Source organism: Pinus tabuliformis, chromosome 1_2 (genome assembly GCF_031772625.1).
Source record: "Pinus tabuliformis cultivar Carrire ecotype Pingquan chromosome 1_2, CPIR1, whole genome shotgun sequence".
In the NCBI taxonomy this organism is placed as follows: Eukaryota; Viridiplantae; Streptophyta; class Pinopsida; order Pinales; family Pinaceae; genus Pinus; species Pinus tabuliformis.
In genome coordinates, this window is record NC_142298.1 from 407,539,870 (window position 1) to 407,684,048 (window position 144,179).

General features: G+C 38.7%; 1 protein-coding gene and 1 pseudogene across 1 annotated transcript; one reads left to right on the forward strand and one right to left on the reverse strand.

The window, feature by feature from the left end:
• Positions 1–33,458: 33,458 nt before the first annotated feature.
• LOC149206065 (large ribosomal subunit protein eL24 pseudogene) lies at positions 33,459–34,075 on the reverse strand (annotated as a pseudogene).
• An 804-nt stretch (positions 34,076–34,879) lies between these two features.
• On the forward strand, positions 34,880–117,691 carry OTC (ornithine carbamoyltransferase). The gene is made up of 6 exons (XM_089395275.1): positions 34,880–35,148; positions 35,348–35,593; positions 115,572–115,906; positions 116,064–116,195; positions 116,802–117,077; positions 117,300–117,691. The coding sequence occupies exons 2-6, from the start codon at positions 35,365–35,367 to the stop codon at positions 117,480–117,482; spliced, it is 1,155 nt and encodes a 384-aa protein (XP_089251401.1). The 5' UTR covers positions 34,880–35,148; positions 35,348–35,364; the 3' UTR covers positions 117,483–117,691.
• The last annotated feature ends 26,488 nt before the right edge of the window (positions 117,692–144,179 follow it).

The following is a 144,179-nucleotide window of genomic DNA, read 5'->3' on the forward strand; positions in this document are numbered from 1 at the left end:
GCAGAATTTTTAGAAACACACAGCATGATGTCAAGGTGGTAGCGGCTAAGATAAAATTCCAGTTAAAAGAATGCTTGGGAGATCAAAAAGACGCTTCAAATCTAAATCAGTTAGATATTGTTTGGGGTGCCTCCCTAAACCTGCAATTTCATCAAGCTACCAGAAATATCTCCCCTTCTAAAGACTGGCAAATAAGGGGGAAAAATAATGAAGATTTTCAAGACTGGATCTCCAATCAAAAGGTGCACTCTCTCTTCTTTGATGGGGCATCAAAGGGAAATCCTGGCAAGGCTGGGGCAGGAGGAATTGTAAAAAACACTGAAGGCATATCGACCCACAACTTTGCTTGGGGTCTGGGGATCAACTCCAGCATTCAAGCTGAGGCTTTGGCCCTCTTCCAAGGTCTTAAGTTGCTCTTGAATTTGGAAATCAAGGAGGCAAACATTTTTGGGGATTCTCAAGTGATAATAAAAATCATGGTGACCAACTCATCCCCTCAGGACTTAAGATTGGCAAGACTGATATCTAGAATCAGAAGTTTGGGGAAATTGTTCCAAAACTTGAAATACTTCCACGTATTGAGAGACAACAATAAAGAAGCAGATCTTGAAGCTAATAAAGCTACCATTCTCTCTTTTGGGGCAATGATAAGAGATGGGGATGAAACATGGGATCCAATTCCATAATCAGCCAGCTGAAATGTTTTACTGCTTGCTATTGAAACAGTTCGTTTGTACTATTAAGCTTGGGCAAATCACAGAAATCGATTCCATAGTTGTAGCCAAAAAGAGTTGGAAGCTGACCACAAGCTCCATAGCACTTCTGGTTGTCGAAATTATTTGGGCTCTGCTCCCTCTCATTGTAATATGAAATCTGGCATTTAGACCAATCAGTTAATATAATCCATAACCGTTTCTGTCAAAAAAAAAAAAAAAATACCAAAAAAAAAAGTTAAGAAAATATATATATATTTAAATTAAATAATTTAAATAAAAATATTAAAATATAAAATAAAATAAAAGTTTAAGATTTATTTTTTAAATTAAAATTATAAAAATCTAAAAATAACATAAAATTAAAAACATTGAAAAATATATTAAAAAGATTAAAATTTAAAAAAATCCTGTCACCGGCCACCCCTCCCTCCTCTCCACCCCGCTCCCGCCCTCCGTCCCTCTTCCTCCTCAGCCAATCCCACCAGCCCCCGCTCCCCCTTCCCCCCTCCCTCCCTCCCCACCCACCCCCAGCCTCCCCCCTTCCCCTCCGCACCCCACGCCCCCCTCCCTCGCTCCCCGTCCACCCCCTACCTCCCTCCTCCTACCCTCCCCACTCCGCCCTCCACGACTGCTCAAACCCCCCGCCTGTGGCCCTTTGGCTACAAGCCGGGGGTCTAGGCGAGCATGGAGCTCGAAGTGGGGAGGGAGGGGTTGGGCGGGGAGTGAGGGAGAAGGGTTGGGGCGGGGAGGGAGGAGGGAAGGGGGAGCGAGGGGGGGTGGGGTTTGGTGGCGAGGTAGGGAGGTAGGGAGGACAGCGGTGGGGTGGGGCAGAGGGAGGAGGAGTGTCACGCCCACAAGCTGAGCATGTGCAACGAGCGATGGGGCTATGGAAAAATCTCGATTAAAGGCGACTATTTGAGCATGTGCAACGAGCGGGGCATTCGATTAAACACACCTGGGAAATCGTGCAACAACGTGTTGCGATGAGCCATTGGGAGAGTTGAAAAATTGAAAATCAGAAAATCGGTTAAGTATGGGAATGTGCGACGAGTTTGTAAGAGGTGTTGAGAAACCGACGAGTCGGTGGGCCGACGTGCGGAGCGATGAGTTGGGTGGACCAACACATCTCTTGATATTTTATTAGGCAATTTAACCTTGACTCTTGGAGGTCGCATATATATAGAGGACGACTTAATGGAGGAAAGGCATCAACTCAAGCATCCAAAAGCGAGTTCAAACATAAGGTGGAGGAGTTAAGGAGAAGAGCAAACAAGGAGGGCAAGGTGCAAGCGGACCGAGGGCCGCAGTACCAAGCCAAGAAAAAGACGAAGTGCAGGTTTCAAGCGTTCTGGGCGGACGAACTGCAGGTGGGGCGACCCTGCCCGCAGACGAGCTGCAATGGGGCGCCTCTGCCTAACGAGCTGCAGGAGGGGTGCATCTGAACGGCGGGCTAAACGAAAGTCTCAATGATGGGCCGAATGGAAGTCTGAACGACGAGTTGAACGAAAGTCTAAACGATGAGTTGAACGGAAGTCTGAACGACGAGCTGAACAAAAGTCTAAACGACGAGTCGAATGAAATTATAAACGACGAGCCGAGTAGAAGTCTGAACGACGAGCTAAATGAAAGTCTAAATGACGAGCTAAATGAAAGTCTGAATGACGAGCTGAATGGAAGTCTGAACAATGAGCTAAATGAAAGTCTGAACGAAAGTCTGAACGACGGGCTAAACGATAGGTTGAATGTGAGGGCGATGTTGAACGAAGGGCGACCCTTAACGAGCGAGGGCATTGCTAAACGAAAGGGCAACCTTGAATGAGTGAGGGCACTGTTGAACAGAAGGGCGACCCTGAACGATCAGGTCGAATTGTTGATTTTGGCAGAATTGTTAAGGTGAATCTTGGGGTTGCCTGGCAAAGGCTGCATATGTAAAATAATTGTAAAAAAATATTATATTATTATTTGGGCAGACTCTAACCAAGGAGTTGCCCCTCCCATTAAAAGAAGTTATCCGTTGTGCATATTTATATGATTATGATGATGCATGCTATTTCCGTTGTGTAAAATGATGAATGCTTAGTATAATTGAAGAAAAATATCTAAGTGATGAATGTTAGGCGTAGTCCGTACTCATTAGTATTGGTGAAAATAAATTGGGTAGCAGTGTCGCACCTGCCTATGTGCCGTTGAAAGATCACCGCCAGGATAGGCGCGTGACAGACGGTATCAGAGCCGGGTTCCAACGGGCTTTTGAACGAGTTGAATTTGATCCCATTGCACTTCGTGACAAGGATCAAACGCTTGATTCAGAGAATTGAGACTTACAGTTTGAAGTGAAAGACTTTGTGAAAGTTGAGACTGGGTTTTTGAAGCTAATGAACGTTGAGGGTAAAGCAAGTATTGAATTCTTTCCGAACGGATGAAGATGGTCGAAAGAGCATTTCAAAAACTTGAAGACATGAGAGATTATTGGAAAGATGAAACACATAAACGCTATCAAGCTCTTGTACAAAAGTGGGAACTCTTGATACATATGGGAGACAGGATAGTGGACATGTGGAAGGACTTGAATAATCTTCATGGAAATACTGTTGAACTCAACAAACTTTATGAGAAGATATGACAGTGTGATCAAATACTCCAAGAACTCATGTATGAGCGAGTTAGACTAAGGGAGAAGAACACCATGGCGCAGGAAAAAGTCAAGGAACTTGAAGACGAAATTAAGAGGGACTTTCTTGGTCGAAATCCCATTGTGATAGAGCAAGATGAGCTCGATTACATTGACAGACTTGGGGACTATCACCAGAACATGAAGGAAGATGTTCGGAAGATTGGGTCACTTCGGATGGAAGGAGTCAATGTGTGCTTAATAGGTACACTTAAGTAGGATGCAATGGAGGAGAAGCTTAGCTCAAGCTAAACCAGGATCAAGTTGCTTAGATGAACCGAACAAGGGGTTGAAGTACCTTAAGAAGAAAGTTAGGTCTAAACATAAGTCAAAAGACTCTTCTGAGGTCGAATTGTTGAAGAAGGTTATAGAAGTAAGACACAAGATCAAGCCTAGAGAGGATGGTGATGCGTTGAAGCTGAGTTTTGTGCAGGAGACCGTACGTGACAAGAAGTTTGTTGCATTAGTGGACTCGAGGGCTACTCATAGCTTCCTTAGCCGGAAATCAGCAAAATATTTTGGGAACAAAGCTGAAGTGGGAAGAGAGTCGAGCACTTTCAAAGCAGTAAACTCTACCATGAAAGTTGTGACTGGTGTACTGAAGGACACTCAGGTGAGAGTGGGTTCATGGTTTGGAAAGTTGGACTTGAGAGTTGTTGACTTGGATGATGATACTGTGGTGCTGGGGTGGGATTTTCTAAAGGCTGCAAAAGCCATACCAATGGTGGACTGAGACATTATCTTGATTATAGCTGGTGGAAAATCTGAACGATGGGTTGAACGAAAGTCTGAACGACGAGATGAATGGAAGTCTAAATGACGAGTTGAATGGAAGTCTGAATGACGATTCGAACGAAAGTTTGAACGACGAGTCGAATGGAAGTTTGAATGATGAGCTGAATAGAAGTCTGAACGACGAGTTGAACGGAAGTCTGAACGACGAACTGAACGAAAGACTGAACAACGAACTAAACGAAAGTCTGAACGATGAGTTGAACGATAGGTTGAATGTGAGGGTGTCGTTGAATGAAGGGCGACCCTGAACAAGCGAGGGCACTGCTGAACGGAAGGGTGACCCGAGGTGGGCGACCCTGAACAATCAGGCCAAATTGCTGATTTTGGCATAATTATTAAGATGAATCTTGGGGTTGCCTGGCAAAGGCTGCATATGTAAAATAGTTGTAAAAAACTATTATATTATTATTTTCGCAGACTCTAACCAGGGAGTTTCCCCTCTCATTAAAAGAATTTATCTGCTATGCATATTTATATGATGATGATGATGAATGTTATTTACGTTGTGTAAAATGATGTATGCTTAGTATAATTGAAGAAAACTCTTATTAATATGAAAAAAGATAGAGATTAAATACAATTATTATTTTCCTTTTTACCGTTATTTGATATTTTTTGCACTCATATTGGATGTAATACTTTCATGTTAACCAACACATGTTCCTATAACTTTGATTGGGTCGCAATGTATCCTTAGAGAGTGGAACAAGCAGGCAATTTCTCTCTCCAAGAAGGCTCTCAATGCAAATGAAGGTTATCTATTTATTGAAGAAAGTCTGAGTATCAAATTAAAAATTGTGGGTGCATTTCCATCTCTTATATCTTGAAGAGTCTAGTCTTCAACCGTCTCTCCATAATGAGCTCCATGATTGAATTTTTCTTATTTCAGCATACAGGTTGCAGTGTCTCCTCTATCAATAATATACTGAACTCACTTAGTGAATTAAACTATTCACAAAATCATTGTGAATTTTGTGATCTTAAAACACTTGTTTATCATTGTTGGCAGGAAATTTCATGTATTGATCCTCATACATGGAATGTTATAACACAACTTTCATCATGTAACATCAATGAACGTCCCGCAACATCTTTAAATGGTTATCTCACAACCAGTGATCTCCCAAATCCCTGCGATTTTTACCTCTTCAACTAAATGTTGGCTTCTCCAGGGAGGTCTCATGCTTTTCGTAAGAAGTGATGGATGGTTACTAACCCATTAACATAATGCTTACAACTTCTACCCAATTCAAGGATGGTGTTGGGATAACTGAAATCAAATAAAATATTGAAAGTGAAGGTTTTGGGAGAACTGAAATAAAATGAGCTACATGTTGTTGTTTACAGCTCGGCTACAATCAAATGGTTTGTAAGGCTGTGTTCAGACATGAACATCAAATTATTCAGATGACCATTCTATTCCATCTTCCACACCTCAATAAGTCGGTCTATGTTGGTGAGTTATAACATAGAAAATTGCTATTGCACTCAACTTATTTTGCTAAACCATTAACTTAATTTTCTGCAATCTAATACATGGAATGGAAAGGACAACTTTCATGTATTAAGTTTCATGTCCAGCTTCATGTTCGAAGTAGGTTTTAAACCTGTTGCTTCCTATCAAGATAAGGAGGCGCAAATTTGGAGTAACAAAGTTCTTAATGAAAGTAGGCTTAAATTCTAAATTTGGTTCTTTGGTCTATGTTCGGATTGTTTGTTGGATTATTGATTAATTACATATCTGTTATACTCGTGGATGCTATGGGTTTGCAATTTACTACTCTTGAGTCTATTCATGTGGTGAAGTTACTCTTTTGATTCCCATGTTTTATTTTCTTCCCCAAAATATTTTTGTAGTGTTTTAATTTTTCTCTAAGTAAGAAGTAGGTTCTAATGATACATATTCCCTGTTCCTGGTGTCAAAATGTCTTCAACCACTATCCCTAGATATTTCCTTATCTTTTTCTACCTTGTCAGCTTATAACCTGCCATTGATGGACTTTTATCATTTATTTAACCATCTATTCATTTGTGCATTCTCAAGCTTGCACGTCTTTTTTTCTCGAGAAAAAAGACTTGTTGTTTGTTGAAAATAGTTCTATGAATTTGTTGTATTTTCTCTAGTGCCTCTTTTCTCTATCTCACATTTCTACTTTGTTTTATTGAACAAGCGAAATTATATGGCTAAAAGTTATCACTTGATTTGGAGATTATTCTAGAAATTTGTAGCTTTTACTTTTCTGTGTAGGTATTTCAAGTCACTATATTCAAGGACTTCATAAACCATATGGATAACAATAGTTATTCATTTTTTTTTAATAATTGGGGAATCACGAGGGTTTGTATATTTAACACTAAAGAAATATGAGGATGTAGATGAAGCAATATGCACTCTCGATCAAACACAAACAGAATGGTCGAATTATGCTTGTTGAAAATTTTAAGACCTCTGCTCGTTGATTCCTTCTTGTTGTACCTTTCAATTTTTGTCACCTGGAAAAAAGTGGGAATTTGAACTTGAAAGAAGCTCAAGGCCATGAGTTCTCCATTTAGTTTGCTTCCAACTAGTGTTTTTTTCCAAACAGTACAACTCAGGTTTTTGATGCACGGAACATACTACTTAATATTGGCTTCCCCTAGGCATATATTATTTCATTTTTTTGTTTAGATAGTCCAAAGTTACAATTATGTGTGTATTATCTTATTTGTTGATGCTAGAGTAACTATTTGACACCCTAGTTGATCCAGGGGATCAAAAAACTTGCTAAAAAATAAAAGTGTTCAAATTATCCTGAAACTAGCACCAAATTGTAGATATTGTCATTATGATTCCAACGACGCTTTAATCACCTCAATCTGACACCATATGAGGAAGTTATTGCATTCTAAAGTTTTTGGCAAACAATAAAAAGTCAACTTGCATAGTTGACTGGGTAGTGTACGACTTCCATGTGGCAGTACGTATGTTGACACGGTCTTGACGTCAATAGGGTGACTATGTAGTATGGTTTTCAGATGGGCCAATCTCATGAGGACACGTAGAATGATCGTACATGGGTAGTTGGCATGTTTTTATTAGTTGATAGATTTTGGTTTTGGTCAATCCACGTCTAATCGGAGGGTGCCACGTAGCCCTTGATATTTGTGCAAGAATTTAGTTTATGGACCAACCGACCTCCCTGGGGTTCGATCGCACGACCTTACAACACATAATCATCTACCTTACCACTATACCACACATAGGTTCTTAATATATGTGGTGGGTCGTTTTAATTTATTGTGTAATTGTTCTCCCATTTTGGGGGTCGAGCCGATAGGCTCACCTGTCCAACTGAGGCCCGAGTTATATGTATTTATGGCGTGACTGAGAGCAAAACAGAGAGGGGTGGGGAGCATGGCCCTAACCTTCGGCTCTGTGGTATTCAACGTAACCAACGACAAAAACCAAGGGATGGGCGAGCACATGGCACCTTGCCCACACCCAACCCACAGTCCTTTTAGCTATTATGCGACCAGGAGTGGGGCCGACGGAGAATGTGGCCTATGGCCCATGACCCTGGTCATATTGTATGCCACGTGACTGACCCGAAGGTGGAGAATAAGGGTGTGGGTGTCAAACTAACAATTTGACAAATTGCACCCTTTTCGATGGGTTTCGTGGCTAATCACGCCACCTATTTTTGCAAAAATGTCGTTGTGCAAGGCTGCCAAAGTCTAGATTCATTGCTAATCTTGACAGAAGGTGAATTTTGCAAAACAATTAGTAGAGAAATGAAGAAGGAAGCCTAACTTGGCCATATTTCAACTTTTTTGAGCCCAAGAAGAGCCTACACAGGGGTTTTTGTTGTTCTAGACACAATGACAATATTATTTTTGTAATTGAAGTATTATATGTTGATGTAATTACACATCTGAGCATATAATTTAAAGGGCCAATATTGGAAGTTGTACCAGGAGATGTAACTAAGGAGGGGTGAACTTCGTCATCAAATTGTTGTTTTGTGATGCTACATGTTGTTTATTTTTCACCGTTTAAATCTGAAAAACTTAACTAAGTTTACTAAGTTTATGTGCTTTTGCAATTTCGATCCATTGTCCGTAAGACACAAACTAGCTTGCAAAATTTTACAAGAAACCTTCAATTTTAATTTCAAATCAGTTTGGTAACAAAGCATGGTTGTTGTGAAGGTTGACAGTTTTTGCAAGTGTTTGCTTGAATGATTACAAGGTCTAAATTGAGAAGAGGAGAAGGAGTGCTTGAATAACCAAACCCTCAAATTGGTTTAACTAGGTCACAAACTCCACCAGTCATGGCACACAAAGAAGGACAAGAGATGATGTATGAGGACGAGAGAGATTTTAGAAAGGCTTTTTATGATATGTTTGAGATGGTGAAAGTGTTCTACAATGAGATGACATCAAGGTTGCAATGATAAAGTTTTAATAATCCAAAAGGTAATGGTGGTAATGGGAGCAAGCCTCCACCTCCACCTCCTCCTTCACCTCTGTCTTCACCTCCATCCTCACCTCCTTCATCTCATAGACCTACTCCTCCTCCATCTCCAAAAGGACATGTTAAGTCTCCTTTGATTAAACTTGATGTCAAGTTTGAATTGTCTGTGTACAATGGAGAAATAAATGTTGAACAATTGGATAATTGGGTTTGTCAAATTGAAGTCTATTGCAGGATTCAAAAGATTGATGATGATGTTACAAATATCCAACTTGCTTCTCTTCACTTGGAAAGTGCAACCCTTGTTTGGTGGGAGGCTAGAACTCAAGAAGATTTGAAGAAAAATGGTTAAATTATATCTTCTTAGAATGATTTTATAGTTGCATTAAGAAGACAATTTTATCCATTAGCTTACATGCAAAAAACAATTATGGATTGGCAAAATTTTAGACAAGCTAAAGGTCAAAGTGTCCAAAGTTACACACAAGAATTTAGAAGAAGAGCTTTAATCTTGGGTGTTGATTTGTCGTCCACAAGATACTCTCCTTAAATACATAGGTGGATTGCATAGTTATTTGTGACATATTATACTTATGTTTAATCCCACCAATCTAGATGAACTATGTGTTTAAGCAACTCATTTAGAATCAAGAGGTAAGAATGTTCCTCAAGGGACTAGCAAGAAACCTTCCAAATCTAGAGACAAAAGGAAAGGGGAAGTTTAAAGGCAAAGGCAAAAAGAATGTTATTGTTAAGGAAGAGGGAGATAAACTTACCTGTGAACATTTTTCAAAAGAAGGTCATGATGAAGACCAATGTTGGAAATTACATCCATAAATGAGACCAAAGAAGTTCAATAACAAGAGGAAACAAAAGACTACTGCTACAACTCAATAAGCTATAGGATCTTATTCAGGTGATGAAACCAAAATCACAACCATGGGAATGAAAGGTATAGCTTCTAATGCAATTACTAGTTCTTTTAGTAAACCTATTGAATCTCAAAATCATAAAGAACGAAGTGAGTTTTTTCATATCAAGGTCAATATAAAACATACAAAAGTTGATACATTGTCTGATAGTAAATCCCAAGTCAATCTTATCTATGAAGCAATTTTCAAGAAACTTAATCTAGAGACTACACCTCATACTAAACGTTACCCTTTGGGTTGGGTATGTGATGATGCCAAATTACAAGTGACAAGAAAATGTAACTCAAATTCGCCATCACTGCTAATTTTATAGATGAGGTAGAGCTTAATGTTGTACCACTTGATATTTGCAGAATTGTTATAGGGAGTCCATACTTATATGACTGAAAAGCCCTATTCTATCGTCACGAGAAAAAATATCATCTTTTTAAAGATGGATTTGAGTATATTGTTAGAGCACATCGTAAGAAGATGAAATTATCTCTTGTCAGCGTTGGTTAGATGAAAAGGCTTGTAAATGCTAGTAAGATTTTTGTGTTGTTGATGATTAAAGCTAAAGATATTGTTGAATCTGAAGCTTTCACAAGATGTGATTCTAAACGCAAGCATGAACTGGTTGAATTTGTTAACACTTATGACAAGATGTTTTAGGAACTCGAAGGGTTGCCTCCTAAAAGAGGAATCCAACATGAGATTCACTTACAGTAGGATGCACCACTTCCAAATGTTGCCATGTATAGAATGTCAGTTATCGAGAATGCAAAAATCAAAAAGAAAATTCAAGAGATGCTTTACAAAGGGATCATCAGGCCTAAGACATCTCCTTGTGGGTCTCCTATTGTCTTGGTTTCAAATAAAGATGGTATATGGCACATGCATGTGGATTCTAAGCTTTAAACAAGATCACGGTAAAGAATCGTTATCCTCTTCCTCGCATTGTTGATTTGCTAGATCAGTTAAAGGAACTTGTTTCCTTTAATAAGTTAGATTTGAGAAATGGTTATCATGAGATAAGGATTGCTGAAGATGAACATAATTACCAAGCAAACGAAAAAATTACCTAGTACCCGTTTTTTTGAGGTAGCAAAAAATCACTCAATTTTGAAAAATGGTGATTGAGAATACACTTTTTTTTAACATAATTTTGACACTTTAATTTTTTTTATGTATCAAGTATAAACGTTTTTTTTTTAAATATTAGTGATTTTGATGTTGATTTTGAAAAGTGTTGATGCAACATCAACGCATCTTTTTAGAGGACTTATTTTTGACACTTTAAATTTTTCTATGTATAAGTGTGAACACTTTTTTTGGTTAGTGATTTTCATCTTGGTTTTGAAAAGTGCTCATGAGCATCAACCCTTTTTGTTTAGAGAACTTATTTTTTACACTTTAAATTTGCTAATGTATTAATTGTGGATAAATTTTTTTAAATCTTGGTGACTTTCATGACAAAAAAAATCAAATACAAAAAAATATATAAAAAAACAAAAAAAAACCCTAAAAAAAGAAATAAATAAATAAATTAACAAAAACAAAAACAAAAACCAAAAAACAAAATATAAATAATAAATTTTTTTTTTTTTTCAAAAAAAAATATAATGTAAGGAAAAGCAAGTTAAAAAAATAAATAATCTAAATCTAAAACCATTTTTTTTAAGTTAAAATAATAATAATAATAATTACACAAAAAATTAAAATAGAAAAGTTAAGAAAAAAAATATATATATATATATATATATATCAAATAATTTAAATTAAAATATAAAATAAAATAAAAATTTAAGATTTATTTTTTAAATTAAAATTATAAAAATCTAAAAATAACATAAAATTAAAAACATTAAAAAAATATTAAAATTAAAAAAAATCTTGTCACCTGCCACCCGTCCCTCCGCTCCACCCCGCTCTCGCTCTCCGTCCCTCTCCCTCTCCACCCAATTCGCCCCCTCCCTCACTCACCCTGCCCCCCTCCCTCGTACCCCCTCCCTCCCTTCCTCCCCTCCCGACCCCACGCCCCCCTGCCTCCCTCCTCCTACCCTCCCCATTCCGCAGAGTGGGGAGGGTTGGGCAGGGAGTGAGGGAAGGGAGGCAAAACAGGGTGGGAAGAGGGAAGGGGGAGCGAAGGGGGGTGGAGTTGGGTGGCCAGGGAGGGAGGAACAAGGGGAGGGGGAGCGAAGGGGGGTGGGGTTGGGTGGCGATGTAGGGAGGATGGTGGTGGAGTGGGGCAGAGGGAGGAGGAGTGTCACGCCCACGAGCTGAGCATGTGCGACGAGCAATGGGGCTGTGGAAAAATCTCGATTAAAGGCGACCAGTTGAGCATGTGAGACGAGCAGGGCATTCGGTTAAACGCACTTGAGAAAACGTGCGACAATGAGTTGTGACGAGCCATTGGGAGAGTCAAAAAACCGAAAATCAGAAAATTGGTTAAGTATGGGAACGTGCGATGAGTTGGGTGGACCGACACATCTCTTGATATTTTATTAGGCAATTTAACCTTGACTCCTGGAGGTCACATATATATAGAGGGTGACTTGATGGAGGAAAGGCATCAACTCAAGCATCCAAAAACGAGTTCAAACATAAGGTGGACGAGCTAAGGAGAAGAGCGAACAAGGAGGGCGAGGTGCAGGCGGATCGAGGGTCGCAGTACCAAGCCGAAAAAAAGACGAAGTGCGGGTTTCAGGCATTCTGGGTGGACGAACCGCAGGTGAGGCGACCCCGCCCACGGACGAGTTGCAGTGGGGTGCCTCTGCCCGACGAGTTGCAGGAGGGGCACGTTTGAACGACAGGCTAAACGAAAGTCTAAACAACGAGCCGAATGGAAGTCTGAACGAAATTCTGAATGACGAGTTGAACGGAAGTCTGAACGATGAGCCGAACGAAAGTCTAAACGACGAGCCGAACGAAAGTCTGAACGACGAGCCGAGCGGAAGTCTAAACGACGAGCTGAATGAAAGTCTCAACGACGAGCTAAAAGAAAGTCTAAATGACGAGCTGAACGGAAGTTTGAATGACGAGCTAGATGAAAGTATGAACGACGGGCTAAACGAAAGTCTGAACGACAGGCTGAACGATAGGTTGAACAATAGGTTGAATGTAAGGGCAATGTTGAATGAAGGGTGACCCTGAACGAGCAAGGGCGTTGTTGAACGAAAGGGTGACCCTGAACAAGCGAGGGCATTGTTGAATAGAAGGGCAACTTGGGGTGGGCGACCTTGAACAATTAGGACGAATTGCTAATTTTGGCAGAATTGTAAAGGAGAATCTTGGGGTTGCCTGGCAAAGATTGCATATGTAAAATAATTGTAAAAGACTATTATATTATTATTTGGGCAAACTCTAACCAGGGAGTTACCCCTCCCATTAAAAGAAGTTATCCGTTGTGCATATTTATATGGTGATGATGATGAATGTTATTTCCGCTGTGTAAAACGATAAATTCTTAGTATAATTAAAGAAAAATATCGAAGTGTTGAATGTTAGGCGTAGCTAGTACTCATTAGTATTGGTGAAAAGAAATTGGGTAGCGGTGTCGCACCTGCCTATGTGTAGTTGAAAGATCACCGCCAAGATAGGGGCGTGACAAGGAGGTGTGGTGGGTGGCGGCATTTTTTATTTTATTTTTATAATTTTTTTTATTTTTTTTTTAATTATAATTTTTTAAACATTTTTTTTTAATTTATTTTTGGTAATTTGTTTTTTTTTAAATGAGGTTTTTATTTTTTTATTTTTAACTTACAAAAAATGTTGTTGTTGTTTTTTTTTTACAAGTTAATTTTGAATTATTTTTTTTTACATTTTATGGTTTTTGTTTTGTTTTGTTTTTTTAATCTCTTTTATAAATTTTTCGATATTTGATTTTTTTTTTTGTTATGAATCATCCCCTTGCCACCCTTGACTGGTTGGGCTTAAGGGTGGCGGGGAATTTTTTTTTTTTTTTTTTGTTGAAGTTTTTAACTTATTATTATTATTATAAATGTTTTATTTTATTTTTGTAACTTTTTTTTTCTGGTTTCTTATTTATTTATTTAATTTTTTGGTTTTTATTTAATTTTATTTTTTTAACTTAAGGGAAAATTGTTTTTTATTTTTTTGGTTAATATTTAACTTTTTTTCTTAAATTATCTCTGTTTTTGAAATATTTTCCTTTTTTTATTTATTTATATTTTATTTTACTTTTTTTTTTTACATGGTATGGTTAATTTTTTTTAACATTTTATAAGTATTTTGTGCTTTCCATATATTTTTTATGTTTGATTTTTTTTGTCGTGTATTTTTATGTTATATTACTTGTTATTGTTTTTTAAATATTTTTGTTTTTTTCAATATTTGAATTTTTGTTTTCTTTTGTATTTTTGCGTTTTTTTTATTGTTTTTATTTTTTTTTCAATATTTGAATTTTTGTTTTCTTTTATATATATATATAGATATATAGATATTGTAGGGTCCGTGACGATGTTTGTTTAGCAACCTGATCTCTTTATGTGCAATTTAATAGTTGATTTTTAATTTTTTTTGCAATGTATCAAGTTGTCTTAGGCTAAGATTTTAAAATCGCTATACATTTAGCATTTAAAAAAAATTACTCTTGGTATAATAACTCTTGCATTCAGGTATTCATTTTAAATTTTTTTAGTCATAAAATTTTTCCATAATGTCATGTTTGAAATATTTTGAAAACTTAAGATTGTTTTGTAGTCATAAGCTTTGGTTTTAATTCCATGGTTGAAAATTGTCAACATTTCAATGCTTTTCTAAGTCATCATATACTATCTTTAATGCTATGGTTGAAAACAATTATAAGTATTTTTTCTTAGCACCATGCGTGAAAATTGTTGGAATTTTAAGGTTTTTCAAAAAAGTGATATTTTAAATTTAATGTCATGCTTAAAAATCGTTGGAATTTTAAAGCTTTTCAAATACGTGATATTTTATTTTTAATGTCATGTTTGAAAATTGTTGGAAATTTAAAGTTTTTCAAAATCATGATATTTTATTTTTAACATCATTATTAAAAAATGTTGAAAATGTACCCTGAAAAAAATACGTTATTCCGACACCAACATTTTTCGATTTCAAAGAGTTTTTTGCACCAAACAAAATGACTTTCATTGTTTTTTACTGTTATTACTAAAAAATATTGAAAATTTACTCTAAAAAAATGTTGATGCAGAATTAACACTTTTTATTTTTGGGTTGTTTTTTCATGTTTTTTTAAGGGTTTTGGGCACGAGTACCGGTTTTGAGGTAATAGTCCCTGTTTGATCAGTAACTATGTTGATGATATTTGGAAAATTGCTTTCAAGACAAAACAACGTTTGTTTGAATGGTTAGTTATTTCGTTTGGGCTTTGCAATGCACCTGCAACATTCGTGAGAGTTATGAATGATGTGTTGTGACCATTTCTTGATGATTTTTTCATAGTCTACTTAGATGATATTTTGTATTTCAGTAAGACTCGTGAAGAGCATGTCAAGCATGTGAAACAAGTTTTAGATGTCTTAAAAAAGGAAAAGTTGTATTTGAAGATGTCTAAGTGTGAATTTGGGAAAACCTCTTTGATTTATTTGGGTCATATTGTAGGAGGGGGTGAATTGAAGATTGATCCCTCAAAAGTTGATGTCATTGTGAATTGGCTTAAACCCAACAATGTAACATAAGTTAGGAGCTTTTTGGAAGCAACCCAATATTGGAGAAAATTTATCACTAACTTCTCACTCTTTGCAGCACCATAATATGCTTTGACAAGTGTGAAACAGGTCTTTCAGTGGGGAGGCAAGTAGCAAAAAGCCTTCAACATTCTTAAAGAGAAAATCAATGCAACACCAGTTCTAGCACTTCCAAATCTTAAGTGACCATTTTAGATTCAAACCGATGCAAGCGAATATGTTATGGGAGCAGTTATAATGCAACATGGCAAGCCAATTTGTTATCATTCTGAAACCTTTACGAATGCAATAATTACCTATCCAACTTATGATAAAGAGTTTTATGCTTTGGTATAATGTGTGAATAAATGGAAGCATTATTTGATGGGTAAAGAAACGATTATTCATACTGACCATCAACCTTTGCAATATTTACAATCGCAAACCAAGCTACAACAAGGTAGACATTTCAGGTGGGTGGGATTCCTGCAACAATTTCATTTGGTAATCAAGTATAAGAAAGGTATATACAACAAAGTTTCAGATATGTTATCAAGGCCTATTGTTAATGCATCTATTATTCTTAAGCATAACTCAATCATGCATGAAAGTTATGTTGAATAATATGCTTAAGATGAATATTTTAAAGATGTTTATGCAACTTTGAGTTAAGGCAATCGTGTTGAAGAGTTGGATTATCATGTTCATAAAAAGTTGTTGTATTACCTTAGCAAGTTATGTGTTCCACAGGGTGAAAGAGTCAATGTCATAAAGGAAGCCCACAGTTCTCTTAGTGCTGGTCACTTTGGTGTAGGCAAAACAATTGCTCAAATTCAGATGTATTGTTTTTTTGTTTTTGTTTTTTGTTTTGTTTTGTTTTGTTTTGTTTTGTTTTGTTTTGTTTTGTTTTTTTTTTTTTTTTTTTTAAGTCTGTCTAAAATCTATTACTGTAACAAAATAATACAAGGAGGCTCTGGCCTCTGCAGTTCCTAGCCAACGTTCATGGCATATTGCAACAAAAACAAAATGAGGATTGCCCAGATATGGGAAACCAGTCCAATCCAAAATAAATTTGCTACCCTCACAGGGGAAACCAGCATATAAGCATATAATGATGTTCTCTTGAAATCAGTTTCAAAATTAACTGTTCTGCTTAAAAATTAAAAAGTAAACCCATAGACTTGATTGCCTGGAACCGAGAACCTGAAGACGCGTGTTGTGCTAGTTGTCATTTGTTGCTGTCGGGTGTTCTTCAACAATGAGACATCTGTAAGCGTCGAAGTCATCCCCGTCTTCTTGCATCCCGTGTCTTCCTTCACTTGACTTGCTTGGTTTTGCTCTGCGGTAGAGGGATCGCCTTGAGCTATATCACTTTTCTTCATTGCTTGAGTGGGACGACCTTCATCACTGGAAGGCTCCTCCTGAAACATAATTGTAATGGTTGCCCTGATAATAGGTCAATTTAGAGTGCAATGGTAGGTGAATTGGGCTGAATGGTTGGTTGGCTGAGAGCTGGAAGGGGAAGCAGTTGCAGAAGGACGGGTTTGCGGGGACAGAGGACGAACAGCGCGAGTGCAGCCTCTACCACTGTGTGTTTCAGGATAACGGGCTAAGTTGTGACTTGACGAGGGGGGAAAGGATTCAAAGACCGAGGAAGGCGAGGAACGTTGCAGTCTCCCTCTACTGCTGCCTCTTCTGCTACGCATTTGCTGGCGCAGTCTCGACATAATGACGTGGGGAGGAAGGGGTTGCCTGTGTGAAGTCGGCACTATGCAGAAATTGGAGGCAGAGGGATCAGAAGGCTCAAAGGCGAGAGTCAAATTGCATATTAGGTTGTGAGAGTAATGGTTGCCCACTCCAAAGTCTAAGCAGTAGAGGAGATTACATCGCCTGCTTATTGCAGTGCGAATGCTTGGCTTCACAACATCCAAAGGGCAATTGCAATTCAGAGGCAGAGGAGAAAAAATAGAGAAGGTGGCCCGAATATTACCTGAGGCCTCCATGACGCAGAGCCGAGGCAGGATGGCGCTGGTGAATTGGTTCAAGTGTCGCATTGAATGGCATTTATGATTACTGTAAGACGGATTAACTACTGTGTGTGCAAGCTTACGGGCGGCTATGTGGCGATGCCACTTGCCAGCCCATTCCTCTGTTGTCTTGTCAACCTTTAGATACACCCGCATCCAGGAAAATTCAGAGGTATTGTTATTGGCCTTGCATGAATAAAATTATTTCAAGATATGTAAAAGGATGCTCCATGTGTGCTACTAGCAAGCCTAGTAATAGGAAATTGGGTTTGTACACTCCACTTCCTATTCCTTCTCGTCCTTGGGAAAGTATTTCTATGGATTTTGTAGGTGGACTACCAATGTCTAGGAAAGGTAACGATTATATATATGTTGTTGTGGATCGTTTCATCAAAATGTATGTGTTTATGCTATGTAAGAAACATGTTACAGCTCAATAGACCGCAAAGATGTTCTTCCAAAATGTATGGATTCACTTTGGGTTACCCACTTCTATTATTTTGATCGAGAAGTTTTGGTCAAGTTTACGGGAACTCATGGACACAAAGTTGAAGAAGAGCACCACATTTCATCCATAAACTAACGGCCATACAAAAGTAGTAAACAAAATAGTAGTGCATCTCCTTCGAGGATATTGTGGTAAGCATCCTAAACTTTGGGATGAGCATTTACATTACATCCAACATGCCTACAATCATGCCAACCATTCAAGTACACAAGTATCTCCATTTGAAGCTCGTTTGGGTTATTTACAAAAGTTTCCTTTGGATTTCATCTTTGGTAAAGATATTGCAGTAGATGGACATAGTGATGTGGACAAAGCAAAGCATTTCATTGAACAAATCCAGTTAGTGCATCAAAGGGTACAATAACAACTAGAGACAAGCAAAGTGAAATACAAAGCAAGACATGACAAGCATCAGGTTGATCATGATTTCCAAGTGGGAGATCAAGGTTGGTTGTACATTAGCAAGGAAATACTCCAAGGTGAAGGAGCTTAAGCAAATTAGATATAGTCCTTTCAAAATCTTGGAGAAGATTAGTAATAATGCTTTCCAATTAGATTTTCTACCTTACATGAAAATTTATTCCATTGCGAATGTGGAAAACTTGAGATTGTATGAGCCTCCAATGATTGATGATCATGAAGAGAATGTTTAGATTCCATCTATAGAAGATTTTGATCTTGAATATTTAAATGAGTTGCAGGAAGACTCAATTCTTGACAGGAGAATCAGGACTTCATGCAGAGGTAATGTGGAGTATCTTCGAGTGGGGCTCAAAGGTACCAATCTAAGTAAAGCAAGGTGGATTGAGATCAAGAAAGTGAGGGAGTTGTACCCTCACTTACTTGCTGAGTAAAAATATACTTTTGGTGGTCCAAATCTTTGAGTGGGGAGGAATGATCTAGGGGATCAAAAATATGCTCAAAAATAAAAAGTGCTCAAACTATCCCAAACGTGGTTCCAAATCATGGATATCATTGTTCTGATTCCAACGACGCTTGAATTGCCTCAATCCGACACTGTATAAGGAAGCTATTGAGTTTCGAAGTTTTTGGCAAATAGTAAAAAAGTCAACTTATAGGGTTGACTAAGGAATATACGGATGCCACGTGGCAGTATGTACGCTGATGTGTTGCTGATGTCAATAGGGTGACTATACAATATGATTGTCAGATGGGCCAATCCCGTGATGACACGTGGCATGAACATAGAGGGGCAGTTCGTGTTTTTTTATTGGTTGACATGTTTTGGTTTTGGCCAATCAGAGTGCAAAATTGTGGTTTATGGACTGACCGACCTCCTTAGGGTTCGACCGCGTGACCTCACAAGACATAATCGTCTGCCTTACCACTATACGACGAATTGGTTCTTATTATACATTTGGGTCATTTTAATTTATTATGTAATTGTTTCGTCGTTTTGGGAAGGTGGGGTTGGGCCAACAGGCTTGCTCGTTCGACCTTGGGATGGCATGACCTAGTGCAAAGCGGAGAGGGATAGGGGTGTGGCCCTAGCCTCGAGCTCTATGGTATTCAACGTAACCAAAAACGAAAACCACGAGATGGGCAAGCGCATGGCACCCTACTCACGCCCAACCCACCGTCCTTTTAACCATTATGCAACCAGAAGTAGGGCCGATGGAGCGTGTGGCCTCTGGCTTGTGCCCCCGGTCATATTGTATGCCACATGAATGACCCGAAGGCGGAGAATAAAGGCACACGTGTCAATTTAATGATTCGACAAATTGTACCTTTTTTAGTGGGTTTCATGGCCGATCCCGCCACCTATTTTTGCGAAAATGTAGTTGTGCAAGGCCACCAAAGTCCAGATTCGTTGCCAATCTTGACAGAAGGTCGATTTTGCAAAACAATTAGCAGGGAAATGAAGAAGGAGGCCTAACTTGGCTATTTTTCAACATTTTTTAGCCCAAGAAGAGCCTACACGTGGGTTTTTGGTTGTTGTGGATGCAATGGTAGTGTTATTTTTACAATTTGAGCATTATATGTTGATGTAATTACATATTTGAATATATATTTTAAAGGCCAAACATTGGAAGCTGGACCTGGAGATGTAGCCCAAGAGGGGTGAACTCTCTCATCAAATTGTTGTTTTGTGATACTTCATGTTGTCTGTTTTTCACTATTAAAATCTGCAAAACATAACTAAGTTTGCTAAGTTTATGTGCTTTTGCAATTTCAATCCATTGCCCATAAGACATAAACTAGCTTGCAAAAAAAAAAAACCTTCAATTTTAATTTCTGATCACTAGCAATTAACGATTAAGAGACTTTGATATTACATGATGATGAGTACTTATTCCTTTTATTAATTTAATTTAATATGCATGTAAATACAAACTAAATATATTTGGTATAAGTTGTTTGTTTGTTTCTCTAAGCTTGTTGCAATGAATGACACTTTACATGCAATCCTCTTTCAGGATTGCTCAACAACAAAAATTACACTTTTGCACCTTTCTCCATTTTTTCCTGAGAACATGTACATTAGCTTTGGTAAAGCATCTTTTTTGGCAATTATTTGGTAGTTGTGTACTAGGATACATTGGACTTGTACATGAGTGCAATTTGCGTGTTACACACTTAACCATGATATTATGGAGCATGACTACCTTTCCAATTGTATAAGTTGTTGTTGATCTTTCTTTTTTGGGTCCAATTTAGAGAGATGAATATATGATGTAGTACATTTTGAGCTTCTTGAATGTCTTACCTGCATGTGTTGAGGTATGGATTAAGATTTTCCTTTTTTGCAAAAAACAGCATGGACTATTTATGAAGGTAAGTATTGATGCACATTTGGCTCAAGGATAAATGTTTGTTATATCAAGCATTTCATTTGGGAGGGTATTTGGGCCAAACTTTTGAGTCTTATAATATTTGTAGTGATGGAAACAATAATTTTGGTCCTCCTCCCCATTTAAATGGTACCAGAAAATTTGACAAATAAAGAAAACATTATTAGAAGTTCATCTTGTTCATCCTTGAAATTTTGAGGGACATTTATGTCAGGCCAAGGTAACTCCAGCAATGAGCGCAAGAAAACAATTGAATGAGAAAACACTGATTGATTGATTTATTCATTAGCCAGCACTTTATTTATACACATATAAAACGGATCAGTTCATCTTCTAGATGACTGTCCGACTTCACCTCATCCGTTTCGGATTAGGTGTCAACATTCCCCCCCTTAATCTGAAGGGATGTTGGTGAGTCCAAGCATCATTCTGAATCTTTCAAGCTTTTCTCTTCCAAGCGCTTTGGTGAAGATGTCTGCAATTTGCTCGTTTGTGGAACAATGACGAAGATGGATTGTTTTGGCCTCGACATGATGTCGGATCAGATGATATTTAGTATTGATGTGCTTAGTACGATCATGGAACTTTGGGTTCTTGGCCAACTTTATTGCAGATGTGTTATCAATCATGAGTGGAGTTGATTGTATTTGTTTTACCTGCAAATCTTCAAGAATTTTCCTGAGCCACACAATTTCTTTTGTTGCTTCAGCTGCTGCCACGTATTCTGCTTCTGTTGTGGAATCTGCTGGTACTGATTGTTTGCGTGATCTCCAGGAGACAGCTCCTGATCCAAGACTCATAGCATATCCTGAAGTAGATACCCCAGTTTCTTTGTCTCCATCGAAGTCTGAATCAGAGTATCCAATCAAGTTGAAGTCGTCCACCTGTGTATACTTGATTCCAAGGTCTTGAGTTCCCTTCAAGTACCTTAGAACTCTTTTTGCAGCAGACCAATGTCCCTCACAAGGCCTTTGCATAAACCTGGAGAGGATTCCAACAGCAAATGAAATGTCTGGTCTGGTAGTAGTGAGGTAGATGAGACTTCCTACAAGCTGTCTATACTTTGTTGCATCCTCAAATTCCTTTCCTTCAGTAGATGTGAGCTTCAAGTTTTGTTCCATTAGAGTAGAGAGGGGATTGCACTCTGTCATGCCAAATCTGTATAACAAATCTCCAATGTATTTCTTTTGAGAAAGAAATATGGACTTTGGATGTTGGGTTACTTCAATGCCAAGATAGTAATGAACATAGCCCAAATCAGTCATTTCAAAGATTTTTCCTAATTCTTTCTTTATGGATGCAATATAGCTTTCATTGTTCCCTGTCATTAAAAGATCATCTACATATACCACAAGATATACAACTGTTTTGCCAACTTTCTTGACAAATAAAGTTGCATCATCAAGATCAAAATGATTGAAGTTGAGTTTCAGAAGATGCTCAGTTAGTTTTTCATACCAGGCTCGTGGTGCTTGTTTGAGGCCATACAAGGACTTCACAAGTTTGCATACTTTGTGTTCATGTCCTTTCACAACAAATCCTTCAGGCTGGGACATAAAAACATTTTCTTTTAGATCTCCATTCAAGAATGCAGTTTTTACATCCATTTGATGGACTTTCCAACCGTTCTGAGCAGCTAGTGCAAAGAGTGTCCGGATGGTGGCCCATTTTGCTGTGGGAGCAAAAGTTTCCTCATAATCGACCCCTTCCTTCTGTGCAAAACCTTTTGCCACAAGCCTAGCTTTGTGCTTGTCAAGTGAACCATCAGCTTTGTACTTGTTCTTGTAGACCCACTTGCAGCCAATTGGTTTGGTTCCAAATGGAGGATCAACCAGCTTCCAAGTACCATTCTTTATGAGGGCATCATACTCCTTCTGCATCGCTTCTTTCCATTCATCATGAGAAGCAGCTTCTTTGAAGGAAGTTGGTTCAAAATCTGTAGACAAGTTCAATTCACAATCATAAGTAACATCCATATCAACAGGTGAATTAGAGTTATCTACATCACCTCCATCTTGTCGGTTTGAATTTCGGGTTCCTGTTTTTCCAATTTCATCAGGATGAACACTTTCAAGTGTCTTTGTCAGCCACTTTGGGGGACCTTTCTGAGATGGTCCAGGCTGTTCTGTTGATGGAGTTGGGTCTGAATCAAGATTGAGTCTCCCAATTCTATCAATTACATCACTTAAAGCATCATCCGTTGTTGGAGTGTCATGCAGGGGAGATTGTTCTTCAGAAGAAGATTCCACATGTTGATCTAGTATAAGAATCCCCCCTTCAAGATGTGGAATCTGATTATCAAACTCTTGAAATGATTTTGGTTTTGTGAATCTATCCAAGCGATCAAGTTGCCGCTCAACAACATTGTCAGATTTGGATGATTCAAGAAAAATGACATCTCTAGATAAAACAAACTTTTTATTTACTTCATCATAAAGGCGGTATGCTTTAGATGTGTTTGAATACCCCAGGAAGATACACTTACGACTTCTTGCACCAAGTTTGTTTCTATGTACCTTTGGTATTAAAGCATAACAGGTGGAACCAAATATCCTGAGATGTTTTACCGAAGGAACATGTCCATACCACAATTCATAAGGAGTCTTGTTTCTTATAGCACTAGATGGACATCTATTCTTTATATATGCAGCACATAGAACATCATCAGCCCAAAACATTGTCTTTACATTTTTGAAGAAAAGCATGGATCGTACCATATTCAAAATTGTTCTGTTCATTCTTTCAGCTACACCATTCTGTTGAGGATTATAAGGCACAGTTGTTTGATGTTTAATCCCATGTTGGCGAAGATAGTGTTCAAATTCATTTGATGTATATTCTTTTCCATTATCAGTGCGAATAGACCCAATATGAGATTGTGCATCATTTTCAATCCACTTATGAAAATTCTTGAATGTTTGAAAAGCATCAGATTTGTTCTTCAATAAATGAACCCAACACATTCTGGTGTAATCATCAATAAATGTCATGATATATTTATTTCCATTTGCAGAAGGAACAGGCATTGGACCACATAAATCTGAATGAATAAGTTCAAGCTTCCTATGTGCTCTTGAATGTGAATCATGAAAAGACTGTTTGCTATGCTTTCCTAGAATGCAAGCATCACATTGTTTATGTTTTCTAGGAATTGTAGGCAAACCAGCAACACCATTTTTCTTCAACAAGCGGAGACTATCATAGTTTAAATGCCCAAATCTAGCATGCCATAATAAACTTGATGGAAGTGTACATTCTTCATGATGAGAAATATATGAGAAATGTTGTGCATGAGCAGAGGTTCCTTGCAGTTTAAGGAGTCTTTCTTCTTCTATACCCCTCATGACAAGTGAGTGGTCAGATGCCTTTCTTACCTCAAGCTTGCCATCAAACATGTGAATGGAGTGACCTTGCTGGCGGATGTGAACCAGGGACAGCAAGTTTCTCTTCAGCTGTGGGAGATATAGAACATGATCCAGAAGAAAGTCTAGAAGACCAGGCAGTTTAAGCCTGATTGTGCCAAGCCCTGATGGCTTGATTTTTGACTGATCTGCAAAGTATACTGCTCCATCAACATTGTTAGTGAAATCTTCAAAGAAATCTCTCCTATGGGTCATATGACAGGTTGCTCCTGAATCAAGCAACCAGTCATTTTTCGAAGAAGCAAGTGAAGCATTAAACAAATCTTCATTTACTCCAATATTACATTGTGCTTCAATATAGTGTGCAGATTCGGGTGCTTTACCTTTGTCTGAGTCATCAGTTTTACCTTTCTGCTGATTTCTTCTCTGCTCAACTTTGTCCCATGGTAGCTTGCATGTAGAATCATCATGTGATCCATTTCGTTTGCAGCGAATGCAATGCAGATCTGCCTTTTCTGCTTGAGAATGTCTGCCCCCCCTGCCTCTGAAGTATCTTCCTCTTCCTCTTCGTCCACCTCTTCCTCTTGCAGAATCTTGAGCAGGATGCTTTTCTTTGTGAGCAAGGCAAATAGTCTCTTCAGAAGATTCAGGGACTGTTTTCTTTCCAAAGGCTTTCTCTCTTTCAGCAAACTTTTTCACAAGAGAGTCAAAGGTTATATCTTTAAGGTTTCCATTTGCTTGTAAAGACTCAAGATAATTGGAGTAGGTAGGATAGAGTGCTTTGAGAAAGGCAATAAGAGAGATATCCAGCTCAACCTTAGTGGATTTTATATCATGCATTATAGACTTTATTTCAGATGCAAGAGCAAGAGGATCATTATTTTTTAGTTCAAGAGTGAAGAGTTTAATCATGAGCTGCACAACTTCAAGTGCAGAATGTGTATCATAGAGTTCTTTCAGCTTTTGTATAGCTTCAAAAGCAGTGGAATAGCAGGAAATATGACGACTTACTTCCTCATTGACAGATGCTGCGATCAATGCAAAGGCTTTGCTGTTCTTGTTTTCCCAAATGGCGAGTTCTTTGTCTGATGTGGGCTGCACAGGGTCTCTGTCTTCTTCTTCGACACACACTCCTTTCCACAGCTCATTGTAGATGAGGGTGTGTTTCACCATCCGAGACCATTCAGAATAGTTCTCCTTGCCAGTGAGAACTATTCCGACCATAGAAATGATTGAATGCATTCTGTAAAAAAAAAATTATCTCTGCCAAAAAAGCTTCTGTTGATAGAAAACTTCTGCTGGGAAAAAAAAATCCTTATGTCACAGCAAGACTTCTGCTGGAAAAAAAATCTTATATATATATTAGTGTTCAACAGAGAAAAAGAAAGCGCTCATATGTATCTTCAACATATATCACTGTTCAATAGAGAAAAAGGAGAGTGCTGTATCTTCAACATATATCACTGTTCAATGAAAAAATCAAGGGCGCTTACTGCTTATATCTTATATCTCGCATCAATATCTCACAACAAAACATATATCAATATATCACAGTTTAAAAAAGAGGGCGCTCTTCGTTGCTACAGATGTCTGGAAACTAGTATGAGGGCGCTCTTCAATGTCGCTCTTTCCTTTGCTGGAGAGTTATTGCAGTAAAACAAGAAATTAACAATATCAACAACCAATCTGGTGTAAACATTAGGTTAAGCCGTGCGTTTGCGTGTAATCCAATTCTGTTGGAGGCCTACATAGAAAGTCATTCTTATCTGAACACAGTTTCACACAGTTTCACACTTGGGCGCACCAATATATTCAATAATTAATATATCACTGCAACTCATATATTAATATAGCGGGCACGCTTTCCTCCGAGCCTTACGCGGTCTCCTACTCCTCCTCGGGCACCGTCTTTCCATTCATCATAATGCAGCATTAAACGCATAAAACGCTCTTACCACCTTTACAAATAATGCAGCATCATGTCAGGTCTTACCACTGTTTTATTAAAAACGATACCACTGTTTTATGAAAGCAATGCCACTGTTTCAAAAAAAACGATGCCGCAGTTCTTACAACGCAGGCAGGTATCACCATTCACCATATACCAGTCACCATATACCCACAGTTCTTTAAAAAAACACAGTCTCCCAATGTATTTCTCAAAAAACACAGTCATGCAATGGTCATTAAAAAATACGCATCCAGCATTAAAAACACAGTCTTCAGCTTGCATCAATACACCATTAAAATACGCAGTAATAAACCACAGTTCGCAGCAATACACTGTTCTACCATTACTTCAACGCATTCACCGTCACTCTTCATTAAACTAAGAAGGCAGCCAAAATCTTGAACGCATACCACAGTCACCATAAAAAGAAAACGATACCTCAGTTCTTAGTTCAACAGCATCAACGCATAGGTAACGGACGCAGTACTCAAGGTCTGAGGGCGCAGTCTCCAGAGGCACAGTCTCTGTCAGTCAGTGAGCAGTGTCAGTCTGAGAGGCGTTCAGCACAGAACTGACCAGGAGTTACAACCAATTTGGGACCTGTGCTCTGATACCATGTCAGGCCAGGGTAACTCCAGCAATGAGCGCAAGAAAACAATTGAATGAGAAAACACTGATTGATTGATTTATTCATTAGCCAGCACTTTATTTATACACATATAAAACGGATCAGTTCATCTTCTAGATGACTGTCTGACTTCACCTCATCCGTTTCGGATTAGGTGTCAACAATTTACCATAAAAGAGAAAATAGCTTTGACATATTGGTCTTAATTGGAACCAACCATCATTCCACTGTGTTGTTCCATATGCAAACTGGAATAAAATAAAATAACATCAACATGCTTCTACTTGAGTATATAGTCAATTTTTTTTGGATATGATATTCTCGTCTTTCTCGTGTGAGTGACAACTATGTCTCCAAATTGCTGAGTTCCTCCCCAAAGTCCTATTGCCATCATTTTTTCTCTTCTTAATGGGCCTCCTCTTGAAGCTTCTTCCAAGTCCTCATGTATTTCTTATAAGCAAGATTTTCTTATTGTTAAGAGTCTCTGCTTGGTCATTATTAACAAGGGTTTCATCAGGTCTCCCCATAGCCTGGGATTCAACTTTAATCTTTGTTGATTCTACCCTTTTCTTACTCCAGTTTCTCCACTCTACTGTGAGAGTAGCTCATTTTACTTTGTTGCATCTTATGTGGATTGTATTCTTATAACAGATGTCATGAATTTTGGTAGGGTTTACTTTTTCTTATTGTAATTCCACTTTTTTTTAAGGGTTTTATCATATGGGGAGGTGTTTTTTTCACTTTCCTCTATCTCCTTTACCTCTTGAGTCTCATTTACTTCACGCAGTGTGTCCAGTAGGGGGGAGTAAAATCATTTTTTTCAACACTAGCTAAACAAAGTTTGGACCCCCTCAAGTAATAGAATGGGCATTCTGGTGGACAAACAACCAAAGAACATATAGTTTTGTGAGGTGAGGAAGGGAGAAAATGGTTCTTTTCTACTTGCTTCTTAAGCAGCGGATCACTCGACAAAGATCCAAATCTATTGAGCTAGCTATAAGTATTTATGAGCCTCTGAAATCATCGGTGTTATAGATCTCTATCATTTATAGATTTCTCGTAAGGATGTGAATCTGTACCATTACATTCTTTTACTTCTAATTGTTATTTCAAGTTACCAAGATACATATTTGGATATCCACTTGATAGGTTTAGAAAAAATTGGATATGATGCATTATGATACGATATATGTAATTATTACTATATATATATATATATATAATCGAACGCCATAAAGCATATATGAGAGTGTGCATGTAGTACCTTCAACTATAAATTAATGATGATACTTTTAGGAATATTTAAAATATTTTGACCTTTTAACATGCTTGCTACTCTCATTTGTATTTTAACTCGTACCAATGTTATGAGAATTGTCTAGCTATGAACTATTAAAAGCATTTAAGCTTGAAGGCTATAAATGTCTTTACACTAATATAAAACCACATAGTGTACTGCTTAACTTTTGATTGGTTAACCACTGAGTGAGTTGGTGTCCTTGCTATGTTTGGAAACTATTGGCTATCCAAAATTGTATCGATATTATCTATGACCATAACATAAACAAAAGCCAAAGTAATATGTTTTGACACTAATGTGTGGGATTAAGGAACGTTGAAAATTTGTAGTTGTTATTGTAGATACTATCAGCGACGACGATGGAAAAATATAATAGTTTTTTAATTTGTTAACCGAAGAACCCACAATAATAAATTAAAAGATATAAACCACAGATGTCTTAAATCCAGAACATAAAAATTTATTTCTTTATTTCCATGATGGAAGGCATCTAGATTTCTCTGCTCATTCTGCTTATTGCAATGTGATAATATTAAATATTAATATTTTTATGTACTTTTGTTTAAGGATATACTTGGATTTTTTAAATAATAATTGTAGCTAGGTAAACAACAAACCATAAAGATAATTTTTATTTTTTCATTTTCTTAAATGGCTTAAGATTCATGTAAATATAAGATTAATGCATGAATTTAAAGTTAACATTTTTGGGAATGTTTTTTTTAAGGTATCTATCTAGATATTGGTGATTATTGGTGATTAGCAAACACTTTTTAATATATAAAACTTAACATTTTTTAGAATGTTTTCTTTTAAGGTATCTATCTAGATATTGGTGATTAGCCACACTTTTTAATATATTAAAGGTTAAAATAATAATAATAATAATAAATAAATAAATAAATGGTCAAGCAATTTTGACTATTATTTTTTGTTAATTTTAGATGAATATGTTAGGTTTTCAGTGGATATTAATGATTATTTAAAATATTTTTAAATTTTGAAATATAATTTAAAATTACTTTATTAGTTAAAAAGTGTTGTTTAGAATAAGAAATTAGGTTTTTTTTACCTCTTTACAAACCACCATTAAATTTAACATGAATAAAAGTTTACTAATTTGATAAAAGTAAATATTTACTAAAAAGAGCATATCAATCACCTAATTTTCCTTTAACATCACACCATATCACCTATTTAAATAATGAATTAACTTGTTACTGATAAATTATAAACAATAACCATTACATTTTCCCTATTTATTAACAAAATTATAATAAACTTTACCCAATTAAAAAAGAAAAAGAAAAAGAAAATCTCAATGTAACAACCTTAATTTCAACATAGATAGGATATATTTTACTAACTACTTTTAAAAAACACATAAGTACGATATGATTTACTCAATATACAATTAATATGCAGGATAGGTCTAATAAGTACTATTTATCCCAACCAATGAAATCCATCCATTAATTCAATAGTGAGTTGTCTAAACGGATCTTCCCAAACTTTATATTCCTTTAATATAATCTGATTTACTCAATATACAATTAATATGCAGAATTGGTCTAATAAGTACTATTTATCCCAACCAATGAAATCCATCCATTAATTCAATAGTGAGTTGTCTAAACACATCTTCCCAAACTTTATATTCCTTTAATATAATTTTACATCTTTAAAAACAATTGCTAATTTAATATTTACCGCAACAATATAGAAATTTAAATATTACACATATAATTTACGTGTAAATAATAAAAACTAAACCGTGATTAATAAACGACGTACCAAAGGCAATTAAAAGTATATGGATGTGATTATATAAATTGATCACCATATCACAATCATATCCCACTTACTAAAGTTACTAGATAAGATAACGTGAAGTGCGACTTATATATGTATTTAAATATTAAATGGATATAAAATGTATATGTGCATTAATAGTGGAAATGTTCACCTTTATGAATTTACTTTATTTGTTTAAAGGTGAAGTGTCATTCATGTTGTTGTTAGGATATATTGTTATATTAAAATGAATATTTCTCTTTTTTTTCTTTTATATATATTTTTGGGAAGACGATCTGTATTACTTTCGAGATTTACATTTTAGATATGAGAAGTTCGTGTTGACCCGTTATTAGGACACTAGAGTATACACGCAAAATTTTAAATGTTTCATAATTGAAAAAATCTAAAAACTTGTAAAATATAAAATAATTGAATAATTTAGTTAGTCATCGTGATATTTCTTTAACATGGTACAAAACAAGAGAACATAACGGAAACGAAAGTAAAAAGGTGATTGCATATGTATATTTATTTTTTTTGGAATTTGTGGCTTTGATATGTATAAGTTCTTTGTTATTTCTAAGGGAGCAATCAAGATTAGAGGAAGGTTTTAATTGTCATTTAATTTTTGCGAGTCTGTAGTTCATTGCCATAAGGAAACGTTGCATTTGATTTAGAGATAGAATAACACCATTTTTGAGCTCATTGCGGTTTACCAAGGCTCAGCCTTAAGGGAATTTGAGATGCCAATATATATTCACTGTATCCATGTATTGATTGTCTACCCCTTGTATGACCAATACTACGGACTTAATCAACCACCTCAACAAACACCTCAATGTATGTGAGATTATGTCTTACACTGGAGAGCTCTCGCTTAACTTGAGTAATCTCTTCTTGTATCGATTGGGGGGGTGGGGGTTGATTCCATGTAGCATGTTGCCAAACTCTTAGCTTGAGTTTAGGCTCTAAAGTGAACTTGCTCCTGATAGTAGGCAAAGCCTCATCTAACCTTGACCTGCTGCCTAGGCATGATTGTGAGTGAGACAAGTGGAGGTGTCACCTCGAAGCTAACCAAAGTGATTGTGGCTAGACCACACCTTAAATTGTTAACCCAATCTCTTGAGAATTGAATTGGAGTGCGAGTAGAGCCATCTATAGAGCAAGGACTAAAATAAAACCATAATTTATTGTTTAAGCTACAGACTCCATAAAATCTAACATACTTAAACTTGTGTTAACCACTTGGCTCTGGAGGGGGCACATTGTTGGGGGAGGCATCATTGCTCTGGTAACATGAATATATTGTCATAGCGAAACTTTGAGGGACTCGACCCAAGAATGAAGCCCAATAAGATTAGAGTGTGGTGTAAGCTGACACCTTCCTCAATCTTGAAAGAGGAAACAACAATGCCATGCCTACTTTTCCTTGTTAGACTAAGAGTTGGCCACAAAGTTGGGTTGTGGAAAAAGGCAGTAAGCCTCGCATTAGACTGATATTAGTGATTGACTATAGCCCATGAAGCACAATGGAGGACCTAGTGAGAAAGGTATGGAAAGGAACTATTGAGGCCACCCCAATATAATGAGCTTTGTCTTTGAATTCACTGAGAAAAACTCCGGGCAACATGTAGAATCCCAATAAGGCATCCAACGATGGTCTGGCATTAAACGTGGATGAATTTATAGGATTGCAGTGAGCTAGCCTATGCGTGAGAGTAGTATTGTAACCCATTACATACATTGGTATACCTCCGGGAGTGCTTGTTCGCATGGGTGGCCATCTATGACAATGAATGTAGAGTAAGCTCGCTAGGTGGTGCCATGTATCGACGGTTGTCATGTTAAACATCACTTGAATTCACTTTAGTGATGGATAGAAGGCATGTTGCCACGTCCCACCAGCTAGTAGGGTGGTGGGCCGGTGGCATCACACTCTCCTACCACCCCTCCCCACCTTTTGCCACCTTAGTCATTCCATTCAAAAAATATTTGTCTCTATTTGTAAAATAATAAACTATGAAAATATATATTTTAATTATAAAATAACATATATTTTGATTAATTAAATTTAAGTGATATATCAAAATTTCAATGATTATATTAGAATGGTTCAAGCCATTCCTATTTATTTATTTAAAAAAAATAATACAAATATAAAACTTTGCCATTTTTAATAGGGAATATTTGATTAATTTTTCTTTTAATTTATCAACTCAATTATAAATTAAATTTTACTCTAATCTAATTTAAAAGCATCTCTATCAACTAAATCATAAATTAAGTTTTATTGTAATTTGTTAATTGCAATGTTGTAACTAAAAATCCAAAAACTTCTCAACTTGGATCGATATTCGATTCAAATCTATATAATGGATAAGTCATACTCAGTATGGGAAATTCTCTTTCCACGTTAACATCATAGAAAAAGACCATAGCAAAAGTCCCTTTTTCATAAATTTTTAAGAGGATATACATTAAAAGAATGTAATTTTTTTTTAATGATATTACATTATTTTATTAATACAAAATAATGAAATGGTCGAAGGAAGGATAAGTAGTCGGAAAAAAAGATTGTTATATTTTTTATTTAAATTTTTTTTTTATCTACGTTTAATTTTAATAATAAGTATAATGTTAAATTTATGTTAAAGGATATTATTTTGATAGGAATTTAACCTTAATAAAATATTTATTTTTCTAATATTTGATTACAAGGAGAAATTATAATAAATTTAAAAATTAAATTTTATATTAAATATATAGATGGTAAAATATATTTTTATTATTAAAAAATTATATATGTTTGTATGTGTGTGAGATGAGTCTTAAGAGTTAGTTTAAGTGGTTTAGAGCTAAACGTGAAGTTTTTGATATTGTTGCTAGTTGTTACTGATCACGGGTTCAACTTTTTTCGATTCATTTGGGACGAGGCCCTGTAATTTGGGCCAACGATTTACCTGGTTTACCATCCACGAAATGAAGTACTGGCGCTTTCATTCCAAATGTCTATATCTCAAAGTACTTCCTCACATTTCATGGATGGTATAGACCAATAATAATTATTACACATGTTATTTATTTCGATTCAAACATTGGTTAATTTTGTTTGGTATAATTTACTAATTATCATATAAAATCAAAGGTTTTATTCATAATGATGTTATGCGATTCTTAACAACATTAATAATATATTTTCGTTACCAAAATTTTATGATATAGATAAAGCAAGGGAAAAAACCTAGAGTACTTCCCCACATTTCGGGGATGGTATATAAGTATTATTTTGATTATACATGTTATTTATTTTGATTCAAACTTTGGTTAATTTTGTTTAGTATAGTTGATTAACTATCATATAAAATGAGAGGTAACCTCTCTTCACAATGATGTTATGTGATTATTAATAACATTAATAATATGTTTTAGTTACCATATTTTTTATGATGTAAATAAATAAATAATAATAATAAAATAATTTAATTTAATTCAAAAGGTTGAGAGAAAAACATGTTATTTTCTTTATGTAATCTTAATTGGTGGTGGCTACGTCCACAAAAATATCTGGGTAGATCCACTCGAAGGGATCACTTCTTGTCAGCTTATTAGTAGAGCCTAACCCTTAGAGCATTGAGGAGAATTGAGCCTAACCCTTAGAGGATTGAGGAGAATTGACCCTGTGACCTCCCATTAGCAAGGTGCTTTTAACAACAAGAATTCAACCAATTGAGCTAATCCTTGGGGTCAACTAAACTTAATTATTATAATGAACATATTAAAATTTTAATGAATATATTATAATGAACCTATTAAATTTTTGAAGAATAGGTTACTTTGAAAGATGGTTTGTCCTCAACATCATTAAAAACATCATTCCTATAACAAATGTCAAAACCTTTGTGGCCATAACAACTCCCATTTCTAAAACTAGAAACTAGATCTGCCTCTTCATTGTTTCCCACCTGCACCCACAAGTTTGGGACCTTTGGGAATGTTACCTTTTGGTATGTTACCTTTGTTTGTGCTTTCTGTCCCTTTGCAACAGTCTCAGCCTTTTTGGCTTTCTTCTCATCTTTAGTCTTCTTTATCCTTTCTTTGATTTCCTTTAGAGCAGCTTCACGAGCAACAGCTCTAATTTCCGTCTTCTCGGTTCTCTTTTTCTGGATAACTTCCAAAGAAGCACCGACAATAGACCTAGAATAAGGCTTGTTTGTTGTGCGTCTCCTCTTCTTCACTTGCTCAACATGAATGTCCTTCTTGTGTTGTTTGCGGTACATTGTAGTCCAGGTAAGCTTGGATGGCTTCAGACAATTATGGAAATACCTCTTACATTTGGAATTGGCAAACAAGAATACCTGGGAATCTGATCGGATGAACCTGATACCCCTGCCAGGGTAGATCTTTGCACCGCTGAAGCGACAAATTTCTGTCTTCAAAACCATGGCGGCCCTGCAACTTCGCCCCTCTCCCTCGGAAATGCAAAACACTCCACGACTTTGAAAGATGGTTTGTCACTATTACATTGTATACAACTATTTCATAAATATTACAAATGAGCCAATTACAACATGCCTCCAAATACTTAAACCCAAATAGTTGGGGAAACCAATTATTCACCAAACCACTTAAGCTAAGATTTAAGTGTTGCTCCAAAATGTTTCATTTCATTGCTTCACCTTGCTATAATCTACATGTTAGACATTTTGGAGCTTTTTGTGTTGTATTTTTAGGTCTAAATTCCAGTATGAATTTTTTGAAATCACAAATTTGAGTTGTGAATTGTTCATAATCCGAGTGCCCTAGGGTTTTTTCACATTGTTGACTCCATATATGCGATAAAAACAAATTTGAAATAACAAACGATCATGATTTAACCAGGAAAATGTTTGGCCATTCTAGCCAAAAACTCTAAAACATTTAATAGTTAGACAAAACTGTTATTTTTTAATGTGGTTTAAGGACTTTGGAGATTGATGGTCACTATGTCCACAAAATATATGCACTAGACAAATCTACCCAAAGAGATCACTTTATGCCAGCTTAACCACAAAACCTAACCAAAAATGTGAAAAAAATTGAACCGTGACCTCTCAATAGCATAAAAAACTTTAATGACAAAAAATCAACTAATTACACTAACCCTCAAAACTAACTACACAATTATTAATCTTCGAAAAACACAAATAATTTATTTTTGAAAATAAATAAATTAGATAACACCGCACTTGCCACCCATAAAGTCCCTAAGAACGGGTTATTGTGGACTGATAATTTGATAGGTACGCTTAAATCGAGAGTCATAATTTGTTATACGTTAACGGCCTAGGTTCCGGCAGCTCCTGTGATGTGAGTATGTGACGGTGGGGTGTAGGGTTTTGGTACCTTTCTTCTCCGATATTGTCATCTGATTACCCCGTTTTACATACAGAAGACGTAGTATTCAGGTGACTGACAGTAGTCTGCGATTTTCCCGATAACTTCGTTGCATCGACTGTGGATATCGTGATTTCGATAGAATTTTCATATTATCACTTACGTAATTTTTGTGAGTATTCTCCCTTGTTTCTTCTAGTGCTCTAGCTTCAGTGATGTGACATGCTGCTAAAATGTGTATCAATGCTCTTTATCATCATAAAATGTACAGTGTGGAGTACAGATGGTTCGTTCTCATCTTTTATGGTTGTGCCAGTGAAATTCAATGAATCGTTATTGACTTCCTCATTTCGTGATTTGTCGTGTAAAGTGAATTCAGAGTTTTGGATGGAAATGGCGGCGTTGCCAGTTGAAGGAATTGCTGGTTTGAGGTGCGAAAGGCCAACAGAGTCCCCATACACATTTGTAAGCTCTTCCATTTCAGGGACATGTTTACAGTCATTCAAGACTAGGGTATATTGCCCTTTGAGGGCTGCACCCCATAAAAATAAGGGATGGATAAGATGCCAAAGCTCTGCCGCTGTCCAATCTCCTAATGTGGGGGTTCAATCACAAGGTGGGTATATTGTAATCCCGAGTTTTCATTTTCTTTTTTTTAAACACTTGTCAGCTATAGCGTTCAGGGTTTAAAGATTCTTCCAGCTGCACCTGTTCGGTAGAAGGGTCGGGCTTTGTATATGCTTGGGATATTCCTTTATTTTGAGATTGATTTAAGTAATGCACTTGATTTTTTAATCCCTTGCCCTGTTCTGGACTTTTGAAGCCAAATGGCTGTTTTCCGGTGTTGTAGGATCTTTATTAGTCACAGTGGAGTATCTAGCTTGAAAACGTTTAGATTAACACACTGGACGCCTGTGGACACCATTAACAGGGCAAATTATTAGAATGCACTGTTCTGATTATTTGCCCGTGGGGGAATCGCTACAAATTCAGAGTGATTAGTAGTATTCTTAAAGTTTTTTTGGTTAAGGCCATCTTTCTCGACAATGAAGGCAATTTTAAAGTTCACACTATGTCTGATAGCATGTTCCAATATTTTGCGTGTGAAAGTTTAGTGCGACTATCTCTGCTATTTTTTTGCTATAATTTTTTATATGTTAGGAATCCGAAAAGTTGAAGAACAAACAAGAACTGTCGGCATTTCCTCATAAACCGGCAGTCCAGATATTTTGCTGCATGCGTGGATGGTACTAGTGCAAACCCGTCATTTCCTCCTCATAAACCGGCGGTCCAGATATTTTGCTGCACGCGGATGTTACCTAGTGCAAAACCGTCAGTACTGATTATGGCATGGCAGGGACTTTGAGTGAGTCATGCAATAGAGTTAGCCACCCCAGAGAATTGACCTTGAGACCTTCTGAGGGAAGCTTAAAGTACTCAACCACTTAGCTACCCCAGAGAAGCTACAGGAAGCTTAAAGTACTCAACCACTTAGCTGGTCCACTGGGCTAACAGTAGTCATCAATTTATCTAAAAGTATAAAATGTTAGCCTAATTATTCCACACTATTTTTAAAAGCAATCCCCTCTCAAAACTTTTACAACTATTTTTATTTTTAATTTTTTAATTTTAAAGAAACAGGTAGCTTATATTAATCAAACTAGTAAACGGGCTTGTACCCTTACATACACAAAACTGTTCATCATCTGCTGAGTTCCAAAACTGATCAAAATGTATCCGACCGCTACCTTGCCTATGCCCTACTATGCTTTTAACCGGATTTCTCTTATATAGTCTCCAAAATATGCCATTATATAGCATTGATTTACACAACATTTGATGACTGCCTTCCTGGTGGTTCACTGTCTGCCATCGCATTGCCATTTTCTTCCTCTGTCTGCACTGGAATCTCTGAGTTCACCAGCTCCACAGGCTCGCTTGGAATTGCACCTTCAAGAGAAGGTGGGTCCTAGAGACCAAAGACTTCTATAAGCACACCAATGACTGCCGCTTCCATCGTTACCGCAATTCCTTCCACCTTCACAGTAAGATTGTCAACCTTAGTGGCCAGATTCACCACTGTAAACCGAAGCCTCTCCACATCCTCCCTCAAGACTTCCACCTCTTGCATCAACAATGAGGAATGAGATCTCACTTCCTCCATTAGCTGTGTTCCAACGCTGTCCAATTTTGGACAACCTTTCCTCCATTGACGCTGCTTCCTGGACCGTTCCCGAGCTTTCTGCACTTGCCTCAACTGAGAACGCCATTCTAGACAACAAACAAAATGTTATTGAGACTCGACACAATTCCCTTCCGGCTTCTTGCCATTTATAACCAAACATGTTTCCAATTCCAAGCTCTTGTATCATTGCCTTGCATTGAATGCCCCTGTTGCACATTTGCCCTTTGATTTTACCTTTGTCCTGAAACCTTTCCATAATCCAATGATCAAACTTGCCGCATCAACTCTGTCTGCAGAGGAATGAAGATCAAGTTTGAGGGGTGATATATCCCGTGGTGCATTCGCGTGAGGAGTGACAACATATGTCGTTGGTCATGACGTTTTTCATCACTGTTATCCATCTGGAGGGGCTGTCTGCCATTGTTTCCATTACCAAGGGCCACCGCTTCATTCCCTTCCCTGTTGCCTTAACCATACTATTTATTAACGCTAGGACATTCTTTGGGTCCTATTCAGTCCATTGCATCATACAATGTAGAGTAATCCTTGCCATATTTTTAACATAACCTCTGATCATCATGGAATATGATGAAATGTTAGATCTCCTTGATCCAGGAGTAGAACACCTTGTTCAAGGCATGCTCCTTTGTTTGCCTGCTCATCAACAATTTTGTTGTTCTCTCTTTTTATATGATAGAAGATAATGGACTCAAATTTTTTAATTTGCTCCCTAAACCTTATATCCAAGGGAGGCCAATCTTGTTCACTAGGATCTTTAGCTTTATGGAATTTTTGGATGATTAACATTGAATCACCCAAAACAATTAACTGTTGTATACCTTTAGTAATGGCTAACTTCAGGCCTTGCCATAGAGCTAAAGCTTCTGCCTAATTGTTGGTGGAAGTCCCCAATCCCCATGCATATTTTATCTATATTTTTTCATCAAGGCAATAAATTACTCCTCCTGCTCCTGTTTCCCCCACTTTTACAACTATTTTAACCAACAACTTCTAATTGACTTGTTCTAAACTAACATTATCATAACTGAATTACAACCTACCCAAATGCCTAAGATGGCCAAACCGAAAAACAATTATTCAATTTGTTGTTATTACTAGAGATGCAAATGACCATTTGGTGGCGTCATGCTCAGTCTAGCCTTGACTCTGTCTTCTTGATTCTACAGAGCTCGCTGAAAGCTCCCGATTGGATTTTGGGGGTTAGCAATTCTTTGCATGCAAAGTCTTTAGGGGATCTCAACTTTGCTTGCTGATGTCCTAGTTTCTCTTCCAAACACTTTATTGCCAAAATTAGGTCTTCAACCTCTTGAGTTATACCACCATCTCTGTCCTCCCCTTTACTTCATTCATCTAAAGGATGTATTCAATCAATGAAATCTCTTTGTTTAGCCTTTGTTGTGCACAAACATAGCTCAGAGCAACTTAGAAGTACAAGCTTTAGTTCTCATAAATCTATGAGAAATAAAATTTTCTATGAGTTTGGGAGGTTCGTAGGTCCAAAATCCATCTTGGCAAATAATCTAGGTTTGTGGTTTGAATTTTCCCCGATGCCCTTTAGCCCCTTAACCCAAGCACTAGCCTGAACATGTTAAGGGTTTGCATCCTTGTGTTATTCCCATTTAGCAATATTGCTAAGGGGAAATATCTATTTTGCTAATTTTGTCATATTTTGCACTTTCACTTAGGAAAAGTGGGTTGTGGGACCCCACTTGAAGTTTTGAAGCTAAGGCAAAGGCCCAACATAGGAGAAAGGGAAAAATCGAATGGTTAGTGGATGGTGGGGGCCACACCAAAGAGGGAATATGCTCCCCTCTTGGAAATACACACTCTTGGAGGGAAAGGATGGAGGAAATTGATGGCTGGGTCCCACATGAGAAAATTGGAGGCACAATGACAAAATAGGAGGAGACACTCATTTTGGGCATCTTTGATCATTTGAACATTCACTCTCACTAGCATGCTTGAGCTGGAAGCCAAGTCTGCATGTGTTGTTGAGCACAAGAGATTTTTAGGCGAGAATCTCACCCTTGCTTCGGTGGACCTCGAGTGCTAGCCCTAGGAGGGAGTCTTCATCATATTCAGTCTGATCTGGGAGCCTTTTTAGCATGTTGTGGAGTTGGTTCAACAAAGACTGCATGGGCTTGCGCAGTACCTATTCATGCTACATGGGGGACACTTGGAGGAAGAGGAGTTTGGGGCTGAGACTTGAGGAGGGGTTTTAGAAGAGGATTTGCTGAATATCTTAGCCATTTTGGGAGCCTTCAGCAGTGGAATTTACACGTGGGTCGAAATACCTAGCAAGAAGGGAGCTAGGAGAAATTGGGACGAAATTTTGGGGTCAGTGTTTGGCCAAACCCTTTCTGGGTTTTGGTGGGTTATTGGAGGAGAGGCCGAGGTTAATTTCCCGGAATTTTTTGAGCACTGGAAGGGGTCAAATCAACCATTCTTCACAACCAACAATTCAGTTTTCTAGGTGTTCAACGCAGGGCCATAGAGGGAATAACTACGTAGTAGTTGGGGCACTTGTTTTCATCACTTGGGCTTTGCTAGCTTGCCTTGGGCAAGCCCAGGTGCATGCCTTCTGATCTCATATTGTACCCCATCATTTATCTTAATAAAATGGCTCAACTCAATGCAAATTTTGGCATTTTCTGGGTGTTTAATATTGTGTGAAATTTATCTGTGTGTTTTTGCTATGTTTGCTTTGTTTATCATTGTAAATTTCCCTTAGGAATATTATAGTGGTATCATAACTCATAGTCTTGGCTCAGCCTGTGGGAGCAACTTAGTTTATGACACCAGAGGATAAGCAGAATGTCACTTACAGGAGGTACATGTATAGAAGCAAGGAAAGGCAGTTGCAAATCACTCCTAATCTAGTGACCATTGAATTGAAGGTTGAGAGGCCAGACATGGGGGATAATGGGGGAGACAAGATGAGTAAAGAAGAGGAGTTTGCCCAACATCTTCTAAAGGCCATCAATGATCTGTCTAAGGGCATTGATGAGTTGCAACAACAGAATTGCAACAACAACAAGGGCAAAGGGATTCAGGGAGAAATCCATTTGGGTGAAGGCTCAGGCACTTCACACCATCAGGTAGCAAATCCACCCAACACACCACTTATTTCCAGCACACCACCCAGATCTACCATTCCCACATTTCTAACATCTGGTGCTGGAGGGCTGCAAGGGCAGGAGGAGATGCCCATGGGGGACTATTTTGTGGAGTATCAGTCCTATGGGCCCGATTTTAGAGATGCCATCACCTTCAGGGACTTTTGCCAACTCAAGGGCAACAATAGGAGCAAGGGACAGAGTGGAGGAGGCTACACACATGGCACTAACCTTCAGTGCACGATGGGGAGATTATTCCTCCCAACTTTTGATGGCTCGGCCAAGAGCTCAGCCAGGGCATGGGTTGAGAAGTTAGATGTTTATTTTCAGCTCAACCAGATGATAGAGGCAGAGGCAATCAAGATTGCCACGTTGCACTTAGAGGGGGAAGCCCATGATTGGTGGTTCCATGGATTAACCACTATGGGACATGCGGGAGTTACGACCTATGAGGATTTCACCCAGAGGGTATTGGAGCGTTTTGAGAGGAGAGACCCGGAGGAGCACTTTGGAGAGCTGACACGGCTCAAGCAGACTAGGAGTGCTAAGGCTATATCTCTGAGTTCTTGAGATTGTCAGTGATGGTGCCTGATTTATCAAGAGGCTAGGCGGGTCTTCATGTTCTTGGAAGGGCTAGTAGAGCCACTAAGGGGTTTGGTGAGGTCCAACAGGCCCACTACTTTGCAGGATGCCATTGGTAGAGCCCGAGATTTGCAGGATGTTCTACCCAGGGCCAAAGTGCAGATACCACCCGACAGGTGTTCCAGTAGAGGGGAAGAGACACTAGGGCTCCACCCACCGAGAGCCAACCAGGTGCATGGACAATTGGATGAGGAGACTCATAGAGATCTACGAAAGAGGAAGCTATGCTTCACCTGTTAGGAACCTTAGTCACCAGGCCGTAGATGCATAGTGGGCAAGGCCCATTACATTGAGGTCTTCTCTGACATTGATCAGGAGGATGACGTAGAGTTGGAGATGGGTGGCGGTGATAACGTGACACATACAGAGAGGGGACCACCACCACCTCCACCACAAGGGGAGCCCCTTTCTCACCAGCAGGAGGGGTCCTTACGCAGGGTACCCGAATTTTTGACTTTGAGGATCAGAGGCACTATGTAGGGGTAGCTTGTCTCAGTTTTGGTGGACAATGGCGCCACCCACAATTTCATCGATGCACAGATGGTCCAAAGGAGGGGTATCACGATTGAGGAGTTCGAGGGCTTCTCAGTCCCTGTGCCAGGGGACTAGACCATGCAATGGTGATATGTCTTCACTTTGACAGTGACCATGGGGAACTATTTAGTGACGAACCATTTCTTCGTGGTGGATGTACCAAACACCAATGTGGTGATGAGTGTCTAGTGGCTTTATTCTCTTGATTGGGTCACTACTGATTGGAGGAAGTTGGAGATGGAGTTTACAGGGCTGGATAGCAAATTGGTTGTTCTGCGGGGCATGCATTCTTACCCTCCACAGGCAGTCTTAGCGCATAGGATGGACACTGACCTGAGGCATGGTGACATTGATCAGGTGGTGGAGTTGAGGATTTCTGAGGCTGGGGTCAGCCCAAGCCACCACACGCGGACATACAGACCATCTTAGACAGATACTCGGTAATGTTTGGGAACATCTCGTCGAGGCAGCCACCTGACCAGGGGTTTGAGCACACGATTGAGCTAGAGGCAGGGGTACAGATTGTTATTACCACTCCATACAAACATCCCAAGGCCTACAATGGTTAGATTGAGCGAGCCATTCATGAGCTGCTGGCACTTGGGCATATTAGGCCTAGCTCTAGCCCCTTCACTTCATCAGTTGTCGTGGCGAAGAAGAAGGATGGGACGTTGCACACGTGAATAGATTACCGGGCACTCAACAAAAAGACTTTGAAGAACCGCTACCCCATCCCACACATAGATGAGCTGAGGGGAGCCAAGTATCTCTCCAAGTTAGACCTGCGTTCGGGGTACCACCAGATCAGAGTGAGGGATCAAGACGTCCCCAAGACGACTTTCAGGTGTCACTATGGGCACTTCGAGTTTCTGGTTATGCCATTCAGCCTAACCAACGCACCTGCCACCTTCTAGTCCTGCATGAACCATGTGTTCCGTGGGCAGTTGCGGAGATTCGTATTGGTATTTTTCGACGACATTCTGATCTATAGTCGGACCTGGGAGGAGCATTTGCAACACTTGGAGGTGGTGTTGCGCATTCTAGAGGAGTAACAGTTCTACGCCAAGCTGTCCAAGTGTGAGTTCGGATTGACAGAGATGCTCTATTTGGGGCATATTATTGGGGAGGATGGTGTGAGAGTACATGAGGAGAAGATTAGGGCCATCTGGGACTGGCCAGTGCCCCGAAATGTGACAGAGTTGAGGGGTTTTGTGGGTATATGCACCTACTACAGGAAGTGTGAAGGGCTTCTCCCACTTGGTAGCCCCCCTCACCAATTTGACCAAGAAGGGGGCATTTGAGTGGACCGATGGAGCACAAGAGGCTTTTGAGTGCCTCAAACAGGTGATGAGCAATTGCCTGATGTTGGCACTTCCAGATTTCACGCAACCCTTTGTGCTTGAGTGCGATGCATCAGGGGAGGGCGTAGGAGCAGTCTTGATGTAGGGGGGCACTCGATAGCTTTTGAGAGTTAGAAGCTACTTCCCCACGAGTGACTATACTCCATATATGACAAAGAGATGCTAGCCATCATGCATGTGTTGGCCAAGTTTAGACAATACCTGGTGGGCAACAGGTTCCGGGTGAAAACAGATCACAATAGCCTCAGATTCTTTTTGGAGCAGAAGCAGTTGCAGGAGAGGCAACAAAAGTGGGTGAGCAAACTTCAGGCGTATGACTTTGACATTGAGTATGTCAAGGGTCAACACAACATGGTGGCTGATGCGTTGTCTAGGAGCCTAACTACTATTTCACTGATGAGCATTGTGACAGATTGGAAGGCGCTGTTGCTAGTGGGGTATTCCAAGGATCGATTTGCATGGGAGGTCCTTGATGGCGCAATTATAGATGATCGGTATATGGTGATGAACAAGGTGATCTACTACAAGGACCGGATTTATTTAGTGCCTAACTCCCAATTGAGGGAGAAGATTATGCAGGTTGCCCACGAGTCATCTTTAGCAGGGCATCAGGGGTTCACCAAAACATATAGGGCTATCAGGGAGCGTTTTGCATGGAAGAGCCTTAAGGGTTTTTGTTCTAAGGAACAAGGGTGAGCAGACACACCCTGCTGGATTATTATAGCCTCTTCCTATCCCTGGGGGGAAATGGGAGAGTATTTTGATGGATTTTATCATCAGGGTTGTCTACAGTCCAAGGCAAGGACTGCATCTATGTGGTGGTGGATTGATTAACCAAATTCACCCACTTCTTCGCTATTCTTGCTCGGTCTTCAGCTTCACAGGTGGCTGAACTGTTTTTTAGGGAGGTGTTTCAACTTCACGGTCTTTTGAAGACTATTGTCAGTGACCGGGACAACAGGTTCATGGGGGATTTTGGCTGGTGGGTTCTGAGCTCACCCCGAGCACTAGCTATCACTCCTAGACCGATGTGCAGACGAAGATTGTAAACAAGTGGTTGGAGGGCTATGTGGTGGTGGATTGATTAACCAAATTCACCCACTTCTTCGCTATTCTTGCTCGGTCTTCAGCTTCACAGGTGGCTGAACTGTTTTTCAGGGAGGTGTTTCAACTTCACGGTCTTTTGAAGACTATTGTCAGTGACCGGAACAACAGGTTCATGGGGGATTTTGGCTGGTGGGTTCTGAGCTCACCCCGAGCACTAGCTATCACTCCTAGACCGATGTGCAGACGAAGATTGTAAACAAGTGGTTGGAGGGCTATTTACGCAACTATGTGACGAGCCAGCAATGTGCATGGATATGATGGTTGCTTTTGGGCGAATACTGCTACAACACAATGTACCACATGTCCATGGGTATGTCCCCATTTCGAGCTTTGTACAGTTATAATGCATTGACTTCCGTTGATATGATGTTTAGAGATAGTTGGGCCCCAAGTGTATGGACCTGCGGTCCGGGTCACCTTCACCGTGCGAAGGACGGGCGAGTTGAGAGGGTGGTCCCACGAGTTGGGCGGGCCGACCTTCCACTTGGGTGAAGGCAACATGTTGAACGAGTCGGCTTGGGCGTTGGGCATGGGTCGGCTGGGTGACATAACCCGCCACCTGCTCGTATATATTGGAGGGTGTTTGGAGGCAAATGACCATCATTCGATCATCACGAGTTCGATCAAGGAGTTCTGCAGTGCGTGGATGAGCCCGCACGACGGGCGGAACTCGGGTGAAAAACTCGTGCAGAAAAGTCGGGTGAGAAACTCGGGTGAAAAACTCGTGCAGAAAACTCAGGCGAAAAACTCGTGCAGGAAACTAGTGCAGAAAATTTGGGCGAGGTCGTTGGGCATGACTCGGGCGAGGTCGTTCAGGCAGGACTCGGGTGAGGTCGTTCAGGCATGACTCGGGCGAGGTCATCAGGTAGGAGACTCGGGCAAGGTCGTTCGAACGAACCGGGTGAGGTCGTTCGGGCGAGCCGGGTGAGGTCGTCGGGCGAGCCGAGTGAAGTTGTTCGGGCGAGCCGGGTGAGGTCGTCGGGCGACCTGGGTGAAGTTGTTCGGGCAAGCTGGGTGAAGTCGTGTGGCGACCCGGGTGAGGTCGTTTGGGCGAATTGGGTGAAGTCGTGTGGCGACCCGGGTGAAGTCGTGTGGCGACTCGGGTGAAGTTGTTCGGGTGAACGAGTTTGGGTGAACGGGTGGACGGGCGGCTGAGTGAGGGCGCGCCATGCACGACGAAATGAAGAATCGTGCGGACGGGCGACTTGGGTAGGGCGCGTCGTGCACGACGAAACGGTGAAGTGTTGAGGTTGTGAACGAAGGTGTGACTCGTGCGGAGGCGCCCGTGTGTGGCGACTTGGTTACGACGAGGCGCGCCCAAGTTGGGCAAACAACACGATCGTGCGACGAGGTGAACGAAGGGTTGGTGAGTCGTGTGGCGACCGTGCGGAGGCGCCGACGAGCTGGGCAACCAAGTTTGCCGAAGTTGGAAATTTGGCTAAGTGTAAATTTGGGGTTTCCCAAGATTTAACTTGTACTTATAAAAGAAGATTATATATATATATATATATATATATATATATATATATTGATTCGGGCAGACTCATATTGCAGGAGTTGCCCCTCCCTTTATACTGTTGTGCATTTCTATTGTATAATGCTGTTTATGTGAATGTTATGGGCTTTCACTTGTATAAAGGACAAAGATAATACTTGATAATGAAAAAAATAAACTAAGTATGGAATGTCAGGCGTAGTCTACAATCGTAAGTATTGGTGAAAAGAAAATGGTTGGTAGTGCCGCACCCCGCTGTAGTGCGATTGGAAGAGTATCGCCAATGTAGGGGCGTGACACCAAGGGCCAAGGATTTGGATACATGAGAGCCAGGATATCCTACATGCTCTCAAGGACAATTTACAGACTGCACAGAACCAGTAGAAGCTCTATGCTGACAGGGGCCGAGTAGAGAGACAATTTGAGGTTGGGGATCTGGCTTTCGGTTTTCCTGTGGCTTCAGCCATACAAACAGTCCATGCTCAAACAGAAGGGGGCCAAAAGGCTCAAGCCCCGCTTTTATGGGCTGTACAGAGTCACCCGGAGGGTTGGAGAGGTAGCTACCCCCAGGGACCCGAGTTCACAACAATTTTCATGTGTCTTGCATGAAAAAGGCACTGGGGCAGTAGGTGACAACAACTATAGAGTTACCGGCCATGGATGATGAGGGGAATCTGGTTTTGGAGTCTGAGGCTATTTTGGACACCCATGAGAGACACTTGTGGAACAGGGTCATCAAAGAGTTCTTGGTCAGATGGAGGAATCTGCTTGATGAGGATGCCACTTGGGAGGGATAGCAGATTCTCCAGCGTCCATCCTCGCAGTTGCTTGAGGACAAGCAACATTTTGGCGGGGAGGATTGTGATATTCCCACTTAGTAATATTGCTAAGGGGAAATATCTATTTTGCCAATTTTGTCATATTATGCATTTTCACTTAGGAAAAGTGGGTTGCGGGGCCCCACTTGAAGTTTTGAAGCTAAGCAAAGGCTCAACATAGAAGAAAGGGAAAAATCGAATGGTTAGTGGATGGTGGAGGCCACACCAAAGAGGGAATACACTCCCCTATTGGAAATACACTCTTGGAGAAAAAGGATGGAAGAAATCAATCGCTGGGTCCCACATGAGCAAATTGGAGGCAAAATGAAAAAATAGGAGGCACTAATTTTGGGCATCTTTGATCATTTGAACACTCACTCTCACTAGCACACTTGAGCTAGAAGCCAAATTTGCATGTGCTGTTGAGCACAAGAGATTTTCAAGTGAGAATCTCACCCTTGCTTTGGCAGATCTCAAGTACCAGCCCTAGGAGGGAGTCTTCATCTTTAGTCTAATTTGGGAGCCTTTTCAACGTGTTGTGGAGCTGGTTCAACAAAGACTGTGTGGGCCCGCACAGTTCCTATTCGTGCCACACGTGGGACACTTGGAGGAAGAGGACTATGGGGCTGAGACTTGAGGAGTTGCGGAAGGGGATTTGTTGAATATCATAGCCATTTTGGGAGCCTTCAGCAGTGGAATTTATAGGTGGGTCGAAATACCCAGCAACAAGGGAGCTAGGAGAAATTGGGCCGAAATTCCGGGGTTAGTGTTTGGCCAAACCCTTTTTGGGTTTTGACTAGTGTTGACTAGGGATTATTTGACCAAGTTTGACTGTGATTTTGGAGGGTTTGACTCTATTTGACTAGGCCACATTGATTGGCACAAAAACCGAGATTTTTTGGGTTGTTTGGCCTGCATTGATTGCAGATTTTATCACTGTTTTGGGCTGACTTTGACCATTGTTGGAGGTCAAGTTTGACTGCCTTTGATCGAGCTTCAAGGGGGAAGTTTTGTTGTTGCGTTGACTATCTTTGACTTTCTGGTTAGGGCCGAGTTTGACTGCAGTTCTGATAGGGCTATTTTGACTTTGATTCGGCAAGTCAACTTTGACTTTTTGTAGTCTCTCTCTGCTAAACATTTGATATAATAATAAGAAGAATTGATCAAAGGGTTTTCCCCACATTGGGGTCTTTCCTTGGCATCTATCAAATTTTGTGTCCTCTTGTCTTGTCATGTCTTCTGCATTTTTGTTATTCATGTTCTATCTACAGTTATTGTCAATGTGATTTATGGTTAATGTGATTGCTATTGGAAAACTAAATTGGAAATTGTCATTGGGCTGCTAAAGGAACATTGAAGTAATTGTGCTAAGCATAGAACATACCATTGTTAACTAAAATTAACATGGTATCAGAGCACAGGTGAAGACAAAGCCCAAGCAAGAGAGATGAAAGCAATCACTAAGGGAGATTTGTTAAACAAGATTATTGGACTAGCCTCAATGGCTACTACATCACTTCAACTTTGAGGATAAGCTCAAGGACAAATTTGACTATCATGCGTGGAAGATGACTTTGGATTTGACTTTGGAAGAGCATGATGCTATGGACTATGTGCAGGGAAGAGTGGTGGAACTTCCTTCAAATGCACATGTTGCCACAAAGACGAAGTACAATAAAGGTGAGGTCAAAGCTAAAAGAATTATCATAGACTCCATTCAAAAGAATTTGGTTGCCTATATTTATGATTTGGGAACATCTAAGGAGATGTATGATAAGCTGGTTGGGATGTTCAAAGTAAATAATGCAAATCAAATCCTCTTTCTCAAGAACAAGTTGAAGGACATCAAGATGGATAAAGGGGAGTCTATCCAATCCTACTTTATGAGAATAACACAAATCAAGAATGACCTACTATCTATTGGAGAAGTTATTGCTGACAGGGAGCTCACTCTCATTGCACTTGGAGGTCTTTCAAGAGCATGGGATGTGTTTAACACCACCATTCTCAACAATGACAGGATTCCTAGTTTCGATGAATTATTGGCTAGATGCACTCAAGAGGAGACGAGGATGATGGAGAGAGACAAGCCTTCAAATGGAAATGAACCTACTGCTTTCTCCACTCATGCAAAAAGGAATAATACTGCTAGTCTGAGGAGATAGGGTCAAGGATCCAAGAAGGGATTCAAAGAAGGAAGAAAAGGAAGGTGCTACAATTGTAACAGGTTCGGCCACTATGCTAGAGATTGTTCTCACAAGAAGGATTCTCCAAGGGATGACAACAACAACAACAACAATTTCAAAGGCAATGGCAATCAAAGGAACAACAAGTTCAACAATAAAGGAAAGAGGAATGCTTCTACTGCTCAATATGGAAATGGTCGACCTCCCAAAAGGACGAGAAATTCCAGGTATGTGGAAAGTAATGTTGTAGAAAAACAAAAGAAGTTTTATCTTATTTCTGTTGTATCTATTGCCTCTCCTCTGGATACTTTGGATCATTGGTTGATTGATAGTGGAGCCTCAAGGCACTTCACTGGGTACAAAGAGGCCCTCTCAAATTTGATTGAAAAGAAGATTAATTTGGAGATCATACTTGGAGATAATGCCATCTACCTTGTGAAAGAGATAGGTACTGTCACTCTTCACTTGAATTAAGGTCAAACCATTCATCTATAAGAAGTATTGTATGTGCCCAATTTGAAGAAGAATATGGTGTCTATTTCTGCGATGGAAGATAAAGGCTTCAAGGTAGCATTTATTGATGGAAAGGTATGTATTTAGCAAAGAAACCCTAAAGATGCATTCACACTTGGATTTAGGGTTGATGGTCTCTATCAAGTTGGAGGAAGTCCTTTGGGAGCCTTGACTTATGATACTTCTGTTCAATCTGAATTATGACACCGAAGATTTGCCCACCTTCATTATAAAGCCTTACCAGAGCTAAGGAATATGGGTATGCCCGATTTCTGCTATATCTATTGCCTATCCTCTAGATACTTTGGATCATTGGTTGATTGATAGTGGAGTGTCAAGGCACTTCACTGGGTACAAAGAGGCCCTCTCAAATTTGATTGAAAAGAAGACTAATTTGGAGATCATACTTGGAGATAATGCCACCTACCCCGTGAAAGGGATAGGTACTGTCACTCTTCACTTGAATTAAGGTCAAACCATTCATCTACAAGAAGTATTGTATGTGCCCGATTTGAAGAAGAATCTGGTGTCTATTTCTGCGATGGAAGATACAAGCTTCAAGGTAGCATTTATTGATGGAAAGGCACATATTTGACAAAGAAACCCTAAGGATGCATTCACACTTGGATTTAGGGTTGATGGTCTCTATCAAGTTGGAGGAAGTCCTTTGGGAGCCTTGACTTGCGATACTTCTCGTCAATTTGAATTATGACACCGAAGATTTGCCCCCCTTCATCACAAAGCCTTACATGGGCTAAGGAAGATGGTCACAAGTATGCCCGATTTCAACATGAATCATGAAGGAGCTTGTCAGGGTTGTGCAACTAGGAAACTTACAAGGGGACCATTCCCTTCAAGTGAAAGTCAAACTACTGATATTCTTCAATTGGTCCATTTTGACTTATCTGGTATGTTGCCCATAACATCATTGGGAGGATACTTATACTATGCAATTTTTGTGAATGACTTCTCTCGCAAAACATGGATCTATTTCTTGAAGAAGAAGGATGAAGTGTTTAAATGGTTTCGTTCTTTCAAAGCCTTGGTGGAGAATCAAACAGGGACGAGGATCAAAATATTGAGGACCGACAATGGAACCAAATATGAATCAAATGAATTCAATGACTTTTGCAGAGAGGCCGAGATTAAGAGGGAGACAATCGTTCCATACACTCTTGAGCAAAATGGAGTTGCTGAAAGTAAGAATCAAACGATCATGGAAGCCGCTGTGCCATGCTCCATGATCAAGGCCTACCAAAGTTCTTATGGGGAGAATCTGCCAACACTGTTGTGTATGTTCAAAATAGGAGACTACATCAAGCATTGGATTTAAAGACATCCAAGGAGGTCTTCACTGGTAAGAAATCTGATTTTTCTCATTTTAGAATTTTTGGTTGTCCCGTGTATTTTCATGTGCCTAAAGAGAAAATAAACAAGTTGGAAGCATCTGGGAAGAAAGGTATATTTGTGCACTACAGTGAAAATTCAAAGGCATATAGAATCTATGTGCCTGGTCAAAGAGATGTGGAATTAAGCCATGATAATGTCACCTTCGATGAAGACATCGCCCTTGGGAAAGCCAAAGATCTCCCTATCCCTAGGAAGGACAATGATGATGCTGCGACTAAATAGCAGGAAACACAGGGTAGGAGGTACGAAAATGGAAACGAAACCCTAAAACACGTGTGGTATGGCTGTGAAACGCGTTTTCTGCTGTACTGGCACGTTTCTCGATGCGGAAACGTGACTAGTATGGCCGGAAATGCGTTTCACGGCTGTACGACGCTGTTTCCACTTGTAACTTGTGTTTTTATTTTTATTTTTTTTTTAAATTTATTATTAGGTTTTCCTAATGAATTCTAGTTGCTTCTAGATGCCTGTCTAAAGTTATAAAAGTGAACTTTGTTTCATTCTCTCATCACATTATTCAACAAGTCGTTTCTCTTGGAGACTGGTGATTTTAGCAAAGGAGAAGAGAGGAAGAAATCTGTTGTTTCAGCTAGGGTGTTTTGAGCAGTGAGCAAAGTAGATTTCAGCAGCAAGAGAAAGAGATTTTAGCAGCAGATTTGGAGTGCAGAGTTTCCGGCTACGACATTCTTGGCTTTTTGGCTCAGCTAGAACCATATTTCTCCTCTTTTCTGGCATTTTGGGGCAGCTTCAGTTACAGAAAATTAATTTGGGTAAGCAACATTCATTTTGTTAGTTTTTTCCTTCTATTTCTTCAATTTTTCTATGGTTTATGCTGCCAAAAATATGAAAAACGTTTTTTATTTACAGATTTGCTTTTTGAATTTATTTTTGTAGCAATGGCTTCCAACCAAAGTGTAGCCCTAGGGCCAACCCAAGGGCTGAATATTATCCTCTTTGGAGGCATGTGACGAAGCTTCAAAGATGTGCAGGTGGTGGCTCATGGGAATGGCGATGCAATCTTTGTAATAATTTGTACAAGGGCTCTTTCCCAAGAGTGAAGGCACATCTTTTGCATGGAGGAGGAAAAGGGATTGCAGGTTGCACAAAAGCAACATATCCATTGCTAAGGAGGGCATATCAAAGAGAGCAAGATGAGGCGGATGGTACTAAGAGAAGGCATGATGACCTTACTCAAGCTACTCCTCAAGCTCCACCTAACATTGAGCCAAGGATTGTAGTTGAAGCAAGAAAGAGGAGAGCCGGTCCCACTCAACAACATGAACAACTAGCACCCAAAAATACCAGAGGGGCATCCCCTTCAATTCAGGATAACAGAATTGCTAAATTGGTGAATGTGCAAGCAAGAGAAGAAACTGATTCTAGAGTGGCTAGGTGCATTTATGCATGTGGTATCCCATTCAATGTTGTTCGCTCTCCTTATTGGCAAGATATGATAAGGGCGATTAACAAAGCTCCTCAAGGGTACAAGGGGCCCAACTATGAGAAAGTCAGAACCCAGCTTCTCAAAAATGAGAAGGAGCTTGTGGAGGATATTTTATCTCCAATTCGTTCTTCCTGGAGTAGCTCTGGGGTTACCATAGTCTCAGATGGATGGATAGATACAAGGCGCAGACCATTGATAAATATCATTGCCACTTCCCCCAAAGGAGCAATGTTTATCAAGGCAGAAGACTGCTCAGGAGAGGTGAAAGATGCACAGTTCATTGCTGATGTTATTATAAAAGCTATTGAACAAATAGGGCCTAACAGGGTGGTGCAAGTTATCACGGATAATGCACCAGTTTGCAAAGCTGCAAGTTTAATTATTGAGGGGAGGTATGACCACATCTTTTGGACACCATGCATTGTCCATAATCTGAATTTGATCTTAGAGGAGATCGACAACAAAGTTTCCTGGATAAAGGAACTCACAGGGGAAGCAAGGGAGATTGTCAAATTCATCACCAACCACCACCAATCTCAGGCCATATTTTGAGAGTACCCAAATTGGAGTTGTTAAAAGTTGCTGAGACAAGATATGCCTCAAACTTCCTGATGTTGTGCCACTTTGTTGAGGTTAAGCATGCATTAGTTTCTATGGTGGTGAGTCAACTCTGGATTGAGTGGAGACAAGCAGATTCAGAGCGGGGATCTATGGTGCGTAGATTGTGCCTTGATGAGGATTGGTGGAGCAAGGTAGTTTTGTTGCTAAAGTTCACAACCCCTGCATTTGAGCTTCTCCGGAGTGCTAACACTATATGGATATATATATATATATATATTTCTTGACCAAGCCAACAAATTGATCATCATTTATGCTTTATGATTGCACAAATATATATATATATATATAAATTTTAAATATTTTAAATATATATATATATATATTTAAAATATTTAAATTTATATTTTAAATATATATATATATATATATATATATAAATTTTAAATATTTTAAATATATATATATATATATTTAAAATATTTAAAAATATATATATATATATATATATATATATATATATATATAAATTTTAAATATTTTAAATATATATATATATATATATTTAAAATATATATATATATATATATTTAAATATATATATATATATATATATATATATATATATTTAAAATATATATATATATATTTAAAATATTTAAAATTTAAATATATATATATATATATATATATATATATATATATATATATATATATATATACGCGTTTCCCCGTTTCCATAATTTGGGGAGGTCGCGTTTCATACCTGTTCTTGTTTCGGAAACTCGTACCCGTTTCCCCGTTTCGTGCAACCTTGTGCTGTGAAAAAATAGGACGAACCTCCTACAGATGAGCTTATGCCCGATGTTGAAGGCCCAATGGATCCCATTGATCCACCTCCTAGTGATCCCTTTACCTCAAGGAAAAGGCCTTTTTGGCTCAAAGATACTCTCAAAGACGCCGAAAGACATATTGCTCCAAGAGGGACATTTCGTGAAAATAAGAAGCCAAATAGGTATCAACGGTACTTAGCTGCTACGAGTACTATTGTTCAAACCGAGCCATGTACATTCGAAGAAGCCATAAAGCACCAAGTCTGGAAGGATGCAATGAATAAGGAATATGAATCTATCATGAAGAATGATGTTTGGGACGTGGTGCCTAGACCTAAGGACAAGTTCGTGGTCACCTCTAAATGGCTTTACAAAATAAAACGTGGAGCTGACAGGAGTGCTAAAAAGTATAAGGCTAGGTTTGTTGCTCGAGGCTTCTCTCAAAAGGAAGGAGTGGACTATGACGAGATATTTGCACTAGTTGTTTGATATACTGCTATATGATCTATTATTGCTCTCACTGCCTCTCAAGGATGGAGCCTAAATCAAATGGACATTAACACTGCTTTCTTGCATGGCTCGCTTAAGGGGGAATTCTACTTGGAACAACCTTAGGGGTTTGAAGTACAAGATCGAAGGACACACATATGCAGGTTGAAGAAAGCTTTCTATGGGTTGAAGCAAGCCCCTAGGGCTTGGTATGAGAGGATTGATAACTATATTATAAAGCTGGGATTTACAAGGAGCGATGCTGATCCTAATCTATACAACCTTTCAACGTTGAAAAGGACATGCCTCTCATTTTGGTCCTTTATGTAGATGATCTCTTTCTAACGGGTGCAGACCCTCTCATTTGTTAATGCAAGAGGGAGTTGGCTTTTGAGTTTGAGATGAAAGACCTAGGATTGATGCACTACTTTCTAGGCCTCAAGGTTTGGCAAAGGCCAGGTGAGATTTTCCTTTGTTAAGGAAAATGCATTGTGAAGCTGCTCGAGAGTTGTGGGATGGTGGATTGCAAGTCTGTGTCTACTCTAATGGAACTTAACTTCAAGAAGCTATGTGGAAGTACTGCTGAACTCAAATTGGCAAACCCTTCTGAATATAGACAACTTGTGGGGGCCTTGATGTTCTTGGTAAACTCGTGTCTGGATATATGCTTTGCTGTGAATACGTTGAGTCAATTTATGGTCGAGCCTCATGACATACATTGGATTGTTGCTAAGAATCTCTTGAGATATCTCCTTGGCAAAATAAACTATGGACTGATAGACATTGCCGGGAATTTGAGGGTACATGGATATACTGATGTTGATTGGGCTGGCAGCGTGGTGGATCGAGAAAGGACATCTGGATGTTGCTTCTCATTGGGTTCTGCCTCAATTTCTTGGATGAGAAGGAAGCAAAAATCAGTTGCTCTAAGCATTGCCAAGGCTAAATACATTGCAATTGGTATGGCTTGTTGTGAGGTTGTTTGGTTGAGGAAGCTCTTTAGTGAGCTATTTGAGCACATGCTGGATACCACCATGATCTTCTGCGACAACCAGAGTGGGATTCACCTTTCAGAGAATCCTGTGTTCCACGACCGCTCCAAGCACATTGATATCAGGTACCACTTTATCTGAGATATGGTACAATGGGGAGCAATAAGGCTCCAACACATCAGGATTGATGAGCAGGTCGCAAAAATCCTCACAAAGCCCTTAGGGAAGGTCAAATTCTTAGCCTTCTGAGAGAGACTTGGAGTCATGGAAAGACCCTCCCATGAGGGTCCCACTTGAGTTGGACATTGAGCTCTAGGAGCTCTTGGGGGCTTGGGGTACTTCTTGGAGCTATGAGCGACCATAGGGTGAGTGGTTCACCTTCCCCTATTGGTGCGTTGTGTATAGGGTGAGTGGTTCACCTTCCCTTGTGATACCCCATGATGGTTGACATGTGTGTAGGGTGAGTGGTTCACCTTCCCCTACAATTGATGACACGTGTGTAGGGTGAGTGGTTCACCTTCCCCTATGATTGACATATGCACAGGATGAGTGGTTCACCTTCTCCTATAGCATATGCGTAGGATGAGTGGTTCACCTTCTCCTGTTGATGCTCCAACATACATCTTACGCATGTAATTGGGACTCATGGGAAGTACCTCTCATCTGACCAATGAGTTGGGAAAAGTGGATAGGGACAATAACCTACCGATGGACGCATCATGTACTGCCGTACTCTCTATGTCTAGGATGCATGGCATTTAACAACTTGACGCGGGATCAAGTCTGATTAAGGTTCTACCTTTGGATTGACTTTTGTCAATGGAGTGTGGTAAGGTCTTGTGAGTCACTCTCGATCGATTCTTCTTCATTATTCATATCAGTGTTCAATAGAGTAGAGATGAGATGAGATATAGAGACGACACATGACGATAGGATGGCATGATGATGGATGGATTGGTAGGTGGAATTCTGCTTAGTTGAGAGGGAGTGTTAAAATTGGCAACTAGGGCCAAATTCCACTTTAGACAGTTCATTTGATGGAGATGATTGAATTCCTCTTTTCGAGAGGACCAAAATTGATCTAAAGATCATCAAATTTAGACACGCAGAAATGTGTTTTTCAATTTATGCTACATGTGTAAATTGTTCAGGTTGGCCACATCATCATGTAGGCTCATGAAGCCCAAGAGACATGTCACTTCACTTTCAACGACTTGCATAAATACAATTGACTTCTCACCTCATTTGGCATCATCATCACTCACACATTCTTCTCTCTCCTTCTCTCATTGGTTCATACAACTATTGGGCATTCTCTTTCTCTCACACGTGTGGTAAGGAGGACAAATTTAAGATAGAAGTACAGGGCTGAAAATTTTAGGAGTTGAGGGAAGTTTGACCAACGTTGACCAGGGACCATTTGACCAAGTTTGACTTTGAATTTGGAGGGTTTGACTATGTTTGACCAAGGCGTATTGATTGACATAGAAATTGAGATTTTTTGGGCTATTTGCCCTGTGTTGACCGCAAGGTTGACTTCAGGTTGACCAAGTTTGACTATAGATTTTATGACTGTTTTGGGCTGACTTTGACCATTGCTAGAGGCCGAATTTGATTGCCTTTGACCGAGCTTCAAAGGGGAAGTTTTTTTGCTGCGTTGACCATCTTTGACTTTCTTGGTAGGGCTGAGTTTGACTGCAGATCTGATAGGGTTGTTTTGACTTTGATTTGGCAAGTCAACTTTGAATTTTTGTACTCTATCTGTGCTGAACACTTGATATAATAATATGAAGAATTGATCAAAAGGTTTTCTCCACATTGGGGTTTTTCCCTGACATCCGCCAAATTTGGTGTCCTCTTATTTTGGCTTGTCTTTTGAATTTTTGTTTTTCATGTTCTATCTGCAATAACTATCAATGTGATTTATGGTTAATGTGATTGCTATTGGAAAACTAAATTGGAATTTGTCATTCGGTTGCTAAAGGAACATTGAAGTAATTGTGGTAAGCATAGAACATAACATTGTTAACTAAAATTATTATGGGTCCTCACCCTTTGCCATTAGTGCTTGATTGAGATCTTAACACCTGTGAACCTAATTCATGGGTATTTGTGTTCAGTAGCCTGACATGCTCTTGTAGATCGACAATCTGAAGTTGAAGTGCCTCAATGTTGTCCCTTTGCCGGGCTATTATGTCTTTCAAGTGTTGTATTTCTTCCAACACATTCGCTTGGGTTTTTAACTACTGGTGTTGTTGCATGGTTGTTACCATCCTATCTAGTTGGAGGGTGTCCACTTGCATTGCCAGTTGAGTGACGCTCTCCTTACATTTGCAATAATGTTGTCTATCACAACCATTGTCTCCCTTAGCTGTCTCCTTGCCTCTTTGCATCTTCCCTGTCCTTGTCTCAGGGAAATCATTGTTTGCCTCCCTGTTCCTCACAATCTTCCCCCTTCCTGTGTCCACAACAGGCGACTTCCTCCACTTCAATTCACTTCCAATACTGTAATACACCTCTATAATCAAGCTGCAAAATTCCTTGTTGATCAGTTATGAGTTGAAAAAGACTTCATTCTTCCACTTCCAATTGGTGCGAGTGACGCCAATTTGGAGTCTGTTCAACCCATCAAGGCTTCACCCTTGTTTAGGGGTAACACTCCCCAAAATTCATGCTTAGGAAACTAGATTGAGTCACGAATTGGACCCCTAAGACGATCTGAGTTCCTTCTACAGACATATAAGCCTAGTCCTAATCCACGGAATACTTCAAATTCCACAGCTATTTGATCCAATGTTGGGCACATAATTGAGATTCGATAATCTTCCATGTAGTGGAATTCAAGCCACAATTTTCTAAACCATCTTTGTTTCTTGTAATTAGCACCAAGAGTTGTAGCTAGCACACTTAGGATGGGTTGTCCACTCACCTAATCCGTATGGAATTCCTATTGATAGCGGGAACCCAGATAGACACAAACAATTGACTAAGTAGAAAACAAAGTTTAGAAGCAGCTTGGATATCAAAGGTGTCATTAGAGGAAGAGGGCGAACTGAACAGGCTTGGGCTCCACAGAACTTGCCAGATTCGTTGGCCTTTCCCCCTATTTCTTCTCACCAATGTGCTGCTCAAAATGGCAATCCACGACATCCGACTACTCTGCATGCACTGCGATTTACTTAGCTTCTCACTAATCCCACATGCTCCTAGAGTTAATGATACATACTGGTTCATCATGGCTTCATGATCCACTATATTCATCATTTGTAGTGGGAGTACTGTGACATAACTAGATGATGCCCTTTTGCTTGTGTCTCAAATGCGAAGGTGTATTTTATTGTCTTTTTCATGTGCCAAGTTAACTCTATGTGCCACAACATTTATTGGGTTGCCTGCTTATTTTTTAATTTGATGTGCTTCCCAGTAACTAAATTTAGCCATATTAAAATTGAAATTGAAATTTTCTTTCAGAGGATTTTCCATTGGAACTATGGTAATGACCACCATCCCAAATCGTCATTGACCTTTAGCTGCCCTGCCTTAAGCTTGTAGGCTTGATTAGCCCATCCGCTCGTCTCTTCGTTTTGAGTTCTAAATATATGGAAGTACTCTTTTTGTAGGATGTCTTCAAGAAGCCTTCTTATTCGGTTTAATAACATCCTCAAGTGCTTGTCTCGGGGTAGTCTTCCTTCGAATCACCCAATTTTTTGACGGTAGACTATTAAAATTGGCAACTAGGGCCAAACTCCTTGTGGGTCATCTTATTTATGGCAGCTGATATTTTTCTTGGATCCCTCTCATCGAGAGATGTAGGATTGATCTAAAGATTATCCGATTCCGATAAGTATTCATGGAGTTATGAAATTATTTGTGTTATAAGACAATTCGTCAAGGTCAGCCAACAGCCAAATAAACCCCACATGTGCTCAACGTTTTAGTATAAAAGGAGATGACTTAAGAGTCATTTCTCACACACACTTCTAAGTTCTATCTTGATTTTTCTCCACTTGTCTTGGGTTTTAGTGGAAGAGAAATCTAGGAGTGGAAGGCCTAGACGTTGGAGGAAAGAAGACTAAGGGAGCTGCCCTAGCCCTAGACGCTGTCAAAGAAGAAGTCTAAAACATTGTCAAGGAAGCATGCCCTAGCCGCAGTCTTGGAGGAATCTTATCAAAGCTAAGAGAGGCCCTAAAGCTGTCTAAAGGCAACCCTAAATGTACTATAAAGGGAGCCCTAACGCTAACCTACGGTGCCCTAGACGCAGGCCTACTACGGCTGAAAAGGTGGGCTGTAGGTGACCCTCAAAACAGGGGCAACATGAGAGTTTGAGGACTCAAACATGCCCAGGATAGCAATGCTAATAAATGCGACAGTTGGGCTACATGGTGCTGCTAAGACACATGGGGTAGCAGCAAGGGATGGCAAGGCAAAGGGCACATCAACAAGGTATAGTATGACTGTTAGGGACAACAACTACAACATATATCTAGGCAGCAGTGGCAAGGGACAACTGCATAATAAATGGGACAACAAGATATGCTAAGATAAATGGGATCGCTAGGCATGATGCTTGGTGCAGCAAATAGTGGGACAACAAGCACTCATAGGAGCAACAATGGACGATTAGCATGGTACAACAAGGCTGCAAATGGGACAACAACCGAGTATGGTGCTGCAAACTCATTAGACAACAACGAGGTACAATGTGCTAGTAAATGGGATAGCAAAGGGATGCTAAAGCAAAGTGGGACAACAGCTGTGACATGACAGCAACAAGCATGGCAAGCGTGGACAACATGGATAGTAGTGGCAAGCATGGTGCTGCAAGCACATGAGACATGTTGTATGACAACATGGTTCAACAATGGCACATGGGACAGCAATGCAACATAAGGTGCAACAATCATGAGGTCCAACATTGTGATGATGGGTGCAACACGGTGAGGTGCATCATGATGACGAGATGCAACACAACGATAGGTGAAGGAGTCACCTTGGAGAATCAGTTGAAGCAACATGTCTTCAACTGATCTCATGTATCATTTTCTTAGAGATGATCTATGCTCTTATCTAGATAAGTCGAAGTGTTGACTTCTGTTGTAAATGTACTCTCTCTCTCTCTCTCTGCTGAACTATTGAAGAACATATAAGGAGAATTGATCAAGGGTTTCCCCAGATTGGGGTTTGTCTCTAACTAGCGCCACATCTTGTGTCCTCTTGTCTTGGCTTGTCTTCTGCTATTTATGTTTATGTTCTATCTGCAATTTATTTTAATGTTGATGTGATTGCTAATCTAGAAAAGTTATTGAGCTAACTGTGAAAATTGAAATAAATTGCTCTAAGCATAGAACATACCTAAAATTAACATAGACACTTGCAATAAACCATGCATCTTTGCTTGGTTGTTTGTCATTGAGCCCAATCCTTGTGCAAATGTTTTGACTAAATTTCCTTCAGGGCTATACAAAACCCCTCTCGCTCCTGCCACTCCTACAAATCTCATTTTTTAGCATCTACTATCAATGATTGATGTACCACTTGACATCTTATACATTTTATATTGTAGTTTATTTTTTTTCATTTTTGTGTGACAATGTGTTTGGTTGATGTTGATGTTGATGTTGTTTTAAAAGAATAAAAATCTGAAAAAATGATTATTTTTGTATTTTTTTTTCAAGTTTGATAATTTCTGATATTTTTAAATTTTGGACCCCCGATGAAAAAGTGCTAATAACAATAAATGTAATGTTGGTCTATAATAATTTCAAAATTATGTTAAAGAGTTAGAAGTTTGTTTTTTCATAGTTGTCCTTTCCTAGTAGTTAGTTCTAGGTGCCAAGTGACATTGTAATATATTTTGTATTTATGCTAATAAGTGTGTCTATTTTGGATTAGGGCGTCCAAAATTTTAATTTAATTATCAATTTTTATTAGGTGAATGGTATGCATTTAATCTATAATATATATGGAATATTCACAAAATATTCTTAGTACTAGTCAAGATAGAGGGTTGGGATTTATCTAAAAGGTAGTTATGTCCTTTTTGCTTTTCAATATAATTAAAAATGTTATAAAATTAAATTAAAACAATAATATATATACATACATATATGTATATATATGTGTGTATATATATACATACATATATGTATATACCTTGTGCAAATGTTTTGACTAAATTTCCTTCAGGGCTATACAAAACCCCTCTCGCTCCTGCCACTCCTACAAATCTCATTTTTTAGTATCTACTGTCAATGATTGATGTACCACTTGACATCTTATACATTTTATATTGTAGTTTATTTTTTTTCATTTTTGTGTGACAATGTGTTTGGTTGATGTTGATGTTGATGTTGTTTTAAAAGAATAAAAATCTGAAAAAATGATTATTTTTGTATTTTTTTTTCAAGTTTGATAATTTCTGATATTTTTCCCGATATTGTGGATAATTTAAATTTTGGACCCCCGATGAAAAAGTGCTAATAACAATAAATGTAATGTTGGTCTATAATAATTTCAAAATTATGTTAAAGAGTTAGAAGTTTGTTTTTTCATAGTTGTCCTTTCCTAGTAGTTAGTTCTAGGTGCCAAGTGACATTGTAATATATTTTGTATTTATGCTAATAAGTGTCTATTTTGGATTAGGGCGTCCAAAATTTTAATTTAATTATCAATTTTTATTAGGTGAATGGTATGCATTTAATCTATAATATATATGGAATATCCACAAAATATTCTTAGTACTAGTCAAGATAGAGGGTTGGGATTTATCTAAAAGGTAGTTATGTCCTTTTTGCTTTTTAATATAATTAAAAATGTTATAAAATTAAATTAAAACAATAATATATATACATACATATATGTATATATATGCGCGTGTATATATATGCGTGTATACATACATATATGTATATATATGCGTGTATATATATACATACATATATGTATATATATGTGTGTATATATACATACACACACAATATTTATTTCTCTTGTAAAATGAGTTGTGCTTTTTTGGGCATGAGACGAGCGCTGCACAGAAACTCCATGGCCAAAAGTGGAAACAACAACAAGGTAGCCATTGGAGCCAATGACAGATACAAGTCTGGGAACATCGTTAAACCTCTCATAATACTAGAACTGGAGGGCAGTTTAACAAGTTTGTAGTTAACGCTCACATCCATGCAAGGTGGCGAGCGATCTGCCCTAGGTTTTGATTTTTCAAATGCTATAGATACAAGCACTGATTTCAGAAAACTCATAATTACTTCCAATGTACTATTTTAGCACTTACATTTTATCATTGAGCAATTACACTTCAGAAATTCAACCATAAAAGCAGTGGGACAATAGAGATCACAATGCACAAAGATAACATAAGATTTACCCTGGGAAAACCCACTTGGATGAAAACCCAACAACCTTTGCTTAGAGAAATTCTTTAGTTCAACAATAGATACAACTAATTCTTCTAGTCAAATACAAAGGTCAAACTGACCAACAATACAACTCTGGTCAAACCACCCTCTTGTCAAGTTTCCAATCTTCCCAACAAACTTGGCCGTACCTAATTTGCATAGGTCAAATTTGGCTCTAAGCCCAAAATTTGCCCATTAACTCGACTTTCTGTGTCTGCTTCAAAAACTCTGCTTTTTGTGTCTGCTTCAAAAACTCGGATTTCTACGTTTGCTTCAGAAACTTGGTTTGTATTGTCTTCTTCAGGAACTCGACTTTTTGCATCTTATCTCCTTCGCTTAGATGAGCAGAAGATATCTTGTCTTGTGAGATTTGAATTGTGTCTTTTGGAGGAGGACGAGTGATGTATATATAAATGTTCTAGGTGGCCGAATGGGTGCCACTTCAACTGGGGCCGACTTGACAAACTTTAGAGCCAAAATTTCAAAATTTTCTCTTTTGAAGCCAGCCAGCATGAAGAAAATTTCTTATATTAATTATTACATATATTTGAAGGGCTAAAATATCAATTATGAAGACCGACCATAGCTACAAAATTCAACGCTCCCTCTTAGCTAGGGAGGTATTCATAATGACTATCCATATGTTCTCTTATTGACAAATTTCTCTAAGGAAAGGTTGAATGAGCTAGCTATGTTGATGTGTCAATCCACTACTTGTGGAAAGCATCCTGCATCAACATCATGCTCAACAAGTCATCACTTGGAGCAATTCACCAATTATCCAAGTCGTCACTTGGAACCTGGTCAACACTTGTGACCTATGGTGAAACCCTGGGTTATTACCATTCTTGCATGCTAATTGAATGGTAACTCTATTGCCTGATGCTAAAGGCACTCACTCGCCCACCTGGGGAGCACTCCGGGCCCTGATGCTCTCTAGGCCATTTTCCCTAGCCAAATTATATGGCCCCTGGTCAATACCTTTGACCTGTCAATATCCTAACTTAGGGAGAATGCCTACCCCTTGATTATACAATATTAACACTCCCTCTGGCTGAGGGAAGCATTCTCAACTAATCTAAGCTTGTTCCTAAAGTATACAAACTTCACCTTGGGATAGAGGCGTTGTGAGAAATTCCACGTCCTGCTCATCTGTAGAAATGCATAGGAGCCTCACTGTGCCTTTTTGTACCATGTTCTAGTTGTAGTGGTACCATGATCTTGATGTGCTTTGACTTGTCATCATGGTTGTCTTCTACCCCTGTTCAAACAATCTTTTGAGTAGCTTCCGAAGCCACATTGCTTCACAACTTGCCAAACTAGTTGCAATATACTCGGCTTTTGTAGTCTTGAGTGCGACATATGTCTGCTTCTTGCGCAAGCAGAATCCAAACTGAATCATCATCTTCATGTGCTCTTCTCGTCTTCAACACTCTCTACCCAATTTGATTTTGTATATCCTTGTAGTTGTACTTCTTAGTTCACACCAACTTGGTACCTCAACACATGTTGTGCCACAACTACTTTTTGGTCACCCTGACTGGGTGCTCCCTTTGACACTGAAATAGATCTTGTTGTGGCAATCCTGGCTTCTCCCTCTGCCACTTAGCTTCTACAGATTAATTACCATGGAAGTGGCCATGGATTGCTTGTCCATCATCCCAAATCTTTGAAGGATCATGATAACATGCTCACCCCACTTCTGCTGCACTTCTAGTTCTAAGAAGTAAAGTATCCAACCAAGATCCTTCATCTCGAACTTAGAGGTCAACTCCCTTTGACATTGAAGCAGGGCTTGATTGCTCCCTCTATCATAAAGGCAAATCCTCCTGCCACTGTTGCTCCCTCCATCATGTTAGTCCTTCTAATCCCATCAGAAACAAGTCATATGATAACAAGATCAACCAGGACTCATCAAATATCCATCTATCCAAGAATAACATGCTTGAGGTACGTACAAAGCTTTCTTCAGTTTGCAGGCACGAGATTTCCTCTCATGTACCTCAAAGCCCTGAGGTAGCTCTATCTACACTTCTTCCTTAATTAATCCATTGAGAAAAATGGTCTCCACATCCACTTGATGTAATTTCCAATCCACAACAGAAATAATCATTCTAATAGAAGTGTACCTAACAGTTGGAGCAAATGTTTCTTCATAGTCCTTTCTCTCTTCTTGGGAGAATCCTCGCTTTGTACTTCTCTATGTTGCCATCCATCGCATACTTGTATACCAACTTGGAAGTCACCATTGATTTTCCTCAGATTGTGACACAATCTTCATTATGGCATCCTTCAAACTCGCTGACTCGCTTGCTTCTTTCGGTCATTAGGCACGATTCTAGATGATAGTACTTCTCCCTCTTGAACAAGAATCACTTTGGGAGAATCCTCTTGTCACTGGCTTTGCTTTGTTCTTCTCAATGCTTTCATTTGCTGTCAGGGCTTTGGAAACCATTACAATGTCCCTGAAAACCTCATGAGGAGGTCATGGAAGAAATGATTATGACTTAGCAAAAGAGACAAACAAGAGGCTAACTAATAATCAAACGATAATAACAAGGAAGAGAGATATAAAGTACTTATCTTTTGAGGATTGTAGGGAATTGTCAACTCCCTCTTGCTCCTAGCTTATTTGCAGAATTGTTAAAAATCTATTTGCAATTTTATCAACCTAGTAAAACATGCCATTATCATTAGCTGCTAATGCTTTTGTAGTGTCATTCTTGGATTTCTTTTGATGTGGATGCTCATCATCATCATTGCCCTTCCTCTTCTTATCGTTCTTCCCTAGTGAAATTCTTCAGTTCAACAAGAGATTCACCTAATTCTTTTATTCAAATACAAACGTTAAATCGACCAACAACACAACCCTGGTCAAACTTGGTCAACTTCCCTCTTGTCAAGTCTCCAATCTGCCCAACAAACTCGACATTGCCTAGGCTGAAATTCAACCTTCTTCTATGCCCAAAAATTGCCCATAAACTCTGCTTTCTGTGTTTGCTTTAAAAACTCGGCTTTTTGCATGCTTCAGAAACTTGGCTTTATGCAACTTGTATCCTTCGCTTAGATGAGCAGAAGATGTCTTATGAGAATACGTGCTTGGCATTGACCTAATGCACTTTGGTAGGCTCAACCGTGAATTGGCTCAACTGGTTAACTGCAAAGCAAATGTCGGGCTGTGTTCACTAGATACATTAACATCCCTATAAGCTACCTGTAAAGTGTGGCATCAACTCACTTTGCTTTGGTAGTGTCCACCTTCATCCAATTTGTGACTACAGGCATGGTCATGGGCCTGCAATCTTGCATGTGGAACCTCTGAAGAATTGCCAACGTGTACTTGCCCTGTCCCAAGAAGATCTCCCCATCACCTTGCCATACCTCTAACCCAAGGAAATAGTGCATCAACCCTAAATCTTTCATCTCAATCTCCTTTGCACGATCTCTCTTATATTCATGGATCGGTCTGTCTGCTCTTGCCAATATTAGGGCATCTACATACAACACCATAATGAGCAGAAGACCTCCAACCACAATGTCGTACAAGTTGGGGTTCGGTTCACTCTTAGCGAATGAAGCCCAATCCCAAAAGGTAGTTATCTATCTGGGCATACCATGCCTTTAGTGCCTGCTTGAGCCCATATAGTGCTCTCTTTAGCCTGCATACATGCGTGTCTCTACTGAAAGTCTCAAACCCCTTAGGTTGCTCAACATATATCTCTTCCTCAACAACTCCATTAAGGAAGGCAAACTTTACGTCCATTTGGTGGACCTTCTATCCCATCTGTGCTGCGACAACCAATATGGTCCTAATGGACAAGTACTTGGCCACATGTGCAAATGTCTCATCGTAGTCTATCCCCTCGACCTGTGAGAATCCTTTGGCCACAAATCTAGCCTTGTACTTCTCCACACTCCCATCAGCTCCATGTTTGATCTTATAGATCCAACACGATCCAACCACTAATTTGCCAACCAGTCTTGGCACTACCTCCCAGATGTCATTCTTCATGATGGAGGAATACTCCTCCACCATGGCATCTCGCCATACTTGCTGAGAGGCTGCCTCCTTGTAATAAGAAGGCTCTGAGTCTAACAACTTAGTCGTCAGTGTCATGTACCCCGTATACCTTTGTGGATGTCTACTTTGTCTGAATGTGGACCTAGGGTCTCCAACTCTCTCCTGAGCCTCCTTGATTAACTAATCTGCCCGCTTGGCTTGTCTTCTCTTTGTGCTAGTAGTCTTTGGTTGAGTGGGGTCCACTAGCTCTGCTCTCTCCTCCTGGTTTTGCGTTTTCTCCTCATCTGCATGTTGCTTGGCCTACCCAACAACTGGCTGTGACTAAATCTGTGGCGCTGGTTGAGCCTCCTGCGTGGGAGCCTACTACTCCTCCTCATGTGCTACAACCTTCTCCTGGTCTAAGGATTTCCTGAGAGCCCTTTCCTCCTCAAAACTCATGTCATGCTTGATCATAGTCTTCTTGAGTGTTGGAATGCACACCTTGTACGCCTTAGACATCTTGCTGTATCCTACAAAAATGACCTTCTCTGTTGTGGGCTCCAACTTCTAGTTCTCAAAAGACACATGGCAGTAAACAAGACTGCCAAAGATCCGTAATTGAGATATGTCATGCTTCTTGCTTGACTGTGCCAAGAATCCGAAATGAGATACATCAGGCTTCTTGCTTGTGAAAGCCTCCTCTAGTGTGACTCTGCCTGGCATCCTGTGTGGATTCCTATTTTGCAGAAATACTGTAGTGTTGCATGCCTCTTCCCAAAGGAACATGGGCTGTTCTTGGTCATGCAACATAACTGTAGCTGCTCCAACAATGCTCCGGTTCTTGCGCTCAACCACCCCATTCTGCAGAGGGTTATAGGGTGTGGTGAGCTCCCTCTTGATGCCCTCCTTGGCACACAAGTCCTTGAAGGCGTTGGAGATGTACTCCCCACGTTGTCTGACCTCAACACCTTGATCTTTTTATCCTTCTAGTTCTCCACCAAGGCTTTGAAGTTTGAACTCCACAAACTTCGAGAAGACTTAATCTTTCTTCTTTAGGAAGAAGATCCAAGTCTTTCTCAAGTGGTCATCAATGAAGGTGACATAATATCTATATCCCATAAGGGATGGAGAGGAAAATGGTCCATAAACATCTGAATGAACCAACTCCAAGATGCTCTTGGCCCTGTTGTCTCTGCTGGGGAAGGATGTCTTGGCATACTTGCTAAGTGTGCAACCCTTGCACATGTCATGCTGATCAAGATTGCATTGTGGTAGTCTAGTGGTTATTTGCCTAAGAATCTTTAGCGCCTCATGGTGTAAGTGACCCATATGCCTATGCTAAAGCTCCCCAAAGTCATGACCCTGCTCACTGCCTCCTCTGCTGCTCAAGGCCACAACTGTCTCAAACCGAAGCTTGTAGAGGTTCTTCACCCTACTCCAATTTGCTTGGCTACTCCAGAGTTGGAAGGCTTTATGAATGCCTTTCCTCTCTTGAAGACAAGCTCATAAACCTTGTCTTCTAGGGCTGAGACTGAAACACTATTTTTATTCAATCCTGGGATGTAGAGGACATCTTTAAAGTTGCTCTTGGCCCCGTTGTCTCTACCGGGGAAGGATGTATTGACATACTTGCCAAGTCTGCAACCCTTGCTCACGTCGTGCTGGTCAACATTGCACTGTGGCAGTTTGGTGGCTTTCTCCCTGAGAATCTTTAGTGCTCCATGGTGTAAGTGACCCATATGCCTATGCTAAAACTCCCCAAAGTCACGACCCTGCTCACTGCTCTGCTGTTCAAGGCCGCAACTCTCTCAAACTTGAGCCTTTCCTCTGTTGAAGATAACCTCAAAACCCTTTTCTTCTAGGGTTGAGACTGAAACAATATTTTTCTCCAATCCTGGGATGTAGAGGACATCTATGAAGTAGAGAGGGTTCCCAGACTCCCTCTCAATCTTGACAGTACCCATGCTCTTGGCTAGGTACCTACCATCATCTCCTAGCTCTACATAAAACTGCATGTCCTTCTCGGTCAATTGGATGAAATCCTCCTTATTCTCGATCGTATGACATGAAGCTCCACTGTTAATATACCACACGCCGTGAGCCATTGAGTTTTCCATGCAAGTGATGAGTGAGAACTCCCTCTCAAAGTGAAGAGAACTCATCCACCTTTGCTAGTGCTGCTACATGGTCCTTCTTGGACCCCTTCTTCATATCTGGACACTTGGTGGCGTAGTGCCCGAACTAGTGGCACGAGAAGCAATTTATCCATTTGAGGTCCTTCTTCTTCTTCTCGCCTCTAGAGTTGGACTCGGCCCCTCTCACACCTTTCTCGCCCTTGGCCTTGCCCCCTTTGCTAGTTAGGGAAAAGTTCTCCTCTTCCTTTGTCTTTACGTGAGACCCAACTTTGGCCTACCTCCAAAACCCGTCTTGGACGTAGTCACCCCATAGCCGTTCCTGATCTGGAAGCTTTTCTCTTGATTTTTTCCCAAGACTTAGAAAAGCCCAACAACGCAAAATTGACAAGGTCTCTATTCGAGATTGTTTCCCCGACTCCAGCTAGCTTGTCCCTCACTTGAGTGAACCTGGTAAGGTAAGAGACCACAGACTCAAACTTCGCCATTCTAATGTTTTTGAGTACCAGTTTCTCGACCTCACTTGAACCCTGGTACAACCCTATGATTGCTGTCCACATGGCTTGAGCAATGTTCTTCCCGGACAAGTGAGGTACGATGTGGTCCTTGACTCCCTAAAGGATAATTCTTTTGGCTTTCACATCTTTCTTGTTATGGTGAGTTAGTCACTGAGGGTTAGTTGGTTGGGTTGGTGCAATGTTACTTGGGAGCGGGAGCGAAAGCGGGGAGCGGGAGCGAAAACAGGAGCGGGAGCGACATTTTCAGAAGCTCCCGGTTTGGGAGCGAATCCCGAAGCGTTTTTTTTATATATATATATATATATATATTTTATATTTTTTATATTTTGATACATATATGTCAACAAAAACATGTAGAATAATGAATTAGATATAAAAAGCCAAAAAAACATAGATTGAACCATATAACTATTAACAACAATCATCTAGAAGTTATAATCATCATCAACCACGTCCACAAGTTAGTAAAATAGTAACATACAAGATATTGAGTCTCATGATTCATCAATCTTTCAAAATTCAATATATAACATTTATCATCATTGATCACCAAAGTTGTACTTGTAAGTTAACTGTAACCATTACAACAAACAATATCTAACATGAAATGAAATGTTATAAAATGAAATGAAATGAAACAACTTTCAACTTCCATGAAGCATCATATTCATAATTCATTACTAATGAGTTATAATTGCCAACTTCAAACTTAAATTGTCATATATTGTTTAAAAAAATATCATAATAAATATGAAAGAGTCAATAGTTATAAAAGCTACCAGAAACTAGAAAAGAGAAGTAAATCTATTATCTATTTCTTATGCTTGGGCCTCTTGCCACCACGAGAAATGTCTAATTTTTTAGTCTTGTTGGAAAATCATGATCTTTGTCATTAATATCACCCTCTAAGCATTAATATCGAGAGGTATCTTTGTCATTACCTCTGTATCTGTATAGGGATCTTTGTCATTAATATCACCCTCTAAGCATTAACATAAGATAGAAAAAGCATAGCATGTCAAGTCAAGATTTTTTTGAGTGATGCGTACATTTTTAGGAGGGTCATGTTAGAGGAGTTCGACAACCAATGTCACTAACATCAAGGTACATAGAGGGATTGGTGCTCTTGATTAAATATGAATTCCATACCCTAATACATGACAAAATTCAATGGAAACATTGCAATCCCTCAATCCTGAAATCCTGAAAAACTGATAAGTCCGTTGGATTTTGAATGAAATCTAAAATTCTACTTTCTCCATATGAAATCCAATGAGGCCGAAACCACTCTCAAACATCTTGAGTCATTTCATGGTAATGTTAAAAATTTAAGTAAAAGGATGAAAATGAAGATTAAGGAAAATGTCACTTTTACTTTATGAATTTAACATTACCATGAATAACATATCAATACTAGGGCCTAGACTTGATCATAAAGCTGCCCCACTCAAAAATTATTTGTTCATTTCAAAAAAAAAAAAATGCATTTCGAACATTACTACAAAAAAAATTGCAAAAAAGGCAAAACGCTCTCGAAAAAGCAGGGAGTGAATTTTTTTTTAGGGAGCGCGCTCCTGAGTCGCTCCCGCGCGGAGCACGGATTGGGAGCGGGATCGAGGGGGGGGAGTGCTCACCCGCAACATAGGGTTGGTGGATTGTCCACAAACTCCCAAATGCTTTGCTTGTTTAGCACTACACCAATCTTCTCCCTCTAAGAACATAAATTTGAGGCTGCATCTAGGTGGGGTCATCAAACCTCAACCCTAGATACACGATGCTCTTGTTTGAACTACTCTGAAAAACCCTAGCATTGAGTTGTTTCAGACTTTCAAGAAAACCCTGGTGCTGGTCCTGACTGGCAAACTGCGCCTTCCCTGCCTTTAACTTGCTCCTGAGGAAGTAAACACTTTTGTTCTGGTCTTCAATCAGAGGCTGTGCTTTGATACCATGTTAGACTTTTAAATACCCAACAACTAATTCAATGAATTTTCAGAAATGAAAGAAACTAGAACTGAAACTTTCAGATGCATTCACCAAATATACTGAGTATTCTAACTGAACATTCACAATGAAAAATAAATCATTGAAGGCAAAAGTACATTAAAAACACATAACACTAGAAGTTACCCAGGAAACCCCAATTGGGGAAAACCTACAATGTGTGTGTTCTTATTTCTTCTACAACAATTGCTCCTTCAAAATATTACAATAATGAGGCAACATCCCTTACACTCAGCAACCCCTGAAAAACCCTCTACGCCTTTCCTGGTCTGTGAACTTCCCTCTTGGCCTGGCCCTCCTGTGTAGTATGGAATCCATACGACTGTTTGTACACCCTCTGTGTGGCCCTTTGCGCAGGTGAACTCGGGTTGGTTGTAGGAAATACTTGGTTGGAAAATTTTCGGGCCATATGACCTCTTTTCTTTTGCCCTTATGTGCTGGAAGTGATGCCCTAGAGTTCAGCGCACTCTTTGCAAATGCTGAGAGGAACACACATATCTGATTCACTAATTCAATCTGTCCACCAATTGCCTTATCTCCCCTTTATAACTTGACTTGGGCCCCACTAAGCACTTCCAAAGGTTGAGAATGCTTTTTAACATTAGGCTGAGATCAATTTATAATGACTTTTGAAAAATAATTTTTCCCGAAGTCAATACATAGGAAATAATTAAAATTTGCAAAGGTGGAAATCTGTGGGTCCCTTCACTAGTCTAGGCATCATAAACTAGGTAGGACCCTTGCTCCTCTAACTCCATTCAACACATTGGTCATTGGGACTAGCAACCTATAACCACATCCTTGATCTAGGGCCCAAAAATTTGCTCTCGAAGGTTGATGTAGCTGAAAGAACGATAAAAGCATATAAAGCCTGAATAGGAAGAAAATGTAAAATAAATAAGATGGCTGCGACATATCTAGCGCATGGGCAAAATCCTAGCATGAGCTCTACCCCCCTCATTAGCCATCACCTAGTTCTTCAAGCATTTAATGCTTCATCTAAAAGAAAGGAACTTTTGATTGTCCCAACCTCGGTGAACGAGAAATTGGGTATTGGAAAAGCATAAAGCAAGCTTGGGCTTCTGAGCTATGCACTAAATAAAGACAAATCATTTAAGTAAAAGGTGCACTAGAGGGGTGAAAAAACTAGGTTGAGGAAAGGGACAATTCATGCCACCACGATTTCTCCCTCCTCACATCATTACATTCTTGATGTTGGATCCCCATTAAACGGTCTTATGGCTATGGAATCTTCCTTGAAGTCTTTCCCACTCCATGACCACCATATCACACACCTATGGATTAATGGGTCAATCTAGGACATTTCATTCCCCTTGGGGGCTGGAAACACCTAATAGTGTTGTTTACCTAATCATTCCTAACATAGTGAGGTGACTTGTTTATAGGTCCTAATCTAGTTAGACATTTGAAGGTGAGTTTTGTGTAAAGTATTTCCATGCCCCTAACATTAGATATGGTCCATCATTATGCTTTAATGGTTGTATATCCCTAATGAAGTTGATCTCACTTGATCTTGAGAGGCTTTGTTTAGGTGGAATATACATGCAATAGAGATCCCTTGAGGGATAGCTTGGCTCCTCTTCAACACCTTTGAGGGGGTTCTTTGCTCCTTTCTAAGAGCATACATGACTTTTTGGCCCCAATGTTGCCCCTCTAGAGATGAGTGTCGGGATTTGTGCAACTTCCACATGCTTCTACACCTCTTGATGAGCCTCTAGATGCTGAAATATTGCGCTTGAAAGCTTGGGTGTTGGACTATTTGATGATGTGCCAAGATGGACTTAAGATGCTCCAAGGCTGGCCTTGACCTTATTTGATGGGTGATGCCTTATTCCAGAGCTTAGATGAGGATGGTTGTCATTGAGATGACATGGGAGGGTTAGCACATCCCTCTTTGGTGCCAATGCTTGCCCTAAATGGTGCCACATCCTCGTACATGCATGGAAAGGGTGACATAGACCTCCTTTTGGATAACGTCATGGTGGAGGAGGTGCGGATTGGAGATGTACACATGCACTTTGAGGTTTTCTTGGAGTGTGGAGCACTCTTGGACCATTACATCACTTATTTGATGCATTATTGCTTATTTTGGAGGGTGGCGTCATGATGGAGACCATTTTTCTCCTACACACGTGGGTTATATTTAGCATTTTGCTATGTTTTAAAGCTATTTCAAGGTCAGCTTATGACCTTTACCTAGTTGAATGCTTAAGTAAACTTGCTTTAGGGCTTTTCTTGGAAAATTCTGAAAATGTGACTTGGTTACTGTCATATAAATAGAGGAGAGTCACTTTTCATTGTCATCATCATCATTGATCACACTTTTTATTCTCTAGTAGTGCGCACTAGCTTTGGGCTTGTCTTCTACTTCGCTGCATTGCAGTTTCATAGTGCAAATTGTCTTTCTGAGGAGGATTTTTGCACGAAGAGGCTTCTTGGGATAGATTGAAGAGATTCTTGTGGAAGTTTTGTGAGTTTATTGTTTATCTTTCAATTTTTGCATGCTATAATGTGTGAATTAGGGTTTCTATGTGACACATGTTAAAATTGCAATATTTATCTTGAAATCTTGATTCTTCATGGTATGTGAGAATGTTTTCCTTGAATCCTTAAAGAGAACTCTGATATGTGCATCTCTTGAACTTAAAATCTCCCATCTAAGGAAGTCGTTAGGGTTTATAAGAAGAGGCTCTTGCCCTCTCACCCTCTTCATCAAGGTCGTCTTCATTCAATTTTCCCTTAAAGACTTCATTAACCATTTAGATCAAGCCACTAGTCTAGTAGGTGTTGATCAATCTCTCCTTGTATTTTTCTCTTTCTTCTCTCTAGCTTCTTGGTATTTAGGGTTAGGGTTTTCTTGAAATTCTGTTAAATTGTAATTTTAATTAATTTGTTATTGCCGTCTTAATAGGGATTACCTTTAATAATTGGAGAAACACAAAATCTAGCATTAATTGCATAATAAAACCCTAATATTACGATTGACATTATTTTCTCTATTGCCACTTTATGCATATTTCAGCCATAAAAAAAACTCAATTGTATACCTTAAATTTTGCATGCCTAATTGATAGCCTTGTAACTTTGTTGATCTACATTTGCAAGGCCATTTATTTTGGCTGTTATATGACATTGCATGACATATCATTGAACATGTATCAAATCCTAACTTATAACTGCTTGCTAATCTATTAAAGTGGTCTAGGAAAGAGTACTTGATCCTTGGTAAAGAGTATCTTAACCTTCTTGGCTCCATCGGTCCCTTATCCCAATCATTAGACCTTTCATCACCCTAAACTCTTCTTGTTGAATATTGTTTAGGTGAATCTATATAGGGAGGCTTCCCTTGTGGTTTAATTTACCACTAAACAGTTGGGGAAAGGCTCTTGAGGCGACAATGGTGGCTGATCTCTTGTTGCCATAAGCTCTAGATTTGCCTAGTGAGGCTTTCCACTAGGTTTACTATATTTTGCGGTAATGTTACCACCTAAGTCACCTAACATGGGGACAGGGGACATGTAGGACACAAAAATTCGAGTGTCCGACACGAGCATGTTGACCCCCCGGTATAGGATACATTAGGACACATTATATATTATTTTATATATATATATTATAAATTAATACTAAATAGATATTTCTTACACAAATTCTCATTCATGATACAAATTCAAACATAGGTCTAGATTCTACATTGTAAATTTAAAATTTGTAAGTTTTACAAAGTAACATTATGCATACAAATACAATTGTGACAGATTCATCAGTGATCCAATAGGAGAAAGACAAGAAACTGTAGTTTTCTCATTAAGTCATCAAAATCAAAATTCCCATATGTGCTCCAATTCCTCTTGCAACAAGAGGATAAGTCACTTGAGAGAGGAGCCTCATGGTTAACTGCTGTAGAGGAGGGTTTGTTGCCCCGTGAGTTGCCCACCAAGAATATGGCTTCATAGCCCCCTGTCTCTAATCACATCATAGCCTGCGAATCGCCCAGTGCCAGTGGAAAACTCTGCAAAGGAATCCTCCACCTCATCAAGTGATGCTCTATCCTGAAATATTTGCCTCAATGCATACTTCCTCCCCTATGAAATTTCACCATCCATGTGACGAGGGAATCTGCGGGAAGATCCACAATTCAACCACTCATGGCTGTAGTATTTTGGGTTCAATGAGTGAGCCAAACAATGCAAAGGTGTGCAATTCTTGTCCCATCTGCTGATAAGAATATCCTATATGGTGATGAAGAAGGCCTTTGACAATGTCTCATACTCAGGGCACTCACTCTGTAGAATAATGGTCCTCACAAACTCAATCATGGAATCCTGTACCTCATAAACCTCTCCTAGGATGGGTTGGTCTGTATCTGCAAATTGTAGCAAAGTAATGATAGAGTCCATGATCTTAATAGTGAGATCTACCTTCTCCCACCAAGCATCATCTAACACTGTGTCCTTCACTCTTTTTGAGGCTGCTTGATCTGCCTTTCTCCAAAAAGACCAAAACTCTGAAATAACCATGGCCACAAGAGCGGTCTTGACCTCCCATAACCTCTTCAACATGATGTGAATGAAGAGGTAAACTGTGTATTTGCAATCTTCTACAATGATAGATGGGTGTACTCTAGGGCATGCTCCAAGACATGCTCTAGGACATGCTGGACACGAGAATCAGACACGTGTCTTAGAGAATCGTGTCCAATTCGTGGGATTCGGGACACGAGGGGGGAGGACAATTCCAATTTCATATGTTACCATAAATGAGAACTTTGTTGGTAAGGATAGGATTGCGGTGAAAAATAGTACATTTTTTTGATGCCATGTGTGCATGCATTCAATAATGCATTTAAGACTACTGAAAAAATGGATTAGATTGCAAAGTTATCATTGCTGCTGGTAGAAATGGCTTTATATTAACAAAAGAAAGTGTACAAAATAATACCATGCAGTTCCTAGATAGAGGGAAAATGGGAACCAAATAGAACAGAACTAATCCAAGTTTGAAGCCACAGTTAGGATGATTTATAAACTCAGGTCTGAAAACTTTCACAGAATAAACAATCAAAATAAAAAAGAGCAACTTATCGTTCAACTTGACAATTGACTTTGTCTTTGCTACTCAAGAGTCAAGCTATTACTATCATTATCCATGCTGGAGGGAGGGTAGATTGCCCAGGTGAGATAGGCTGTGGAAGGAGTGCCCCCATTTTCTGATCTTTAGGAAATTGTCAAACTCTTCTTCTTCTTATATATCAATTTAAGAATGTCCAAACTTAATTTGATTTTCTGTTTGAACTAGGTGCAATTCCTTTAAAATGCCATATCCCCCACTAATGCTTTTTACGTTTCTGCAAGTCTGCTGCAGGATGACATCTTTGGTCTTTGGTCATGATTTCTTTTTGTTTTGCTCTAAAGCCGAATTTTTATGTTTTCATTTTCTGAAATCATTCACTAATGTGCGGGGAATGTTTGTTCGTGGTAGTAAGGTAAATATTCCTTCCACTATTTGTATCCTTGGGGTCCAGCCAAGATGACTTTTTAGTCCCTTTAACTGCTTCCTTTCCTATCTGAATGATCTCCTTATACCATGATTGTCCCTCCTTCAAAATTGATATTTGATTGCCATCTATCCTCATTTGCTTTTGTTCTGTCAGCATAGGACAACAGCCATTTCCAGCAGGCAGTTCTATCCCCCAGCATTTTGCAAATGACAGTTACCTTTCTTTGAATTCTTCTAATTTTCCATGCCAATTTCAGATAATTCTAGACCCAGGAAGAGACAAAGCTACCCAAAAAGCATTCTTTGCAGCAGCAGAACAAATAATCCAAATGAGAATAAAATTGGTCCAGTTAATGTGAAATGCAGATGTCTCAAAAGGTGGTTGTATGATACAAAGTAAGTGCAAGTTGCCAAACCTTTATGACACATATCCACATTCTTGTGTGTGGAGTGCAAAATGGTCTCCTATCAAGCCTCTGAACCTAAAGTTCATTGCCAACACATTGACCTTCAAATAAAAATAACCCATAGGTAATTGCAAGGAGTTTTACCTCTGGGGTCCATTTTCCTTATCAGTGACATTTAATCTACTTAACTTTGTGTTCCAATCTCCCTCTTCTATCACTTTAGGAATAGGTATAATCTTTAAAGCTGTATTTTGCATATTTAATGCTTGATTAGCTGTAATTCAAAGGAGTTTTGCCTCTGGGGTCCATTTTCCTTATCATTGACATTTAATCTACTTAACTGTGTTCCAATCTCCCTCTTCTATCACTTTAAGAATTGGTATAATCTTTAAAGCTGTATTTTGCATATTTAATGCTTGATTAGCTAACTAATTTGCCATTTTGTTCCTGGACCTCTGGATATGTTGCTATTCTGCCTTTAATCTTTTTCATAGTATTTTTCTTTATTCATTTGCATTGAAAGTTTTAAACTCCAATCAGATGAAGGGTCTGATTTTTGCACAAGGATGATTGTCATTTGGGAATCTTCTATGATCACTTTCCTTAAACCGGGCTGAAGACAAGTTTTGACCCCACCAATCAAATCTTTCATTTCAGCTTTATTACTCAACTCTATTCCTGTGTGTTCCATATTAATAGCCACAGCCTAACTGTCACCGTCTCTGATGATTACCAGACCGGCAGCTCTACCATGGTTGCCCTCCTCTACTCCATCAAAAGTCAGCTTTGAAATTAGCTTTCATTTTAGCTTCAGTATTCAAATCTGTTCCTATTCTTTCCATATTAATTGCCACAACCTCTGACCCTCACTCTCTTTGATGATTCCCTCACTAGCAGATCTACTAAGGTTGTCTTTTGATGCTCCATCAAAATTCAGCTTATAGCACTCTCTCCTAGGAGATTTCCATATAGCTTCCATGAGATCAAGGGACTGCCCTTTATTAGTGGGATTCAAAGGTAATTGAAGACGGATGAAAATGCTATATTTTTAAATGTAACTACTGACCATCACCAATTAAAGACAATTTACCTGAAGTTTTCTAGGACAGAGTTCCCTAAGCCGATGGACATCAAATTCATTTCATATTACATTCTTCTTCTATGACATGGAAGGTGAAAGGGCATTTATATTCTGCCTCTGTTATTGACATGTGGGCATCATGGAGATAATCTTCATCAGAGATTGGAATTAAGATGAGGCATTAGATTCTTGTTGATACTTTTTGGGATTATGTTTCATTTGTAGTTTGATTGGATTGTAGTATGTGATATATTTTTCTATGTGAATAGATAGCCTATGTTTAGGAGAGGTACTTGAAAACATTAACTTTGTGCATGAGGCTTAAATCCATCATAGATGAGAAAATCTTTGTTTTATATCCAAAATTAGAACAATATATACATAACTTGTGCCACAATTTGAACATGCCTCTTTATAGGACATTTTATACCTTTGATTCAAAATGATATCAGATTGAAGAAACAACATGCTTCCTTCCCACAATAGAATGGTCATGAAGGGATTGATGTCTGTTGGAATATTCACGAATAATGAGGGGATGAATCAATATTTTGGCACTTTTTACCATTTTAATCATATCATGTAAACATTAACAGTTAACAATGCCACTCAACAATGCATAACATCATAGACAGTACATAAGAGATTTATTATGTGGAAACCCAAATGGGAGAAAACCACAGAACACTTTTAATATATATCTTGAAGATTATATCAACAAGAAGGACCAACTTCCAAGATTCTCCAACACCAACTGGAAGGAGACACCAACTTAAAGGAAGCTCCAGCTCCCTTATTTACTAGCACCGACTAGGAGGCACAACCCCCTGATTTATTAGCACCAACTGAAAGGATGCACCAACTTGCTGCACAGACACCAACCTGCCCCACCATACCACTCTAAAGATTGAAGATGTTCTCAGACACCAACCTGGAGGAGTCTTCAGTCTCCTCCATGCACCACCCAATCACCCCGAAGATAAGATAACATAATAGATTATGCTGCTTAGCCACTTGCACTCAATCACTTGTCCAACCACTGCTGTCAGTAACCTTGATGTCACTGAATTGCGTCTGCTTCAGTCCAATAGTCAATTTTTGTTATAACTTATAACACTGTCACAATACTGCTTCAAATCTGTCACAAATTTGCTCCAAGTGCTACTGTGAAGCTGCTCACAAATCACTGTTACTGAAGATAAGCTCCGTCTTCAGTCATCCTCAAACCTGCTCTTCTTGGTACAACTCAAGGGCTTAAGGCTGCTCTGTTCACACACAATTATTCCTCGGGATCTGATCTATTTTACCCTTGATCTGAACCCTTCATCCTTTAGCTTCCTGCAGCCCTCAAAATTGGTCCTTGAACTGGTCACAATTTCTTCCTTAAGTTTGATGAGACAGGATTCAAGCTCAAGACAATCCTTCAACAGCTGGCTGTAATTACCCCAGAAATCTCATCCAACAGATTTGAAACTTTGGCACCAAGTTGGGCTACCCAATCTGTGACCTTCAACACACTCAGTGGAGACTATACTCAATTTTTTTTTTTTTTGTGTGAGTTCTGGCCGAGTCAGAATTTGTTTGGCCCTTAAGATTTGCCTCATATTTGCCAACGAGCTGAGCAACTCTTTTGATGGCTTCTTGAAGAGTTATCAGATTATCAATAACAACAATCCTGTAGCCACCCAATAGCAACTGTAAAGTAGCATGACTGCCAATATAACCTGCTCCTCTGGTGACTAGAATGTTCTTTCCTTGGTCCTCCACTATCACTCTCTATAAGCATAATACCTGACTCAAAAGCATTTGACTTAGTCGATGTTCAACTGGTGGATCCATGTAAGATTTATTTCCATTGGTTATGTTGATATCTCCTTTGGTAAATCAAACATTTACAGTCATTGCATTAGCAGGTCAATCTAACAATCTCTGTTTAAGTCGGCTTCAAAAATAGTCCTGACAGCTTTCTCCATCTCATTCTCACAAAAATTTCATCAAATCGCTGAGCTCTAACTTAGGTCGATTCTCATTAGTTGATTTCTCCTACATATAGAGAGTAGATCGTTGTGCTTGCTGGATTATGCTTGGGTCTGTTTGTTCTCGCAATTACAGTGTCTGGTCATGTTGCCTCCTTACTTGAAGATTTTCTCCATTTGTTAGATCATGGAACTGCATTATCAAACCCTTGGTTTCTCTTGGTCAATAATTATTTAATCATTCATGCCCAAACTGTAATGTACTGTGTATTATATGAATATCTGAGTGTGTTTGCAGATATTGAAAACAAAAATGAATAGGAATCAGAACATGGGTAGGAGTGGACATAGCGAGTTCCCTCAGGATGCCGCCTCAGACATGGCCTCAGAACAACCTCAAATTTGCCTTATATTGGATCTGGAATGACTTAGCAAATTTGTCACAGAAAAGAGCCTAAAGTGTTTGGCCTTTTCACCAGAGAACCTCAGCCTTGCTTCGACAAAAATACCCAGCCTTAAAGCGAGCTTGAAATAGGAAATATAGCCCAAAAAAACAATGTAACTTTGGCCTCAGATCAGATAGGCATAGAGCTGTACGAACCAACAAAATAAGAGAAAAAAAAACTTTAAAAACTTCGGCCTCTATTGCTCCTGCGTTTCCTGTCCACGGCCTGATCTTTTTCGGAGCAAAATGCCTCATGATTTGATGGCCTAAATGCTTGGACGGGTGCCTCCTTCTATGGTTATCAAGAGGGACTAAAGGGGGGCTGACTTGTCCCCAAAAATTAATTTTAAAACCCCCTTTTTTTATGGGGCCGACCTGTACACAAAGTTTAATTTGACTTTTTAGTCTTTATTTCAAGTAGGGCCGACTTGTAGTTTACACATGCAATATTTATTTCCATTAATCTTTATGGGGCCGACATGTAGTTTACACATGCAACATTTATTTCCCATTTTGGGACCAAACCTAGGGCTTCTTTACTATTCGTTTGGGGCACCTTGATCCTGACTTCGGGGCTTCATCTTCAAGAGGGCACATCTCCTCAAGCGCGAAGAATCATGTGGCGTGCCATCTACCGTTGGAAACGACATGACGAGCACAATCAAATGATGACATTCTTGCATGCAAATTCACTGTCCTTCACATTCATTTGCCTCAACAAGTGCAAGGCATCTGGACTTTGGCTTCCTTACCTCTCTTCCGGGGCTTCTTGTCCATTGGTACTTCTAATTATTGTAATCCACTGACATATATTAAAAGTGCTCATTTAGGGGCTTGAGTTCAAGTCTTCATGGCTCTTCATGTCTTCTCTTGGCACAAATGACGAAGCTGAACATCAACGACTGATTTTGACATCAATGACAACACCATTCAACAATCTCTGCATGGAAGAAGATTTATGGTTCAGGAGTTGCCCATCATTCATAGTTAGTTTTGCTTAACTTTCACATGGGAAGGTGAGTTTGGTACACTTGGCTTTATGTGATAAGTGAATTCTCAAGGATTTCATAGACAATTGGACACTTCACAGCAGGTATGCCCTAGAGCTATAGACACTTGCTTTGTGTTTACTCTTGCAAGTTACCAATTTTGTGATCTCCAAGTAGAATCGGAGTACATATGGTTTTATTCATTTAGAGGATCAAATAAAGTTTAAATCCCAATTTATTAATCACACTACCATCTACCTCTTTCTTGGAAAGACCTATGTTATGATGAAGGTCCTCCCGAAAACCGTGGATGAATATATAGATGCTGCTATATGCATTTGCGAGGAGATTGAATTAGATAGCTACCTACAACTACAAACCTTTATAGTTGAGCTAGAGCTTAAGAGCAATAACTACTTGGAGAGCACCTTGAAGGCTTGACCAAGGATCTTAAGGATGCAAAAGCCACTAACATTGGCATATGATTGATGAATAATTGTCAACAAGCATAGATTAGTCTGTTTTCTTTCATATGATTTACATATTAAAGTTTTTAATCTTTAGCAACACATTGATGTTATATCTCAAAAACAAGTTTATAAAACAACTCATATTATTATGCTGAATTTTGAAATATCATGTGATGACTATTCTCATATTAGTTATGATATGTTTCTCTTTTAATAGTTTTAACATTTAACATTTTCTTTGTTTTGTTTTCTAGAATTTTATATATTTCACATATACTTAGAAAGCACCTAGACCTAGGATCTAAAGGATGCAAAAGACACTAACATTGGCAATGATGATTGATGGGCAATTGCCAATGAGTATTGAGTAGTCTATTTTTGTTTGATGTGATTTGAATTGTGAAGTTTTGAACCTTTTGTAACACATAAATACTACATATAAAGATTTAAGTTAATATAACAATTATTCTTATTGTGTTGAATGTTGAAATGTTGCTGTCATGATGAACATGAATGTTTCTTATAATATGAATAATTATGTATCTTGTTTGTTTGTTTTCAAGTTTATATCATTTTACATATTCTCAATTTTATTTTTAATAATATTATATATTTTACATTCATACAAACATGATGCACCCTTGTAGTGTGATGAAGTACTTTGAGGGGTTTTGATGCTTAACCACGCTCTTGGTTATCTCTACAATGGTCCTAATTTTCCTCTCTATTAACAATAATTTATTAGCAGATGTATGAAGGTGGTGTTTGTGAACTCAATGACCTTTGTAATACTTGTAGAAGTTATTAGATTTGTATTCTCTCCACCCAAACAAGTATTGGACCATCATGGTTGGGTACAATTCCCCTAGTTATATGCTATGGTTTTGCATCTATGCCTTTCAGATGAGTTGGAGAATAGACACCTTAGGGCCAAAGTGTAGGCTGGGTTTCACTTGGAGTACTAGATGGCTGATCACATCTTAACACTTGGGGCCAATATTGAATGTTAGTTTTATGTGTTACTCTTGTTTTCGCTTGAAGTGTACACCCGAGGCGATAACGGTTAGAGTAGGCGCTGCCACTCTGTTCCCTACTCACTTTGTTTAAGTTATCTCCTTAAGCAGTGTAAAGGGGGTAGACCCTAAAGGTGAAATGGATGAGGAACTTGCTGAGGACCAACAAGTGTAGGAGATACAAATCAATATCCTAGCAACTTGATTTAAAGTTATGTGGCAAGCGAGATTACTAAGCACTACAAATTAGATTCTTAAGATATATTAGTGAGAGACTAGTGCCTTCAAATTAAGAAACACTTGCACAATAAAGATCAATATGTCAAATTACCAGATATACAATTGCTGTAAATATAAGATGCAAGATCTATCCTAGATGAAGTGCAGGATCTAATCTAAAAGTGGGATGCAGGATCTTGGTTATTTTTAGTTAAATGCCTATTCTAGGTGAATTCTTCTCCTCAATTATTTTGAAGCTAGTCACAAACAAGGTTGTAGAGAGAAGTGCTGGGGAAGGAGGCTACAATCTCATTAATGATACCTCCCCAGGACCTCTAACCACCCAAGTGCTTCCATTCCTACAGGGGATTGCTCACAAGAGAACTGCAAGGTCACTTGCGTTAATCGTGAATGGTTCTAATTTCTCAAATTTGATGAAGAAGGTGGCCCTAACTTTCTATCAACCAAGCTTATGCTTGGAGGTAAATTTTAGTTATGCAAGTCTAATCTAGGATGAGAATGCAAGATGATGCCCAAATTAGGAATGCTTCAATGAGATTTCAATTGTGCAAAGTGCTCCAATAAGATCAATTACTTGTAACCAATATATTCAATTTCCACTGATCAAGCAAGATTACAAGATCCAATTACAATTAGAGAGACACTTCAATATAACTGAATGAAACAATTGTTGAAATATGTAACTAGGTTTAGTTTTCATAATGACATATGCAATCATGATTTTATGTATTTGATGTAATGAGAAAAATAAATTTGTTATTTTTTCCTTGAGGCATGAGTTTCATGCTCAAGAAGAATTTATTTTAGAGGTCAAGTTCCCATTGAGAGCTTCTAGGACTTATGAGTCAATGTCATGTATGAATGACCCATTTGGGCATGTCACTTATTGTAAAAAGAAATTATTAGAGTCAAAGTAAAGTCAAAATAACCCTCCAAGACTAAGTCAAATGCATGCAACAAGTCGACCTTCTCAAAAGACAAGTCAGCTTAAGGGACAGTGACAAGTCGGCCTATTTGATGTGTCAAGAAGCCTATATATACAAGGTTAGTCGACCACTTTGAAGTGCATTCAATTAGCATCACAAAAGTTCGATCATTGGACAAGAAAGAGTCTCATATCAAGTGAAGAAGAGGAGGAAGATCGAAGAGATTTTTGGAGCTGTTTTGGGCTAATTATGTTCACACGTGTGAGGAGACTAGGGTTTATCCTACAGCAACAAATCAAAGAGACAATCAACTCAAGGAGGCTGAAACAAGTCAAGGAGAAAGGTTATCTTGTAGGTTGAAGTCACAAAGGGACTAGCACAAGCCTAGCGAAGGAGAAAAAGGGCTAAAGTTGCCCTAGTTCTGTCACACGTGCAGAGGTTGCTGGCAGGAAAAGAGGCTGAGAATTGCAGGAAAAGAGGCTGAGAATTTCAAACTAGGGTTGCAGGGTCAAGGGTTAAAGACGAAGGAGAGATTGCAACAATATCAAGAAGAAGTTGACTTTGACTCAAGGCAAGGATTGACTTGGTCTTGGAAGGGTTGTTGGTCAAGGGTCTAGGTATTGGAATTCGTCAATTGAAGATTCTATAAGAAGAAGAATTCTCGTGGGTTTTCCTCTCAAGTTTGGAGAGGTTTTGGCCCTGGCTGATCACCTACATCTTGTGTACTTTGTCTTATTGTTCTTTATGGTTTGATAGTTGTTTGATGAAGAAAACACTAATAATAATCAAGTGAAAAGAAGAAGCTAATCTAAAGAAGTAAAAACACATCACAAACAATTATCATCAAAAGAGAAATCACCTACATTGCTGCCCCTATATTTCTCAACAACAATGATATAAATGATTACCTATATGTGCCTTATTAGGATTTCTCTTTCACTTTTAGATTTATGAATTAGAACAAGAGAAAAGCTTTCAAAATTTGCAAGAGCACAACTACACGCAATTTAGACAAGATTGCTAACAATGAAATTAGTAAATGAAGTGCAACAAAATTTAACGATGCAGTGCAACTTTTGCAAAAGAGAGACACATATTCAATGAAATGCAACTAGAGACTAACAATGCAACTATGAAATGCACAATGAAATTTGAGGTAGTAACCCAAACAAAGTTGTTCTTAAATAAGACGAGAGAAACCAATAGCAATCAATGTCCTATAGATGCCAAATGCCAATCAAGTATTAATCTGCCCTTTCAAATGCCAATAGATGCATGAACAACCACTTCAAGAATGAACTAAACCTTCAATGTACTTCACTGTAGAATGAGATCAAACCTTTGCAATTTTACACTAGACAACTATAACAATGATTTCAGTCCATTAACAACCCAATCAGTCCTCAAAATAGCAAGATATGATAATCAAAACACTTGTGATTGATATGTGATTGTTATGAGTTATTTTTAAATTGTTTTTAGGCTTTGTATCAGGTTTTAAACTTGGTGAATAGGGTTTGCAACAAGTTCACTTCAGATATGATTATAGATAGTTAATGCATAGACCAAGGATGAGAACAACAAGGCCCTAAAGGTTTGCGATCTAGTCTCAAGAGATGGTATACTTGAATGAACACACAAATGGCAACTTTTGAGGGACAAAGAAGTGCTCAAATCACAAAAGGTTAGCCCAAAACCACTACATGCGACGAGTTAGCCAAGAAATTGGTTACGACCTAGGGAGAAAGAGGCCTCCATGCCTGTGGCTAGGCCGATAGGGCTAGTTATGATGGAAAACGAATTCCCAACCCCCAAAAAAAGAGACAATAACCCTTCCCAAGCCTGCAACATATGATTAGTCAATAAACTTCAATGGATCAGACCTTAAATGATAAATCTTTTAATGAAAAAGGATACCAAACCTCTTCGCTAGGCTTGCAAAGACAAGATTGTTAGTCAAAGATCAATTGCAATGAAATTTTAAGTCTCCAAGGCCTAGCGTTAGGGCTAGATACCTCCTTTAGGACTGCAACTATGGTTTATTGACCCTCTAGGGGCTGTAGCTAGGGCTTAGAGGCTAAAATAGGCCTGCGACCAAGGCTCTAAGGCCTTTTAGGCCTATGGCTAAAGCTTCAAACCCTCAAACCCCTTGCGGCCCACTAGATTAGGCTTCCAATCACACTTTTTTGGCCTCCAATTGACTTATGGTGGATCTGCAATGGAAACAAGTTAGATTATGCCAAAAATATGATTTATATCCCAAGAGAATTTGCTAATAAATTTTGAAAACCCCAAACCCTTGATGCAATAGGAATAGCTCTAAAAGGGCTAGCAACCTTTAGATTTGCTTGAATGTTGATGGAATAAGGGTTCATTTTGATGGATTTAGGCCTCTTGAGGCTAGACCTACCCTTAAATTCCACTCAACCTCCTCCCCTTAGTTGGACGACTTCCTCCAAGGATGATTCAGTGCCCAAACCCTAGCCGTTAGGCTAGGTGAGGGCTTAAGCCTTCAATGAAAATGAAATAGGCCTGGCAAAAGCCTAGACACCCTCCAATATTTATAGAGAAAATTCAAATTTGAAAAATTAAACCCACTAGCTATTTACATTAGAAAAATAAAATACAAGGGTTAGTAAATTTATTTACAATATCCACAATAAAATTATCAAGTTCTAATAATCAAATCTAACTTTATTTGCACAATTAAATTTGAAATGATTTGAGTGGAAAAATAAATTTAATTTAGAGCCATGGTCAAGTCATTGCATACAAATTGTTAGATAAGCCCTAAAAGCTTAACACAATAGGCCCTTGAGTTTCTTGACTTGGGAGTTGGCTGGTCCAACCAAAGACTTCCCTTCTAATCCAAGAGCTGAATACCTTATAATCTCTAAACACTTATGATGAAGATATTAGATGAAAAGGGGTTAGATACACATTAAAACCCTTAAGATTTGGAGGTACCTGCTAGATCGAGTGAGCTAGAATGCTTTTCATAAACCCAGTACCTAATGCAAGATACCTGTGCAAATATATAATCCAACTGTTGGCTAATGAAATAATAACTTGGCAGTGATATTTAGTAGAGTATTAAGCACATGATCCAGAAAAGATTACCACAAGAAGCAGAGGAGGAACACCATCACGAATAAACCCCCAAAGACTTGATATTATCATTGCAGAATAAAAATTACATCCAACAACTTGACTGACAACTTGCTTAAGATTTTATGATTAGTACATCCTTGTGAATGAGGAGCTCAATAACTTCCTTATATAGAAAAAATGAGAGTGCGAGACCCCTCTAAGTGGAAAAACGGCTAGTTTGACTTGATCCAAGGTTTGATCCTTATAAAATTATTTTTATCCATTGATAACAGATGCACAAATCCCCAAAGAAATTTGATCCCCTTGAAACTTGAGCTGGGTGGGCCAAAATCAAACTTTTGGTTGATTTTGGTCCTCTGGAGAATCTTCAAAAATATAGAATTGTTGTAACTTGTGCATTTTAATCAACCACTTGGTCCAAGAAATTTGATTTTGCTGGAAAAACAGTTTTTTTGGTCCAACGGATTTCTGATCTGGGACATTCTCCCTTGGAAATGAGGTCCTTTAATTTTGACTTGATTTTTCCTTTTAAAAAAGGTCCTCAATGATTTTTCCACTTGGAGAGAATTAATTTTCTCATTTTAATTTTTTGATAATTTTTGGCTAATTAATTTTCTTTTTATTTTTGCTAGAAAATAAATAAAATTACTCAAGAGGGGATTATACATATTTTCCACCTTCAAAGTGGGGTTTAAAAAATGTTTTGGCAATGGTGTCTAATTATGAGTAACTATTCACCAAAAATATTCGTAGAGAACACCTTTTGCATCAAGATTTTACAATAATCACCCATAGAGAGGGAAATTCACAATAGACAACCTTTCAGACTCGACCAATTTTTCCAACACAAGACACATGATCTAGTAAGATAAAAATACATAGACTTGATAACACTAGGACTCACCTAAGACTTCAGCAGAGAATTCCACTCTAACTTTGGGGGATGCTTGGGAGAAAAACTTTGCTAATTATTTGGGTTCAAAGACACGAATAATTAGCGAAGGGTAAAAAAACTCCCTAGAGCGAAACCCTTTGTTAAAAATCAGTGCCTTACGTAAATGTTTTTACATGGCTTCATAGTCATACTAGAATCATTTTTACAATAAAACTGTAGAATTTGGTATTACAACGATGACAATGACTTTAAAAATTTCATCCATTGTTGTGTACGCTGCTTCTTGGAGCTATTGACATATGCATGGTCAACAACTCCAAAAGCGTTTTCACCTAGCACTAGTCCCTTGGTGATGCTTCATGGACATATTATGGATGGCTTAGTTTGGGTGGGAAGCTTGACATTGGTTAAAGTTCTAACATAGTGCCCTTACCTAGGAGGGTCATTTCCCTAATCAACATGATGAATAACCCATTAGGTGCACACGGGAGTTGGTTGTCTGATTAGGAGACGTACCTACTAAGAGGAGTGTTAGGCACATGGAGGTCATGTAGTTGTAGGAGCTTGGGACCATGTGATAAACTCCTTGGAGGTTGGATACCTGACTTGAAGACACGTGGGTTAAGGGGCATACTTCATGTAGGTTGGTTGTGGACTTGGACACATTTTGAGGAGTATTGGAGCTTAGTGATCATATTGGTGTACTAGTAGCATTGGGCAAACCGACAAACAATTAGAGGAGTGGTGCCTTGCATGATGACCAATGTTGCATGAAGCGGGGACGAAATGGGGACGTTTTCTAGAAACGGGGACGTGGAAGCGTCATTTTCCAAAAATCTAGGAAGCGAAGCATCTTGGAAGCGTCCACTATATATATATATATTTTATATTTTTTGCATTTATATTAAAAAAACATCCAAAATACCAAATTAGTTGTAGAAGACATGAAAACATGCATATTTTCACATAAATTAAGATAGATATGGCATCCATTATACATCAATGACTAATTATTCCAGCATCAACCATCGACAATCTAGATTCCTCTTCTCTTGTCTAGCCTTTGCCTCTGCTTCAATTCTATAGGGATTTTAGTCAACATTGCCTAATTTTGATCAACTAGCTTAATCTAAGCCTTATAATATGGTAGAGAAAGCTTAACATGCCTGATCAATGATTTTGACTTGAGTGAAGGGTACATATTTGCTAAGGCCATGACAAAAGAGTTCAATAATCAATAACCCCAACACTGGGGTACATATAGGGCTTGTTGCTCTTAATTAAATGCCAATCACATGCCCTGATACATGATATAATCCAATGAAACGCCACATTCCCATTGATCCTGAAAACTATTAAGTCTGCTGAATTTTGAATGGGATATGAAATTCTATTTTCTCCATATGAAGTCTGATGAGCTTGGAACCACTCTCAAACATCCTGAGTCATTTCATGGTAATGTTAAAAATTTAAGTAAAAGGATGGAAATGAAAGATAAAGGAGAATGCCACTTTCACTTTAAAAATTTAACATTACCATTAAGGAGCATCTAGGAAGCGTCTAGGGAGCATCAAGGGGCACCTTGGGAGTATTCAGAAAGTGTAGTTCCTCACAGAACAATTCGAAATTTCCAAAAACAAAAAAAAGCCCAGCGAAACCGTCCACCTTCTCTCGGATCCGCTCATGATCCGCGGTGGATACACGCTCGAACCTCCACAAATCCGCACCCAATCTTTCGGATCGCGGATCGGGAAATAGGAACCGTCGATCGGGTAGTAGGAGCCGCGAATCAGGCCCCCACGAATTCAATTTTGCAAGAACTGCCAAAAAAAGGAGGAACTGCGGATCCGATTTTCCGATCCGCGGTTCCGCCGAAGGATCGGTGGCGGATCCGTACGGGATGCAAATTTGCCTTTGGATCCTTGGGGGGACGATTCCTGAAACACTGATGATGACACTTGGATGATGGACCATCATGGAAGAGGGCACATTGCACTAACAATCTATTGGAGAGTGTGCCATCTTCAAGGAGGAGCATTGAGTCCAAGCAGGAGCATGCTTAGAGGGTGCTTCACATTGGGGGTTGGATAAACCCTAATTCGAGACATGTATATCCTTGTATTATAAAGTGCTCCATGTGGGGTTGCCTTATTGGCTACTTATATTTTATGTTAGCCTCCATCACCTATTGTATATATAAAGGGAGGAGAGAGCTCTTGCCATATCATATCATCATTTGTATTCTATTTCTTTGGGATTGTCTTAGAGATGTCTTTTAGGGAGCAAGATGCTACGGTTCATGGTGAAACATTAGAAGAAGACGAGAGAGAGAGATGTCTTGGATGTTCTTGGAGTGATTTCTCTTGAGTGATACTAGTGTTTTCTCTTGTGAGATGTTAGGGTTTGTGCTATGCAAGTAAATCATAGAGAAGAATATGATGTTGGAGATAATGATGATTTTTGTAGCTCTTATTGTAGTGTGAGGGTTTAGACCCTAGTAGAAGACATGAAGAGACACCTTGTATGATCTTATATCCTCCTTGTGGGATGAATGGAGGTTAGGACAAGGTCATGAAGAGCCTAGGTTGAAGAGTCTTGAGCTTGGTGCGATGCCTTGCTTAGAAGAAGACTTGGTTGTTCTATTCTTGATGTTCTATGGAGGTTTTCATGATTCCATTGATGTAAAAGTTGAGGACCTAGTGCTTGAGGACTCAAACCCTGGGATGGACATCATATTTGGAGGCTCACACTAGAGTTTTCTTGCCATGTACTTTTGTGATGCAAGATGGATAGGTTTTGTAAATGCTAAGGAAGACAAGAACACTAGTGTGGTGATCTTGTGCGATATAATCTTGGTGCATATGCCAAGGAAGACTTGTCAATGTTGATGCTAGCATATTGAGGATCTTTGGTGGAGTGAACAACTTTGGTTGGGAGTGATTCCTATCTAGGAGTTGGTGGCTAGGGTTTTCTTATGACTTCCCTAGCTAGGGTTTAGAGAGCTTGACCTGTGCCAACTTTTTGATAAGGCCATGGTATATATTTGTACTTCATATATATATATATATATATATATATATATAAGTTTTCAGTTCTCTACTTTTGTGTACTCGTAAGATTTGATTTTCATGATTGAGCAGATTGCAACCGTTAACACACTGTTGAATTGGTGAAGTGATTTAACACCTATTTTGAAAATAGAGGAGAAGAGTTGTTGTTGTAATAATAGAAATTAGATCTATTATATGGCTTGAAACGTTTGTCCTAAGGGCTGTAACATTGTTGTATTGAAGTATGGTATTTATTCCCTTGGGATGTTGGGCAAAATTGGATTGAACAAAAGTGACCTTTTACTACTTTAATTCAATATTTCAGATTAGCCCTATGGTAAAAAGTTTGCAGGGATTAGATCAAAGAAGCCTAAGATGGAGGTGCTGATTTTGTATATATTGCATGATTCTTGAAATTTCTAGATGGTATCATAGCTGATTGGATTGAGATTGCATTCTTGCTTATTTTGAAGGTAAGATATTTTATTTGTTGAACTTGGGAGTGGTTGTAGGGTGGTGAAACCCTAGTGTGCTCGAGATGAGCACTTGCACCCATGAAGGGTTTGATGGGTTGAAACCCTAGTTGCTCTTGTTATGAGAATATGTTTTCCCCTATGATGGGTAGTACATTTACTTGATTGTTGGCTGGTATTGATTTATTTTCACCGGGTATGATGCCCGAGATTACTTGTGATAGGTGGATGATTTGCTCCAGTGGATGCTAGTGATAGGTGATAGTTCTACTTTATTTGATGACTGGTATGGATTTATTTTTAGTGTTTGTGATGCCTAGGATGACATGCGATAGGTAACTGATTTGTTCCAATGTATACAAGTGTTCTCTACTTCATTTATGGATGGCATGGATTTATTTTAAATGGGCGTGATGCTCGAGGAATTGTAATAAGTGGTTGATTTTCCCTGGTAGATGCTAGTGTATTTTAACCCATGACAGGTGGAGGGTCTACTACATCGATTGCTGGTATGGCAATGCGATGCCTGATAGGTGGCTGATTTGTTGCAATAGATGCTAGTGTTTGGAGTGGTTTGATGATTATTAGTAGATCAAGAGTTTACAAGAATGGTGATCTTGTTTCGTTTCAATGATTGTTACAGATGGAAGGAGCTTTTAGCATTATTCACTGGGGATAACATTGGTCCATCTCCAAGACATTTACTATCAAGGTTCTCCTTCTTCATTATACTTATCAGGGTCTTCATACCTTCTCCATGGAGATGTCATATCGAATCCTTCTAATTGTTATCGGATATTGATTACACATCTTATCTCAAGTGGCTATAGGTACATCCTTACGAACTCTTCTTCTAGCTTCATCACATACTGCTTCCTCAGGATCTCAATACATAGTTCCTTCATCAGAGGAACAATGGTTGCCAACCACCTCATAATCTCTTCCTTCATGTGATCATCCTAGGCTTTCTTCAACAACTTCCCTTTCCTTGCTTGTAGATAGAATTGTCATGTTGCACTTCTTTGTCACCATTACTTCATCCTTCTAAACTTTGGATTCAACACTAGGTGGAATGTATACTATCTATGTGACACTTGCTTCTTCTAAGTAGAGGTGAACCTTTTAACAAAGATTCCAAAGGAGGATCTTGGCTATCAAGGTTCTCCTTCTTCATTATACTTATCAGGGTCTTCATACCTTCTCCATGGAGATGTCATAGCGAATCCTTCTAGTTGTTATCGGATATTGATTACACATCTTATCTCAAGTGGCTATAGGTACATCCTTACGAACTCTTCATCTAGCTTCATCACATACTGCTTCCTCAGGATCTCAATACATAGTTACTTCATTAGAGGAACAATGGTTGCCAACCACCTCATAATCTCTTCCTTCATGTGATCATCCTAGGCTTTCTTCAACAACTACCCTTTCCTTGCTTGTAGATAGAATTGTCATGTTGCACTTCTTTGTCACCATTACCTTCATCCTTCTAAACTCTGGATTCAACACTAGGTGGAATGTATACTATCTATGTGACACTTGCTTCTTCTAAGTAGAGGTGAACCTTTTAACAAAGATTCCAAAGGAGGATCTTGGCTATCCTTATTTTGCAAATGCTTCTTTCTAATGATGATGTGTGACAAACTCTTATCTTTCTTTCTTGCTAGATGACTTGCTTCAACCATATAGACTACTACTTTGGCTATTCCTTTATGCTTCTAGAATGGTGCCATCACAATGCTTCCTACCATGACTTGCTAATTATATACTGAAAATAAACTAAATGTGTGAGAGACCTTTAATAGTAGAGGTCTTTCACTTCTTCCTTCTTTGGCTGCTTTTCTTACGGTTCTTCTACTTCTTCGGTCACATGGGCTTCACTTCTTTCTTTTCTTTTCTTGTCGCCCTTCTTGAGTTGAGGACAATTCCTCTTGAAATGCCCATATTTGTTACATTCATAGCACTGAATCTTAGACATGTCAATTTTCTTTTGAATTTTCTTTCGAGGCTCAAACTTTCCAAACTTCCCTTTCTTCTTTGTCATTGCTGCATATGCTTGTGTTTGCTCATTTGATTCAACGTCATTCTTTGCCTTTAATCTGATTTCTTCAATGTTACATAATGACCACATATCACTGAATGGAGTGGCTTCCTTCTTTCCATATATGCTTGATACAAAGTTGCCCCATTCATCTGGTAATGCATTGAGTACAAGAGTGGTCATCTCTGGATCCAACATTGTTTCTCCTAGCTCTTGTAGTTGATCTCTTATTTGAGATACCTTCATGAGATATGAAGCTACCCCTTCTTCTCTTGACACTTTCATCTTGTATAGTTCGGTTCTTAAAGATATTATTTCTCTTGTTGTATTTACAGAGAACAATTCCACCAACTTATCATATATTTCTTTCGATGTCTTCAACTTTGCTACATAGGGGATGAGAGAATCTTTGATTGATTCAATGAGGATTCTTTGAGCCCTTATTTCTCCTTTCATAACTTTGATAATGCTTGAGATTGTTCTTGTGGAGGTTTGGAGATTTGGCCCTTGACATATTCAATAACTTCATTTTCTTTGAGGATCAAATCTATTCTCTTCTTCCATGCAAGGTAGTTCGATGTCCCAACAAGTTTATTGTTCTTCTTGCAGAAAGAAGAAATTTGCTTTGTAGATTGAGACAAATTATAAAGTACTTGTTAAATGAAGATACCTCCTTGATGGTGTCTTCCACTAGATGCTTCCTTGATGATGATTTTGCTTCTTCAAGAATGATAATGCTTCTTCAATATAAGAAGAGATGTTTGAGCTCTGATCCTTTCTTCAATGAGAGGGAGATCACTTTGATTTCCTTGACGATGATGAAGTGTTCTTCTTGATTCCTTTGGATGATGATGTAGGATGTGTAGGCTTCCCAAAATACTTCAAATATGTAGAGTCCTTTCCTTGAATGGAGGTAGGGTCATTGAGGTCTTCTTCTTATTCCAAGAGTTCTTCCTTCAAAATGATAGGGTCTTTAGATATTCTTGATGCTCTTAGTTCTCCTTGATCATTCGATTTCCTTGATGCTCTTCTTATGCTCGACCCTTATGTATTCTTCTTCAATTGAATGATCTTCAAGCTGCCTCTTCTTGTCACCTTAGCTCTGATACCATGTTGAGAAATCTATGGAAACTAGATTAGGGTGATTTCTCTATACTGATAATTTCTTGTGATGTTCTTTTACTTAAACTTGATGTACTTGTATTTAGCTTCTTTTTCTCTTGATTATTATAATGTTCTTATCATTAAACAACTACCAAACTATGAAGATCAATAAAACAAGAGGAGACAAGATATAGACTTCTAGCCAAGGCCAAAATCTATCCTAGAGAGGAAAACCCACAAGAATTCTTCTCTTCTTATAGAATCTTCAAATGACGAATTCCAAGACCTTTAGACTCTACACCAAGACCCCGCCAAGACCAAGTCAACTTCTCCTTTGATCAGCTTATCTTTCACAAAGCCAACCCAAGTCAAATGAACCCAATTTTTCATATCTCGACCTTCTCGTTAGACTTTCTGTTTCTGCTTAAAGTCACACTTTTTTGGCCCTCTTGCAATTTTTGCAATTTCGCACATGTGGGAGATGTAGGTCAAAAACAAGGTTTCCTTCTTGCTCATTTTAGCTTGCTTCTTCTTCTAGGTGATGTAGCTTGCAAACTTGATCTTTTGTCACCAAACTTCGACCTATTATGATGACTGCAATTCTGGCCTTTGCTACAACAAAATGATGCCCTAATTCCTTTGCATGTGTGAGAGGATGTAGCCCAAAACCTAAGTTGCATTGAAACAGATACGACAAATTTCAAAAATTCTGGATATGATATGGCAGGAAACGACACACACACACACACACACACATAGCAAAATAAGAATTTCATATTGCCATTCATCTTTTAGTTTTAGAATCTAGATTAGATCTAAAAATACATAATCAATTATCATCTATCATCATCATCAATTTAGCATAAAATGATAACCATTATCATCATCATTAATGATTATTATAATTATAACATTCATGATTCAACATATCATCAACTTGACAAGTTTCTGTTTCAAATTTCAATCGTCAACATGACAAGTTACAACATCATCACCAAAATTAATAATGCACACTACATAGTACAAAGTACAAAATGAACTATGATTGACAATCTACTATAATTATTCATATTCATATGACATATGGTTGTTCAAAAGTTTAAAAGCTAAAACACCGTGATAAATTACATTTACAAATCATCAAATATGTCTTCATTCTTGTCACTAAGAAGTTCCACATCTTCTCTAGAAGTGGGAACATTAATGCCTTTTCCACTTGAAGATCCACCTATTGTTGACTCTGCATCAAACAAAGTCATATGAGACTTGGCATTCAACATCATATCCGAGTCAGGTAACTCTAGTTCCACATCCATAATTTGGCGCCCCAAATTTGTATTCGTCTCTCTTGTGTGACAGGAGGCGTAGGTTTGAATGAACATACACTAGTTCCTCAACCTTCGTAGAGCCCAATCTGTTTCGCTTCATCGAATGGATAAAACCATGTGTACTCCAGTGCTTTTCTGCTGAAGAGGAACTAGCAAAGCTGTGACAAGATCCTAATGGCCAATTTTTGGATATGTGGAAGTTCCCCACCTTTTAGTAGTTCCACCATTCAATTGGACTCTTTTCCTACATACAATCAATATCAGAACTCCAACCCTCTGATCCCACAAAATGAGAAAACTCTGCATGAATTTGAAGCCCAATTTCAGGATCAACAAAAAGCTTTCTAAAAGCCTTTTTAAATCCTTGTGAGACTTCTGGGCCTTTGCTTGGTGCCGTTCTTTCATGATCACTTAGCAACTCTGCAGCATAATATTTTGGATTCGCTGCATAGGCCAGAAGGTGCAATGGGGTGGTCATCTTGTTCCACCTTTTGGTCAATATATCTTTTACTTCTCTCTAAAAGAATTCATATGGGTCATTCTCCTTGGCATTTATAACCACCCTTATCTTCTCTATTGTGGAATCAATGCCCTCATACACCTCTCCCAAATTAGGCATATCTGTGTCAAACATACATAGCAAATCCACAATTGGCTTAGTAAATGCCAAGAGGTACTCCACCCTATCCCACCATTCATCATCAACAATCAACCTTTTCATTGCTTGTGCTCTATCAGATTGGGATTGCCTCCATTGATTCCAAAGAGAACTGCATATCATTGATTGTAATGCATCTTTCACTCACATGAGCCTTGTTAAGACGATGATATGAGATGAAAAACGAGTCTCGACAGCGTGCATGTGCCAAATTGCAATGTTTCAAATTTCAACAAATTAAAAATCATAATTTGATTGAATAATTATTATGATTCACGAATCATGACATTTGAGAATCCATTTTACATATTTGAATTTAGAGTCAGAAATTAGAATTTATGAAATAAATGTTAAAGTTGACGTACCTTAAGGAGCTTCAACTTCACAAATTCCCTATAGATGCCTTGGGACAACACAGGGGGTCCAAAAATGTGCTGATATTTGCCTTCAATAATTAGGCCTGTTGCTCTAGACACTGTTGCATTGTCAGTTATTACCTGGACAACATTTTCTGGCCACACCAATTCAATTGCTTCAATCAAGATGTCAACAACGAATTGAAAATATTTCATTTGGCCCTCACAATTCATTGCGTTCAAAAACATTGCCCCCTTTGGGCTCTGAGCAATCACATTGATCAAAGGCCTATTCCTTTGATCTTTCCATCCATCAAAAATGATGGACACCCTTGAAATGCGCCATGAATTAAGAATGGGGCTTAATTTAGCCTCCAAATCTAACTTTTCAGCACTCAACATTGTGGTGCGTACCTTCTCATATCCAGGGCTCTTGAACCCTTTTGGGGCTTCATTCACTACTTTTATCATCTTTGCCTAGTAAGGAGATCACACAAGGTTAAAGGGAAGGCCATTTGCATAAATGCATTGACCTATAGCTGCAATTGCCGTCTCTCGAGCATCATTATTAAAACTCCTTTCAAGCGGTCCCAAATTAGACCACTTTGAACCAACAATTCCATGAGAATGAAGTGGAGGCTTTGATGAAGATGCTCCCAACCTTGTTGGGTGTTTTAATTGAGAGGTAGGATTTGCCTCATTTGCTTTATCATTTGCCTCGTCTTGTTCTTTTTGATATTTTGCAAGTTTTGCCTTGCTTAAACCATTTCCATCTGTCCCATTCTCTTTAGGTGGGCCATTGCATATTTGAATCCCATTGCCTTTTAACCTAAGTAAATGTGCTTTAACCCGAGTGTATGATCCCTTATACTCCTTTTTACACTCATTGCAAACCAATGTCAATTATCACCCTCCTTGGATCTTCCCAACAATAGTTACATCTTTCCAAAGTGGTGACTTTGGATCAACTTTAGAGACAAATTCAATTTCATGTTCCACTTCCTCTGCCTCACGAATGGCTGAACTTGAAGTTGTCATGATGATGATGTAAATTAATCTGCAAAATAAAATTGATGGGTCACAATGCAATCTCAACAAAGAAAAGCCTCTTGAGTCTCAAGTTTCAACAAAGAAAATCTTTGCAAAATACCCTGTGGATTTGTGTGCTAACGAAACATGAAGGGTCACAATGCACACATCCCTTCACCTCATGAACGGTCAATATATATTTCTACACCAGTCAAGGTATATTTAATTTTTATAGTTTATAATATACACCATCGGGAGGGTTATTATAAGCATCATTCATCCATCATACATTATTCAATATTTTGATTTATATTTGCAGATTCACTTTGTATGAGGTACTGGTTTGTAAAATTGAATGGATTTTGAATCTTGTTGTTGTAAACTTTAGAGCTGGCGTAATAAAAGAACTTAGATTGTAGGCAACAAGTTAGCACTGAATGATCTAGGATTAGTGGTATGGAAGTTTGACAAACTCTTAAGATTTTGAATTCTGTATGGGATGATGCAAGGAACAATGCATATTTTGACTAGATTGTGAAGAGGCATTGCCTCTGTTGCTGTGATGACTATAAGTTTCTATTTTATATAAATGAATGTCGTGATGACTTTCACTACTATCATTTTTTTGTACTAGAATAGTTGTGTATATACTATACAGGGCTTCATTATGCATAAGCAAAATTCGTTCTCTAACCATTGTTGTTCAAATTGGCAGTGTGCTGCAAAAGTGCCTTAAGGCTTGCATAGCTCTCACTTTATGATATGTCTTAAATGATTAGCTTGCACCCACAACAATGTTATTTTTACCACATGGCACAAACATTCTTCACTGGACTTATGACATCGCTCTAAAAAAGAAAGGGAATTAATCAGAAATCTTGCCCAAGTTCATAAAGTTACAAACAACTTCAAGTCTACATGTAAGTCTTAAGACAGTCAAGCAAGTTAATTGTTAACTGTTAATGTGCGTTGAATCATTAAGGCTTAAGCATTCTTTATGAGCACCATGAAGTGGATTTCCGATAGCCAGAGGGCAAGTAAAGTTAAAATGTTTGTAAATATTAAATACAATTTACACTAACCCTGTCGGCTGTCCAGACTCCAGACTGTGTAGTGTGTCGGATGTCGAGACTTCCAAATTGACGCTCTCACTCAACTCTCGACTGTCCAAAACCAACAAACTTTGAAACTTATCCAGGCTCACGTTTTACAGGTTCTCGACTATACAACAAAGTTACAAACCTTGAAAGTTGAAACTGCTCCATTGCTCCAGGCTCACGTTTTACACGATGACAACGGAGTTGAATGGTGAACACCGTAAACTTTAAAGTTTAAAGTCACGACCCACGGGTTATAACTTATAACTTAAGCGAAAGCCTTTAGGTTTTTTGTTGCAAGTCTTTTCCTTCAATAGAGAGCCCTTTCCCGACATCTTTAGATTACATCCCGTTTCCAGCTAGAAAGATCCCAAAGCGAGATGCGTTTCTGGAAAATTGTGATCTGTACCATGATTTTTGGATCCGTATCACGATTTCTGTGATACATATTCGGAAATCGTGGTACGGATCCGAAATTTCCAGTACGTTTCCAAAAAACGAAAAACGTCATGGATTCGACTCAAAAAAATTTGCGTTTCGAAAATTCTGAAACGAGACAAATATGGATCCTCTTTGTTTCCATGGCGAATCATACGGGTTTCTAGATTTGAAATGGGGATCTACTTTTTCGGGGGTTAGGGATGACGTTTCTGACAACTTAGCCAAAAATAGTCCTCAAAAACTTCGGCTTCTCTTTCTTGACCTTCGCTTGCCCTTTAGACTTCTTTTCCTTTTAGATCGAACTTCTTCTCTTGCTTGATCGAATGTGTTGGATGTGTTCTTCAAATGAGGTCGAATGCACTTATATATAGGCTTCGAAGGTGCACGAATCATCCTTTAGCAGGCGACTTCTTCTCTGTAGGCCGACTTGGCCTTGGAGACTTTTGACACTTTTGACTCACAATAAATTCTTTGACTTGATACAAGATGCCCAATAGGGTCTATTACATATTACAATGACTATTTTTGACTTTGACTCTATAACAAAGTCGTAGAAGCACACAATGGGTGCTTGACCTATAAATAAAATGACCTTGAGCATGAAACCCATGCTATAAAATAATAATAAGAATAATAATTTTCCTCTCTTTTACATCAAATACAAAAATCAAGAGTACATAAGACATTATGAAGACCGAACCTAGTTACATATTTCAACAAATTCTTCTGGAATTCCCGACTGCACTTCTCATTTCTCTTCAGTCTAGCTATAAGCCTTTTGCTCTAGAGAAAATCGCTTCCTCCACTTGTGTGTGTGTCTTCACCTTTCCCTTAGGCTTATTTTATAATTTCATTAAGCCAAAATCCCTAACCCTAATCTCCTAAGTGATCAATAGTCGAGATTAAATACTGAGCCTCACTTGAGATCAACATTTAAGATTATATCTAAGTCACTTCAATAATTTTATTATTTATCCTTCAGAACTTTGGCCTAATAGTGCACACTAATTAATTAAATTAATTATTGTACTTTTCTAGAGCAAACAACCCATTAATTGACAGAAAACATATATTTTTTATTAGTAACTTGAATGATGATGTTACATGGGAAAGCCCCTGGCTTATATACCCTCCTCGGGTGCCTCTTGGTGAAAGGGCATGATCTTTGATCGTGCCCTTTTGCCTAATTAGCCTATAATTACAAAGTTATTGATTTTTTTACATAACATTTTCCTAAGTTAAATTTAGGAAAGAAATCATAAATCACTTACCCCACCAAGCAAGCACCTAAAGAGGCAATCAAATATCTTCTACTTGCTAAGACGCCAAGCCTACGTAGAAGACATAGAAGACCTTTTGAAGCTACAAAAACTTCAACAAGATGTATGCAAATTTTATCTTGTAGATTTGATCCACTTGTCTTGGGAATTTGGGATATATGATCGTCTTTGTAGGATGTCTTGAACAACTTGATATGATGTCGAATTCAATCTACAGGACAATTTCCATACTAGTGAGTTGGATGGTGGTGGGTTTGTTGGACAATGAATTTTCCTCAATTTGTTGGCAGACATGTTACGTCCATGAGAACTTAGAGTTGGATCTGCTTTTAATGGAGCATGGCCTGCCAACTCAATTTAAGCAACGAGAGCTTCAGTATGAGATTCTACTCATCACCTTCTGATGTTAAGAGAGAAATTTCTTATTTGCGCACTGCTCCTAGGATTATACAAGGTCACCTTAACCCTGGGCATTCTTTGAGCGAGATGACGCTTTACATCGACTACTTCATAATTGTGATATTGTAACAACCCCAAAATTAAAATATACAATTAATTATATCACTCTCGTGATTAATAATCAACACAAAGTATTCAACTAATTAACATAGAACTTTTGAAAAAACATGAGCAAAGATGACTTACTTGTAGCGACGATATTCCTTACTTGTGATTTTGGAGTTGAACATTATTTGAATCTTGCTAACCGCAACAAAATTTTGGGGATGACTCTCCACCCAACATAGGCTCAGTTGCACATAAGCTTTCTACAGTTGGTCACCCCCGAGTCCTCAATCAATGTACTATTGCCAATGTTTCTTTGCCTCTCAACACTCTTCTCTAGAAGAATGATCATCTCATTCCCTTCTTGTCTATTAAATATAACCAATTGTTTGAAAAATAGAAGGGAATTAGAAAGGGATCCACATGCACACAATCCATGTGTCAACATGCAACTTTTATTTATTTGTTTTAAGTTTTACTTAATTCAATATTTCTCTTAATTTAACTCTTTCTTATTTTATTCCTTTTTACTTTTTGTTAACTTTAATTATTTTTACTATTTTTATAGTTTACTTATATACATATATATTTATTTAAAATTTCAATCTATTATTTACTATTTTATTTGTTTACTATTATTATATTTTCTTCATTATTTATTTAATATTATTATATTTTCTTTCTTATTTATTATTTATTTACATATATATTAATATTATTTGATTTATTTATTTATTATTATTATTACGGGGCATTACATATTTCCCTTTTTAAGGAACTTTGTCCCAAAGTTATGTTGAATCATTTAACTTTTTATTTTATTTTATTTAGTTATTTATTACTTCACATTTGCTCTTACACTCTCTACTGCACTAGTATAACCAGTAGGCATCGAAAGTTTTCACACCACTAGGGAAATCCTAAGGAATCTCTGTCCTTTTTACCAACTTTTGGAACCAGACATAAAGTCTCATCAGTCTGTACCATAGCCCAAAACTGACCCCAACGCTCAGACCTCATCTGCCCCAAGGCAGACACCCGACTTACTACTCCATGCAGTGGTACTCTAGGCATCTCGAAAGGTTGGCCCACTCCCTCCACACTCACTAAGGTGTACAACTCCAAGCATCGAAGTCCTTACACACCCACTAGATTTCGGCATCCCAATCCAATATTAGGCATTTGGCCTCCTCAAGATGGTCCCATAGCCCCTCAAAAGCTATCCATCAAGAACTATACAAGACAAAGGAACCATTGACATATGTAGTGTTCATTGAGTATGTCCCCAATGCATATGGTGTTTCATATTCTCCCTCGCAGGTATGGGCTCCCATGAGATTGTCAAATAACTGACCCTCTTGGTCCATTTGTGGATTTTTTATCAATCATCACATCTCAACATACATCCAATGCAGGAGTTATAACATCATACTATCATATAAAATAATCCACATGCCAACTCTTGCTGTCATCATGAGAACGTAACATCATTGTTATCACAACATTCTGAATAGTTATGAACTGTATGCTCATGCATGTTATAAACGCTGCATGCAATTACCTCATGCTTCACATCATAACATACCGTCATATATCAACATCGAAGATATATCACGACATTACATAATAAACTAACCACATGTCAATATAACTTTATATCATAACATCATAATCCTTATGCCAAATTATGCAGATCATAGTCATGATGAACATACGAGATCATTATCATAACAAAATAAATAATTAAGTAGCACATATGCATGACATGATTAACCAGTCATCAAAACTATGTCCAATTACCCGTTTTTACATTATAATGGATCGTACAGGTCATACAACTACTTGGCTCCAAAGCTTACCTTATTGCCACCCGCATTAATTAAATTAAGACTTAACCTTTCGTTACATATACTAGCATTCTTACCCATTCACTTTTAACACCCTAGTAATATTCTCCTATTACATCAATATATCTTAATTTTTCGCAATGGTTTCATGCACCCCATTCTTCTCAATTATTCATATACATCTATAGGTCACATTCATGTCATATCCGATTATTTCACAAGGGAAATACATTTTTAGAGGATACTAGTAAAAATCTAGTAAATATTATTTCTTACTAGTAACACAATCCTTAAACTTGCCATCAAAATTTAATATTAAAATTCCAATTCACTACCATTAACTTCACACCCCTCCAACCAAATCAATAAATAATTTTGCATAAATTAATCCTCCATTTAAAGCATTACTTTAAAACCACAATCCAACTCATATCATATCACAAACTATTTAATTTATGAGTTTCATTCCTTTCTATACCAAATTTTATGATCAAACTTTTTTAGTAAACTAAATTCAAACTAAACTCCTAATGTAATAACTCTCCATCCATATTTTATATAAAATATACATTAAATACACTAAGCATATAAAAACCCTTACATGAATATTTCACTTCCTTTTCCTTTCTTATTTCAATATTTTTCATCTTCAATAAAATGATAACTTCATTATATATATATATAATGTCACATTAAACAAATTTGAACTATTATATTGAAAAAAATTTTGTAATCTATGATTCCCAATATATTAGAAAATAAAATAAACAAATTTGAACTATTAACAAATTTGAACTATTATATTTAAAAAAAATTGTAATCTTTGATTCCCAATACATTAGAAAATAAAATAAACAAATTTGAACTATAATATTTAAAAAAAATTGTAATCTATGATTCAAATAAAATAAACAAATTTGAACTATTATATTTAAAAAAAATTGTAATCTATGATTCCCAATACATTAGAAAATAAATAAACAAATTTGAACTATTATATCAAAAAAATTTAATCTGTGATTCAGAAAATAAAATAAACTTCAATGTTATATTTAAAATGTGAATCCAAAACATAATCACATGAAAAGCAACCCAAAAAAAATTAACCAAGAAAAACCCAAGAATGCACGTCCTGTGTACAAACCACAAAGCTTTAGCTAATTAAAAAAAAATTAACCAAGAAAAACCCAAGAATGCACGTCGTGTGTACAAACCACAAAGCTTAGCCAATTAATTCTATGTTAGCAGATATACCTAGAAAATAAGGTCAGGTCTATATTTCAACTTATACTTCTAACTTGATGGGAAAAAAATGGAAATGAAAAATAAAAAATAAAATTAATATATTAAAATAATATTAAAATATAACTCATATCACTTTCTTTTAATTAACAAAATAATAATTTAATATCAAAACACTTTCACTTATATATAAATAAGTCCAAGTCCAATTCTCAATAAATTAGAATCCAATAACCATGAAATCATATATCTATATAAATAACTCAAGTCCAATTCTCAATAAATTAGAATCCAATAACCATGAAATCATACATCTCAACCCGAATTAAACTCGTCGTTAGCTCTTCTAAAGCTCGCTTCATAGTCCTCGCTTCCTCTAGCCTTCCTCTTCGGTTATCTGGGTAGTTTGGTTGTTTTAATTTTTCCCTCGAGCGATTTCAAGGAGAATAGTTTACAGGGATTCGGGGTCATCAACCATTTTATCAATCAAAAAATATATGTAATATTTATTAATATAAAATAATTTTTTATTTTAAAAAAAGGAATAAATTAAATTTAATCACTTTTATACTATATTTAACCTATATTTGTGACCTATAAGTGCCTTCATTTCAATGTATATATATTATAATAACCAATTCTATATATATATATATTTGTAAGTTTGGTAGGATTACATTTTCAACATGTCAAATATCACTTTGCTTGGGGCAGGTAATTGAACCAATGACTTCACATCAAGGAGTGCTTTAACAAAGCACTTGATTACCGTCTATCCAAAACCACGTGGACAACCAACTTTTTTTTATATTTAAAAATATAAAAACAATATATTAACTCTTATCTAAAAATATAAAATTTTACACTCTATTATCTTTTGAAAATACACGTCGTTGTAAATATATAAAATCTATAAGCCCTTATATTTATATAAAAGGTAATATAATAGTTTTCACAACCTCAAATTTGGACTAATCTAAATTTTATTAGAGTGAAGTTTTTACTAATAAATCTAATTTTTGAAACTTTTACCTAGAGGTCACAGAGTTGAAACTCGTTCTGATACCATGTGTAACAATCCCAAAATTAAAGTATACCACTAATTATATCAATCATGAGATTAATAATCAACATAAAAAGTATTCAACTAATTAGCATAGAATTTTTGAAAAAACATGAGCAAAGATGACTAACCTATAGCGATGATATTTTTTATTTGTGATTTTGAAGTTGAACGCTATTTGAATCTCGTTAACCCCAACAAAGTTTTGGGGACGACTCTCCACCCAACTATAGGGGCAGCTGCACATAAGCTTTCTACAACTAACCACCCCCAAGCCCTCAATCAATGTACTATTGCCAATGTTTCCTTTGTCTCTCAACACTCTTCTCCAGAAGAATGATCATCTCATTCCCCTCTTCGTCCATTACGTAGAATCAGTGGTTCCAAAAATCGAAGGGAATTGGAAAGGTATCCACATGCACACAATCCAAGTGTCAACATGCAACTTTTATTTATTTGTTTTAAGTTTTACTTAATTCAATATTTCTCTTAATTTAGATCTTTTTTATTTTATTCATTTTATACTTTTTGTTACTTATTTTTACTATTTTTATTGTTTATTTATATATATTTATTTAAAATTCCAGATTATTATTTACTATTATTATATTTTCTTCATTATTGATTATTTATTTAATATTATAATCATTTCTTTCTTATTTATTTTTTATTTACTTATATATTGATATTATTTTATATATTTATTATTATTATCACAGGCCATTACAGATATGGATGTCTTTTCTCCCTCCTCTCTACTTTTATTTCTATTTATGATGGCGATGTTGAGCTAGTCCTGATGCCTCTTAGTGTTTTCTTAGCTCTGGCTCTTTTCGTTTTTTATTGTTATTCATATCCCTTGTATTTTTATAACATTTTAGCTCAAGGAGTGTTCTAGGAACTCCATTGCTTAATACCCATTGATTGTATTCTCTACTCCCATTTACTTATTATTTGATCATGTGTGGACATTAATAAAATTATCTTATCTTACAATCTTCCATTGTTGCTCCTAGGATTCTTTATCTTTATCTCACTTTGCATCTTAACCATGGATCTGGACCCCTTGAATGTTTAAAAATATCATAGTTGTGAGAAAATACTTCCATTTTGCTTTGAGAAGTCAAAAATTCTTAAGTAGATTGAACCTGTCAATGATATAATTCTTATGGGGTCACAAACGTAACAGTTTTAAAAATTCTAATTACATGCTAGCTCTTCATACACCTTAGTTATCAAATTTGTCTCTGTGCTGCTTGCCTAAAATGCAAGCTTTGCAAACATCTCCTTCTGAATTGGAGCCAAATCATGAACCAGATTAGCTACTAATATTTTTGAAAGTGCTCAGAAGATATGGCTGTAAAAGTTGTTCAAAAAACAATGGGAGAAACCCGCTGCTGCTGCTGTGCGCGCGCGCGCCTGAGCTGCCATCGAACCCTCTGCTGCTGCTTGATCGATCAGCCTCATGGATCCTCCGGATCCGCCTGGTGGGGATCCGGAACTGCAACAAGCTTTCTCCAAACTGGTTAAATCTCTACCACAGCAAAGACCAAGGCCAACAACAACCAAGTTTGTGAAGAAACTAGATGTTTTACAGGAAGTTCATCTGCCTCCGACTATCCCTCGCATGGCAGCCATCTCCTTAGCAGAGAAAGGCTTAATAGGGCAATTTACAGGACTATGGCCCTCGCCCAAAACAATACAAAGATGGGTTGAACGAAACTGGGCAGACAAGACTCAAGGGAAAATATCCATCAGATTCTGTGGCAGAGGATATTTTACCTTTCACTTCGAAACCAAGGAAGACAAGGACCTAATCTTCAGAAACGGGCCTTACTTCATGGATTCCAGGGGTCTCTACCTCAACAAATGGACCCCGGATTTCGATCCAGAGCTAGACATTCCAAGCGCAGTTCCAGTCTGGGTCAGGCTGCCCCATCTCCCTCTTCACTGCTGGGGTGATGATTCGGTCAAAGCAATAGGAAACGCGGTCGGAAAATACATAGATCGCAGTGAACCCAAGGACAACATGCAGGCCTGTGCGCGGATTTGTGTTGAAGTTGATCTGGGACGTGGACTACCGGAAGCAATCAAACTGAAAGTAGACGAGTGGTGCCATATTCAGCAGCTGGACTACGAACAGATACCCTTCAAATGCAAGGTATGTCACGAATATGGCCATTTTGCAAATAGATGCCCTAAAATTATTAATGTAGAATCAGAAGAGCAAGAAGGGCAATGGGAAACTGTTAAAAGAAAAAAAACATCTCCTCCTCTGAAACCTTTGGAATCTGAAGCCCCTGAGCCTTCTCTCCATCAACCCATCCATCCTCATTCATCTCATCAGCACCCTTCTTCGTCCTCTCAGCAGCCCCTTCCTCATCATCCCTCCTCACCCTCGCGACCCTCCGCAAGGATTACCAGAAGTTCATCGAAGGATCATGGAGCACCCAACGATATACCCAAAAAACACAGGCCAGGCAGAAAATCGGCTAAACAGCATAGAGAAGAAAGTGCACAGAAAGATATTGCCATGGGATCTCAGACGCCTATAGAATCCTTCATTGTTGGACATTCGGATAAAGAAAACAATAACAAAGGCAAAGAGAGGCGAGCACCTCTCCATGCTACCGGTAAATCATGATAAAAATGCTATCCTGGAACAGTAGGGGATTAGGGCACCCCTCCAAGATAGCAGCCCTTAAGGAGTTAATCCAAAGTGAAGAACCTGAAATTATCCTCATTCAAGAGACAAAGCAAGATCAATCCGAAACCAACAACATCATCAATTAGCAAAAGCATTACAGCGGTTGTGCCAGTGAAGCAAGAGGAGCCTCGGGTGGCATCCTAACAATGTGGGACAACAGTAAATGGAGCTGCAACTTTGCCAAAATACATCAGAACTGGATCAGTGTTAAACTAGAAAGCAAGGAAAACGGGACAACTGTAAAAATATACAATGTCTATTCACCGAATCATTACAGGGAAAAAGAAGTGTGCTGGAACACTTTGGAAACAAATATAGCAGAAGACCAAGACAACAATCTCATTCTTGCAGGGGATTTAAATCTGGTTTTGCATGCCAATGAGAAAAGAGGGGGAAACTTCAGCCCAGACCCATTCAGAAACCGACTTGAGCACATTATGCAGGAGCAAGACTTGGTTGATATAAAACCCAAGAACCGCAGGTACACCTGGAGCAATAGGCGACTAGGAGCAGGCAATATCATGGAGAGGCTTGACCGGTTCCTCATCAATATCGCATATCTGTCCTCCTTCTCTACCGGCCAGTCAAACATCCTCAACAACTCCGCCTCGGATCATTATCCAATAACGCTCACTTTGCACAGTCATTGCCAGCTTGGACCTCTTCCTTTCAAATATTGCTCCCTCTGGAATCGAATCCCTGCAGCTAGAGACGTGGTGGGGCAGGCTTGGACCCAGCATGTGGAAGGCTCCCCGACATATATCTGGGAAACAAAATTGAAGCAAACTAGACAGGCTCTTAAAGCCTGGGCAAAGACTAACTACCAGGAGCCCGAGTTGATTAAAAAGGACATCAAGAAAAATCTTGAGGAAGTGCAGCAAAACATCGAAGTTGTTGGTCTCTCCCAGCAAGCCAAAGAAACTGAGATAAGACTGTACTCCCAGCTGAGACAAACAATAAGGGACGAAGAGATCAAATGGAGACTAAAGTCAAGACAGTTATGGCTGCACGAGGGAGATAAAAATACATCTTATTTCCATAAGCAGGCTACAATTAGAAAGACCAGGAACACTGTGAGTACAATTAGAGATAGTGAAGGAAACAGCTACGACACCCAGGACTCTATAAAAGAAGCAGCCACCAACCATTTCAAAAATCTCCTTACAGAGGACAAAAGTGAGGAGGACTACTCAAGTATACTTCAATACATGGCTACAGAAGTCACTCAAGAAACGAACAACAAGCTCACTCAAGATGTAGAAGAAGAAGAAGTTCAAAAAGCAATCTGGAGTCTTCACCCAGACAAAGCTCCAGGACCTGATGGGTTTCCAATTAGTTTTTACAGAGAGTACTGGCAGCTGATCAAAAAAGACCTTCTAAAGATGATACGTTGGGCTCTTCGGAAAGGCAAACTGGGGGGATACACCAACTCAACCCATCTAGCCTTAATCCCAAAAGAAAACAGACCCTCCACCTTCTCAAGATTTCGACCCATATCCTTATGCAATTCAGCATACAAAATAATTACAAAAATTTTGTCAGCAAGACTCAAGCCTCTTCTCTCCTCTTTGATCTCAGAAAACCAAGGAGGCTTTCTGCCCAATAGACATATCTCTGATTCCATCCTTCTCGTCCAAGAGGCCATACATTCAAGCATAAGCCGAAAGGAGAAAGGATTTGTCCTAAAGCTAGATCTTGCCAATGCCTTTGATAGGGTTAGACATTCCTTTCTGTTTGCAGTGCTTCATAAAATGGGATTCAACTTCTCCTTCATTAATATGATCAAAGCCTGCATCTCGAATCCTTGGATCTCCCCTCTGATCAATGGTAGACCTTGTGTTGCTTTCCAATCCTCTCGAGGCCTACGACAAGGCTGTCCCCTGTCCCCCTACTTATTTATTCTTATGGCTGAGTCTCTTAGCAAAGCCTTGGATTACAACCGAAGAATTGGCCTAATCACGGGCATCCAATTTGAGCAAGGTACAAAGAACATCAATCATTCCCAATTTGCAGATGATACCCTCTTGATGGGAGGAGCGTCCATAACCATAGCAAGGCGCTTCAAAAAGATTCTAGATCAATTCATGGATTATTCAGGAGGGAAAGTTAATCAGGTAAAAAGTTGCATCTATGGATGGAACGCAACAACTCAAACCATCCACAACATTGCAAACACTCTAGGAGTCTCATACAAGCTAAACTGGAGCCACTTCACATACCTAGGGATGCCGGTAAGTATGGGACCTATGAAAGCCGATACATGGAATGAAATCCTTGACAAAATAAAGAGAAAAATCCAACAATGGGGATCTATGTGGCTGAATCCAGCAGGACGCCTTGTACTTCTAAAATCTGGTCTGTCCTCTCTGCCCATTTATCGTTTTTCTTTGTACCAAGCTCCAATGGCCTTCCATCAAAAAATGGAAAGAGCTCTTAGACACTTTCTCTGGCAAGGAGGAAAAACGGAAAGAAAAAAGTTCAATCTGGTTAGCTGGAAGAATGTCATTCAGCCTCATGAGAAAGGAGGGCTTGGAATAAGATCTCCAAAACTGCTGAACCTAGCTCTTGGAGCTAAAATAATTTGGAGACTGATCTCAGGGGCCACAACATGGTGGAAAACAGTCCTAGAGGCCAAGTATCTGAACAGCACAAGGCATCAACTCTTGGACACCAATATTCCCAATAGAGACAGCACAAAAATCTGGAAGCTCTGCAAGAAAGTCATACCATTTATGTCCCAAAACATATCAAAGGTCCCAGGAGGGGGGAGCAGCATTAATTTTTCCACTGACAGAATATTAGGACAGCAACCTATGGGATCCACCATAGAAGCAACTCCTGCCATTAGTTGGCTTAATGACAGAGGTATATGGTGCTTAGCTCAAATAACGCAATGGGGGAATCATTCTCAAGCTTGGGCAGGCTGGAAACTTCCGGATTACCCTAGAGAGCTAGAAACAAGCTTCGTAGCTTTAAAGAACCTTCTGCAAAGTAAAGCTCCGATCCAAAGAGGCAGGCAAGATGGCTATCGCTGGGACCCCACGGGAACTCAATACACAGCCAAGGCAGGGTATCAACATCTTTGCAACAGCACCTTCCCACAGGCCATATGGAGTCAATGGAAATTGGTTTGGAAAGCTGAAGCACCCCCTAAAGTCAAATTCTTTTTCTGGCTTCTCCTGAAAGGGAAGATTCTAACAGCAGAAAACTTAAATAAAAGGGGCATTATGGGTCCGTCCAGGTGCCCAAACTGCTGTCAAGCTGAAGAAACAATACAACACCTATTCATAGACTGCCAGGTAGCAGATGATTGCTGGAGACAGATGGCCTCAATCGGGGAAGTCACATGGGAACCAAAGGCAACCATTGCAGAAATTGTCTACAATTGGAGGAAAAATTGTCCATGGAAAGAAAAGAAGAGCAAATTAACGCAAAGGATATGGAATACTATACCTTTAACCCTTGTTTGGCGCATCTGGCTGGCAAGAAACAGAAAGGTATTTCAAGACAAAGGATGCAATGCTAGAGTCATGTGTCACAAAGCTAAGAATTTAGCGGTGGAAGCAATTATAGTTCACACTCAAGGCAAGATCGAGGCCACCAATTACAGTGTTGAAGAAAGAAATTTGATCAACTGTGTACAAGGAAACAACACCAGCATCCAGGCACCAAGGCAAGGAAATCTACATTCGAAGGAGACAAGCAGCGTTTGGAAATTGAGGCTCAAGGAAGAGGAATTCGCACTCTGGCTGAGCAATTGCAATAGGTTCTACATGTTCTTTGACGGCGCCTCAAAATCAAATCCCGGCCTAGCAGGTGCAGGGGGTCTTATATGCAACGCCAATGGCGAGACTATTCTTCATTTTGAATGGGGGCTGGGAGAACTATCCAATAACAGGGCAGAGGGATTGGCTTTGTACCAAGGACTCACCCAGCTGATCAAGATAGGAATTAAGAAGGTGATTGTCTTCGGGGATTCAGCAATCATCATCAAACTCATGGTGCAAAGGCAGAGCACGCCAAACACCCTACTGCAGCAAATCAACTGTAGGAACCAGATCCTTCACGACTTACTGGAGGAGGTCCGATATTACCATATATTACGTGGACTAAATAAAGATGCTGACAAGTACGCCAACAAGGCCTGTGAACGTTCCAAAGGCATCCTCAGCTGTAATAACGTCTCATCCTACCAACCGTTACCATGAGAACTCCGCAGCCAGTCAACGTCAGGGGAACAGTAACCAACAGAATCCATGACTGCAGGCAAATCAACAGCGCAGGGGACAGCGTAGGTAAGGTAGAAAGGAATTGCATCAGAATCCAGATTAGGAAATCTACTTGGAGCATGGGAATCAGACATCACGCAGAAGGAAATCGTCCTAACCATCAGATCCCAGATCCTGGCCAAGATATGCGTTGGAAGATGCGGTGGAACATTGGGAAGCGCAGATCTTCCTCCCATCACAGCATTCTGAAAAAGTCTTTATATGCCCCCGGTGTCCAGACTCTTCTCCCCACAGGAGAAACTTGTATTCACAGTCTCAAGAGCAGAATAGCCGCTGCTCCTCTCCAAGCAGTCTACGATAACCTCTTCAAGCACGAGATTATACCCTCAAGCGGCTTCTGCGTTTCCAAGAGCGGTGCTGCCACTGCGCGAAAGGAGGCTCTCACCAGTAGTAAGGAAAGTCCTCAGAGGCACCGAGGTAAGAAACTGATTAGCGCCTACAACCATTTTCCAGACCCAATGGAGCGTCCAGAACAGTGTTTTCATTGCAGGGACTTACAAGCAGAATTCGATGAGGTGCGTGCACAACAGCAAGCTCTGGAGGATCAGGTGCGCAGTTTGGAAACTAGGCTTGAAGAACAATGTAGAATTCTCCATGAGAAATACAGGGCTGAGATGAATCTCTTCTTGCATAGAGTTCACTCCCTGCATGAACAGTTTAACAATTTGAGTAACAGATGCGCCCATGCTGAAGAAAAGATATCCATCCTCAAGTTTATGATGGATAAAAAATTCAAAGATGCATCATCCTCTTCTAGTGCAAAGCCGAACGAACCAGACATGGACCCAGAAGGATCTACTGCAAGGAAGATAAGTCATATAGACATAGATTAGTCATGGGTTGTAGATGTAAATTTTGGGGCTTGCAGTTTGTAAGAATCTACAGTAGTACAAGCAGTCTTAGGGGCAGTAAAACAAAAGTAAGAATCAAGGAAAGTAAATTTTTTGTAATTCCTTGGATTCAGAATGCTCAGGAAGCATCTTATGTATGGCAAACTGCCTTCTTTTTTTCAGTTTAATACATAGCAACCGAACTTTGTCTAAAAAAAAATATTTTTGAAAGTGTTATAATTTGGTAACTATATGTCCATACCTTTGGTGATGAAGTTGATTTTTGAGTTGCTCTTACCGTTGATGGTTGTTGTCCTATTGTTATAGAAATAAATCTGTAGAGGCCACCTTATTCCAGACCTCTTACAACCTCTGTAGTAGTTCCTCTTGTCCTTTAAGAGACACTTGCCTTTACCAAATTCAATCTTCAAATGTTGCTTTGTAATTTGAATCACTGAGAACAATGCCTTCTTAAGGCTTGGTACATGTAACACATAAGCAGTTTTTTGAGAACTCTACTAGGCATTTTCATTAGGTTTGTTCCTTGGCTGTTGACCATGTGGTACTCTTATTGTCTCCTAAAGCAAAATCTGTCCTTCACTTTTATCATTTTTCCATGAAGTGACTCTTCCATTTTGGGTTATGTGTCTTGTGGTGCACTTGAATTTATATACTATGCCTCTTCAGATATTTTTTTTGCCACTAGTGAAATGATAAATATTAAATTTTAAAACATCTACGATTTCTCTCTGTCCTCACTATCAATATGCCTTTTTTAGGCTTTGAATGAGAGAAATCATGCTTTATTTTACCGGCAATCCTTCTCCTAATGACCAAGTTTTCCACAATAATAGCACTTACCTTTGTTACATGGCTTAAAGATTTTAATCTTCATGCTTAAAGTTGCATTTTCTTTGGCTTTAGCTCTTGCCTCTTTGTTGGACAAGACTTTTCTTTCCTCAGCTTTTATGCACTACTGCAAAGGCATGTCCAAACTGTGTTCTTCATGGTAGAGCTTATTCCTTTGCTCCTCCTGCATGAGCAGTTTTCCTAGAGGCTAGCACATCAAATGTCAAAGAGTATACCCCTAGTTGATAAGCTGAGACTTGTTACAAACACTTGAAATGAGCAAGGCATATGAAGGTCATAACTAGATTCTTGTTCTCTATCTTTTCTCGTGCAACTATAAGTTGATGTATCATATTTTTGAGTCTGGTGAGATAATCTTTGGCTGTGCAAATGCTATGTTTTTCTGTCCTCAATCAACACAGTAGTATTTTCAAATAGGGAACCCTGGTTTCTTAGATGCTTTTCAGTGAATATCAAGCTTCTTGAGATGCACCCTGTCATCTGAGACTGTATATCAATGATTGCAAGGGCTTTCCTATCTCTGTCATGATAGACTTCTTGTTTATCCATATTAGTTGGTCTCAATTCCTTTCCATGTGAAATTACCCAAAGGTTTCTCACCAGAATTTGGTTTCTAACTTGAGTTTTTAAGCGATATAATTCTTTAACTTCTTGCAACTGGGTTATGAGAGTTTGGCTGTCTAGCACGTCAAATAGTTCTTGCCATCTCTTCTAGGTGTTTTAACTGAACTTCTCCCTCCTTCCCGATGAGATATATTTGTAGTAAATAGGTAAATGTGACTAACTTTTAGCTGTTGATGGTGCTTTCCAACTGGTCTTCACCTGGTTTTGAAGCTTACCCCTCCTTGAAATGTAAAAGTTAAAACTCTATAAGGCAAGAGTTCATCCAATTCTATGGTTCAACTCTACTCAGCCTAGTTTGCAACTTTTCTCCATTATGTGGATGAATGCTTAAGGACTACTCTCTCTTGAACAGGGATAGACGATTAGCTCACAGGCTCACAATTACTCTGGTAACATGTCAAATTTCAAAGCTGCAGTAGATGAAAGAAAAGGCATACACCATGAGGATACTTAAAGTTAAATTGTCTCAATCCTTCACAATACGCACATACTGGAATTCGTTTCATCTAATCAAGTCCTTACTAAGTGCCATGTATGTGTTTTAAATGAGTTTGCATTTATAGAATCTTTTCTGACTAATAGCAGTTTGTGTTATTTCATCAATATTGTGTGCAAAAATATACTCATCTAAATTTTTGAAATTTTATATTCAACACAAAGACATGTTAGATGCTCTCATGTCAACCAGTATATAAACATTTATGGATTTTTAATATATGCTAGATGTAGGGTAAGTTTGCAAAGTTGTAAAGCAAAACTCTAGCGCTATTTTTAAAATGGTTATGCTAAGTCTAGCAGAATTGGTCAGCATGTAGAGGGTCAGATTATGTAAAGCTATTAGCTCATGAACTTGGTCCAAAATAAGATTGAGGCTTATTTAATCATTTCGCCTTCATGTTTCTTTAATGTCTACAGGCAATCCCAGCCTTAAAGGTTTTTTGCACATCGATGATTTTGACAAGGATACTATACTGCATATTCTTCAAAGGGCAGCTGAAGTGAAATCATTGATTAAATCTGGGGATAGGTCTTTCCAGCCTTTCAAGGGGAAGACAATGGCCATGATTTTTGCTAAACCATCAATGAGAACGCGAGTCTCGTTTGAAACAGGCTTTTTTCTTTTGGGTGGACATGCCATATACTTGGGCCCAAATGATATCCAGATGGGAAAACGAGAAGAGACCCGTGATGTTGCTCGTGTGCTGTCAACGTATAATGACCTCATTATGGCCCGTGTTTTTGCTCATCAGGTATGATGGTGAGTGCTTTTACAGTTCTATATTTTTTATTTTTTGCTTTAGACTTGAAATTTCCTCTAATCACAATAAATGAAAGAATGATGGCTTTAGGATGATTGCATTTTGCCTTCAGTTGTGATGCAAGATGTGATTACTTTTCATTGTACAGGATATTCTTGATTTAGCGAAGTACAGCAGTGTACCTATCATCAATGGCTTGTCTGATTATAACCATCCTTGTCAAATCATGGCTGATGCCCTTACCATTATTGAACATCTTGGTGGACTGGAAGGGGTCAAGGTAATTTTCTTCAGCTCTTTTTTTGTGTAATGTTTTATTTGGACTGGAAGGAGTCAAGGTAATTTTCTTCATCCCTCTTTTTGTACAATGTTCTTCTTTTGTTGGAAGTGCTTCCAGAAACACACCCTGAGGGGCACTACTGCATAACGTGGACTTCCTTTGGTTAGATACTTGCATCTATTCCTCCCAATTTGCCCCAGACTTGGACTGGTCTCATCCTGTTCTAATACACTATTCGGTTGGGGCAGACCACACTAAGAATGGAATCCTTGTGGATGGATTAACAATCTATCAACCGTTAGTGAACCCTGTTGGCTTTGTACGATGTTTTAAATAATATATTTTAGTTTTTAATTGCAAAATAATTAGTGAGAGCTTCTCATGGTTTGTGAAATGTTATACGGTTAGGCATTGTCATGGTAGATAGCTATCCTGATTTCTCTGTTCGATGATGGTTAACAAAATTTAACTGGACAAGTCTTTGAATATTGTTGTACATCCGGTAATTCTCTGAAGACTATTGCACTCTGAAAGGGCTTTCTGGTAAATCTAAGATCTAGTAGCTCATTTCATGGTGCATCAGCTTTATCTGTTGGTACTTTTCAGGTTGTTTATGTTGGAGATGGAAATAACATTGTACACTCTTGGCTTTTACTGGCTGCTGTGGTTCCTTTTCACTTTGTTTGTGCTTGCCCTAAGGGGTTTGAACCTGATCGTGCAACTGTGGAGAAGGCAATGAATGCAGGGATCAGTAAAATTGAAATAACAAATGATCCTGCAGAGGCTGTAATGGGGGCAAATATTGTATATACAGATGTATGGGCGAGTATGGGCCAGAAGGACCAAGCTTCTTATCGTATGGAGCGCTTTAAAGGTTTCCAGGTATGAGAGGGAAGATTGGATATTATGTTAGAAGCATGTTGTAGCATCAGCTGAATCTTGTGGTTAGAGAAGCATGAGAGGAACAATGAATATTATGTTCAAATCATATTGTGTGTTTCTTCTTCAGCATCATTTGAATCTTGTGGCAATAGAAAACTACTTTCATACTATTGTGGTTCAGACAGGGAAGCTTTAACTTAATACCAACATTTTATCCTGCAGGTTAATGAATCTCTGATGGCATTGGCAAGTCCTAAAGCATTATTCATGCACTGCCTTCCTGCTGAAAGAGGGGTTGAAGTCACTGATGGTGTTATAGAGGCTCCCAATTCGGTTGTTTTCCCTCAGGCAGAAAATCGTGTGCATGCCCAAAATGCCATTATGTTGCATGCTCTTGGACTTTGAGCTTTGTTGTGCCATCCAAATATACCTTATTCGTCACTAAATTCTCAGTAGAATTTCACTAGCATCATTTCATAGACAGTTAGAGTGTGTGCAGCTTTGTAGCATTTCAAGTTGCGTGAGTCAATGTTATAAATTTTGGGTCCCCAACAGGCTCATGAATAAGCTCTTTTTATATAAAATTTTGGTGTTCATCTTTTGATAAACTGAAACATTGATTCATGTCAAGATTTTAATGGCATGTCAGAAAACATCTAAAGATGATGCTGCATACCAGTTTTTGGAGGTTGTCGTAGATATTGATTTTTGTCGTTTTTATGGACCACCTTAATCTAATGACTTTGGAGTTGAATCTTACGTTTACTATATTGTAGATCTTGTTTTTACAAGGAAATACCGGTTGTAAGAAGAACTTCGGCGTAAATCACATGAAGAAAGACCTTTGTCGACGCGTTTCAAACCAACCAGTGTGGTTCATCGTCAGAACAAGTTGAAGAAACAGATCCAGCTTTGCATGTTAAATAGTCTGAGCAGAGTCTCTAACGGCTATCTTGACTAACGGCTAATTTTGACTTAGTCTCACAAACTTGAAAGGGTCTTCAGCTTTATAAAACAGATTCTAAGGGACTTTAAGATTTCATAGAACCCTGATGAAACTTGTTTTGCGGGGAATATTTTGTTGAATACCACTAATCTTCGCACTTGAACATATTGGTGATAAAGATGATGGGATAAGAATTAGTTCAGGACATTTGATATCCGTAGATGTTTGGGGAGAAGAAACCTTTTGTGCAATCTAAAGATCTATCCAATCCTTAGCTGAAAATGGTTTGTTTAAACATTAGCGCAAATACGTTTCTCATGGGATATTTGTATTTATTTGGCTTTTCTGTATCATGAATTTCTGTTTCTAGCATTGGAAGATGGAAAAAACAACTATCCAACGCTGGGAGGCTAGCTTAAAGTGCCAGAGTAACAAGGCATGCTCCCTTTGTTAGTTTGACAACGAATTATGTAATTTTGGGTAAAATGTAACTAGTCAGTTCTATACCGAAATGTTAGTTATGTAACGGAGGTGGCTGCTATAAAACTGGTGAATGCCCGAGAAATGTAATCGTGGAGAATCATTGTTGAATTAATAGATTCCAATCCCTTGCCCCGTGGATGTTTCCTTGACACCCTGTCGAGGTTTTACCACGTAAATCTTGTGTGTCTATTTGTGTGTTTGGTTTCCAGTTAGTTATGTTGTTTTCTTGGTCAATATATAACTGAATGTGTGTAATTATTTCCTATTATTTCTCCTATTCGACCAACAAGTGGTATCAGAGCGTGAGTTAAGTTGAGGAGACGCTGCATAGGAAGGCTGGCTAGGTCATTTGTTTCAGTGGATGACCGCTGTGTGTTATCACTCTGTCCAGAACTGTCAAGAGGAGGGTGGTATCTGCGTGGAACGGTGTACAAGGAGGAGTGCTCTTTGCGTTGCCATCAAGGAAGCCAAAGCCGTTGAGTTGAGGGAGGCCAAACCCTGTTTTGAGTGCTCTCTGTGTGGACCACCGTTGCTTCTCGTTGCTGGTCCTGTCTATATGTCTAGAACCTGTGTGGAGCAAGAAGGCCTGTTCCAGAACCGTCGTAATGCTTGCGTGAAGATTGCAAGGGAAGAATTCGAACCAGAATCTGCCTGCGTGAGGCCAGTTTTTTGGAATATAGAGCCTGCGTGAGGCCAGTTTTTTGGAATATAGAGCCTGCGTGAAGTTTTTTTTACAAAACTACGTGGAACCTGCGTGAGAGGACGCTGCCAGACCAGTGTGCTGCCAAACCCTCTGCTGTTGTAGCTGTCAGACCTGCAGAGTGAAGAGGAAGACCCTTTGTTCTGCATGTTGCTGATCTGCGTGAAGAAGAAGACCCTCTGTTCTGCATATTGCTGAGGCCAGAGTTGTTGTCCAGTGAAGAGGAAGACCCTCTGTTCTGCGTGTTTGTGTGCAAGGAAAATTAGCTGCCAGACCTGCATGGAAGAGGCTAGCGCTGCTGTCCAGCGAAGAGGAAGACCCTCTGCCCTGCATGCTGCCAGAACCTGTACGGCAAAGGTGGATCCGGGTATTTTTTGAAAGAAATTTTGTCTTAGAAAGTTGTGAAAATAAAGGTTTTTTAGATTCTGAAAATAAAGGGTGGATGTGAGTAAATTGAAGGAAAGATTTCATTCAAATTGAAGAAAAACAAAGGGTTTCTTCCATTAAATTGGTGAAAGGAAACAAAGGATTTGAAATTAAAAATCTGTTGAATTGGGGAATTATTTATTTTTTAAAAGTTTTCTTTGAGAAAGACAAACAAAAATTATATATATATATAAACCCTAGAAAGACTGAAACCCTAGGAAGGAGGGAAAATGGCCAAGATGTCAAATGCGAAATTCGAGGTGGAGAAATTCATTGGAAAGAGCAATTTTGCTCTTTGGAAACTGAAGGTTAGGGATCTGCTTGTGCAACAAGGGTTGCACAAGGCATTGGATGGGGCAACTAAGAAACCTGCAACCATGACTACTTCAGACTGGGAGGACTTGGATGCCCGAGCTCTCAGTACCATCCAGTTATGCCTAGCGGATGAAGTTCTCTTCAATATTGTTGAAGAGACTACAACTTCAGGATTGTGGGAAAAACTTGAAAAACTCTATATGACAAAGTCATTAACCAACATAATTTATCTGAAAAGACAGTTATACAGTCTTCGAATGAAAGAAGGTTCAAATGTTGCAGAACATTTGAATGTTTTTAATACACTTATATGTCAATTAACAGATATGGAAGTTAAAATACAGGAAGAAGATAAAGCCATAACCTTGCTGTGTTCTCTCCCTGAATCATGGGATCACTTCGTAACTTCAATCAGCTTGAGCACTGCTGATTCTTTGAAGTTTGAATCAGTCGTGGGAGCTCTCCTGTCTGAAGAAGTACGAAGGAAATCCAGTACTGACACAGTTGCATCAGAAGCCAGTGTAGCTAGAGGACGCTCAAAGGAAAGAGGAGAAAAACCAAGGGGGTCTTCCAGATTGAAATCGAAGGGAAAGAAGTGTAAGGCAAAATGTTGGAACTGCAATAAAATTGGACACTTGAAGAAAGACTGTTGGAAACGAAAGGAATTCGAAAACCAGAAGAAGGAAGCGAATCAGGTCGATTCAGGTATGATAGACAAAGTTTTATCTGCTGAAGAATTATGTATGATAGATGAAACTTCACCTGAATGTAATGTCTCTCAGGGTTTAGATAGCTGGCTGTTAGACTCTGGTGCTTCACATCACATGTGCCCACATAGAAATTGGTTTACTTCGTATAAAAATGTAAACGGTAGTTCTGTGTTTATGGGTAACAATGTGTCATGTCAGACTGTTGGGATGGGAGATATCAGGGTTAAGATGTATGATAACACAGTTAGAACATTAACTAGTGTTAGACATGTACCTGTTGGGATGGGAGATATCAAGATTAAGATGTATGATAACACAGTTAGAACATTAACTAGTGTTAGACATTTACCTGATTTGAATAAAAATTTGATTTCTTTGGGAGTGTTGGATTCAGATGGTTATAAGTTTACAGGTTAGGATGGCGTCTTGAAAATCTTTAAAAGAGCCCTTGTGGTTATGAAGGCAGAAAAGGTCGGAAATCTTTACAGGTTAAAAGGAAGTACTCAGGTCAGTGAAGCAGTGGTTGCATCAGAAAAGGAAGAAGCAGGTACTCGTCTATGGCATCAACGATTGGGTCATATGAGCGAGAAAGGTCTTCAGATACTGATGAAACGTAAATCTCTTCCCGATCTGAAATCCTTGAAGTTAGATTTCTGTAAACATTGTGTGTATGGAAAACAGTGTAAACAGAGATTTAAAGTTGGAAATCATAATAGTAAAGATGTTTTAGACTATATTCATTCTGATCTGTGGGGACCATCCCCTATTGTGTCATATGGAGGTGCACTGTATTTTTTAACATTTATTGATGATTACTCCCGTAAAGTTTGGGTCTATATGCTAAAAAGGAAAGCTGATGTATTAAATGTCTTTAAACAATTTAAAGTAATGGTAGAGAAAAGAACAGACAAATCTATTAAATGTTTAAGAACTGACAATGGTGGTGAGTTCACTTCAGTTGAATTTGAACAATACTGTAAGGATGAGGGAATTATTAGACACAAAACTGTTGTTTATACTCCTCAGCAAAATGGTGTTGCTGAGCGTATGAATCAGACTCTTATGGAAAGAGCCAGAAGCATGATTAGCAATGCTAACTTGCAAAAGGAGTTGTGGGCATAAGCAGTATTTACTGCTTGTTATTTAGTTAACAGATCACCTTCAATAGCAATTGATTGTAAAATTCCTGAAGAAGTTTGGACAGGTCAGTCTTGTGACTATTCACATTTGAGGATATTTGGCTGTGATGCTTATTCTCTTATTCCGAAAAATCAGCGTTCAAAATTAGATCCAAAGTCGAAATGTTATGTCTTTGTTGGGTATGACTATGCAGTGAAAGGATATAGGTTGTGGGATCCTACATTGCGGAAGATAGTCATTAGTAGAGATGTAACATTTGATGAATCCTCTCTTTTAAAATCAAATGTTGAAAGAATTGAACAGGAATAGGTATCGCCAAATCAACGAGTTCAATTGGAGGCTAGACCTTTCGGTGACAGTGGAAAGGAAGGAGAGACTTCTGGAGAAAAAGGTGTTGAAGACACAAAGGAAGCCATTGAAGCTTCTGAACCAGTTCAACAACCAGTCGCTCTAAGAAGGTCTACAAAGGAAAGGAAAACTCCCAAAAGGTATGAAGATTCTGCTTCATCATTTGCTTTGATTACTGAAGATGCGGAACCTTCTTGTTATCAGGAAGCAATAGATGATACAGATAGCGAAAAATGGAAAACGGCTATGGAAGAAGAAATGGACTCCTTTGCTAGGAGCAATACCTGGGATCTTGTAGAGCTTCCCGAAGGGAGAAGTGTTGTTGGATGCAAATGGGTCTTCAAGCTGAAACGGAAAGTTGATGGAAGTATCGTAAGGTATAAGGCGACACTGGTAGCAAAAGGGTATTCTCAGGTTGAAGGTATAGAAGTTCATGAGATTTTTTTCTCCAGTTGTAAAACTTGTTTCTATTCGTACTGTGTTGGCATTAACTGCGTTACTTAATCTTGAGTTAGAACAGTTAGATGTTAAAACAACTTTTCTACATGGTGATTTGAATGAAGAGATATATATGGAACAACCAGAAGGTTTTGTACAAGGTTGTAAGCTCAAGAAATCATTGTATGGTCTGAGGCAGTCTCCCAGACAATGGTACAAGAAGTTTGATTCCTTCATGGTGAGCCAAAACTTTATAAGAAGTGAGTATGATCATTATGTATACTTCAAAAGTTTCAATGACATTTATTATCTTAGCTTTGTATGTTGATGATATGCTTATTGCAAGCAAAAGCATGGAAGAGATCAATAGGTTAAAGGCTTAACTCTCTAGGACGTTTGATATGAAGGATCTTGGAGCGGCAAAACATATCTTGGGCATGGAGATACACAGAGATAGGAAAAATGGTAAGCTTTGGTTATCACAACAGAAGTATGTGGAGAAAGTACTTGAAAAGTTCTCTATGAACAATGTGAAACCTGTTAATGTTGCACTAGCTTCCCATTTTAAGCTTTCTTTGGTTTTGAGTCCTAGAGCTGATGAAGAAAAGCAGTATATGTCTCATGTACCATATGCAAACGCTGTAGGCAACTTAATGTATGCGATGGTATCTACAAGACCTGACATTTCACATGCAGTTGGAGTTGTCAGCAGGTTCATGGCAAATCCAGGTAAAGAACATTGGCGAGCAATGAAATGGGTGCTTCGATATCTAAGAGGCACAAGTGACCATTGCATCGTCTTTAATGGTAGTGAAGGATTAGTCTGCGGATATGTAGATGTTGACTATGCAGGTCATTTGGACAATAGAAGATCTACTACAGGTTATGTCTTTACTCTTGCAGGTGGAGCAATTAGTTGGATGTCAAAGCTTCAAGAAACAGTTGCGTTGTCCACTACCGAAGTTGAATATATAGCTGCTTCAGATGCGAGTGAAGAAGCAATCTGGCTAAAGGGTCTGCTTGATGAGATTGGAAGGACGCAGGAGAAAATGAATGTACTTTGTGACAGTCAAAGTGCTATTCACTTGGCTACAAATCCTGCGTATCACCGCAGAACCAAGCACATTGATGTAAGGTATCATTTTCTGAGACATGTGATCGATGGCGGAAAAGTAGCTCTTCAAAAGGTCCATACACGAGAGAATTGTGCAGACATATTCACAAAGCCAGTTACAGTAGAGACGTTGCGGTGGTGTTTAACTTCTCTTGGCTTGCAGAAAAAATGATGAATGGGCATGGGCAAGGGATTAGGAAAATTGTTGTCAAGGTGGAGTTTGTTAGTTTGACAACGAATTATGTAATTTTGGGTAAAATGTAACTAGTCAGTTCTATACCGAAATGTTAGTTATGTGACGGAAGTCGCTGGTATAAAACTGGTGAATGCCCGAGAAATGTAATCGTGGAGAATCATTTTTGAATTAATAGATTCCAATCCTTTGCCCCGTGGATGTTTCCTTGACACTTTGTCGACGTTTTACCACGTAAATCCTGTGTCTATTTGTGTGTTTGGTTTCCAGTTAGTTATGTTGTTTTCTTGGTCCATATATAACTGAATGTGTGTAATTCTTTCCTATTATTTCTCCTATTCGACCAACACCCTCCAGTTTATTTATTTGAATTTTAGTTTCATAATTTGCATATTTCTTATGTCTAGGTGGGGAAGGTCGCTCAGGATTTCATCTACATAAACTGTTGTCCTAGATATTACTATGCTAGGAATGATTTCTTGAGACTTGATTAACTCCAACGGTCTAACATTCTTCCGAACTAAGCATCAACTGGATACCCAACGCTGGGAATCTTAATGGTCATAGTTTGCACCGCTAAATCTATTTGGATGACTTCTGCATCCTGGAAGATGCCTGTAGAGAACAATACTTTTCTAGCTAGTTTTATGTCTGTAGAGAATACCTTCCTAGCTAGTTTTTTTTTTTTTATATATTTTTTTTTTTTATGTTTTTATGGGACCAGTTTTCAACTCACCTGAGCCACACGCATAATTAATATATATGCATATGGGTTAACATGCAGTCAAACTGTAAATCACCTACCTAAATGGATTTTGCAATAAAATCATTTTGTTCATGTAGTCCCACAATATGAGGGAAAGTCATATGACCAAGGACTAAACCCTTTTTCTATGATACCTTATCTCTGTTAGGGCCATATCTTCGTTGTTACTTCTACCCAGAAATAAATAGTTAATACGTGTTGGCCTCCACCATTGACCACTAGCGCGAGTTACCATCATTATTTCCCGAGTGTTTAATTCTTCCTGCAACGGAAGAAAGTGGTTTACGCAGTCATATAGTATTAGTGCTATCATTGATGCCCTGAGTGTTTAATTCTTCGTACAATTGAAGAAAGTGGTTCAGGCAGTGATATAGGGTTAAACTTCTCCTGGTAACCTAGTTGGAAATTTGCTTCTTTGTAGTGGGGCATCATTGATCTAGGGTTATTGCTATCATTGATGCCCTGAGTATTTAATTCTGCCGTGTTTTTAATTCTTAGAAAGTGGTTCATGCAGTGATACAGGGTGTTAAATTTCTTCTGGTAACCTAGCTGGAATTTTGCTGTGTAGTGAGCACAATTGCGACCCAAGTGTTCTATAAACAAAGATGTTGTCTATATTAAATTATAGTAAAACATCACAACCTAAATGTGTGTGGTTTGCCAATGTTCAGTGTATTTCAGACTTATCATCCAATCTCAAATCTCTTTTCACTATGGCACATAAATAGCATCCCAGACATAAAATGTGGTATACGACTAAAGTAATGTGATGATGGATGTTTAGTATCCTCGAGTAAGCAAGTGCCAACATTCTAATTTATATGGTTTTTGAAAGGGAGGAAAATTGGTTAAATATGATTGACAAAATTTAAATATTTTAGTTTTGATCCTGGAATCATTGCTTACAGATCGACTATAAACCAATATTTATATGTTTATATTTATATTTTTTGATTTAATTTTATAGCAATGTTGAAAAGTCCTATGAGTATCATAATATTGTAAATTCGTTGACTATAAACCAATTTTTAAGTTTTTGATTTAATTTTATAGTAGAGTAGGTTAAGTATTCAGATTATGAAGTTCTTAATATTGTAAATTATAAGCCAAATTATATGGCTGGGTGAGATTTTTTTACCAGATTTTGTTTTTTTGTTATTTGTTTTTGTGATGAGAGGTATTTTATAGTTTAATATGCGGAAGCTGCAATTGACTGAATTTAGGAAATAATAAACAATAGAGATCTCTCATAATATTACATCCAAAATTAGTAAAATAATGCTTATATTAATAAATTAAAAATTGATAATAATAAAAAAAAATATATATTTTAATGTGGATCATTAATAAAACATTTTAATTTCCATTTTAATTTAATATTAACTTGAGATTTAAAAGTATGGAGAGATCTCTCATAATATTACATGTAAAATTAGTAAAATAATGCTAATATTAACAAAATAAAAATTGGTAATAATAAAAAAAATTATATTTTAATGTGGATCATTAATAAAACATTTTAATTTTCACTTTAATTTAACATCAACTTAAGAGATTTAAGTAATTGAAAGTTAGAAATTTCTAATTTCAGTTATAATTGTTTTATATATTTTTAGTTTGAGAGATGTGTAATTTGTTCACTACTCAAATATGGAATTGACATGGAACATTTAAAAACAAAAATTATTGTACAGAATGGAGGTTTACTTCATGTGTTTGTTAGGATATTCCGACACATAGGAAATAGTTAAGTATAACTTGGTCTAGTATAGAGTTAGGTAAAGTGTGTTTCTTTACTATATACATTTTGTAACTTACAATCCGACGGTCACGATATATAGTGATCCGACGATTCATTCTTTCATCGATATTACCTACACTTGATCCGTGGCTTAACACCCGATTGGTCCATGATCTCTATTTAAAGAGCATGGAGGGTCATTTGTAGGTTAACTGTTCATGAAAGAAGCTTATGTAAAATTTCATTCTTTTATTAATAAATTCCCTGAAGTTGCCGCGTTGGCTCAGGCCGTGGACTGTTTCCCTCTTTGAGGGTTTTAACCACGTCAAAACACTGGTGTATTGAACCGTGATCTGTGTGTGAGCGGTGTCCTTTGGTGTTCTGTCTGAGGAACTTACCCTGTAAATTCCTACATGGTATCAGAGCTATTTGAGGGCCGCGTCCGTTGGTGATCCAAATATGAAGCCGGTAGAACTGCATCCGACTATCGGATCTACTGTTTCTGACTGCTTTCGGGTCGAGAGCACTGCTCTGTTGTGTTAGGAGCATCTATGTCAGTGAGGAACCCCTTTCGTTTCACACGAAAAGGTTTCTGGTAGCCCTAGCTACGTCATTTTTAAGATCTGGAGGTATACAATGTTTATTTGCAGTTTCTAGTTATTTTCTCTCTGTTTATTATTTCGGTTTATTTAGTTTTTTATTATTATCGGATCTATACCTTTCATTTTTGCGTATACTCTTTGCCCTGCGACTCTGTGTGATTTGGGCAAATCAGAAACACAGAGGAAGGATTTTTTTCATGCGTATGCTCTTTTCCGCTGCACCTTAGTGTGATCTCGGAAAATCAGAAACATTGAGGAAAATATTTAGTTTCCGGGTAAAGCTAACCTCAAGCTGTAAGACTTGTTTGTGTTTGTATGTCCGTGTTTGGGTTTTGTGTTTTTTTTTTGTTTTGTAGGGAAAAAGAGCTTTCTCAAGCAAGCACGCAACCCAAAGCTTCAGTGACTAAAAAAACACACCCCCCTCTCTCTCTCAAATTTTTAGTTTAGCTCACTTGGTCCAAAGCTAATTTATGAGATTAAAGGTCTTAAGTTCAAGTCTCCTTTTTGTGGGGGGTGGATTTTTCATTCCCGCACTTCGTCGACATCTTCATCAACTTTTCTTCAAAAAGCCATTACTTCTTCATCCAGAAGCCATTTTCAGAGCCGTTTTTTTTTAACTAGCCTAATTTTTCGAGATCTTTCCATTGGAACACTTAGTTTCAACATCTATAGCTTCAGTTTCTATTAAAATGGAAAGTCCATGCCAAGTTATTCTTGACAGCAACAACTACTTCCAATGGTGGTCCTACATTGTGGATTTACTTAGAAGTAAAGGTCTCTACAGAATAGCCTCAGGGCAAGAAACCAAATCGAAAGATGAAGATAAGACAGCTAAATGGGAAAATAGGCAAGATCAAGCATGTGGGTTGATAGGGATGTCTATTTCTCCAGATCTTAGATTCCATATTGCAGAACTTGATACTCTTGAGGAAGCAATGAAACATATCACTAAAGTTTTTGGAATTAAAAATGAACTTAAAACCTATCAACTCGAAAATGAGTTGCTTACATTGGATCCCAATAATTTTTCTTGCATTGAAGATTTTTTGTCCAAATTCAAGACCTTTAGACTTCTCTTGGAAGGTGTTAAGGTTAAAAAAGAAGATAGTAGCCTTATCTATTCCATTCTTACTAAGTTGGGACCAACCTATTCTATGTTTGTTTCCACCTTCCATTCTATAAAAGAAGCCTTCATTTCTCAAGGACAAGCCTAAAGTCCCCTTCCTTTGATTCATTTTGTGATTTTTTAATAAGAGAACAAGAAAAACTCTTACACCTTGGTCTTCTTAATCTTGGAAACTCTTCTAAGAAAGCGTTAGCCGCCCAGCAACAACCAAATTCAAAGAATCCTAAGAAGTTGTATCCTAAAAGGAATGGTCTTAAACCAAACAAGGGTCCTAAACAATTTCAGCCTCAAAATGAAAAATCATTTCAACAAAATGATAAGACAAATAAAAACAAAGGGAAGAAGATTGATAGACATTGCAACTTTTGTAATCGAGATGGCCACTTAAAATCCAAATGTTTTAAGAAGATGGAAGCCTTGGAAGCAGCAATGAAGAAGCATAACATCCATTTGGAGCACTCTTCAACTTCAACTTCAACTTTAGGGATAACACTTTCTGCATGTGGTTGTCAAGCATCTCGGTCTGGCTATGCACTAAATGTATTATTCTTCTCATTCTCATGAGTGGCTCATTGATTCTGGAGCTTTTTATCACATGGCCAAAAACAAAGCCATGTTTTCTTCCTTCAATTATTGTAACACCAAAAATATATATGTTGGTGATGATAGATCTCTTAGTGTTGTAGGGACTGGAACTGTTCATATAGACAATGGTCAATTTAATGATGTATTATGTGTTCCAACCTTATTCTGCAACCTTCTATCTGTATATCAGATAACTCATTCAGGTGAAGGTAAAATCGTTGAATTTTCACCTCACGATGTTGTAATTAAGGACCTAAGAGATCCTAGACAGATTTTAGCTACTGACATTGCTGATGATTCTACAAGGTTGTATAAGTTAAACAACTTTGGGTCATCAAATCTTCCCTCGGTATTTGTTGCTCATAATGATGAAGTGAGCAAACTTTGGCATGAGCGATTTGGTCACTTAAATTATCGCTCTCTTCAGAATCTATGTAAATAAAATATGGTGATAGGTCTTCCAATGGTATCTTGCAGAGATGGTGTTTGTTCCGGATGTGTACTCGGAAAACATCGTCGGGACAGTTTTGAAAAACGTGCCTCTTGGCATGCCTCAGCCCCTTTACAGCTTGTGCATAGTGATTTATGTGGTCCACTTCCAGTTGTTTCATTCTCTGGCTACAAGTATTTCTTAACTTTCATTGATGATTTCTCCAGACGGACTTGGGTATACTTCTTAAAACTCAAGAGTGAAGTATTTAACATGTTCTTGGCCTTTAAGGCCTTTGTTGAAAAACAATCTGGACATCAAATTCTTAAGCTAAGATCTGATAATGGCGAAGAATATGTTAACAACAAATTCATCAACTTTTGCACTGAGAATGGAATTCAAATGCAACATACTGTTCCATATACTCCACAACAAAATGGTGTAGCTGAAAGGAAGAATCACACCTTAAAGGAAATGGCTAATTGTATGCTTCAATCTAAAGGACTTAGTCTTAATTATTGGACAGAAGCAATTAACTGTGCAAATTACATAATAAATCGCACTCCTACTAAAGTTTTAAAGAATATCACTCCAGAAGAAGCATGGAGCTCAATTAAACCAGATGTAAGTCACTTTTGTGTTTTTGGAAGTGAAGCATGGGCCCATATTTCAGATGAGAAACATAAAGCTTTAGAACCTAAGAGTGAAAAATGTATTTTTGTTGGATATTCTGAAAATGTCAAAGGATATAAACTTATTCCACTTAAGTCCAAAAACGTTATCATTAGAAGAGATGTAAAGTTTGCTGAAAATATATCGGCCTACGAGCCTAGTTCGGCGGATGTGCCACCTCTCCCTATCTCTTCTACTTTTGAAAATATTTCTTCTTCAGATGATGAAAGCGAGGATGAAAATCCTCCCCCACCTTCTCAGGATCCTCCTTCAGCTCCTTAGCTTCCAAAATGGGTCCATGATACTCGGGATGCAGCAGGTGACCTTGCCGGTGATCCTACAGATCAGCGACGTACACGTTCTCAGTTTGATAGAGCCTCTTCTTTACTGGCTCAAGCTTCAGTGAATTATGATCTTGACACCTTTGCAGACGCTTCAGGCCATCCAGATTGGGAAGCAGCTATGAATGAAGAATATCATTCATTATTGGCAAATGATACATGGGATCTTGTTCCTCTACCAAAGGGACAAAAACTTGTTAGATGCAAATGGGTTTACAGAACCAAGTATGGACCAGATGGGAAAGTTGATAAACATAAATCTCGTCTTGTTGCTAAGGCTTTTTCACAGTTGAAGGCATTGACTACACTCAAACCTTCTCCCTTGTTGCCAAAATGAACTCTATCCGCCTTGTTCTTTCCCTTGCTGCCTCTTTCAAATGGAAAGTCCATCAGATGGATGTTAAATCTGCCTTCTTGCATGGGGACTTGCATGAAGAAATCTATATGGAACAACCTATTGGTTTTATACAAACCGACTCCAGCCTTGTATGTCGGCTTAAGAAATCCCTTTATGGTCTCAAGCAAGCTCCTCGAGCTTGGTATGCCAAAATGGATAACTTTCTTTTAGAAAATGGCTTTTCTAAGTGTCATTCTGACAGTACTATCTACACCAAGAAAGTGGGCAAGTCTCTTATCATTCTTGTTTTTTATGTTGATGATCTTATCCTGACTGGCAGTGATCCCAACCTTATAAACCATGTGAAGTCTAACCTTAAAAGGAAGTTTGAAATGATAGACTTAGGACACTTACATTATTTTCTTGGTCTTCAAGTCTTGCAATCCAAGGAAGGTATTTCCCTTTCCCAGTCCAAGTATGCTTGTGATATTCTACGCCATTTTCACATGGAAGACTGTAAGCCAGCCCCTTCTCCCTTTCAGTTTGGAGTCAAACTTTCAGTGACTTGTACTTCTCCTGAAGTTGATGCTACCTTATACCGTCAACTTGTAGGAAAACTTTTGTATCTAACCCATACTTGTCCTGACCTTTCCTTTGTTGTTGGCCTTGTTGCTCGGTTTATGCAAAACCCACATGAAAGTCATTGGAAAGCAGCTAAAAGAATACTTCATATTATTCGAGGTACAGTTCAGTTTGGGATTCATTACAGTGCCGAAGCAGCTCCTCTATTGGTTGGTTTCACTGATTTCGATTGGGTTGGTGACCCTGATGATCGGAAGTCTACTGCAGGTTATGTGTTCACTCTTGGTTCAGGACCTATTACATGGGCTTGTAAGAAACAAGGTGCCATTTCTCTTTCTTCAGCAGAAGCAGAGTATCGTGGTGCCGTAGAAGCTAGTAAGGAAGCCTTGTGGCTTCGTCAGACCTTGTCAGAGTTTGGCTTTCAGCAGCAACATCCGTCTACACTTTGGTGTGATAATCAAAGTGCCATTCAACTATGCAAAGATCCAGTCCAACATCAGCGCAACAAACACATTGAACTACACATGCACTTCATCAGAAAGCTCATCCACGACCATGTTCTTGAAGTGCAATATTGTTCAACAGATGATCAAGTTGTAGACATCTTTACAAAGGCTCTCACAGAGGCGAAGTTCACTAAACTTCGATTTACGGTTGGAGTTTAGGAAGTTGTCACTAAGGGGGGATAGGGTCTAGTGCCTCCTTCCTTCTCCTATTGTGTCATATTTGTAAATCCTTCAATCCTATCCCAAGTTGTTCTTAAGGGGGGATGTTAAGATATTCCGACACATAGGAAATAGTTAAGTATAGGTCTAATATAGAGTTAGGTAAAGTGTGTTTCTTTACTATGTACATTTTGTAACTTACAATCCGACGGTCACGATATGTAGTGATCCGACAGTTCATTCTCTCCTCGATATTACCGACACTTGATCCGTGGCTTAACACCCGATTGGTCCATGATCTCTATTTAAAGAGCATGGAGGGTCATTTGTAGGTTAATTGTTCATGAGAGAAACTTATGTAAAATTTCATTCTTTTATTAATAAATTGCCTGAAGTGGCCGCGTTGGCTCAGGCCGTGGACTGTTTCCCTCTTTGAGGGTTTTAACCACGTCAAAATACTGTGGTATTGATCTGTGATTTGTGTGTGAGCGGTGTCCTTTGGTGTTCTGTCTGAGGAACTTATCTTGTAAATTCCTACAGTGTTAACATGGTTTTATATCAAAATATTGTGGTTTGATTTTTTTTTAAGGTGAAGTAACATAATTTTATATTAAGATAAACTTTGGCGAATCTTATTAGTTCCTAATATGCAACAATATAAAATATTTGGTGATTCTTTGTAACAATTTTGAAAGTATCTAGTGATTATATATATTGTCTCTATAAAATTTTGGCGATCTTTGAAGTAAAATAGTTTTATACTATCGTTGACACCTAATCGTTGGGACTGGGTGAATATATGTAAAATAGTGTAAATAGAAAATAAGGAGAATTGAAATATGAAGAGACGCTAGGAGATGAAGCCCAATAGTTTCTCCCACCATGTATATATATATCTATGATCAACCTTAATGCAAAATCACAATTCATTTGAGGAGTTACCTCATGGTTTGACATGGTATTAGAGCACAAGTCTATTTTTTGACTTATAACTCACGTTTCTGAGAGTTTTTTGCTCCCATTTAGAGTTTGTTGCCTGGTGTTGGGACAAGGTCCCCTAGGGTCAATATTGGGGCATAAAGCCCAAGATTTGCTATATAAAGTGTAAAGTCTCCGCAAGTTGTGGTCGCAGAGTGCGTAGATAGTAAAGTGTTATAAATGGTTTTTCCCTTCTTTTACGTAAGTTGTGTCGAGTTTAGTAGATCTATGGACCATGGGATTATATAAAAAAGAGAGTCTTAGAGAGACTAAGGCAGTGAAGTTCATGGTATTGATGAAGACGAATGTAATGGGTCAGTAGAAGTAAAGAGCGAAGAGTCTTAGAGTAGGAGAGAGACTCTGCAGCGGAGTGCGCAGAGGCCTAGAGTAGAGTCCACAGCTGAGTGCGCAGGGTAGTCTAGAGTTTGTAAGCAGAACTGAAGTATTAATAAAGAGATTATTTTGGAAATATCCATGTTTTGTCTATTTACTTCTGTTATGAATGAATGCATTTATGTTATGATGAATAATGGGGTTATGATTTAACACTCTATTGATGCGCGATTCTGCATGTTTTACATTGTTATAAGAATGCAAGTAATACCATCTGTTTACGCGAAGAATATCTTAATGCATATTAAAGTTATCAGACACTTAAACCGATCTGGGTAAATACAAAGATAGGAACAATTATAGAGGCACGTAAGTGGTTGATTCACTTGTTTAGGGTCTGCGAAAGACAGTCGTAGACATTTGCGAGGTTCTACAGGTTGATTAAGGGAAGTATATCAATAAGCCCTAAAAGGCTTATTGATTTGCCCCCATATTTCTTCGGGTGAGACTTCAGTCCGTGCTCCGCGGATTGATGCTGAAAGGGCCAGTAGTGTAGGGATTTGTTTGGCAAAAATAACTTTGAACCTGGGTCAAGACCCACTAAGCCAACAAATGGTTCTGTTGCCGGGACTTTGATCTGCATAAAGAGATGTGTGATGTCGCATCACTGGAATCCAACTAAAAAAGAAATTGAGGATTGGTTGGATAGAAAGATCCATGAATTCACGACGCAAGAAAATAGAAATCTGCGATTAACGAAAGAACAGTAGTTGGATAGGTATCTATACACAGAGATACACAAAATTTTCTTCTGTTGCTTCCCGATCGAACTATACAAGTGGATCGTTAAATTGGCAGACAACCAAGGAAGGTGGAGGCTTGACAACCTAATAGTGTGGACCTCGGATTTAGTGCGAAGATTGGAAACCTCTGAAGATAAGATCACACACGCTGTCGATAACTGACTTGATCGCATCTTAGGAGGATTTGTGACAAAATTCACAGTCGATACCTTGGTCAGCTACAACGAAGCAGAGTGACGCTTCTTCAAAGAACCGCGAGGTAAGTATTTAAGATCTTTGAATACTTGGATTAAGACGATCTTGTGTGAAAAACAGGTTATGCAATTACCTTGATGTTGGGGCTACGCGAAGTGGAAAGATCTTCAGGGATAGAGGAAGGACAGCCCAGAATATAGCTTGCTAATTGAGCTTTCTCTGACTGACGACAAAGGAGCAGCACAGGCTTCAATGTATAGCGTTGTCTAGTTAATAAGGAAAGGGTACCCGCAAATACCCCATCCACCCACACCACCTCCATCTTCACCTCTGCCACATACACCTTCGCCCACACCGCCACCACCTCCACCACCGTTCAATATGGCGAATACAGTGAAGTTGCTTGTTTTCAAGGGCTTGGGAAATGAGGACCCAGACTAGTTTTGGTTCGTTGCGAAGGCTATGTGGCAAGCTCAAAATATTACAGATGATTAGATGAAGAAAACAACATTGGTTACCGCTAACATGGTACATTAAGTACTGCAACGATAACCTGATGGCTGCGTTGGCAAACATTCAGATTGCGCTAAATAAGGAATTCAGTAGGCCCAAGTCTGAAGCGCAATCGATCGTTGGATTTAAGGAAATTATGATGAGGCTTGGTGAAACACCATGGGAGTTGGATAAGAGGTTGAAATGCCAGATCCGCGAAGCTAATATGAATCTTACGGATGGGCAACATTGTGAATGGTTTGTAGGTTCGCTCTTGTCTCATCTAAGGGTTGTGTTATCACAACAAAAGATTGGGACCCAGGGGGAAGCCCTGGAAATTGCGATGAGATTGCATGAGACACCGATTAAAGATGCTACTTTGGGAGTTCAACAGATTCACGCGGAGTTGCAGAATCTTTACATAGAGTTTCAAAGTCTGAAGAATGATCGAGCGGCTCGGCCAGAGGTGCGCGGAGAAGTTTGCTGTCTGAAATGCAAGAGTTAGGGGCATGACAAAGATCACTGCCCAGTCTTCGCAAATTATGTTGCAGGAGGAGGGCTGATGCCTCTGAGGCTAGAAGCTCAAGCGGGGCCAAGTACAAGACCCGCGCTGTGGTGCGCTATCTGTCAGGTAGTTGGAAAACTTGTGACAGACAATTGTCACTTGTTGTAGAAATTTGTACAGACACTGCAACAACTCTTCTGCAACTTCTGTAAATTGGTGGGTCATGATGAGCGTAATTGCCGTAGTTATGAGCTAATGATGGATAGAACGATTGCATATCGAGTGCAGGCATAAACTCGGCCTCCGGATCAAGGTGCTGGGGGAGAGCGAGGAGGATATTAGGGACGTGAACGAGGCCGAGGTGGAGGAGGACCTGGTAGAGGTTGGGGAGAAGTTATTTGTTACAATTGCGGAGTACCAGGACACTACGCGTGAGAGTGTACGAACCCGACACGCTTGTCGTGTAAACACTGTACTTAGTTCGATCACACGATATAACACTTCCCTGTGTTAATAACTAAGATGTGGGAAAAGTGGGCACAACCTCAACAACCTACCTAGAACCTACAGATGATGAGGGCCGAACCCCACGAAGAGGATTCTAATGTGAATATTATTCTGCGAAGTGGAATGACGACTGGTGAGGATAAGGGAAAGCAACCTGAAGAGAGCGAATGTGTCTGCAAGGCTCTAGAAAATGAGGTTGAGTTTGATTTAAAGCGCGTGAAAGAAACCTTCATGGAAGCAAAGAAAAGCTTCGCTAAGGCTTCTACTTCAGGAAGTCAAGATAAGCTATCCGAAGAAATGGAACCCTCTATGCTTACTACCTTCCTAGAGACTTGTATGAAGCTATTGCGTGATAGAAAGGCCGTCAAGGGATTACAGGAGTTGATAAATAAGTGTGTTGGAAAAGAATTGCTCCTGAGGGACTGTGCATGGTTAGGAAAATTGGTAAGCATAAGGCAAGAATAGGGCATGAGATGAGGCTCACTGCGCAGAGAGGAGAATATGAGATGGACCAAGTTATTATGGATTTAGGGTCAGATGCGAATGTTTTGCCTAAATAGACGTGGGAGAGAATGGGGAGACCTATGCTGCAGTGGTCTCCGATTCAATTGAGGATGGCAAATCAATAGAAGATCATCTCCATGGGAAGATTGTAGGGGAATAACAGTAGATATTGAAGGCGCGAACGCGTTGGCCGATTTCGAAGTTATAGAGATTGTGGATGACAACAATCCCTACACTGCGCTCCTTGGGATCAATTGGGCTATTGACATGAATGGGGTGATCAATTTGAAGAAGTGGACGATGTCATTTGAAAGAAAATCGCTCCGCGTAGTAGTACGTTTGGACTCTGCAAAAGGACCATGCTATACTGAACTGGTTCACGATTATGAAAGTGATGGTGATTTAGACAAAATTTATAGGATAATGGTGCGAGATCAAGATTGGGTGAATTCGACCGCTGATGGATGTATTGCATGGGATCGCCAAAGCTCCTGCACATCAGATTCAGATGAAGAATTGGAACAATGACATAATTGATTGCACGAAGTGTCTACGATGCGCTGTAATATGATGACTAAATCGCTGTGCTGTGTATCATTGGAGGTAAGAAGTTTGCCTTATTATGATGGTTTAACTCATGTTGATAAATTTTTGGATGCATTTGAAAGGGAAGTGTTGGAGAAGCATCGCTTCCAAGGCTTGGACTTGGCGCTGTGCGCTATGCCCACAAGATGCTGGGGTACACATAAAGATAGTTTTGATGACTGGTGCGTGTACAGAAAAATGATGAGATTGCGGTTTGGTCGCCCAAAAGTTTGATTAACAGAGAAATATGATGGGAGGAATGATCCACATGATCATTTGGCAAAATGGACTGAGGTTTATGGAACGGAGCCACAACTTGAGTGGGTGCAATTGTTCTGTCATACTTTGGACGTAATACGAATGAATTGATACTTGGAAAAAGAGCTCCGCCACGACACTTACGAATGGGATATTTTGAGACAGAGATTCTTAATGACATTCAGCTTTGAGGATGGATTCGAATGCATTGATTAAGCATTGCAAGAGGTCAATGCAACGATCTTAAAAATACCATAGGATCACTTGGATTTGATTCAACCATATTGGACCACCTAGCTGCGCCATGCGCTGGAGTGCTATAATGTGACTGTTGAAGAAGAAGACGAGGATCCAAGGAACATTAATATTCCAGAGGAAGAAGGTCACCGCGAAGTGGAGGGACCACGACTAAAGAATCCAGATATCATTGCACCACTGAAGGCTAGACAAGTGAACATTGGCACAGAGGCGAAGCTGAAATTTGCGAAGATAGGGGGCTACTGGGGTGATGCTACTATGGACAAGGTCACTGAGTTGCTCCGCGAATATCAAGATTTGTTCCCTACAAAGTTCTCAGACTTAAAATGTATCATAGGCGATTTGGGAGTAACGAAAATAACGTTGAAACCGGATGCGAAGCCTGTTAAGCAGAGGCCATATCGCTTTAATCCAAAGTATAAAGAAAAGGCCTGCTTAGAGTTGGATAAAATGCTTGCAATAGGTATTATTGAACAGGTAGAGGAATCTGATTGGATGAGGCCTATGATATCTCCGCCACCATTGGCGAGAAGTTGGCCAGCCTACAGAGAACGCAACAGAAGATCCAAGAAGACAACCCAAGACCAATAACAGAGCAGCCACGCAGAGCGCTGCCGAGATAGAAGTGGTGCAAGATGAGTTGGGAGGCATCCGCAGTAAGATCTCCATGCTAGCAGAGTGACTCGAGGGCGAGTCACGATATTTGTGTTGGGGGCCTGTTGGGACAGAGTCCCCTCGGGTCAATTTTGGGGCAAAAGCCCAAGTTTTGGGGCAGAAAGCCCAATTTTTGCTATGTAAAGTGTAAAGTCTCCACAAGCTGTGGTTGCGGAGCGCGTAGATAGTAAAGTTTCATAAAGGGATTTCCCTTCTTTTATTTAAGTTGTGTCGGCTTTAGTAGATCTACCCATGGTCCGCGGACCATGGGATTGTATAAAAAGGAGTCTTAGAGAGTCTAAGGCAGTGAAATTCTTGATATTGATGAAGACGAATGTAATGGGTTAGTAGAAGTAAAGAGTGAAGAGTCTTAGAGTAGGAGAGAGGCTCTGTAGATGAGTGCGCAGAGGCCTAGAGTAGAGTCTTCAACTGAGTGCGCGGATTTCAGTAGCTGAGTGCGCAGGGTAGTCTCGAGTCTGTAAGCAGAACTGAAGTATCAATAAAGAGATTATTTTGGAAATATCCGTGTTTTGTCCATTTACTTTTGTTATGAATGAATGCGTTTATATTATGATGAATAATGGGTTTATGATTTAATACTGTATTGATGTGCGATTCTACATGTTTTACATTGTTATAAGAATGCAAGTAATAATATCTGTTTACGTGAAGAATATCTTAATGCATATTAATGTTATCAGACACTTAAGACGATCTGGGTGAATACAAAGATATGAACAATTACAGAGGCGCGTAAGTGGTTGATTCACCTGTTTAGGGTCTGCGAAAGACGGTCGTAGACGTCACAAGGGTCTACAGGTTGATTAAGGGAAGTATATTGATAAGCCCTAAAAGGTTTATCGATCTACGCAAAGGTAGGGTTAGGCCATAAAACGACATTACTCTAATCTCTGGGTGCGGAAACTTGGTTCCAGCATCCCCCCATACTACTTCGGGTGAGACTTTAGTTCGCGCTCCGTGGATTGATGCTGAAAGGGCCAGTAGTGTAGGGATTTGTTTGGAAAAATAACTTTGAACCTGGGTTAAGACCCACTAAGCCAACACTTGGAGATGTTGAACGCATGAGGGTGTCAGAGGTTTGCTTCCTCGAGGAGTTGTGGTGTGGTGAGAGTCAAACGAAGGTGCATTAAAACTCTCCCGCACGAAATGTATAACAATATTTAATAATTGTGTTTGTGTTATGAATATGTTGGGGTGTCGACATCACTGTGTTGTATGGTTTGCGTTCTAAACAACGTTTTATATAAGGTGTATCAAAATCTGATGTTGTTTTTTTATATCCAAAGCCTCCCATACACTATTGACTCTACTGTTGCATATATTTACATATCGCCTCCTCCCATAAGCTGTCAACTCCGCTGTTGCAGATATTACATCTTTGTTGTGTTGCCCTGGAGGATGAGCCCTCACTCCTAGTTGGCGTGGCTTCGTTGAATGATATATACTCCCGACTTACCTCCTCCTACACAATTAATACCACCTCCCCTCCGTTGTGTTAAACAATGCAACCATTGGTCATACGTTGACCCTCCTCCGTCTGGTATATACTCTCGATTATACCACACGACTCCCGCAATACCGGTTATACTCTCGCCATACCGGTTATAATACATAATGCCTATAATCATAATATATAACGTTGACCTCCCCATAACACACTGGCCTCCCCATACCGCCTCCCCATACCACACTGTCATATTATATGAACATTGTCATATGATATTACATTGAACGCTGGCCTGGCCCCATACCACCATACTTTGGTCAAATACCACCATACGACCACTCGGTCAAATAATACTTCCCACTTATAACTCTGCTCCCCTCATACGTTACATCCCCTCATATAACCCTTCCCCATATAACCCTCCCTCATATACTCCCTCCCCCAAATAATACCTTTGTTGTATATATATATCAGAATTGTAATTTTTTACAAAATTACCACAAGAAGTGCATTTTTTGCTAGCAAAAGTACATTTTTTTACATAGTACACACTGATTCTAAAATGCATTCATTGATATCTATTGTTGGAATAGTTCTCTTGGGAAAAGAGAACTATCTTGAATGGTCAGGGAAGATAAAACACATTCTCATTTTCAACGAGTTATGGAAAGGAGTTTGTGTAGGAGGAGATAATGAACCTGCAAAGCCCACCTCAAATAAGGATATTGCCATTTGGGAAAATAAGAACAACAAGGCGTATGCCTTGATTGCAACAACTATAAATGAAGAGGTGAGTCACCATATTTCATCGTTCTCAAATTATTTTGAAGCCTTACAGAAGTTGAAGGAAATGTATGACTCACACTCTGAACTTGAAGTTGTCCACTTGATGATTAAATTGTTCAGTCTTGAATTGAAAAATGACGACCCTCTTACTTTAGCATCAAAAGTCAGATCCATTATGCATGATATAAAAACCATTGGTGTTCAAATAGACATTCCTCTCATATCTTATATCAAGGCACTATATCCCACTTATTCAAGTTATCTTGAGTCAATACAAGCAAGTGGAAACCTCAAGGAGATTACCTTTGATTCCATTGAGAAGAAGTTTGTAGAGAGAGAGAAGGCTTTTGGGAAGAAGAAAACTCCTTAGTCTTCTGAAGAAGCTATTTGTCTTGCGCATAGAGAGAAGAATCCCGCACAAGATTCTTTTAGAGAAAGAGGTGGCTGAAGAGGAAGAGGAAGAAGGAATTTTAGAGGCAGTGGGTGACAGATAGTTCCAAGGGGAAAAGTTTGATCTTCATTGCATACGTTGCAATAGAGATGGACATGATGCATTCACATGTAAGTTGCCTTGGGACATAATTGAGCATGAAAAAAATGAAGTCAAAGGTAAAACCAATGACAAAGGGAAAGGTAAAGCATCCGAATCCTTTCATTATGTTGTGGCACATTGCAATATTGGAGTAACTAAAGAATTATTTATTGCTTCACTTGCTTCTTGGAAAAATGATTGGTGGCTTGATTCAGGGGCAACTTGACACATGACTTTAGAAGAATTTTTTTTGAAGAAATAACTGACAATGTTGATGGAGCAATATACTTTGTAGACAAGTCAAAATTCAAACAATCAGGGCTTGACACCATTAATGTCAAACTGCCTGGTCTTCTAGACTTTCTTCTGCATGATGTTCTATATATCCCGGAGCTAAGGAGAAACTTGTTGTCTTTGGTCCACATCCGCCAGCAAGGACACTCCATTCATATGTTTGATGGCAAGGTTGAGGTTAGAAAAGCATCAGATCGCTCACTTGTCATGACAGGGATAGAAGAAGAAAGACTTATGAAGCTGCAAGGTACCTTTGCTTGTGCACAAAACTTCTCATACAATTCTCATTATGATGAAGGTACATTTCCATCAAGTCATTTATGGCATGCTAGATTTGGACACTTGAATCATGACAACCTTCGTATGTTGAAGAAATTTGGTGTTACTGGTTTGCCTACAATTCCTGAGAAACTTAAGCATTGTGATGCTTGTATCTTAGGAAAGCACAACAAACAATATTTTCATGATTCACATTTCAGAGCACATAGAAAACTTGAACTTTTTCATTCAGACTTATGTGGTGCAATGCTTCTTCCTTCTGCAAATAGAAATAAATATATGTTGACATTTATTGACGACTACACCAAAATGTGTTGGGTTTATTTCTTAAAGAACAAATATGATGCTTTTCAAACATTCAAGAACTTTCATGCATGAATTGAAAATGATGCACAATCTCATATTGGCTCTATTCACACTGATAATGAAAAATAATACAATTCAAATGAATTTGGAAACTATTTTCGCTAGCATGGGATCAAACATCAAACAATTGTGCCTTATAATCCCCAATAGAATGGAGTAGTTGAAAGAATGAACATGACAATCTTAATTATGGTACGTTCCATGATGTTTTTCAAGAATGTAAAATTGATGTTTTGGGCTGATGCAATTTAGGTGCTGTGTATATAAATAGTAGGTGTCCATCTAATGCTATTAGAAACAAGACTCCTTATGAAATGTGGTATGGCCACATTCCTTCGGTAAAGCATCTCAGGGTCTTTGGTTCCACCTGTTATGCCTTGATACCTAAGGAACAAAGAAACAAACTTGGTGCAAGGAGTCGTAAGTGTATCTTATTGGGGTATTCAAATACCTCTAAAGCATACTCTCTCTATGACGAAGTTAATAAGAAGTTTGTAGTATCTAGAGATGTGATATTTCTTGAATCTTCTAAGGCTGACAATGTTATTGAGTGGCAACTTGATCTCTTGGATAGATTCAGACATGCCAAGTCATTTCAAGAATTTGATAATGAGATTCCATATATTGAAGGGGTGATTTCTATACTAGATCAATCTGTGGAATCTTCATCTGAAGCACTCTCTCCCCCACATGAAGCTCCAACCACTGATGACACTTTGAGTGATGTGATTGACAAAATTGGGAGACTCAATCTTGATTCAACCCCAACCTAGTCAATTGAGAAACATGGGCCATCTCAGAAAGGTCCTCCAAAATGGCTGGCAAAGACACTTGAAAGTGTTCATCCTGATGAGGTTGGAAAGACAAGAACAAGAAATTAATTTAGGAAAAATGGAGGTGATGTAGACGATTATGATTCACATGTTGATATGGATGTTTCTTATGATTGTGAACTAAATTTGTTTTCAGATTTTAAACCAACTTCCCTCAAAGAAGCCACTTCTCATGATGAATGGAAAGAAGCGATGCAAAAAGAGTACGATGCCTTGATAAAGAATGGCACTTGGAAGCTGGTTGATCCTCCATTGGGAACCAAACCTATAGACTGCAAGTGGCTCTACAAGTACAAGTATAAAGTTGATGGCTCACTCAACAAGCACAAAGCTAGGCTTGTGGAAAAAGATTTTGCATAGGAGGAAGGGATCAAATATGAGGAGACTTTTCCCCCACAGCAAAATGGGATACCATCTGAACACTCTTTGCCTTGGCAGATCAGAATGGTTGGAAAGTCCATCAAATGGATGTACAAACTGCTTTCTTGAATGTAGATATGAAAGAAAATGTTTTTATGTCCTAGTCAGAAGGATTTTTTGTGAAGGGTCAGGAACATAAAAAATTTAAGCTTGTAAAATCCATGTATGGCCTCAAACAAGCACCGTGAGCCTGGTATGAGAAGTTAACTAAGCATCTTCTGAAACTCAACTTCAAATATTATGATCTTGATGATGCAACTTTGTTTGTCAAGAAAGTTGGCAAAACAATTGTATATCTTGTGGTGTATGTAGATGATCTTTTGATGACAGGGAATAATGAGAGCTATATTGCATCCATAAAGAAGGAATTGAGGAAAGGTTTTGAAATGAAAGACTTGGGTTATGTTCACTACTATCTTGGTATTGAAGTAACTCAACATCCAAAGTTTATATTCCTCTCTCAGAAGAAGTACATTGGAGATCTGTTGAACAAGTTTGGCATGGCTGAGTGTAATCCTTTGTCTACTCCAATGGAACAAAACTTAAAGCTCACTTCCACTGAAGGAAAATAATTTGAGGATGCAACAAAATATAGATAGCTTGCAGGAAGTCTCAACTACTTGACTACTACCAGAATAAACATTTCATTTATTGTTGGAATCCTCTCCAGGTTTACGCAAAAGCCTTGTGAGGGACATTCATCTGCTATGAAAAGAGTTCTAAAATTTTTGAAGGGAACTCAAGACTTTGGGCTTAAGTATACACAGGTGGGTGACTTCAGCTTGATTGGATACTCTGATTTAGAATTCGATGGAGATAAAGAAACTTGGGTATCTACTTTAGGTTATGCTATGAGTCTTGGATCAGGGGATGTCTCCTGGAGGTCATAGAAATAATCAGTTCCAATAGATTCCACAATCAGTTCCAACAGATTCCACAATCAGTTCCAGCAGATTCCACAACAGACGCAGAATATGTGGCAACAGCGGAAGCAACAAAGGAAATTGTGTGGCTCAGGAAAATTCTGGAATATTTGCAGGTGAAACAAGTGCATTCAACTCCATTCATTATTGACAACACTTCTACAATAAAGTTGGCCAAGAACCCAAAGTTCCATGATCAAATGAATCACATAAATACAAAATACCATTTGATTCAACATCATGTTGAAGTCAAGACAATCCATCTACGCCATTGTTCCACAACTGAGCAGATTGCAGACATCTTCACCAAAGCGCTTGGAAGAGAAAAGTTTGAAAGATGAAGAACAATGCTTGGACTCACCAACATCCCTTCAAATTAAGGGGGGGAATGTTGACACCTAATCATTGAGATTGAGTGAATATATGTAAAATAGAGTAAATAGAAAATAAGGAGAATTGGAATATGAAG

Bases quoted from the DNA above. Each gene is read 5' to 3' on its own strand.
- OTC (XM_089395275.1), top strand. From the start codon at position 35,365: ATGGAAATGGCGGCGTTGCCAGTTGAAGGAATTGCTGGTTTGAGGTGC. The intron at 115,907-116,063 runs GTATGATGGTGA...TTCATTGTACAG, and splicing joins CCCGTGTTTTTGCTCATCAG to GATATTCTTGATTTAGCGAA. The intron at 116,196-116,801 runs GTAATTTTCTTC...GGTACTTTTCAG, and splicing joins GTGGACTGGAAGGGGTCAAG to GTTGTTTATGTTGGAGATGG.